The sequence below is a fragment of the Cupressus sempervirens genome, chromosome 4 (assembly GCF_028749045.1).
Source record: "Cupressus sempervirens isolate cs-2001-9-10 chromosome 4, ASM2874904v1, whole genome shotgun sequence".
Taxonomy (NCBI): Eukaryota; Viridiplantae; Streptophyta; class Pinopsida; order Cupressales; family Cupressaceae; genus Cupressus; species Cupressus sempervirens.
The window spans coordinates 828,987,587-829,110,086 of record NC_143121.1 but is presented as its reverse complement, the minus strand read 5'-3'; the positions used below and the strand labels follow the sequence as shown (position 1 = coordinate 829,110,086).

Here is a 122,500-nt window from a genome sequence, read left to right as displayed (position 1 = left end):
GAATTGTGACCAAAAATGTTGCAGATCACATTATTATTAGGAGAGTCATATGTGGGATGACGTAATTCTTCCAAACTCAAAACATGATTCATGTTCTTGCAACTGAAGAATTGATGATAGGGTAACCATAGCATCTATAGCCTTATTTTCTACCCTAGGGATTTGTTAAAATCTCACAAATGTGAAGTACTTCCATATTATATCAATCAATTTCTCATAGGATACCCACTTGTCATCTTTGGTTTGATAATCATTATTAACTTGGCTTATAACAAGTTGAGAGTCTCCATAGATGTCTAGCTCTTTGGTTCTCCATTCTAAAGCCATTTTAATCCCATTTGTTAAAGCCTCATACTCTACTATATTGTTAGTGTATGGGAATAAGAGTTTGTAAGAATTTGAGATTGTATAAACATGAGGTGTGACAAAAAGAATGCATGTACCAGCCCCATTTTGGGTGTGAGAATTGTCAAAGAACATCTTCCAGGTTCTTTTAGTGACATACATGATGGAAGCATCAAGAAATACAATCTACATAGTAGCATTATCTTGCGATGGAAAATCAGCAAGTTGATCAACTATGGCTTGTCCCTTAATAGCATTGTGGTCAATGTATTGAATGTCAAATTTAGAGATAATCATCATCCATTTAGCAAGACGTCCAGTAAGTGCAACTTTACTTAGTAAATATTTGAGGGGAACAATATTTGCAATGAGATGCAATGTGTGAGCCAACATATAGTTCCTAAGCTTTTGGGAGGTAAATACCACCATAAGGAAAGCCTTCTCAATGTTGTTTTAATTCATTTCATAAGCCACCAAAGTGTGACTAATGTAGTATATAGCTCATTCTTTTCTATTTTCGTCACTTTGAGCTAATAGTGCTCCTAGAGAGGAATTTGTAGCTAAGATGTATAGTATCAAAGGTTATCCTAGTATAGGTGGCATCAATATTGGAGGTTTGGCCAAACACCCTTTGATTTGATCTAAGCTTTTTTAACATTCCTCACTCCAAATGCATGTGGAGCCTTTGTCAAAATTCTTATTGAAGGATTGAGCTCTATCAATCAACTAAGATATGAACCTCCTAATAGATTACAGACATCCCTAACTACTTCTTAATGGAGTGATAGTTTTAGGAGGAGGTAGTTACATTATGTCTTGCACCTTTTCTAGATCAACTTCAATGCCTTTTGTAGAAATGATATAGCCTAACATTTTTCCCGATATGACACCAAAGGTACACTTTTTGGGATTTAACCTAAATTGGAACTATTCCATGTGGTCCAATATCAAACTGAGGTCATCAAGATGTGTATCTCTTTTTTTAGATTTTACCAATGTGTCATCAACGTGTTCTTCCATAAATTTGTGCATCATACCATGGAAGATGGTGGTCATGGCCCATTAGTAGGTGGCTTCTGCATTATTTAACCCAAAGGGTATAACATTACAAGAAAAAGTACCCCATGCACATGGAAAGGAAATTTTCTCTTGATCTTTGGGGGTAATTTTGATTTGATTGTATCTAGAGAAGTTGTCCATTAAAGAATACATTTCATAACCCACAATCATGTCCACTATCATGCCTATGTTAGGCAGTGAAAAATCATCCTTAGGGCATGCTTTTTTTAAGTCTCTAAAATTGGTGCACACCTGAATGGACTTGTCATGTTTGGACATAGGTACAATGTTGGAGATCCACTCTACATAATCAATAGCCTTGATTAAGTTTGCACTTACGAGCTTGTCTACATTTTCTTTGACCAAGAGAGATACATGTGCATGCATTTTTCTCAACTTCTTCTTGATAGGTTTGACATTAGGAGAGATAGATAAATGATGCATGATTAGATCTATGTCAAGGCTAGGCATATCTAAATAGGTCCATGCAAAGTTGATTTTCTTCTCTTGAAAGAATATAGTGAAGCTCTCTTTTTCTTCAGCTGATAGAGTTAGAGCAACATGAATGATTATACTCAGATTAATAGGTTGTGTAGGCTCAATATGAACCAAAGATTTTCCCTAAAAATAGCTTGGTAGAATACCAAGTACCTCATCCACAGGTGCCTCAAAGAGATTTTCACCCTTAGATACGTCTTTTTTTTAACTTTTTTGGGGTTCAAACACCACCACAAAGTGGTTTTCGCCATTTGAATGCTTATTTTTTGTTTTTATTTTGATTTTATGACTAAGGTCCTTGATTTTTTTCTTTCATGTTATCCATGGGTTCATTGGTGGAAGATATCACAAGTTCAATGACATTGAGCTAGCAAGTGATCTCATAGTCATTCTGAAAAGATGGTAGTTTTGATCTTTGGTGTTGGGTAGACTAGTCTATGAAATCAAGGTGAAGTAACGAGAGAGACATGGAGGCTTCAATGTTGTTGATGTGGAAGGAGTCATCTCTGGTGACATGAAATGTCAAACTCATAGGGAAAGCCCCAAAAGAATCCAAATTAGGAATAGACCTAGAGGGATCAACGTGATCCACTCCAGCAATTTGTGAGGTAGACTTGTCAGAACCTAGACTAGAATCATTGACTACATTTGGTTGGGTAGCATAGGCATAGATAACATCCATTCCTAACTCATAAGATGCATCCAAGAGATTTTCCCATTCATATTCACCAAAATTTGTTCTTTAGTTTTGAGCTATCAAGTGAGCAATGTTTTCTTTTGTCCTTCCTCTATTAGAATCCTCATGGTTAGATTCATCAGGTTCATGTTTTCTAGAGGTGAAAACCTCAAAATCATTGTGGTTGACCAGTGATTCTTCTCCCTAAAGGAGAGAAGTAGGAGGCATGAAATCTTCTTCTTGTATAATGGTAGTAACAAAGGTTGGATTATCATCCTTTGAGTCACTAAACATGGGAGACCTTCTATCAAACCTTGGGAATTCATCCTCGAGGCCAAAGCCTAGTCTAGCAGTGTCTATTTTTGCGTCCCTCAATGTGACTTAAGGGTTCTACAAGAGCTTTCTTATCACCAGTTAGGGATCCTTGGCCATGTTATCCCATGTTTTACAAAAATTTATAGCCTTTTCCATAGTGCTTTGATGAAATAGGAGTCGTGACTGTAATCTCCTCAACATCTTCTTCTTTGCTATAAATCCAATCTCTTATAGCTTGATCTTATTTTCTGCTTCCAAGGGAATACAGGATTGAACGTCCCAAAAATGGTCATAGCAAAAGCTAAGCGCTTTATTTTTATAGAAGTTTTCCTATAAGATCTAGCAGAAACTAGCAAAGCAACAATAAAGTGTATTCACCCATACCAAGGCTCATCATTTTCAAAAAAAAATCACTCTTTGAGAAATAGTTTGGGCTCACGAGAAGAGCGATTGTAGGGGACTATTTCAGTAGTAGATAGTATGTTGATAGACATTGAATTGTCCCTTGGAATGACTATCTTGGTACCATTGAAAGGGAACTTTATGCACTAATGGTATGTGGAAGGCACTCCTTGCATATCATGCATCTAGGGTATTCCTAGCAAAAGATTATATGCCAGTTCGATGTCTAAAACTTAAAAGAACACATCTTTTTTAACATGACCCACATTGATTGACAGAACAATAAGACATTTAGAAGGTTGTTCAACCTCATCATAGGCTTTGATAGTGATCTTTCTCCTAGGGTTGGTAGAAAATTCAAACATGCCTAGCTATTTAAGAACAATAAAGGAGATGATCTTTAACCTAGCAACATTGTCTATCAAGACTCAGTAGACACAAATATGGAATATTTGGACCTCCATGTGTAGAGCTAGGTTGTGGGGATGACTAAGTGACTTGTCATCTTCTTCAAAGAATGTGAGGCAATGTGGTGAAGAAATGTGATTCACCATAGCTTAGAATCGCTCAGCACCAATATCTGTAGAAACATTAGTTGTTCGTAAATCTTTCTTGAGAATGTCCTTATACAAAGGAGATAGTTCTAGTAACTCAAAGATTGAAATTTGTGTAGGGGATCTTTGCAACTGACTGACAAGATCATAGTTAGAGATAACTGGGGTAACTACTTGTTTGGATGAGGAAGCATTCTTAAGATTGTTTCCAACTTTGAGGACAACCTTGGCTTGCCCCCTAGTAACAGTGTTTAGTGCCTCACCATGCAAAGAGGAAGGTTCCACCACCCTAAGGACTACCTTTGGCCTATTGTCCTTATGATTTTGTTGAACACTACACATTTTTAAGATGACCTTAGGTCTTTCATCATCTATATCATAATTGGATTCCTTGTCAAACTTAGGACCCTTCATGAAAAGGTGTTCAATAGGTTCTAGCATGTTTATAACATTGTCAACGTCAGTGTTGGTGTAGTTGATCTTTGCATCATGATTTTTCTTGTTAGTACAAGATGATTCCCCTTTTTCATATTCAGGTAATGGTTGTTTGAAGGCTTTGTGATCAAAAAAATTTACAAAGCCATCTGTGATGACTTTTCCTCCATCGATGAGGTCTTGGATAACATCTTTGAGTTTGAAGCAATTTTCTATATTATGGCCCTTGCTCCTAAGGTAGTTGCAGAAATGACCATCTCTTCACCAATAAAGTTTGATGGGTGCGTCATAGGGTCAGGATTTTTTTGGAAGTGTGACAATTTTATTTGCAAGTAAGGTCTTCAAGAACAATTCATAATAGTCTACCATGGATGTATAAACATGCTTTGGTTTAGACAATTTCTTGTTCTTGTCAAAAGTTTGAGACTTTGAAGTCTCTTGTTTTCTTGCAGCATAAATGTCATTAGAAAGGTTAAAGTTTGACTCCTTGGTCTTAGGAGCATCTACTACTCCACCATTGACAACATATTTTTTCTTATTCCAAGGTTTTTGTTTATCTTTTCCACTCCCAATGCTATTTTTGTCTTTATTCAACACAATGTCACCTTTTCTAATAGCAACATCCTCAATGTGGTATGCACTTTCAACCATATCATTAATAAAGGATGTGAATAGTTGTTTTCTAAGATCAAAGTAGAGTTCAATTACAAGTGTATTGACAAAAATGTCAATCTTCTCAGTCTTATGAATCTGTCAAGGGTATCTAGAGCGTAAATATCTCTATCATTAGAGGTATGTAGCAAAGGGTTCACCTTGTTTCTAATTAATGTTACAAAAATCTAGCATAGTGATACAATGTTCAATGTTATTAGAGTACTGTAAGATGAAGGGTTGTGCAAGTTTTTCAAATATCTTAAGAGGAGGTGACAGTTCCATGAAACATTTCATGGCTTGGCCCCTCAAGCTTCTAGGAAAAAATCTCATAAGGTAAGTATCTTCATGCATAAAGTCCATGCTAAGAGCATAGAAGTGTCTTACATGATCGTGAGCATTGCCATTTCCATCATACTTATTATATTTAGGAACCTCTATATCCTTAGGAAATGGGACCATGTAATGACTCCTATGGAAAGGAAGAGCACACATTGATTCAACAAAAGAGGTCTCAGGTTGTTCCTTGGAAATGTGTAGTTGTGTGAGTTGATTTTTGAGTTCTTGCAATTTCCTCTCTCAAGATCTCAGCTTTAGTAGGTTCTTGTCTTTGGATGATTCTTTGCACTTCAAAATCATGAAGGAGTTTCCATCCCTTAGTTGTCATATATTGAAAGTATTGGTCCTCATTTTTTTCCAAGGCTTTTAGCATCAGCCTTTGGGTGACCTCATCTTGTTGAAATCTCATGAGATCTTCACTAGTGACCTTGCCATTGGTCTCACTTTTGTGATGGGACTATGAGAATATAGGTGGTGATGGACACCCTCCATCATTTATTCTAAGAGTTCTAGGAGTGTATTTTTTTTGTCATTGCCACCAAGAGGAATGTTATCAAAGGGATCTCTATAATAGCCATGTCTATTTTTAGCATTATGAACATGAGCATGAGCATCAGCCTCAGCTTGAGGATAGGATCTTTGTATGACCTTTTGCAATTTTTCTTTATTTAAATGTACTTATTCTTATAAGTGATGTTTCCTCTCTTCCAGATGCATGGTGAGAGACACATTGTCTTCAACCCTAGGTGTATCAAAGGGTGTATCAAGTGGGTTCTTAAATCTATAGAGTGAGTCATGCCAAGTATTAGCCACTTGCAACTTATCAGAGACGGGTTCCTCCATACAAGGTTTTCCATGAGGATGCCTAGTTGGAGTTTCCAATTGTTCAAATGTGAAAGAAGGATGACTACCTTTATCGACTTGGAACCTAGTCACAACCAGCATGTAAGAGTATGTCTTGGCCTAATAAGATGAGGTAAAGCATTTCATATTTGAAGCTCGTAAGGTCAAGGATGACCACTTGTCAAAGATAAAATGAGTAAACAGCTTGTCAAGAGTGCTCAAGCATTTACAATACTAATGGCTTAAGCCAAGAGAGTGAGCAAGAAGCTCGATAGAACGTAGCTATCATAGAAAGGTAACTGGATTTTGACAAGTGACCATAGCAATGTTTTGAGCTCACACATGACCAAATAGACCTATCTGTTCAACTTAGAATAGTGCCTAACATAAATATTTTAGACCAAATTTGGGTAGGATGAAGTGATGACACCCCTAGATTAGCTAAGACATAATTTTGACTCTATTTTGCAGTCAGCAAAAACTAGGTGATATTTCTTAGAGAAGCAAGCGATATTTAGTCAGCACAATGTATCGTACAATAGACTTTACAATAGTTTGGCAATAATTTTCTTTCATACAATAGTTTCTCTCAAATAGGATGATAAACTTTACTATTCTAAGGTAACAAAGTTTACAATAGGCAGATGATACTTTCTCAGGTATAAAATGTCGTATGATATTTCTCAAAAGGTTGTGTGATAAAGGGCCAGTAAATTGTGAAAAAGGCAATTTGAAGCTTGAAAATCCTATGTTTCAGGTTGATATTTTGAATGTCACATATCAGAATGTAGTGTAGACAAGATAGGACCTCAATTTATAGCAGAAAATAGCATGGTTTGGAAACAGTAAGGGTAATTCACATGTCTCAAAAACTTGGACAAGGGACAAAACAACCTTGCCAACACACAATTAGTATATCAAAGAAAATTGATATGAGTGATAAAAAGATTGTTTTATTTTCAAGAACGTTTACATAGGTCTAGCACATTTGAAAATACATGCCAAGAAATACTACCCAAGGTCAAGGTTCATTACTCAAGAACTTGCCCACCCTTGATACCCCTTTGCCTCACACCAAGTGGTTACCCATGAGAGATATTGGCTTTGTCATGAAGATTCTATTAGCATAACCAAGGGGACACAAATGGTGAGTGTAAAATCTTGGGGTGATCTAGGTAATCCACTAGGATCAATCCTTGTACCAAGATGTTGAGCAGAAAAATAAGGTAGCTTCTAGCCTAGGGTGTTTAGAAAGGGCTTTTGTTAATAGTGATCCTCTTGCACCCAATTATGGGACACCTTGCCTTGCGAAAAGTAAAAAACCTCACGATTACAAGAATGCCTTAAGATTCTTTGTTTATCATTTTCATCATGGTCTAATCCCACAAGTACTCACGCTAAGAGAAGACAAGTAATATGTCAGCCAAGGTTTTGTATCCTTGATAGTCTTGAATTTATAGTGGTTCGGAATAGCTAGGTTCTCTTGTACCCACTTGGGTTGTTCCTCTTGATTGCTCAAGAGTAGGCCCTCTAAAGGATTCTAAACTACACAAAATAGATCCACTTTTGGAGGTCAAGATTTTTGATTCACAGCAAGGGTGAAAAGCATACTCTCCTATTCCAATTGTTTCCCCCAAAAACACCAAGAAGTTCGATCATCCCACTTACAAAATTTAAAGATGGGTCAAGATTTCTAATTCACCACAAGGTTGAAGAGCATACTTTCCTACCACCAAGAGATCTCAATTGCAAGTTTTATGTCCATATGAAAAATGAATAACTAGTAATATTTCCACACACAAAAATAAGGGAAATACAAGCACTTGTTGTTTGTTTTTATGCTTTTAGGCAGCCCTACAAACAACCATTAGTAGCCTTTTGCATTTGAAACTTTGACATGCACAATTTTTAGAGCAATTTTGCAAGTGTTTAAGGAAACCCTACAAGCACAACGTTAGTCCAACAAAGGTTAGTCCCAAAATATTGTCAAAGCCTAAAGTAAAACCTCTATCAGACAGTAATAGACCTGAGCAACCCAAAAAATCAAAATGCCAAATACTCAAAATTGGTCAAACAATTCAATCAGCAACAAGTTACAGGTTGAGCGATAGTTTTCTGTTGACAGAATATTGTACAATACTTTTTATAATATTGTATGATACTTCTACACTGTGCGATATTTCTCACTATACCAAGTAGTATAACTTTGTATGCTGGTGCAATAGACCTTTCTATGCACGTATGATACTTTTACTAGAAAAGTATTGCACAGTAGTACTAAGAACTATCGTACGATACTAAGAACTATCGTACGATACTAAGAACTATTGTACAATATTGATAGAGTATCACACAACAATCGTGATCATAGAGAAAAAAAAGGCAGAACAGCAAGCAAAAAATGCAAGATAAAAGCACAAAGTAAGAGGCAAAACTAGAATGTTTTGTCCCACAGTGGATGCTAAAAATGTACACTCAAATTGTACACTTCTCTAAATTTTTCTATCCAAGTTATCCCATTGAATGGAATACTTGAATGTCAACTTAGAGCTCCCTATTCATGGAGTGCAAAGGTGTATGTGTGTGCATATGAGAAGCTCTCAGCTGAGCCTTATAGACACAACCCTTATGAGTAAACCATGCAATGGGAGATTCCTTAGACAAGAACAAGAATGTAAATTTCCAAAGAAGTTCTCAAGCATACAATGTAAGAATGAACTATGCTAATATGAGTGCAAGGATGCAACTAAACTAAGAAAGATGAGCATATTACAACAATTGTTAATTAGACTATGTGAACTATACTATGCTAAAGGAAATTAAGCTATTCTAAATGATTCTAAGCTAGGATGAGGATGCAAGGATGAGACAAGAAGCAAGAAGTTCTCTACAAGATGCTCCAAAAAACCTGTAAGGAAACTTGAAGCATAACATTAGCTCAAAATTGGGATCCTTAGGGAGGGAGGGAGCTCTCTCTTTTAAAGGTGTACAGACAGTTGAGATCAAGATCAAGAAATGAATGATCAAGGGTGGGGGTTGACTTTTGGCATGATCCATGTATAAGATCAAGTTAGCCAATGTGAAAGAGTTGACTTTCATGTGAGACAATGTCTTTTTTTTTTAATTTGTAAATAAGAAAAAGACTATATGTGTGCACATTGAGTGGGTTAGAAGAATGGGTATTTTATTTAATTAGAAGGGGACATGTTATTTTAATCAAATGTGGACCTAGGATATTATAGTTAAACTATAGGTTAAAATCAAATAAATTGATTCTTAGTAATTTGGCTTAGGTAAATGACTAAATAATTTAGCTAAAATGTTGAGAAGGGAGCTAATCAATAGTCTATATGACCATTTTTAGGTGATTACATCTACCAATAGCAAGCCCTCTAAAGGTATGAATCTTACTAGGAGATTAACAAAATGGATCCACGCTAAGGAGGTCAAGATTTATGATTCACCTAAGAGGTGAAGAGCATACTCTCCTACTCTCTAATGTTTCCCCCAAACATGTCAAGTAGATTAATTAAAACCACTAAAGAGTGTAGTATCCACCCACTTTCTTGATTCAATAAGGGTCAACATTTATAATTCACTTAAAAGGTGAAGAGCATACTTTGCTACCAACAATGAACTCTTATTTGTGAGATTTATGTGCCTAAGAAAATAAACAATTAGTATATGATGCACATGAAAGAAAATGAAATGAAGATAGATTTTTTTATTTTTTTTAGCTTTTTCTTGGGAAACCCTACAACAATGTTAGTTGCCCTTTTAATTCAGCAATGTTTCCTTAGCAAATGAGAAAGCAATGGCACCTATAGAATAACAAGGGTTAGGGCACAAAGGGACTACTAAAATCTAAAAAATACCTTGTAAAACCACATATTAGGAGTTATTAGAAAACTAGAAACCCAAATGTAAAACTTTAAAGACAAATATGCAACCTAAAACCCCAATTTTCTATGTGAAATAGATTGGATGATATTGTTGGCTACAACAGTAATGTACAATACTTCCTGATATGCCCAGGTAAGAGTTATGTCTGGTGTGATACTCTATATCAGGTAGTACGATAGTTTGCAAAATAGGAATATGATAGAGTACACAAACCAATACAATTGAGAAACTAGTAATGTATTATATTACTATTACAGAAAGTACTGCACAATACCAATAAAGTGTTGCACGATAAGTATGTCTGTAAAATAAAAAGCTAAAACAGTAAGCTAAAATAATGATGAAAATGCAAGGAATGTAGCTAGACAAGGTTGTCCAGCCCCACGTTGGGCACCAAAAATGTGGCACACTTCTATAAACCCTTATTCTCAAAAGTACCCATGAAAGAGAGCATCTCAAGAGGTGGTTTATAGCTCTCTATCTATGATGTGCAAAGGTGCAAAAGGAATTTTGGGAACTTTATTTAATTAAAAGGGAGCAAGTTCTTTCAGTTAAATAAAAGACTTAGGATAAGGTGGTCAAACCATAGGTTATAATTGAGTAAATAGATTTTTGAGGATTTGATCAAAGATGAGCAATTAATAAATTAAGCAAAATTTTTAGAAAAGGGGCTCATAGTCTATTAGAATAAATAATTTATTAATTATTATTTATTCTATTTACTTAAGCTTACTTAGGTTAATGCATTTATTTAATATTTAGTAGTTAATAGTTGTAGTGATGAGTTGTTGACAACAGGGGAGTTTGTTCCCTTCTAGCATGTTCCAACTTTTTGTGGAAGTGTGTTTGGTTGTCAACCTTATCTTCTACCACTTTTCAGCTTGTTTTAAAAGCTTCCTTGAGGCCTTTATAAGCGATCTCTCTCTCATTGTATCACATATTGCATTCTCATTGTAAATACAATTTCATTGTTGTGCATATCTTGTTCTCTCTCATGTCCATTAGGGTTTTTCCCTTGCTCTATGCTCTTCTCTCCTTGGCTTCTCTTTGACAGGTTATTGCATGTAGGTGATCTTGGGCATCTTTGAAGTTGGATTTCATCAACTCCAACATGGTATCAGAGCCTCCCTACTGCTGCTTCATTGAAAAATTTTTGAAGCCATGATTTGGAGTCACAAACCCTAGTCTGTTTGTGCATTTTTTTTCAAATCAGGGTAGAGCAAATTTTTGGAGCTCTTTGGACCCAAATGGATACTGTCATTAGATCTAGAAGGCCATTTGCATTTAGGATTCATATAAAACTTGTCAATTTTGGAGACAGAGCTCCGGGAGGAAAAAATTCTTTGTTCAGGAGGCCGTACAGACAATTTTTAGGGCATTTATTGCGATTTTATTTTTTAAAATGCAGGGCCATCGCTGCACCACCACGGCCCTGCCCGTGCACCACCTAGGTGCTGTCACCACTGGCAATGCAGCCGCAGGGCCGCCGCTCAGCTAGCCCGCCACCCTCCTAGCGGTGCCTTTGTTCTACAGCACCGCTCCGCCTCCAATCCTACCGCTCCATCGATGTTTTTAACTAGTATGCCACCCCTCTACTCGGCCTGAGTTACAATCAACTACCATGTGGACATTTCTTGCTCTAGTTAGCACTCCGTGAGCAGCCACTTCAGCTTGTTCGTAGCACAGTCAACAGCCAGTGCGAGGGTGACACGTGGCCTAGGTGCCACGTGGACCCACCACGTCACCCCTGCCACATCATATTTTTCCATGTGGACCTGCCACGTGGTATCTTTTTTTGCAATGACAAGCCGTAGGCTATCAAATTTAAACCAATGAAATGTTGACATCAGCATGACATCAACACTGCATCAACATACCTTGCTTGCACCTCTCCAAGGGTTAGTTTTTGACCTACCTTCGATTTTTTGGCCATAACTTGAGCATACGGAGGTGTTTTTCTGATCCGAAAAAAGTGCCAAAAAGCTAGTTCCAAGATGGAGAAATTGGTGTAGGTATTTTTAGGTTTTGATGCATTTTATTGTCAATTTTTTCTGTTAAAGTCCAAAGTTCTATTTTTGACTCCGGCATGCATATATTTTGCATCCCATGTCAGTTTTTTGAAAATGTTATATTTTTGGAAAGCTGGTTTTGTCATCTTTTCATAAATATACTCATTTTTCTTAAATTTTGGCCGATGCTCCTTCTATCATGTTTTTGGCATTTTTTTCTCTATGGTGGATATCTTGGGTGTTTCAGGTTCGAGGATCGCTATCCTAGCATGATTTCTTTTTTTTTAGGCTATATTTTCTTTTGTGTCAGCTTTTTCCCTATTTTGATCATTATAGCTATCACTTGTAAGCACTTTTATGTATCACACTGAGATAAAGTGCCACTCTTGCATTCCGGGGGTCATGAACATTGTTTTGAGTTAGTTGTACTTGCACTATTTTTATAAAGCACCATAGAGGGGATAGTTGTTTGTTATTTTAGGCATTCTCCCTTGGTCAAGTGAGTGTCCCTTTCATGACATTAGCCCCATGTAGCGTCAACGTGACCATGTCTTTATAGGTGTCTGTACCTCTTCCTCTCTTGTCATTTTTGGTTCGTCTACAGGAGACTTTGGCCCACCTTCTCAGTTGCATGTCATCTCACCTTGTCTGCATTAAGGGGGGGTTATGCTATTGATTCTAATGCATCTGTGGTTTGATGGTTCGATAGTGTGAACTATGTATTCAGTGGTTGATCCTATATACAAGGCGATTTCAGTGGCTGGCTACCTATGCATTTTGGTGAGATGGATCATCTACCATATAGACATGCTCGGTTCGTGCCTTCTTCTTCCATGGAGGTTCTTCAAATCAGCAGTTTTCTTTCTAATGGCAGATTTTTTGTGGCTTCTTCATGCTTCAGTGATGCTCTTCATGATCACTCCTTGTTCCTGTTTTAGGGGACATTCCCCTAGTTGGAGGCTTCTTTAGTTCTTCACTAGGTTCTTACCTTTTTTGGGGGGAGGGTTTTTCCCACATGGTTTTCTCTCTTTCCTCGTTTTCAAAGGTTGCATCTTTTTACATTGTACATGGGTACCTAACATGGCCTTGTTGCTGGGACCCATTTATGCATTTTCTCTTAGTTTTGTGAGCTTAAGGCATTTCCCTAAGTTGCACTTAAGGGGGGGTGTTAGAGTGAATAATTAATTATTATTTATTTATTCTGTTTACTTAAGCTTGCTTAGGTTAATGCATTTATTTAATATTTAGTAGTTAATAGTTGTAGTGATGAGTTGTTGACAACATGGGAGTTTGTTCCCTTCTAGCATGTTCCACCTTTTTGTGGAAGTGTGCTTGGTTGTCAACCTTATCTTCTACCACTTTCCAGCTTGTTCCACAAGCTTCCTTGAGGCCTTTATAAGCAGTCTCTCTCTCATTGTATCACATATTGCATTCTCATTGTAAATACAATTTCATTGTTGTGCATATCTTGTTCTCTCTCATGTTCATTTAGGGTTTTTCCCTTTCTCCATGATTTTCTCTCCTTGGCTTCCCTTTGACAGGTTATTGCATGTAGGTGATCTTGGGCATCTTTAGAGTTGGATTTCATCAACTCCAACATAGTCTAAATGACCATTTTAGGCTGATTACAAGAATGAAATTTACAAAATGAGAAATACAAAGTAGTAGTAGAATTATACTATATAAAAATAGGATATTCCTTGTGCCCAATTAAAAGATGAAAGAAAAGATCATCTAGGAATACCATTACAATCCTTTATTTGACCACCAAGGATACTACAAAACCTACAAACAAATAAGGGATAAATACTCTTGAAATTTTCTTGTGAGGGATGTCCTTAAGCATGTACAAGAACATAAAATATATCAAAAAAATAAAACTAAACAAAGCCACTCAACATGTCTTCTACAACCATTACCCATTCCAAATAAAAAATGGGAAAGCATCTCTATGGACTTCATAATAAAGTTATCCAAAGTTCAAGGAAGGGATTGTATATATGCAATTATTGATCGATTGACCAAGTATACACATTTCATAGCATTTCCTTATAAGCATCGAACTTCGTGGACATTTGAGGTTTCCTTCAAATAAATACTTAGACTACATGGTTTTCCAAGGAACATTGTCAATGACAAGGATAGTTTATTTATGTATCTTGTTTTGTAAGAACTCTTTCATTTAGAAGGGACCAAACTTACAGCTAGTAGAAGTTATTACACATAGAAAAACAAAGGTTTTTAACAAGTATACGGAGGGATACTTGAGAAATTATGTCATAAGGAAACAAAATGCATGGACAAAAATGGTTACACATTGATAATGTTGCAATAATACCACGTGTCAGTCAATATTATTCCATTTAAGACATTATATGGTTATAAAGAAACCTCCTTTGGAAGTTTAATTTACAAGAAATTCAAGTGTGAGGGGCCAAGCATTTCTTGTAACAAAGTATTGACATCACGAAGACACTCAAGGACAACTGAATCAAGCACAAAATCAACAAAAGATCTATGTAAATTGAAACTTACCAAAAGGACATTTAAAGTTGGGCACTTGATTTTTTTGTGACTATAGCCATATAAGCAATCCTCAATGGATCCAAAGGAGGATAGGAAAAGTAGCATATGAATTGGAATCGTCTAAAAACCACCAAACTCACAATCTCTTCCATGTGTTAGGACGATATGTTACCTTATGTGTGGAATTGCCCTCACTTGCCAACAAGGGTAAACTAAACTTGGAACCTAAAGTTGTACTTCAATATGTGGGAGAAGCAATTGAGAAAGACTATTCCCAAGTTCTTGATCAAATTGAAAGGCCTAACCATGAAAGATGCAACTTGAGAAGGAACAGAGATCTTCAATCATCCAAATTTGAAATTGGTTAAGGGTACTATTTAGAAGGAAATAATGGTAGCTAGGAAATTTGCCACGATTTTCTATAAAGATGAATCAAACAACATGAGAAATGATTATAAGAAAAGGGTTTGAAGTCAATTAACATCAACCAATGAAAGGTTATAACTTATCATTCATGTTGAATTGCATTTTGTCACCACAAAATGTGGGTAATAATACGAAACTTTTTCAACATAGTTTTGCATTTCTCTAAGTTTAGTTCATTATTTTATTGGGTAACACTGATCAATCTATCAACCCCAATTCACATAATGAACTCTTTACTAAAGGCTTTCGTCAAGTCTTTTTTTCATTTTTCTTTTTCTTAAGCCTATGCTTGATTTTTGAAGCCTTCAACGTCATTTTCTGTGTTTTGGAGTGTGTGTTTATTTTGTTTTGGTCTTTTGGTTTTGCTAAAATCATTGCTTTCAATTTTCCCATCAATTCAATCTATCTTAGGGATTAATCGAACTTGGTTGTCAAAAGATGTGACCATTTTAGTGCCCACAAAGTGGACTCTCCAAATGCAATTGCATGATTTAAAAATCATGTTTATAGTTTAATGTTGACATTCATTTTTTAGAAAATATAACATAAATTTATTTTATGTTATATTTTTAATTTACTTAATCACTTAAATTGATTTACTTAAGTGACTATAGAGCATTTATGTTATATTTTCATGTTAAGTTGTTTTTAAAAAATTTCACTTAAGTTACTTTATTAACTATATAGTTTGATTTACTTTTGAGTTACTTTATTTTTTATTTAAAATGTCTAAGTTAAATATAACCTTTTGAAATGATATTTGTGCATAATATATTAATTATATATTGTAAAAAAAAATCAACCCAATTAAGTGATATTTCCTCAAAAATCAATTAGACATGTGTTTAATTTATCACCTAAGATGTGAATATACATGTTTTCCAACCCATTTACATGTTGTAAATACCTATAGAGAATGTGAATTTTTTGCACTAGAGCGTCTTTTAGAGATACTTAAAACATGTAAATGCATGTATTTTAAAACATGCATTGGGTCTCCTAGAATGTAATTTGCATCTAAAGGCTCTAAGACATGAAAATGTAATGTTTTTAAAATCTGCAATGACCCTTGGAGAGAGTGATTTTGCACTACTTGCATTTTTTTACAATTTTAAAACATCCAAAGGCACTCCAAGAGTGTGATTTGCATAAGAGACCAAGTCTTGTGCATTTAAAAACATGCAAATGCCCTTCTAGAGTGTGATTTCCACTAAAACATGTAAATATGCAAATGCATATTAGAGTCTAATTTTAAACATGTAAGTGCATATTTGAAATGTGTAATGGACTTCTAAGAGTCCATTTACATGTAAATGCACTTCCAACCAATGGATTTTATATGTAACGTGCCTTGGAGATTTCGATTTTGCATTCAAAACTCATATAATCACCCTCCAAGAGCCCATTTTTGCACTCCAAAGCCAAAAATGTCCAAGCACATGGCATGTATTACATATTTTAAATATGTAATGAGGTCTTGAGAGTGTGACTTGCACTTTCAGTCATCATATGAATATATTTTAAACATGTAAATGCATCCATAGACCTTGATTTGGCATTTCACCACATGCAAATGCTATTGGACACCACGATTTTGTATTCCCAAGCCAAAAACAACTGAATATATGCATTTTAAGGACACATTTTTGCTTAAAATGCCCAGAAAATTGGGTTTTCATTCATGTTTTTTGCATTTTGGAGCCACATTTTTGCATTTGGGTCCATGTATTAGAATTTTGGGAAGACATTTTTGCATTCATAAGTCAAAAAATGACCTATATATATATATATATATATATATATATATATATATATATATATGTGTGTGTGTGTGTGCATTCTGGAGCCAAGTTTTTGCTAAAAACACACACATTTTGGCATTTTCAGCTCACATTTTCCATCAATGGAGGGTCGTTTTTATTTTTGGATCATATTGTTGCCTTTTGGAATCACGCTTTAACCATTCACGGCCAAAATGTTTCATGTCATGGCAATTGGAGAACGCATTTTTGGTTTTAAAAAATGCCCAAATACTTGGTATTTTGCAAAAATATTTGCATACTTGAAGCTATTGAGCACATTTTTGGCATTAATATCCATCATTGCAAGTTTTGAAAAGGTCATAGATTTGGTTGAAATTTTCAAATTTGGATAGAAGTGTTTCATTGCAACTTCTTTCTCCTCCATTTTTGGCTCTTTTATCTTCAAGTAAGTAGACACTTTCAACTATGCTTGTCAACTATGCTTATCATGCTATTTTTTTGCGTACTATGGCTTGTTATTATACACTTGTTCAAAGACAAGCCATATATTGTGCAAAATTCCTCTAAATAAGATGAAAACCTTCATTTTCACATGCTTGGGTTTTCCCCAAACTCCAATTTTGAAATTGCATATAAGAAGTGTACTTTCTATTTGTTGTGTTTGAGTCAATAACCAAAGATATGTGTTTTTTGCTTTGTGCATATTTTTGTTTGATGTTTGCTTTTTGTTTTGATATCCTTTTTTTTGGGAAAGGTTAAGCATTATTCTCCAAGAATGCAAGAGCATATCACACCATTTCATTTTTCACCTTTCCTTGCAAGTGCATCACATCTTTCTATATCCCACAAATTCATGTCAAAACATATTGCATCCATTTGCTTCATATGCAATTACATTCCAAAAGCAATTGCATCTAATTCCATCATTCATTCACATTTATATGTAATCTCATTCTCCATCTACATTTACATGTAACTAGCTCCATAACCACTTACATGTAATTCCATCCTCTGAACCTAATTACATGTTTACATCAAATCATGAACACATGTAAATCACTTTACATGTAACTGCATCAGAAGTTTGGTAGAAGGTCACTGTTTAAACACCAAAGTTGCCATTTGCACACACCCATATGCAACCCAACTTGAATTCTTGGCCATACCCACAAAAGTCCATCTTAACTTACATGCAACCCACCCTTAAGAGTTTGATTTTGGTCATTTTCATCCAAAAATATATGCTTTCTGGTTCATTTCCAGCCATCATATGTGTTCCATAAATATCTAATCCATACTTCGAACACTCATTCCTCATGGATTCGTCATTGTAACTGAAGTACCAAAATTTTCCTGGATCCAATCTCATTGGAAGAAGTTTTCATCTCCATGTTACAACGCACTTTTCAAGATATGTCAAAACTTCTTCAAAGAATGAAGACATCCAGTACAAAAAGTGTGCTTCAAATCTAAAGAAGCAATAATTTATTTGGTCTCCATTTTCTCAATGGTTGTCCGAGAACCTGAGTTCGTGTGGGAATGTGCCAAGCACTTTGCTTCAGCCAAAACAAAAACAAAAAAAGTTGCAAATGTTGGTCAGAAAGTTGTTCCAAGTTTACATCTAGACATCATAGAGAAGGTGTTCAAATGGTCAGAGATTCAAAAATGTGTCGAACAAGGAAAAGCTTGACTACATCAAGTTTCCAAAATGAAAACTAGAAACTCATCAAAGAGAATGCAGTGGTGCAAAATACAAGAATTCTCAATCTTGTGATCATCACGAAATGCAAGGCTTTTGTTGATAGTCTACAGGATTGATTCATTTGAAATCAATTGATTCATTTGAAATCAATGGTTTCAACATTCTCTTCAAATATTTTCCACCTTTGTAGATGCAGAAGATGGATTGCATGTAATTGCATGTCCTCATGAGTAATCCAATGATTCTTCTCACCTAGTTTTATCGGGTTAAAGTTGATTGAGTTGCTCCCACTTTTTCCTCCACTATCAACTCCTTTGTCTATATAAAAGAGTGTCCTCTCATTGTAAAAATGATCATTTGTTGTATGCAAGAAAGCTCTGCCAAACTTGTCCAAACATAACTTTGATAGTGTAGTACCAATTTGGGGTGAATTAAAAAAGAAATTGGATTTGAAGTTTTGACTAGAAGCATGTTAAAATAGGATGGTTTGATCTTCTTTGTAGCTTGTAATAACACTTATAGATTTTATGTGGCTTTCAAGTTTTGATTAAGTAGAAACAAGTTTTGAAAGGACCCGTAACCTTGTACAAAGAGACCAAAAGATATAACAATGAGGGATCTTAATACAACTATGGAACACCACCCAACAAACTAGAGGAAAAAACCAAAGTTCCCAACAAGAGGGCTAAAACCTACCCAGAATAAAACCAAGGACCATCAAGATTTACATTTCAGTCCAAACTTTTGAGAATATAAAAACATATCAAACGAAGATTTGGAGGATTTGCCTCTCTTTTTTTCCCTTTAACTGAAGTCCATCCTCATCCACCTTTTCAGCAACCATCTGTCAATTCAAAGATTAACTTGAGGAACTAGGCAAGCCGCACAACTATCCAAAGTAGGGAAAGAGGTAGCCCCACTACTAACCCCCAAAACCCCCCTAGAAGAAACATGAGTCTCAATACCCATAGCAACAGGAGATAAAGCAGTTGAATCAACACCAAAAATAAAATTTTGGGCTTCCACAGCAAAAGAAGGGATAGCATCAACATTATGAATCAAAGCCGCCTTAGAGACAACATTTGTATCATCAAGGACAACAACAGAAACATCTATCAAAGAATCACTCTGAGTAGAGCTATCCTCCTCATCCTCATCCTTGGAAGCTTTTTGAACTGTATAATGATAATTTGAAACCCCCAACCACCAAGAAGGTGATTTCTTCGATCTAACCTTATTAGAGGAGCATCGTGCATCGAGATGGCTAGTCTTATGGCATTTTCTACACCTAAAGGGAATACCCTCATTATCAAGAATCTGTGTCCAAGAACCATTTGGAGAAGCCAAAGTAATCTGTTAAGAGAGACCCTTGGACACATCAATCTCTACAAGCATGCGGGCATACGTCGTCTAATACACATTAGTAGACTTAGAATCCACCAATTTGAAATCCCCAAGAGCCTCCCCCACATCCTCCAAGACTAAATCCAGCCAAAAGTGAAGGGGAAGATTCAACAATCTTACCCATAAAGGTTAAAGGATTTAATTAGTTGGATCAAAACCCACAAGCCAAGGTTTGGCCATCAAGGGGAACCCTTCCTCTCAAGAGAAACGATGACACATAATGGATTTCCTATCTGCAGCATTTGCAAATTTCACAATAAAAAAAACCCTTACCATAGGGTAAATCTGAACTAAATCCAATATGATTGGTTCCCAATGTTTGGAAATCCAAGCATGTAAATCTAAAAGAGAGGGCCAAAAACCCCTAAAGTGAAAAATAGCAGCAATAGAAGAGAAATTCTCCACATATTTGGAAATCTCATAAACAATTTCTACGTCTAGGTTAATCACAATGGGCCTACTTATAGAGATAGGCATAGCCAAATGAGGACCCCCTCTCACAGCAGACCACTAATGTCTACCTCAAAAGCAGCCACATCCACATAAGAAATTGCAAATCTCCCCACAGCAACCCGAGACTCAGATAGGGTCGTCTGAGACATCCCAGAGGACCCACCAGAAGATGCAATAGAGATTCGCACACTAGCTACAGCATGAGGATGGAGAGCATCCACAATAACATGAGAATGATGGGTGGGAGTGTCTATAGTTTGAAAATCTGCATGAACAGCGTAAGCAGGAACAAGAGTAAGAGACATGAAGATTCATTATTTACCTTTTAAGGTGTTAATTTTAGAATCTTAAAACTTTGGGGGAAAAGTCTAGTCCTATAGCCCAGGCTAGTGGAGCAGGTACTTGGCACAAAAGTCCCCTAAGAAAAACTAGCCTACAGCCCTTCTCCGCTACGAAGGGGAGTCAAACATGTGACCTCAAGGAAGGAAACCTCAAGGTACAAACCAACTCACCTACAAGTGGCAGCATATGTAGCTTTCAAGTTACTTTCTCAAACCATATGTATATAATTTCAAGAGGCATGTATCTTCAACTCTCATTAGTTATAAATAACATTTTCTTATAGACATGATTAAGGGAAAAATTACACACACACACAAAGTATTTAATATATATTCAATGCATTTTATCCAATTGAAACTACACTAACATTAACAATCCCTCTTAGTTAGGGAGGATAAACATAAAGGCGCATATTGCTCCATTGGCAATATTTAGGAATGACACATGAAGGAAATCTTTGATCAAAAGATTTCCATTATATGATATCATATAAGTATTGGCCTATCAGAATATCAACACATTATATCCACCAAATTCTATTTCGATATCATATTAGGTAACATGAGTATTGGCCTATCAACATATGATATTCACCAATGACTCTTAAGTAATGACATATCAAAACATCAATAATTGATATCCACCAAGTACTCAATATGGCAATGGCCTATCAAAATATCAAGGCAAGATATTCACCAATTACCTATCATATATCCATACAAACAACTTATAAATCGTCAATTTAACGACATCTAACACTTAGTTGTTGATTTACAAGATAAAGTCTTTCATAATCTATTTCAACATTTACATAAAATTTGTATCATAATTGAAGTAATTGTAAGTTCATCGTCTTTCAATAACGTCTGCAAATACAAGTGATAATCATTTGGAAGTCGTCACTTCCTCATGATGTACATAGGGGGCAAGCCCATACACACATAAAGTCACCATAGATACTATCATGTGGTGTTGTCATAATATCCACTATGAATTATAACAAAGAATAAGGTTTTCACCTTAAACTTATCTCTCATAGAGAACAATGTATTATGAGGGATTTCCTTTGGAGCTTCTTCTTCATGAAAAAACACTAACCTTTTGAACTGCTTGTCAAGGTTACTAATAAACTGTCAAAACTCTCTCCGAGTTTGATATCAACTTTTTTGACCACTTAGTACAAGATTGTCTCTGATGAAGTGTTAGACTCCATTTGAATCTGCTATCATCCTTCTAACCTCCAGACAACAAGTTGTGTCATGCTTCCCTAGTTCAATAGGTATCCCGATAACATAAGGCCTTCCAGCCTACATACATGAAACTTTATCCTATGAATCATAGTCCTTCAATTGCTATAGTTTCTAATCACTAGAGAATCCATCTTGATATTGTCTACTCCCTCTAAATCAATATGACCAAGATCATCAAAAATTTGACTGAAACATCTCCTCTATTGTCTCCCTCTCTTTCCAAGGTTGCCTCTAATAAAATGCCGGGTTCCATCTTGATATAGAAGGATACTCATTTTCTCAATCATAAAAGATATTTTCTTCAATAGTCTCACTTTATCTAGCATGATCATTAGATGACTAATGAATTCTATATCAAAACTTCTTTGAAGCTACTATCATAAGATTGAGTTTTGCACAATTTGGTAGCACACCTAATGCACCAATCTTCTTTTTCTTGTAAGAAGATCTCTGCACATCCTTGATGGTGTCTCTTCTCTCACATCTCCCCTTTAAGGACAATTTAAATGGGAACAGAACATTGTTTATTATTTACCCCCCGCAATATAAAATTCCCACTCTTATATCATCGAATAATTTTGCATCACAACAATTGTGGTAAAACTTTTTTTTTTTCATCTTCTTCTTCTCTTTCATTGCAAAGAATCATCCATCATCCAATAAATTCCATATACTGCCTCCTCAAAAGACCAACTTGGTTTGAATTCTTATAATAGAGAGGAACCCTCCATCAATAGAAGCCCTGCCATCTTGTAAACCACATCCATCTGGGTCAGATTAAATAAGTGCTTGTCTTTACTCTTTTAAATTGCGCCACACCAATTAGTTCATTTTAACTAATAATGCTTCGTTACAAATCACATGTTTGTATAAAGTAAACTGTTGCATATATAGTTTATCCGTGTTTATTCTAGCACTGAATTTCATCAATCAATTAAATTGAAGTCTAAAAAAAGATCTCCACCTTTGCATACTAATGAGTTGTTGAACATTGATTTGTTTGAATGCTCATGAATTGCCTCATTAATGTCTTTATAAATATGTTATCCACCTTATAATGTCATAGACTTGGCTATCATTTCTATTTGTCTTTTTATTCAAACTGCTTATGTAGATTTGAGTGTTTTTTCAGTTTTTAATCACACCAATATCCTTCAAATTGTCTTTACTCTTGATTGTTGTCTTGCTCATTATAATCATTGCATACAGTGTTCTTCATAAACCAATCATTAGACATTTCCAATGTCTTTCTTGGTCACATCAAATCTACTATTTAAAGTATCTCAATTGAGAATTCAATCATAACTTGAAGGATACATTTCGATAAATACTAATCCGCCAGTTTGTTCTGTAATTACTGTAACTGCACATAGTCATTGCATTACTGTAGCTATACATATCGAACTGTGCACGTAGAGATTTACTTTTATACTGAAGTTCCATATTTGTTGCAATTAGACTTGCAGAATGGTTGCAGTTAAAATTTTAATTGGCAACCTGTTTTAACTATGCTCGTGGCTTCCTTCAAATAATGGCTTTTTCCTCGAGGCTTCTACAGTTACAGCTAAAGTTGGCGACTTCAATACCTCCAATCAACTATAACCTGCCAACTGTAATATCTACAGAAATAGACTGCGACTCCTCTCAAGAATCAAAATGGTGTGAAGTTTCATTATTTGGCTTCCATTGCAGACATTTCATATTCCAAAGCAAGAGGCGTGAATAAGTATAACCAATCTGAAAGCTTAAATATGCACGTCTTGTGCCATGGTGGATGCTTACGATAGTTTTGAGCTTCTTGAACCAACCAAGACTGCAGAGTTCCTTCACCGCACGGCAATCTTGACTCGGAAATAACTGTAACCAGTATATACTATGTGCATCGACGACGTTGTCTGCTATAAATGCAATCATCGTTCCCACCAAAGGGTCTTTCAAATTAGATCTCATCATCCCTTCGCTAAGATTTCCTCTAAAGTGATATCGACCAATGAAAAGGCCGAATAAAAATCAAAGAGACTTTAGAGAGATATAGTGTTGAAATATTTGGCCAAGTTTCTTCCCCCGAACAATTAAATTACCCAGCTGCCAATGCAATACTCGCAATAGTATTTAACCCTGAAAAACTTTGGAAAATTAATCCGCACTGCTAAGTGTTGATCAGAAATAGTCTCCCACGGAAATAATCTTCCATCGAAAACATTCTCTGATGAATATCTTTAATCCCAATATATAATGATATCTCCTTACCATTCAAACTTTTAATCTCAAAAAGGTTTTGCCAAATAATGTTTGCAAATCTTTCCAGGCCACCGCTATATCCCATACATTAATTTATTGTATGTAATCAATCACTATCTCTTGGTCACTGCCAAATGTTGCCCAGGATAAGATGAAGACTGGTCAAAACAACCACATCAATGTGGATCTATCTGCAAAAAATTCTCCAGACTTGTTTCCTGCTCTGAAACCATGTGAAAATAGGATGGTTTGATCTTTTCTGTAACTTATGATAACACTTGCAGGTTTTATGTGGCTTTCAAGATACCTTCTCAAAGCATCTGTATATGATTTCAAGAGGCATGTCTCCACATAGACATGTTTCTTAACTCTCATTAGTTATCAATAACATTCTCTTATGGACATGATTAACGGAAAAAAATTATTTCTATATATGTAATAATTAAGTATATATCTCATATATATAAAGTATTTAATATATATACATATATCTTCAGTGTATTTTATCTGACTGAAACTACACTAACATTAACAAAGCACTTGTGATAGAGCAAATTAGAAGCTTTGACTGTAACTTGTGTTTACTGTTTTTAATTCATGTTATTATTGTATGTTCAATACTAGAACATAGTGAACTAAAGAGCAATCGAAGCCAAAGCTTTGACTAGTAGCAGTTGTGGTGATACATAGACTAGGAGTTTTGATTGTAACTTGTATTACCATCTCAAATTCACAAAAAATAGTTAGAGTTCCCTACTTTTAGAAGTCTTTGTGCCCTAATGGTAAAGGTTATTCTCATAGAATAGGTTAAAACAGGACTTAGGGCCAAACTGGTATGCTTTCAATCAACCTTTGAGTTGGTGTGAGTTTATTAGTATCACCATTTTCAACTATTAGATAAAAGTGTAATTAAAGATTTCATTCTTGCCCATGACTTGCTTTGCGGGTAAGTGGTTTTTTTCCTAAAAGCTAAGAGGAAAGAATATTGGTAACACCCATCATGAATCTCTCAATGAATGAAAGCTATTATGGTGATACATAGACTAGGAGTTTTGATTGTACCTTATATTACCATCTCAAATTCACGAAAAATAGTTAAAATTCCCTCTTCTGAAAGTCTATGTGCCTCAATGGTAGAGGTTGTTCTTATAAAATAGGTTAAAACATGACTTAGAGCCAAACGGGTATGCTTTCAATCATCCTTTGAGTTGGTATGACTTTATCGGTATCATCATTTCCAACTATTAGATAGAAGTGTAGTTAGAAATTTCATCTTGCCCATTACTCACTCCATAGGTAAGTGGATTCTTTTCTAAAAGCTAAGAGCAAAGAATATTGATAACACCCCTCATAAATCTCTCAACTTCTTGCTTACCTTGAGTTGATCCAAGGAAGGTGAGAAGGGGGAGCCTTCCCTTTAAGGTAGGAGAGACTGTCTCATATGCATTGGCTGGTCCACTTATCTTACAACTAAATTTTCACAAAACTGTCAATTGCAAAATATCCACCCAACAATTCCAAGATGCAATAAATGAGGATAATGTCTCTTATAAAGAAACTCCAAAAATGAAATTTTGAATAGATGCCTCTATTCTGAGAAGGAAGCCACTTTCCAAAGGGGTGCCTCCCTTCACGAAGTCGCCAAGAAATATAAGGAGGAAGTTCGAAGGTAGAAAAAGCATGATCAAACATCAAAAATTCTCATTAGAAAATATAATTCTACAATTAGTACACATGTACGTGTGAGTGTGTGCAGGTGTGCACATGTGACTGTGCACAAACATGTGTGGGGGCATGTTATATGTATGCAAGTATACAAATGCACGGGAGTGCATGTGCATGTATGAGGGCATGTTGTGTGTGTGTGCCCGTGTGTGTGAGTGCAACTACATATGTCTATAATAGAGCAATTTGAAACACCCATCATGTATGGAAGATAGGAGGTGTAAGAGGGGAATTATGAGATTGCTATCTAAGTAAGTTATCTCGAGGGATGTCCATGTCACTTGCCCTAGGGCCAAGAGGGAAAAGACCCATTATTGGTCTTACTTAGATAGGAAAATCAAGAAACCCCATTTCAACCTCCTTACTCTACAATGATGGCTACTAACCTTAGAGAGATGAGGCACAATATAGGTAAGGCAAATATAAGCACCCTATCAAATAGGACACCCCAAATGGATGTACATGTTGCCTACCCACCAGATCCAAGAGGGTGAGTATTACTATAGATATTGTATGAATATTATGTTACTATCTAACCCCAATAGTTGGAAACTTAAAAGTATGTATGCATGTATATATGTTCCCTTGGTTCTACTTGCAAGATCCAAATCCAAGACTCTATTGTTTTACGGAGATATCCTACTTGATAAGGATGTAACCCTGATCCTAACTTGATGCAAATATGACAAGAACATATTATAGGGCAAATTTGGAAGGGAAAGTTACATTCAAGATGTTACAAACAGAAGCATATCAACAAAACACATTAAAGTAATACAAGTTCTGAATGTGTATTGGAAAAAGGTGGAAATCACTTTTCTCTACGAGTATCAAAAACATGTTCATACGTGATAACGTTCATAGTTGTGAGAGGAGATCTATTGTGGTCTTTGGCAATGACTACCAGTTGCGACTGAATTTGGGAAAATTGATTATGGAGATATATATTGAAGTTGAGTTTCTCTTTCAAGACTTTAGCAAGACATGATTATTTTTAAACAAGAGGGCGTATACCATGCATAATCACTTGTGCAAGTGGAAAAGCATTACAGTAAACTGCTTTCCATCAAAGCATCCAAATACATAATAAGATACATTATCAAAAGGATTCTAACAACATCTTGAAAGATGTAAGCATAATCAGAAAGCATGGTTAACAGTTTCCGGCTTGATATATCCTCTTAAACCTGTGATAACTTCGATTCTAAATATGTTATAGCAAAGCCATGCTCTGGCTTCTCCAATGAATTTATGCACAAGTAGTATTTCTTTCAATATGGAATTAGAATAGTCTAGTATCCAAAAGCTCATAACGCAGACTAACACATTTTCTTTGTCAGGGGAATTGACTTATTTCATTTGTAACTAACACAATACATGCAAAAATATTTGGGGTTTAAATACTTTTTGCAGAAGCCAATTTCAAGTCATTTTAAAAAATAATGAATATTACACAGATTGTTAAACAATGGCCATAATGGTCTTTCAGAGTTTCATTAAGCCCTACTGAAGTATCTATTCCAGCACTTACTGATATGTAAGTGCTAGCACTTGAGTCAACCCCACTTTGTGATATCATTTAAACAAAATTCCCAATTAAGCATTAGATAATTAGCATATATAATTAAGCAAGCAAAATTAGAAATATTGCAAGAATGAAATTGAAACTCCTTTATCCTCCTTGCCATTGCAATTTATTCACCGCCAACAGTCACCTTTGTAAATGCTCCGAGTTGGATCCATGTACTTGATACCTATGTTGATTTTAAACTGGATATTGAGACAATCTTTCTATTACTATCCACTAATGTAACTAACACAATACATGCCAAAATATTTGGGGTTTAAATACTTTTTGCAGAAGCCAATTTCATGTCATTTTAAAAAATAATGAATATTACACAGATTGTTAAACAATGGCCATAATGGCCTTTCAGAGTTTCATTAAGCCCTACTGAAGTATCTATTCCAGCACTTACTGATATGTAAGTGCTTGCACTTGAGTCAACCCCACTTTGTGATATAATCTTTATTAAACAAAATTCCCAATTGAGCATTAGATAATTAGCATATATAATTAAGCAAGCAAAATTAGAAATATTGCAAGAATGGAATTGAAACTCCTTTATCCTCCTTGCCATTGCAATTTATTCACCACCAACAGTCACCTTTGTAAACACTCAAGTTGGATCCATGTACTTGATACCTATGTTGATTTTAAACTGGATATTGAGACAATCTTTCTATTACTATCCACTAATTTACGAGCTGCCTTGACAAGCTCCTCCTTGATCATAAAAAGCACTGCGGCAGCAAATACACTCTGCACTATCTTTGTACTCATGCCTCTGTAAAATCCAGGCAATCCCTCATAGCGAATCATTTTAAAGATTGCATCAAAAGTACCTACAGAAGAAAGATATATGCTTTAACACATTCAGGAAACTAGTCAATATTCAAGGCCACTCCTTGTGACCCCGTCATCAGGACCAATAAAGACAAAGAATTACAAATCAGAGCTCCCTGTATAGTTAAAATTTGTACAACAAGAAATGCAGAAACCTTGGGTACAATCACATTAAAAATGAGTGGAAGATACATTACATGCAAAAACAGTCCTTCAAGACGTCACTACAATGAACTGAAAACCTTTGAAATAATGGATTAAAAACAGACTGGCCAAGAGATCACTTCTTGTTGTGCATCGAGTTGTTCATATAAGAGTATATTTTGTAATGCTTACCCTTTGATCTTTTTTGAAGGGCTGAAAAATCGATTCATTCTCCTTAGAAGTTTTTTTAAATAGATACTTACAGAAAAGTTACCAATTAACAGTATATAAAGTCATGATCTACAAGAAAATAAAAACAATGCATCATCTACTAGTGACTTTTGCCTTCATGATTTCTTTCAAAATAAAGCATGTACGACAAAATAACAGACTTTCGAGAAAAGGACATAAAACTCTGCTTTACTAACTAGATGCTTCTATACAAAAAGAACCCCATTTAACAGTAATCATGGTTATCCTAAAACGGACAAATCTGTAAGAGAACACCATAACGCACAAGTCCAGCCCCAAAAGCAACAACAATACATGATCCATCAACCTTTTCCCTTGTGATTTCTTTCAGATTTAAGCATTTACATTAAATAAAAGAGATAAACAGGTCCAATTTCAATCCCTTCTGTAAAATGTAAACAACAGACTTTGAGAAAAAGACCTAAAACTCTGCTTTCAAACTAATGGTTTTCTCCTCTGCAACTGAAGTTTGTGACCGCATAACAATCAGTCAAAAGAATTTAGATCATCTGAAGATTCTCTACATACTTATTATCATATAGAATTCTCAAGCTACTTCAGATAATCCTTCAACTGGCACTGGCCCGGCTCTCAATCTGGACAAGGCCCTGAATGGCAGAATCAGAACTGGAACTATGGAACTACCTTGAAATGGTAGGTAAGGAACATCAATAATGTCACAATGACTCACAACAGCCCTGGGTAGGACCTTTTGAATACCGGGGGTTTGCCCATCTTAGTGGTTGAACCCGTACCATTCAGTTATTGCAAGCTTTCTGGAGTATAAACTGCCGTCATTTTGTTTTGATACAATTACCAAGCTACTTCCTTTGTAAATATAATTCTAGACTTTTTATCTTTTCTTAGCTGGATTAAGTGAGCACACTCAAAAAGTTATAATACAAAGTGAGAACACAAGTCAAAGTTCAAGCGATGGCAATGTATAGTATTGCCAGATATTTGAAATTTACCAAGAGTTCTGCTTCATTGAACTCAAAATAAGAAACTGTTGATCAAATTCATTACCAACCTGTATATTGCATTGCTTTGTTCCCACCAATCTCTTGCTTTGCTTGAAGTCTGGACTGCAATGGTTAAATGTACAGGAAATTTCATTACAATTCACACAAACTAGCATCCAGATTCCAAATGCATTACAAAGAAATTTGTGCAAATTATCCTAAGTGAAATTTTTTGCTTTAGAATTTTTTTAATAGAGTATTTGTATATATTATAAAATATGAATTGAAAAATTAAAGAATTTTGTTAGATATAAGTCTCTTTTAAAATGTATTCAAAACAGATATATTTTGATAAAGAAGCTTTTAAAAAATCATTTAAATGATTGTGCTTTTAAAACCTTCAAAAAATCTAAAGTGAAAATTTAAACAAGAGTTGTCAAATTTAAATTAATTATTATAAAAAATATAAAAACAAAATTTCAGAGATGTAAGGTTAAGAGTTTAGCGAATATGATATATTCAAAACAGATATATTTTGATAAAGGAGCTTTTAAAAAATCATTTAAATGATTGTGCTTTAAAAACCTTCAAAAAATCTAAAGTGAAAATTTAAACAAGACTTGTCAAATTTAAATTAATTATTATAAAAAATATAAAAACAAAATTTCAGAGATGTAAGGTTAAGAGTTTAGTGTTTAGTTTTAGAGGATTAATAAATTATGTAATTTTTTCTATAATAGTGTAGATTACTATCATATTGCCCACTAAGACTAATCAAGAGATTGGCGGGCTTGATATCTCTGTGAACAATCCTCTGGCTGTGGAGATATTTCAATCCCTCCAACATTTGTCTTGCGACCTTTGCGAGGCAGGACTCGCTTATCCATGTCCTCTGCAAGGGATCCCCGTCCATGTATTCCAGCACAAAATTCATGTTTCCCCCCTCATCGAACACAGCCTCGCATTTCACAACAGAGGGTGAATCGATTTTCCTGAGGATGTCCATCTCTCTGGTTATCATGTGCGAGGTGAGGGAAGAATCATGCCCATCCATGCAGATGACTTTGAGGGCATAATTGGCAGGGCAGGTAGCCAGGTAGGGCTGTTGAACATTGTCTTCAGTTGTTTGTTGATTCCTCAGTTGCCTGTGTGAAAAGAATCTGGAAGAAGTTTCCAGAACTATTTTTTTCAATTTTTTGTGTCAAAATTTCATTTTTACCCCTGGCAAAATTGGCAGCAGCCAATCAGAAAAAAGAATTATTTGTTAAAAATAAATTAAAAAATAAACTGATTTTTGAACTTTAGACAATGAGTACTTTTGGTGGTAAAAATTAATTGTACCCAGCACCAAAAACATTAGTACCTTGCCTTATGCAAGGGAGGGACTAATAAATTCCCATCTCGTCAGCAAAAGCCCTTATACAGAAGGAATTATAATTGTTGTCCTTTGACAGTTGCATTGAGTATAGCCATTGAAGATGTTTTGTTAGACAAGTTCTAAAGGTCTCATGCTTCACATTACAATTCAAAAGTCACCATTCACTACAGTTCAAGGAAGAACAAAATGTATGTGGATTCTGTGATCCATTTAAGAACCTACCCATCAGACATAATGAAAAATGTTTTTGAATGAAATATGATGTCCCTGTCTGTATAAACTTAAAGTAAAAAATAACATTATGAGACTTAATTGTTAGACAGCTAGGCAGTATAATTTTGGTGTTTCATTGCAAGAACTGAAGCCACTTTTTTTCAGAGTGAGTTCAGGACCAAACATGTCTTTCAATGGTTTGTGCATTTGATACGGTACATACGTAGAGATTTACATACCTTCACAACCAGAAGAGGGTAAGTCACAACAGTTGCTCCAAGTTTTGCAATGGCTCCAAGAATAAATACCTGAAATGAAAAAGATATTATTACCAATATCATTATTTCTATGAAATTTTCCTTTCTGTCAATCCTGTGTAATATCTTTAGCTGTTAGAAGGAATCACTAACAACAAATAGGAAAATGTCTCCTCAAAACACATTTTTTTGGCCAGAATAACTTAGCACTGCTGAAATAACTTGAATACAAGAAAATCACTGTTGAATACTCATATACCTCCAAGGCAGTTACATTTTTCAGGCCTTCCTTGTTTGAGGCTCTCTTGCGGTTAAGGCGCTGCAACAAACCTTCATAGATCATAAACTGAATTGATGGATTGCAAACCTGACAAACCATAGATAATGTTTCATCTTGAGTCAGTTAACTAAGTCATTACATATGCAATGACAGATCCAGATGACTTCTCAATGGAATTGCAAACACTGACCATGACAAGAGTGGGAACTACACCCTTCCAAAATCCTTTAATACCTGCTTCATTATAGAGATCTTTTACCTGTCAAATGAAGATTCCAAGGAAGAATAAGCATACCACGAAAGTTTTCCCTGTTAAAACAGGGAATGTACAGTACAGAAATTCTGCAAGACAATAAATAATGCACAAGTTCAAATCAACATTGAAATTTAAAACTAAAAATATAGCTCTTTAACTGACAGAAACGAAGCAAGGACTACCACTCACCAAAAATATCAGTGGCTTATTTCAAACTACAAGTGTAAAAATTAATTTCAATAAACGATAGACAGATGGTAATCTGTCACTAATACTTTCATCAAGATGTGCATTTACGTATTTAAAGGCAAGAAAGAGGAATAGAATTATGTTGTTAAGTTCAATTAGAAACAAAGAAAATGAATATAGCCTTTGGATAAGTTGTCTCAACCTTGCAATCTTAACGTTATTGTCTTAACATTTTGTATTTCTCTTTCATCTTTTGTGACTTTTCTCAACACTGGCAAAGTTGGCATCCCATTTTTGAATGTCGTATATTTTGTCTTTTAGTGGATTTTGTCCTCTCATGAGTATGCAGGCTCCTATTTTTGTCTTGACTTGTTTTTGTTGATGTTTGGTAGCTTAAGTTGGATAAAACTATGGCTATATATAATTATATATGAGATGTCAGTATATTATATAAGAGAAATTAATATATATATATATATATATGATTATATTTGTTATTATATTATTATCAAATTAATGAATGGACATGTCCTCTGAATGTACATTTCTCTTCTTATCCTTTTCTCACTATAAATAAGAGGTCATTTTGCCATTTGGAAAACACATACCAAACATTATGGCAGTGCTTAGTACATCTGCAGCGATTCTCAAAAACTCAACATGATATTGGAGCTAGGTTTCCTTTGAAGAAGCTTTACCGCTTAAAGGAAGATCCTACTAATACATTTAGTGCAGAAAAGGAAACAGGGCGAAGTGGGAAAGAGGTTTATGAGAAACAATTTCAAAACATTAGAGATTTATTCATCATCATTTTTGGAGAGCTTGCAGCGGTTAAAACTGAAAGAAAACTCTGTGACAATGATAGCTTACGAAAATTGGGTTCTACCTTGACTGTTTCATGCATAAGACTCACAGAGCCTCTTTCTTTGAGCAGAGTTGAAACTTCCAGTGGGTAGCATTCCAAAATTGTTAGTGACAAATACATTTGAAGAACGACACCTTTGTAAATGGTGGCATCATTCTCCTATTCTTGAGTCGAGCATATCTCAACTAATACTGCAGTATACTATTACTTCTCTCAGGAGTTCAATAGATGGAATAAATTCTTATTTTCTGCTGAGTTGGACAGGAGACACATAGTGAGAGCATTAAGGACTTATCACAGGTATGGATTAAGCCAGTTAGGATTTAATAAAAGTACAAGCGAATAAAGGTTGGCTGATTACATAGTGCTCAATTGAACAAATTAGAGGGAACAAAGAAATTTGGTAATATGGATAATATCGGCACTAGTCTTATAAGACACATCCCCAAGCAAGCCGAGTCTTAAGAACTATAAGGATGGCCCGTCAATTGAAAAAATATACTTCCCATCGAATATGAATTGATAAACGGGTAAAGGAAGTAATAAGCGAAGCCAATTGGTTGGAAGCGGCCAAGTTATTGCAGTGATACTAACAGGCAAAAATTTCAGTAAGTAGAAGCGATTCTTGTGAATACTTGCCAAAATTGAAATCTCAATTCTTACATATATGCCTTCTGACCTATGACTCTTTTGTTGGTGAGGACTGTATTCATGTTTTGATGCTTTTGTATATGTTACCACAGGGGGGGATTTACTAAGACCCTTTGTTGTCGGTTTGAATTCCAATTCGGATGCAGGTTCGAGATTTGAGTTCGAAATTTGTCCAATTTTTTTGGGGGTTAGGTTCGGATTCATTTTGGGTTCGTCCATACAAAAACATCTGTTTTTTTTTTTTTGTTTGTGTGCGTGCGTATATATATGCAACAACAAATAAGTCCATACACCACTGCTAATAGTAAACTAACATAGCAAAATACACCACCATATGTATGTTTCAGTTCAATAGGATATTAATTGTATGATTTAGCCATAGATTCAACATGATACACTTGCTTGGTCACATCCATGGGGCATATTTCCATATCAAGAGGATATTATGAGAATGAAAGAAATCATCAAAAGATAAGTGCAGTTATCTAAATTTTTATTTTGTATTGATTAGAGGATTTCTAACTAGGCTATATCAAAAGTTGAGATTCAAATTTTAAGCCCTGGATTCAAAGATATCATTCTTTTATAAAGGAATTCCTCTATAATCGTCAATTTGAATTTCACCTATTGTCAACTTGGATTTCCTCTATAAGCAAGTTTTCATTTTCATTCTCAAATGCATAAATGACATATAAACCATCTTTTTTGGCCTTTTTAGTGGTCACTTTTAGGTTGGGAGGATCGAATAGATCAAATTAGGCAAAAACAAACGCATTTAAAAAGCTTTTTAAAAATTGTTTTCAGACCAATTTCGGCCCAGTTTCGGTCGTTGGGCAACAAATTCTTCAAAATTCACTCCAAATTCTGCCTGGGTTCCTTTGACAAAATTTGCAGCAAATTTGTAGCTCTATAGGCAAATTTGGGGAGAATTTAACAAGGACCAGACATTGTACAGAATTTAACCAAACTTTGAGGGTTGCTAGAGAGAATTTGATAACTTAGCTAAAACCTTCAAAGACATGGCGAGGGTGCCTCTTGTTGTCCTGCATTTTGTCACCACAAAATGTAAGCAACAATGCGAAAAAGTTTCAACTTAGTTTCGCTTTTCTCTGAGTTAGATCATTATTTAATTGGATAACATTGCTCAATCAATAGACTCCAATTGATATAATGGACCCTTTTACTAAAGGCTTTCGTCAAGTCTTTTTCATTTTTCTATTTGTCAAGCCTATGCTTGATTTTTGAGGCCTTCAAAGTCATTTTTCTCTTTTTTTTGTGTGTGTGTGTGTTGGTTTTTAGTCCTTTGGTTTTGCTCAAATCATTGTTTACGGTTTTCCCTTTGATTTGATATATCTTGGGGCTTAATCGGAGGTGGCAATCAAAAGATATGACCAATTTAGTGCCCAAGAAGTGGACCTTCTTTATGCAACTACATGAATTAAAAATATCATATTATATTTTTAAGTTGACATTCACTTTTTGAAAAATATGGCATAAATTCACTTTATGTTATGTTTTTAAGTTACTTTATCATTTTGATTTTTCACTTAAAATCACTATAGTGCACTTTGTTATATTTTTAAGTTGAGTTACTTTTTGATTTTTCACTTAAGTGACTGTATTAACTATATAGTTAGATTTTTTTTATTTTTTTTAAATCAAATGCTCTAGTAATTATTACTTTTAAAATGATATTTGCATATTATATTTTAAATATGATAGTGTCAATATTATTTATGACCCATTTAAGTAATATTTCATCAAAAAATAAATTGGCATGTGCTCAATTCATCACTTAAGTTGTGCAAAACATGTCTACAAACGCTTGTTAATTCAAAATACGCAATTGCGCCCAAAAGGTGACTTTGAATGGAAATGCATGTAAGTGCATAAAAATGATGCAAATGCATATTGCTAAAATATCCAATGACACCTAAAAGGTGAGATATGCATATGTAATGGCACCAAAAAGGTGCATTTTGCTTTAAAAACATGTATTTGCATCCCAAAAACCCGTTTTTGAGTATTCAAGGGCAAAAAACTGGATTTTTTTTTTCCTCCAAGAACATGCTTTTCATCAAAAATGCTTAGATCTGCCCATATAATGGCTTGAAATCCATCACAATTGAGGGGTGTTTTTGAGTTTTAATATATGCATTTGAGGGTCATGATTTTGCATATCCAAGACAAAAATGGCTCATATTTTTGCATTTTTGAGCCACGTTTTTGTGAAAAAACCCAGATTTGAGGCAGTTTTGATCACTTTTTGGCTTAAATATAAGTCGTTATAAGTTTTTGATCCATATATATACCGTTGAAGAGCTTATTTCTGCCTTTAGATGTCAAAAAAGCTTCATTTCATGCCTTTAATGAGTCAATTTTTGCTAAAAATGCCCAGAAATTTGGGTTTTTCATTCACTTTTTTGCATTTTGGAGCCAAGTTTTTGCATTTGGATCCATTTCGAAAAGTCGTTTTTACATTCGCAAGTCAAAAATGACTCAAAAACATGCATTTTTTTGCCACATTTTTGCAAAAATGGCCCAGATTTTTGCATGAAAAGGGCATGTTTTTATTCAAAAAACTCAAAAAATGGCATTTGCAGCCAATACCCTTGGATCACTAGGGGTTTTTTTTTTTAAAGTTTTAATGCATGCTATTGCCTTTGGAGACCACATTTTTGGCATTTTCATGTCAAATTTGACCCTTCATTGCTCGTTAATATCTATTGAATGCAAGTATGGAAGAAGTCAAATTATTGTTTGAAAATCCGGATTTAGAGGAGAATTGGTCTTCAAAGTATATAATTCTTGCTATTTTGGCTCTTTGATCTCCAAGTAAGTGGACATTTTCAAACTTACTCATCAACTCATGCTTATCTTGCTATTTTCATGCATGTTTTAGCTTGAAGTTGCACACTTGTCCATATATATGCCATGAAAAGTGCATTTTTCCTTTAAAAATGATGAAAACTCTCATTTTCACAATTTTAGAATTTCCCCAAATTCCAAATTCGAATTTGCACTTAAAAGCAACTTGCTTGTTGACATGTTTGAGTTTAAGACCAAAGGCACGTGTTTCTTTTGTGCTTGTTTTTGTTGTTTGTTTGCTTGCTTTCTCGTTTTTCTTCATTAGGGAGAAAAGTGAATAAAAAGAAGCAATTGAATTCGAAGTTTTGGCTGGAAGCAATTGTGGTAGAGCAAATTAGAAGCTTTGACTGTAATTTGTGCATGTTGTCTTTGATTCATGTTATTATTGTGTGTTCAACTATGTTACCAGAAACGAGAAACGAGAAACCTGACCGCAACGTAAACGTGACGAGAAACCGAAATTTGAAAGGTTGCGTAAAAGAAACGTATTATATATATATATATATATATATATATATATATATATATAACCAAACTAATTTATTTCTTAGAAATTAATTCTTAATTCTATCTTAAATTGTATTAATAAATTACTAATTCAATTGCACAAAAAAACTAATAGTTGACTGTTACTGAAATAATTCTCTAGATTTTATAAAATCTTAAAACTTTTAAAAAGAAACTTGATTAATAACACTCCATGTTTCTAAATATTAACAAAATTAAAACTACTACTTAGTTAACAAGACTGAAACACAAACTAAAACAATACTAAAACAAAAACTAATTTAACAAAACGAAAACTACTACTTCACGACCTGTTAAATTCCCTATGCACCCTATAAAATATATTAATAGTTTTTAATTTATAACATTATTCTCAAGAGCGCATAAATTATTAATAGTTTTTAAATTTATAGCCTTATTTTCATACAAAAACGGCTGTTGCGTAACGGGAAACCCGTTTCGCACGTCGCAACGTGAAACGGGGCTTCCCCGTCATGTTTCTGGCAACTATGGTGTTCAATAATAGAGCATATTGATTTAAGAAGCAACCGAAGCTGAAGCTTTGATTGGGAGTGGTTGTGGCAATACATAGACTAAGAGTTTTGACTCTAGCTTGTAATACCATCTCAAGTTCACAAAAAATAGTTAGAATTCCCTACTTCTAGAAGTCTTTATGCCCCAATGGTAGAAGTTATTCTTATAGAATAGATTAAAATAGGACATAGAGTCAAACTAGTATGCTTTCAGCTAGCCTTTGAGTTAGTGTTAGTTTATCGATATCACTGTTTACAACTTTAGATAGAAGTGTAATTTGAGGTTTCATCTTGCCTATTACTCGCTCCACAGGTAAGTGGATTCTTTTATGAAAGATAAGAAGAATGAATATTGGTAACGCCCCTTACAAAATCTCTCAACTTCTTGTTTACCTTGAGTTGATCCAAGGAACGGCGAGAAGGGGGAGCCTTCCCTTTAAGGTAAGAGAGACTTTGTCTCACACGCTGTGGCTGGTCATCCTATTTTGCGATTCGATTTTACCCTAAACTGTCAGTCGCAAAATATCCACCCAACACCTCTTGACATTGGTATGATTTGCAGCCATTGAGTGTAAATAATCACATCGAATATGTTTTACCAACTAATATGGAAACAATGCTTGGTCAAAGAGATACGACCCACTAAGTGATGACATGGTAATGCCACTACTATTGTGGCATTACCAAAACACAGGTTGATGATATCAGAAATAAATGACTGAAACTTTGGAACATGATTAGTATGCAACCCGGTATACTCTCAAAGAGGCGTCACTTCAAGACAAAAGCATTTTCGGTGAGGTTTAAGGTAATATATGCACTAAACATACTAATCACATTTCAATGAGTATAAAAAGTATATTGAGTTTTATTTGTTCATACTATTTTATATAAGACTCTTTTATGAGATTATATATATAATCAAATTGATTATAGAAATTTGAATCATTATTATTGAATATATATACCTAAATGAATATATATCATATGTTTGAATGATCTATATAAAGTATATATATAAATTTATACAATTGAGAATTATAATGTGAAACATGATAATATTAATGAGAAATATGCATAAGTTAAACTACTAACATTCTTTTGTATTATAAGTATTGTTTGCTTTGATCTTTTCCTCTGAGAATGTTCTTGCAAGAAGAGGGAGATTGAAATTAAGACGGAAACTACCATTTCATTAGAGGCAACCTTAAAAAAGAGGGAGCAAATAGAGGATGTGGTTTAGTCAACCTTCGGTAATCTCAGTCATATTGATTTACAAAGAGTAAACAATGTTGAGATGGATTCTTCAGTGATCAATAAATTGTAGCAGTCAAGAGGACTATGATTCATGAGTATGCCTCATGACTATGATCTTAATGAGGCTACCCCCTGTGTACATCATGAGGAAGTGACAACTTCCAAATTATGTCACTTGTATTTGCAAAAGTTATTCAAAGGTGACTATCTTACAATAACTTAATTCTCTATTATGATATATCTCTTACGATGTCTATGCAGATCATGATAGATTATACTTTGCATGGTGGATGTTTATATGGTAAGCATTATGAGACTGCGTGTGCACATATCTTATAAGCATTTTTTGAGTACATGGTGAATGCATTTTTTGAGTACATGGTGAATGTTATGCAAATTGATATTTTGGAAGGCCATTACACAGAATACTTGGTGAATATCACGTGTCTTGATGCTCTGGAAGGCCACTACTCACAAAGTGCTTGGTGAATATCACGCGACTTGGTGAATACCACGCGATTTTATGTTTTGGAAAGCCATTACTCATAGTTTTTGGTGAATATCTTGCATCTCAACATTCTCGAAGGCCATTACTCAAAGAGTATTTGGTGAATATTATTGATATTTTGGGAGACCAATACTCATGATATCAGATGTGATCTCAAAGCTTTTTGAGTACTTGGTGGATATCGAATGTCAATATTCTGAGAGACCAAGACTCATGATATTAGATGTGATATCAAACTTTATTTGAGTATTTGGTAAATATCATGCGTTGATATTCTGGAAGACCAATACTCTTGATATCAAATTGATGGATATCTTCTGATTAAAGATATCTTTAAAATTTCCCATACCCAATATTACCAATGGTGTAAGATTTGTCTTGTGTATATCCTCCCTAGCTAAGAGGGAGCATTGATGTTTGGAAGCTTCAGTCCGATAAAACTATGGCTATATATAATTATATATGAGATATAATTACATATAAGTTTTTTTATATGAGAGAAATTAATATATTAATGATATATATAACATAAACTATGATTATATTTGTTATTATATTATTATCAAATTAACGAATGGACATGTCCCATTAAGGAGCATGTCTCTTCTTATCCTTTTCTCATTATAAATAAGAGGTCGCTGCCATTTGAAAAACACATACCAAACCTTATGGCAGTGCTTAGCACATTTGCAGCGATTCTCAAAAGCTCAACAATTTGGAAATGTGTCAGCATTTTTATGATAGTGTTGGACACTTGTCATGAAGTATATAATGCATTAAGCGCCCCAAGTTTGGGCAGTCAAATATTCTTGATTATGACATGCAGAAATATGCTAATAATTGCCAAGGGCATCTTAAACCAAGAAGATGGTTGGGTTTAGAGTCCAAATAATTTGGGTGTCACACCTACTTAGGGTTTCTAAATGGTTTTTGAAGCCATCTCATGGTTTCACTTAATAATTATTGTACAAATTTGGGGCTAGTACTTAGGAAGCTAGACAAGTTCATTTGCAAGTTGTGTAAGTAATGAAATATTGTCGAATTCAACAAGAGTATTCGTATTGGTGTAACTCTCTTGAAGGATTGATGGATCTATGTGGGTGTGGATTTTCTACCCACAAAGGTTTCTACACATATATCGTGCTACTGTTTGTATTCTCTTATGTTTTTTTTTTTTTTTTCCATTTCTGCATTTTATAGTTAAAGTTATATTTGGTTTCTACATTTGGTATCAAGGCCAAGGTTGGCTTGATAACGAGAGGCGCACAATATGTGACTAGATTTTATGCTATTGTGGAAGTTTGTTGTCTTTTCTTCCAGATACAAGTTTTGGTTGATAAAATGAAAAGATAATTGATTGAATGAATTACATGAGACAAAGGCTCCTTAAATAAGAAAATATAAAGACAATGTTTCTAAAAGATACATTGTTAGTGAGAACTAAAATAGAAATCTACTAAACTATCTAGCTTACTTGATACATTTACTGACTAGATACATCTGAACATACATTAACTTAAATGACCAATATGAGGTAGATAAATTATTCTAATACCCTCCCTTCTTGTTAACTAAATGCCCTACAAAAGATTGAATTTGTGGTTCATTTGGAAAGCAAATCATAGAAGGTTGTGTTCTAAAGTGAAATCTGCCCACACCAAGATAGTGAGCAATGCCAAGAGATAAAACGTACACAATGATACAATGATTTGTTAACTAGGGAAACCCTTGATCAGAGGAAAAAACTTGGTGGGGATGGTACCCACAAGATGGATGTACTAATATAAATATTCCTTGTGAAAGGATATGACCCTGTTAGGAGCCAATTACAATACAATCAGTACATCAGTCCCAGTTAGAGACTTTGAACCCTTTTCAAAAGGTTTTAGCTCTATTAGGAGCTTGAAGGAAGACAATTAAACACACCGTCGAAATTGCTTCAGCAACTATATACAAAGATCTTCTAGATAACAAATCCAAAGAATGAACTAACCAAAACTGCAACTCAATTGCTAGTACAATTCCTTTGAAGCTCAAAACCTTTTGTCAAATCAACATCTAGTCTGCTCTACTCAAATTCGCATCATTCTAACCATATATATCACACATATGATGATTCTGAAATCTAAGAAACAACTTTCCTTTATCCCTGTTGGGTGGATATTTTGCAACCGACAGTTTTGGGTAAAAATCCAGTTGCAAAATAGGATGACCAGCCATGGCGTGTGAGACAGAGCCTCTCCTACCTTAAAGGGAAGGCTCCCCCTTCTCACTGTTCCTTGGATCAACTCAAGGTAAGCAAGAAGTCGAGAAATTTTGTAAAATGAGTGTTACCAATATCCTTTCTTCTTCTTTCAAAAAAGAATCCACTTACTCGTAGAGCGAGTATTCGGCAGAGTGAATCTCTAACTACACTTCTATCAAGAGTTGGAAACAGTGATACCGATAAACCTTCACTAATTCAAAGGCTAGCTAAAAATGTACTAGTTTGGCTCTAAGTCCATTCGTACTTCTATATGGAAAAGCTTTACAATTAGGGCATAAAGACTCCTAAAAGTAAAAGTAACTTCACTATTATGCGAATTATGAAGAAAATATAAGCTACAGACAAAGCTTCTAGCTATACACTTCCATAATTGCTCCTGGTCAAAGCTCTAGCTCCAATTGCTTCTTAACTCTTTTCTATTCAATTCACAAGATACAATTACCAAGAACACAAGATAACATGAATCAAAGATAACTTAGATTAATTATAGACAAAGCTTATAACTCATGCAAGCAACAATCTCACTTAATCAAAGTTAAGTCTCAAATGCTCCTTTGTATCCACTTTCTGTCAAAATAGTGCTTACACAAACAAAGTTCTGCTGGCACAATTTCCCCAGAGCTCTCTTGCATAAAGATAATGATGATTTTACAATAAGGGGGCACTCCTTTATATAGGCACAAGGGTTGAGAAAAAGGTGGAGGAAAAAATGAGAGCAACTCAACCAACTTTGACTTAGTCTAACTACAGGAGAAAATAAAGGGTTACATGCAACTACACATGCAACTCGGATTACATCCTTTTACATACATTTAACTCACATTACATGTAATTCATCCTTTACAACTACTAACATGAAATAAAAACAACACAACAATCTTAGAGATTGTTTTTCAATGCCTTGAATTTGGCAATGATGTCACGCACTGTGGCAAGATCAGCAATCTCGATGGTCTTTGATATGGCCTCTACTCTTACTGCATTTGCATATGCTGATTGCACAACTTTGGAATTTGCTATTGTAGTATCTAACAAGTGTTTTGTCAGTGATTTATACAAGACAAACTTGTTCATTGTATGTGAACCAAAGTCTTCAGAATCTACATCAGCATTGATCCTGACTGTATATTCTGAGCTTACTCTCTCTGTTGCAATAAGGTTACTAGATTCATCAATAATATGGCATCCCATCTGTTCCAAATCACAAGTAACACTTGTTTCAACCGCTTGACAATCTCCAAAGGCCACCTACAACTTTGTGATCAGCTTCCTCAATGTTTCCTCTTTGTGACCAATGAGTCCTTCAAATCTAAAGAACATTTCACATGACGGAAGAATGTCACATGAGACCATACCTACCAGATCAAAGTTTACCATTTCATCCCAATCATCAAGGACTTCCTTCAAGTTATCCACTTCTTGAGTTAAAGAAGAAATTAAGTTTCGGTCCATTTCATTCATCTCTTTGACGCGCCTAAGAACTGCAAATGTCTCCATGATGGCTCGAACTCTTTCAAAAATGATTTCCTGCATCCAAGACTCAAAGACTTCAATCAGCTTTCTCTCCTTAGATGGTCAAGACATAACAACACCATGAGAAGATTGTTGTCAAATGACTTTGTTCAAACGAGAGACCTCATGTTTCAGTGGATTTTTCTTTTCCGAAAGCTCATGATTGCTCTTTGATACATTAGCCAATGCATCTTGAGCATCTTGCAAACAACTCAAACGTGATTGCTTTTTGATTTCAACCTTAGTAAACTTGTAATCAGAATGTAAGTTCTTCAACAGGTTTATCTACCAGGGGCTCAACAACTTCAGCACATTTGGTTTTATCGGAATCAACCAAAATCCTAGAAACAATCTTTTCTTTCAAAGATTTGGATTTGGTCTTCTTAATAAGGAGATTGTTCGGAGGAGTAACCACATTTCTCTTTTTCGTTGTTATTTTGCTCAAACATGCAGGCAGGCTGAAACCTTCATCCGTAGAAGCAGATACAATGGAGACCATTGGCATTGATCTTGATTGTATTTCCGTTGTAACAAAACAATATTCAGTCTACACAACTGAAGGCATAAGAACATGTTGAGAAGGCTCCGTCATGAAAAGCTCAAAACCTGTCAAAGATGTATCAAGTTGGGAAACTTGACCATTGGTAAGAGTCGGAAAATCCCCAAACACATTTGTTAAATGTTCATATTGTTCATTTGCAGGAATGCGAGGAGTAACAAAGGAAATAGGAAGAGCCATGATATTAACTTCCGAGACTGGAATGGAAGGAGTAAAAATGGTGGAACATAAATCCACATCGTCATCCACTTCATGCAGAAAAGGCTCTTCATGTATAGAAGATGTACAAGCTTGTGTAGGCTTTGGAGCAAATGTGATCATGATTTCCCCTTCTTCATCTAAATCTTCTTTATTAGATTTTGTTTCCAATTCCTCTTTTGATTCTTCCACTAATTCTTGAATTGGTTCAGAGATTTGTGATAATTTAGCTCCTTTTCCGCCCTTCAATTTGAATTTGAAGCGAACCCTAGCATCAGAAGATGAAGCAACATCTTTTCCTGTGATTTCTAGTTATGACTTTCTACTAGGAGGACTAAGACTTCCACAATTCAAGCCCATCTTAGGATTTACTCTTTTAAGGCCTTTACTTTTCAACCATTTGTTGGTGTTTGCTAAAATGGATTGAAATCTATTCATGATAGATGTACCTTCCTTTTGTTGCCGCTTAATAAGAAAAGGACACTTCTTATCAAAGCCGGCTTGATGAAATTTTGGATCAAGGATGTCGCCATCATCTTCAACTTGGAAATCTAAAGGGATCTCAAACATGTTGAGATCAATTATCTGCTATAGGGTTAATCTGCAGTAGTCCATCTTCATGATATCAAGTTTTGTCCTCATATCAATCCAAATGTCCTCTATGCGATGAACATGAGTATAAGCTCTTTTCATTTGAGAGTTCATCTCTCGATAGTCAAAGTCAAATCTAGCCTTGAACTTTTTCAAGGTGATCAACTACAACTCTGCTTCCATGTTTTTTTCTTTAGGCACAAAAATGTTCGAATAGTTGCCAATAGCCAAAGGTTTAGCTGATGTAATATTGAAACCAAGCCTATGCATAGCATGTTGATCACTATGCACGTCCATAAGCTATCTAGCTAGCTCCATCAAGATGATTCGATTTGTAGCATACTAGGTAAGGTATACGACTCACCTTTAAAATACCCAACTCTTAAGTATGTGAAAGTAGGAAATTGAATAAAAATACAGCAATATTGGTTCACCTTCTCCCATGCCACATCAGATGCTCTTTTGATAGATAAATGTTTATTGAACAAGCCCCAGAAATGCCCAAAGAATACATCTTGGACTCTTCTGTGATAAAAAATACTATTTGGCAAAATGATTTGGTCATAGAACTCCCAAACAAGAACCTGAAGACAATCCCCCTTGGTAGAAAGACCTCAGAAAGATCTCATAGCAGCAGCAATGTAAACAAGGTAAGAATTCATGTAGAAGGGTACTGATGTTCTCACGTTCCCTATCTGCTAGCAAAGTGTAGTGCTAATGAACTCTCTCCAAAACATGTGTTTTTTATTCTCCATGATTTGAAACATTAACTTATACATCCATGACTCGAAATCAATAGAATCTTTAAGGCTACAAATTCTGTTGAGAATGATGATAAGATCCTTATATTCTTGCTTGAAGTTAGATTGATGAATAGTCTTTGGCCATCTGCAAAAGTTACTTTTTTATTGTCTAACCAATAAAGATTGACATACTTTTGATAATCGCCCTTTTGCCCATTCCAACATGCCAAAAAATTCTTTGGTCAAATCTGCACATTCTGCTTTATGTGGAACTTTGAAGATTTCTTCAATAACTTCAAGATCGAGGCTAATAATAACCTTGTCGCAATTTCGATAGTCTCCGTTTTTGGAGTAAACCATCGTGAACATCCGAAAACAAAATCAAATTCTATGGCTGCTATAGGAAATGTAGATACAAAATGGATGTTGCTTCTCTTGATATGCTTCATTTCTTAACAACTAGAGTTTCAACTCTCTGTAGAAAATCAACCACGTCCACGTGACCAATCGTTGTGTCCATCACATTATCCAGAATAGATATGATTGATGAAGTAGTTGCATGAGCCAATTTTTTATCATATTGATATTTCATTTTGCCTTTGGATTTTGACGGTGAGGACATTTCTTGTGCTTGTACTGCAATACAAAAATCTCAAAACATAAATACATCATCAAATGGAATCGCCATACAAGTTGATTTGTGACCAACAAATATTTGGAAACAAATTGGAGACTTGGTAGATCCAGTGAAATGATCTCGAAGAAATCTTATGCATATGCAATGAATGGAAATGAAATGAACAAAATGCGGAATGAAGTGTTATGAAGATGGAATGAAACGGAATGAAATGAGAAACTCTGAAGGTGGAAATGTAGGCGAATGCGTGAAAATGAAGATTGTTGATTTCACACGACTTAGGGTTTTCAAGGCATTATTGCATGAAAAATAAGTACATGTAAGTGCAACATGTAACGGAAGATGAAAAGTGAGATGAGATGTGAATGCAGGTGGAGGATGCACTTCACATGTAAGTGTGAATGCAGGATGAGATGAAAAGAATGGCAAGATGCGGAAATATGTATTTACTCATAGAGGTGCAAACGCATATGGAGGAATGAAAATGAAAAATGGAAGTGGGATAATGAGTTTTATAGTCACTTTTGGTGAAAAAGGGGAAGTCAAAGTACATAGGAGATGAAAATGACATTTTTTGGACTTTTCAAAAAGTGACTTTTAATCAAAATCGGACCTTTTGTATGCACTTACACGTAAGGCATTTCGTGTAATTGTGTTGTGCGAATGTATGCGAAAAGTGAGATGACTGAAAATGGAAGTGGAAACTGAGATTACATGCAAGTGCAGATGGTGAATGAGATGGAAAACATGTAATCGCATTCGTTGAGTGAGAGGTGAGGTGTTGTGACATGGAAACAGAAAGTGGAACATGATGATGCATTCACATGAAGTGAAGCAACAAGTTCTTGGGGAAGAACTTGTGACTTCTCCGAAGTGTAGAAAACCAACAAACAAACACAAAACACAAAACACAAAGAAAAACATACCTTTGGAAAGTGACTCAAACATGCCAATATGCAATACACTTCAACACTCAAATTCGAAATTGGGACTTGAGAAAGAACTAAAAACATGAAAAAGAACAAAAACTTCATTTTTAAAGGAAAAATGCATTTTCCATGGCAAAGATTTTGACAAGTGGCAATCATCAAGCAATTACATGCATAAAATCAACAAGATAAGCATGAATTGAAAGCAAGAAAAAAAGAGTCCACTTATATGTGCCAAAAATGAAAAGATAAGATGTTCCAATGTTTGAAAAATTCTTCAAAAATGTTTGAATCTTTCAAACTTTCACAAATTTGAATGGGAGAAAGCAGCAATCAAGGAGAAGTTAGTAAAAGATGCCAAAACGTGCCCTAAAATCACTCCAAGATCCAACGTTTTGAAGAACATATGCTTGGGACATTTTTAGCAAAAAACGTGTTTCACCATGATGCAAGATCAAAACGTTTTGGTAATTAAACACCAAAATATGCATCAATATGTAATGCAATCCCAAAAAGAAGCCAAATCAATTTACTTTGGAGCCAAAACATGGACCAAAAATGGATTTATTTGCTGGTTTCTACAAAAACGTGCCCTAGATTGGAGCTTTCAAAAACATTTTTTAGTTTGTTGAATCCATTTTTAATGCAAGAAAATTCATTGTCAATCAAAAACACCTCCAATGGAAGAAATCTCATGCAAATCCATTAAGAAAATCTCCACTTATGATCAAAATCGGGTTCTTGGAGGGCAAAAACATGGAGTTCTTCAAAATCGGACTTTTTAGAGGCCAAAGCATATATTAAAACATGTTTTAGCATAAAATCAGACCTTTTGGGGTCAAGAACATATTTTAAAATGTGCATTGGAGTAAAGTCGCACTTTTTGGAGGAGGATGCATGTTTTAAAATACATCTCACTTTTTAGATGTAAAAGTATAATAACTTTACTTTTGACGCAGTAGCATCAAAAAAGTCCACTTATGATAGAGTTTTGATGTAATGACATCAAAAAGGTCCACCAAAATGAACTTTATATGCAGTGACATGTATAATGTCCACTTTTGATGGATTTTACATGTAATTGCATATAAAATGTCCAATTTTGAAGAGAGTCATTTAATTCACTTAAATTTATAAAAATGTTACTAAATGGGCCATAAACAATATTTATCTATCATGCTTAAAAATATAACATATAAACATCATTTAAAAAGTAACATTTAAATAAACATTTGATTTAAAAACCAAAAATTAAACTAGAACTATATAGTTACATAGTTACTTTAAGTGAAACATTTAAATAAACATTTGATTTAAAAACCAAAAATTAAACTAGAACTATATAGTTATATAGTTATTTTAAGTGAAAAATTAAAAAGTAACTCAACTTAAAATTATAACATGAAGTGCACTATACTCACTTTAAATTAAAAATTAAAAATTAAAGTAACTTAAAAACATAACAAAAAGTGAATATAAGTTATATTTATCAAAAAGTGAAAGTCAAATTAAAAATATAACATCATATTTTTAATTCGTATTGTTGCACCAAAAAGGTCCACTTTTGAGGCACCTAAACAAGCATATCTCATCACTGACAACTCCGATTGAGCTCTAGGTTAGACTGAATCAAAGAGAAAAGCAAAAGGCATGACATGAGCCAAACCAAAGGACTAAAATTCAACAAACACAAACTCAAAAGAAAAGAACGAGCGATGAAGGCTTCAAATATCAAGCAAAAGCTCGACAAAAAGCAAAATGAAAAAGACTTCACGAAGGCCTTCAGTAAAATGATTTGATATATGAATTGAAATTGATCGATCGATCAACATTGAGCAAATGAATATCAAATTCAAGCTTAGAGAAACGTGCAACTAACTTGAAAAAGTTTCGTGCTGTTACCAACATTTTGTGGTGACAAAATGCAGGTAAACAATACCCTATCCCAATAACTAATTAGGTTGGCCTATAAGGGCTTTCCCAATTTACATTTATTACATAAGACCTCATTAAGGCCTACTCGCCCTCTTAAGCATCATTACAATTACTACAATAGTTTTTCAGTGCATTACAATACATTTAACACTTCATTCAATAAGGATCAACATGTTATACTAGCCCAATTGACTACCAATAAAACATATCGCACATTTTCCATCTGTAACCTTCCCAGAATGAACTCCAAGATATGTTAACACGAACACAATATCGTGAATATGTCTTTAACCATGATCCAAGCTCGCTAACCTTGGTTCCATCTTGCTCATAAGATATAGCTAAAATATTTGCAACCTATTTCCTGCACACTATCCTACTACCAGTCTTCAGAAAATGATCTATAACATATGCAATACTAAATCAAAATATACATGCACACAGATATAGTATTTGAACACATTCCTGAACATGATTCTAATCTTGCATAGCTTGACCTATTATATCCCATCTTTGCTGACCAATCCAATCTCTACAAGGTACAAAATCCATGTCTATCATGAACACAAACATATATATGTTGGCATCAATGACTTACGTCCATTTGAAGTAACTTCCACTTGTGCTAGGCTGCAATTGCTATGATAGCACGCACAATTTTTATCCTTCCAACAAGTGCATATGTCTCATCATAATCTCTACCAAATTGTTGTTTATATCCCTTGATCATCAAACGCACTTTATGATTATCTATCAAGAGGATATCCAACCGCAAACAACCTCTATAATCCTAATAGGCCGCACCTTCTCATCAAAACACTTTGCAACATGAGTTTATAGCTGAGACCCTACCTAGTTTTGCAAAAAATTTGGATATGACCAAGTTTACTATAATCCTTCCAACATGATGTTGCATACCACAAGTACCCCTCTCTCTATCCAGACACTAAAATCGGCTTCAAAAAATTTCACAACTCTAAAAAACAATGATCTTGCGAAAAATCATCAAAAGTTGCAAAATCCACAAACACTAGTAAGCTCCAATTCCTTTGCAGAAACAACATTCGCCCTTGAAACCCAAGGTACAACCCAAAACACTCTACAAGAAACGAAATTTTATTAACAAATGTCGAAACATTTTGTTGAAGACTGAAAATTTGTGAAAAAGTTATCAAAAACTATCATTTTGAGGAAAAATGGAAAAAAGTCACATTTGTTTTCTAAAAAAATCAAACCTATGACAAAAAAGCCAAAAGATTCTTTTTGGAAAAAATAAGCAAAACCCTTTTTTCAAAAATCATGATTATTGTAGAAAAATCAAACAAAACCCATTGACATATAAATCTAGAAAATAAATACAATTTCCATATAACAAAATCACACAAAAAATGAAAAAGCTCGTCATGGTTTTTTGGGGAAAATCATAAAACCCAAAACCAGAAGACCCCCCAATATGAGACCTAAGAGATGTAGTTGAACAACCAGACTCTTTTTCTACTAAGACCTTAAATTTTTTAAATATAGTAAAGATATATGATTTATGTCTAAGAAAGAACACCAACATTTTACGATTGAAATCATCAAAAAAGTAAGAAATAGTTGCACCCAATAACAGAAGGAGTATTCATTAGACCACAAATACCAGTGTGGACCAACTGTAGTACCTTAGAGGCTTGTCATGAGTCACCATCCTTGAATGGTGTCCTATGTTGCTTTCCAGCCTGACAAGCTTCACAAACTCTTTGATTCTGAGTTTGAATTTCAGGTAGGCCATCTACTAAATCTTCTCGAACAAGCTGAGCAAGATAGTGAATGTTTAGGTGACCATATCGTTGATCCCAGAGACTACTAAGAGAAGATGATTTTGTTGCAAAGGCATGCTCAAGAGAGTTTGAATAATCCATGATCCTCAATGCTAACAACTACAATAGTGCATGTCACATTATCAACAATTGAACAAGCGTGCACTAAATACCACATCAAGTTGAGGAGAATGTCATATAATCTGACTCATTGAGAGTAGGTTTGATTCCATGCCGAGAACGTAGTATACATTGAGGAATATGAGATTCCTCCCACCAAGCCCTCACCAACAACGATAGACTCTTCACCTCCTCCAAATATAAATCAATATAGGAAGAAAATCATGTAAATCAATCACCACTGTGAGTGAAATGTCAAAAAGTACCAGAATCTATATACTAGGCAAGAGATTTCACATGGTCTCTAAGTCTTTTAGCCATGAAGTTGTAAAAGGACTCTTTCTACTCTATGCGCTCAACAACATTGGCTTTAGGCTGAGACCCTCCCTGCTCTCGCTTCTCGAAAGCCAAACGATCGTCGACAATCATTGATCAGATGGCCATATTTATGACAATAATTACACTAAACCTTTTTCTTCAAGCCATCCTAAGACTAACTAGAGCCCTTCTTCTAAGACGACTAAGATGACTAAGATTTGCCCTTATCATTGTGAAAGGATTTAGCTACAAAGGCTTGCTCTAAGGAGGACGAAGTGGCATAGCTACTGAATTGTTGTTTCCAACGATCCTATTGTAGAAGTTTAGAGCACAACTTTGGAAATTTCAGATCAATATTAATGGAAGCAATGTTTAGAGTCTCTATAAAGCGCTCATAAGATTCAAGTAGACTCTTTGGGATGACGACTACCATATCTTCTTCCTCTATTTTCCGACCAATAGCTCTGAGACAATCATAGGTGTCTTTAGTCTTCGTGAGATTCTCCTATAAGGACATGGGTTCATCCATCATCACAGAGAACAATTCGCTCTTTAAGAAGAATGCTTGGCTCGTTTTGGAAGTGTCATGCAACTCCTTTAGATGCTTCCAAATGTCTGACGCTAACTTGCAACAAGTAATCTGAGGCAAAGGATTATAAATGGCAGATAGGTTGAGAAGCATGACAATTTCTTGATTTCAGTCATCAAATGTGTCATACTATGATCTAGCCATGGTAGGACAAGTCTTTGTTCCCAAAACAAGATTACCAAGACAACAATACTCAAGGATTGTCAACATACACTACTTACAAGTGTTACAATTTTTTCTGCTAAATCGTTAATTACCTTCCAACATTAAGTTGGTTAATAATGCCCATCTTGCACATTTCTCAATGCACACAAAACAAAAAAAACAAAGAGGCAATAGTGAAAAATCTAAAACATAAATCCTAACATAGAAAACACAGAGGCATATGCAAGCATAGTTTAAAAATTCAATTTCAGCAATATCTCAATCAACTCAAAAAAATTGAAAATCGCGGAATCGACAAGACTCAACGACCAAATCAGCAATAAATCAACACTTTTGTCGAACATTTGAAAATATACAATTTCTTAAAATATTCTTAAAAACATATACATACACACCAAATTTGTAAAACATATAATGATTTGAGATATCCATCATATATTGATCAAAATTTTGAGTTAAACAGTAATTCATAGCAACTAAAACTTTGGTGATTAACACAGAGATGGAATCCTATATCAAAAAACTAGCACAACATCTGAATAAAAATAAGTTCTAAACATATAGAAGTCAAACTCCATGAAACTACAACTTTTGAATACTTAAGTTCAAGTTTTAGTATCAGTGAAAGCTAAAACTAGCAATCATAAATTGCGTCTACGAGTAAAGCTCAAAAGAGATCAATGCTGTTGGGTGGCTGGTGTTGAAGTAGTTGTTGTGGCAACATCCTCAACAGGTGCTTGAATAGGTGCCTCAGGCTTGCCAAAAGCCTCTAATGGATGACCAAACTCATGTTCCTCCTCACGTGCTGCCATATCTGCATCCCAGTCATCTACCTCCATCTCAAACTCAGCTAGTTGCTCATCTGTCAATAAAAGATCGCCCACATCCTCGTTTGCATCCTCACCATGAGGAGGAACAAACCAATCTGCTGAATATGGATCAATGTCATCCAAGTCAAGTGTTGCATGTGAAGCTTGCCCTTCCACCTGATTCTCGTGCAAGCGAAGGTTGTACTTCACATAAACACAGTCATTCAAGCACTTTTGAGTCAACCTATTATGTTTCTTTGTGTGTATGTTCTGAAAAGTACTCCAGTTTCTCTTGCAACTGGAAGCACTACAAGGTTGCAATAGAATTCGGATGGCAAGATTTTGAAGATTAGGCGTTGTGGCACCATAATCTTCCCACTAGAGATTTGCGAGGATTAAAGAAACCATTTATGGCATGGTAAAACTTCCAATAAACTTATGAGCAAAACAAATGGTATGACAAAACTAAACACATGTTCTTTTTTACTTGGTTGCAAGGTGTATCTCCTACGTTTGCAATCAGGAGAAGAAAACAATGGCCCCTCTTCCCTCTTATAGCTCTGCAACTCATCAAGTATGAGGTCTCGAAGGTACAAATCAGCAACCAATCTTTGAATACATGTTTCTAAGGCAATTTGAACCTCTGCATCTGCTCTAAAAATGTTGGAGAAATAGAACTCGGGGTTTAATTAGTAGGCAGCTGCATAAATATGTTGGTGGAGTTGTCAGATCCACCTCGCAATGAAAAGTATTTTGCCACGTACCAGAGAATGCCACATAAGAAACTTATGAACTCCTTTGAAACTCTTTGTTTCCATGTGATCGTTTCCTAGTTTTAGTGATTCCTTTACTAAGTCATTCCTTGAATTTAAAAATAATTCAGTTCATATTTCTTTTAGAATGATGTTCCATATGGGTCTATATTTGGGCTCATTTGACCTATGTAAGTGTTGAATGGCCTCTTTGGCCCTATACATGGCCTCATATAGAACCCCGAGGGGTTTTATCCCCATCCACAATTCGTAGAACCTTCACCAAGGCTTCTAACACCTAGACATTAAAAATTATACAAAAATCAGTCAATGAAAAAATTTCAAAATTAAATACTAAATCATCAATGAATACTTCAAAACTTACTTTGAGGATCTCCTCCATTAGCTTTTCGAAGCTAGCATCAAACACAATCCTCACAATTTTCTTTGCTTTAGACTTCTTGGCAAAAGGACTTTAACCATTTCTTATCTAAAAACATGTGCCTCGGGTCTAACAATGTCTTAGATATACTTTGCAAGTTTAGAAAATTAATAGCAAAGCGTGTGACCCCTACTTGTACAAGATCCTTACCACTACTATGCTCTCTCATAAGACGCAAGACCCATGTATGATTGTAGATGTACTTCGCAATATTCCTTCCATCTTCAACCACCATCTCCACCCAGCTCAATTTCACTAGATCCTCAAGAAGCAAGTCAAGACAATAGGCAGCACAAGGGCTCCAATGTAATGTGGAATGTCTCTCCATCAAAAGTCTATTGGCTGCCACATACGCAACTGCATTATCAGTCACAATCTAGATTACATTAGCCACTCCCACTTCTATTACCACCTCATCCAACACGTTGCACAAATTTTTTGCATTTTTTACTTAATCAAAGGCATCAATTGATTTTAGAAATACTATTGTCCCCCTGAAGCAACTATAAAGTTGATGAGCATCCTATTCCTACCATCTATCCACCCATCAGATATAATAGTGTAACCTTTTTGTTCCCAAACTTTTCTTTTCTCTTCCACAAGTTGATGAATGTTTCTTACTTCACCATCTAACAACGGCTCACTCACCTCATAAGGAGTTGGGGGTTTAATCCCCTTATCAAACAAAGAAATCGAACTTACCACTTGATCTCAATACGGACTACATAAAGGATTGAAGGGAATATCATTGCGGATCCAAAATCTTGTAATTGCCACCTTTGTTTTCTCATGCATCTCTTTGTTCCATGCAGTGCCTAGCAAGCCAGGTTGAGCACCAAGAGTGTTACGTGGAACCCAAAAGTCTGATAAAGATCCATCCACACTTCTCGATCCTCATATCTAAGGCCCATAGAAGAATAAGCCTCTCCACCTGTTTGTGATCTTGTAGAATTAAAAGTCCACATTGGGGCTGCCATGGCCTCAAACGTTCTCTTTTATGTTGCCTTACTTTGTGCATATTTTTTAGGGCTCGTCAAAGCCTCCCTTGTAGCCTCTTTTGGACAAATGTCACATAGTGTAATATCATTGGATGGAATCTTCGCGAGAGGATATTTCAATCGGCTTATACCTAGAGTCATTCATTTAAGGCAATGGATACATTGGATATCTCCTTTGCTTTCTCCTGGGATCCCATGTTTCCATAAAGGGTCCTTCACTCTGCCACCAGCCATCCTGTAAAGAAATGGGCAAAGCAAAAAAAACAAGTAATTATAATTAGAAAGCGTCTAAATTTACAATAAATCAAATTTAATATTTTATAAATTTATTAAAATATTGTTATAAATCTATTAATATATAATATATACTATAGATCTATTAAAATATATTAATTACAAATATGTTAAAATATAGTAAAATTCAGTGAATACTATTATAACTTATAAGAGTTAAAACAAAAAGAAAATAAAATAGTATTGGTACTTTAGTATTATAATAAATTTGAACTAAGGTAAAATTGTAAATTACTAAATTAATAAATAATATTATTGCAAACGTTTAAATGGTGATTGTTAAATTATATATATATATATATAATAAAATAGTTTTATACCAAAAAATAGTCCAAATCAATGCAGAACCAGTGTCGTCGAATGCTTCTTAAATGTTGTCAAATGCCTCTACTAGGGGGGTTGTCAGAAGTGAGCCCAAAGTCAGACAAATGAAAGTCAAATACCTCTAATAGACTACCACTATCATGCGCAAATAAATGAGAGTTCAAAGTCCAAACGAATAATAGTCTCATGTAGTCCAAAAAATTGTAGAGGAATGATTGATTAGGTCGCGAGCAAAACAAAGAGAGTCTGGAAACTTACAAGTATAATATAATATTTAGTGGAAACCTAAAATATCCCGCCCAAACTTTTCAACAATATCTCCTGTGATTTTGACTTTTACTATGATATATTCCAAAATAAATGTCGTGTTTTTTTTTTAATTTTTTGTTGCAGTTTCTAATGCAATATAATCACCCAATCATTTGCTCTACGAAATATTGCGAGATTAGCGATATTTCACCGGTTTTTAAAACTATGGATGTAGGTACAAATTTCAAAAAAATGAAGTACGACTGGCACAGATTTTGAAAAAAATGGCTGACCCAAAAAATCGATGAAGAACTAAAAGAGCTCTCAAAAAACCTAGAAAGAATCTACAATCAAAATAATTTTATGGCTTGCACAAAACTCTAAGGCACAGAAAATGAGGCACCCAAAAAAATCTGAAAACGACCTAGTTGAGACCTCAAAAAATCCACTAAGAATCTGGAATCAGATTTTGAAGACGTCAAGAAAATAGTCTTGAATGAAACCCTAGCCAACTAAAGATGAGCAACATCTGAAATAAAAATGGTCGATGATCATTTGAGAATGCCAAAAAAGGCAGATAACCTTTGTGGGAGCAAAGAAATGACCATAAAAAGGGTTGTTTATATCTTATAAATGAAAAACAATTGTTGTTTTTGAAGAAAAACTTGTTGAGAATCTAAAAGTGACTACAGGCCAAAAATGAGGCCCTCTTGGAGAAGTTGAAAGGTCATCTATTGGCTATGTGTTGTTTTACTCGATAGCCACATGTTAATCCTCACGAAGGGGAAAAGGATTTCCAAGAGACACAAGAATTATATAAAAGGGAGGCTTAGGCTAGTTGATTAAACATCCAAAGTCGAGAGGATTGTGGAGAGCTGATCCAAAGTTGAGTCGATTATATAGACTAGTGCGGATCATTCCAAGTGGAGTGAGAATTTGAAGTTGGGAAGAATTCTCCTTCATTTGAGAGTTAAGTTGTAGTTTTGCTTGCAGGATTGGTGAAGCACATGAGGCTAAACATTTTTGTAATTTCTGAATATTTGCTTTTCTGTGTATTGAAGTAATAGAAAATCAATTATTCCTGTTCTTGCAATTTCTATGCAATTTTATTTGTTATGCTATGCACAAATCTTGGGAGGAGTAACCCTCATATATCGTAAAAGAACATATGTTTTGGGCATATCAGGGTGTCCCTTACATCATCCTTGCAATCAATGGTTCTTCACATATGATTCAAAGTTAAATGCCCTTGTTGATCTAATTGTGAGTCAGTTACAATTAATTATGCGCATTTTATTGTTATGTTCACTGCTTGGGGATGATCTGATCCTTGAAGTCAGTGGTTCTTTACATATGATCCAAACTTAAATGAGAAGAAAGATTTCGAAAGGATCTAGCATGCATCATATGTAAGGGAAGATCTAAAGAGAGAGAGGTAAGGAAAGGTCTACGAGGCCTGGAAAGAGCAGGCTGAGTTGTTGGAACTGTAGTGAACAAGAGCATCTCAAAAAAATAATGTAAGAAGCTACAAATACTTTTATTATTTCTACTAATATGACTTTTGTTGACTTTTAGATGATAAATTCAAGGGAAGTTATAAGAACCTGGTATGGACAGATTGAGGAGTTGGAATTGTTATAAACAAGAGCATCTCATAAAGGGACATGAGCTAATGATAACTCCTTTAATGATGAAGGCACCAATGCTTTTATTATTTCCTCTAATATGAATTTTGATAACTCTTAGTTGATAGATTCAACTTTCAAGTGCATCCTAACACATGACTCCTCACTAAAAGTACTTTCCAACATATACAGCTTATATAATCAGAAAGTTTTTTTCTTGGGGACAACAGATGGAAGATAATGAGCCAAGAAGGTCTTAAATTTGTTTTCAGCAATGGATTTTTGATAACCCTCAAGGATGTATTGCATACATGATACACCTATGTTAGCTAGTAATTTATTAATTTAATTCTTGTATCTAGAATCAATGATTAATGGGCACATGTTACTTTTGGAATACTGGTTGCAGGCTTGCAGAGGGAATTTGATGCTGGTTGGGAGAGCTTGGTATGGCACCTTATGTAGGCTAAAAATATCTACTTTTTATTAACTCTATTAATGTAACTAATTAGTAATAACTCTTGGTCATGTAAATTGTGACACCACACGATAGGTCAAATAGATGAGAAGATTCTCAAAACCATCATAGAGCTAAGAAATAGTTCATGGTTTGTTTGGATACTTTGTTGATTTCCATTTCTACAAACATTGGGTAGATGGAAAACAACATACAGTTTCATTTAAATCTAGCAGTATTTACTTTCTAAAGCAAGAGTCTTCTGTATTTTCTATGTTTAAAAAGTTTAAAACACCTACTTAGAAATTGACGGGTGGGGGGGAATAAAGACTCAAAGGGAAATTGACAGAGGGAATTAGGTGTTGCTCAGGAGCACTGTGGCACCCTATGTAGGCTAGAAATATCTACTTTTTATTATGAATGTAACTACTAACTCTGTACTCATGGCAACTGTGTCACCACGCGATAGGTCAAATAGATGAGGAGAGTCTCAAAACCCTCATATAGCTAAGAAGATAGTTGATTGGTTGTTTGGTTATGCTATTGATTCTGATTTCTATGAACACTGTACGAATGGCAAACAAAAAATAGTTTCACTTAACTCTAGCACTATTTACTTTCTAAAGCATAAGTCTGTCGTACTTTCTATGTTCAAAAATTTTAGAACACTTAATCATAAATTGACAGAGGAAAATAAATATTTAAAGAATGAATAATGGCAGTGATTTTTTCCCAGAGATTTTAAAATTATTGCAAACATTCAAAGATTGTTAGACAGAAAACAACTATATATAGTCCAAACAAAATGGAGTTGAAGAAAGGATAACCAGGGTTATAAACAAGGTTATCCGGAAGCACATTTCCACCCTAAATGCACCTGTTTCGGGAATGGAAATGGAAACGGTTTCAGGGATGGACGAATGCCCTGAAACATTTCCAAGCCGCCCCTAATGAAGAAAAACTTTCAGCAACCCTACCGGCAACTCTAGGATGGTCAACGGAAGCTTCAGAAACCTTTGACCATACCCGGGACTAGGGAGGGTCAAGCCATTCCCAATTTGTCCCAGGGAATGATGGCTGTTTCTGGAAGCAGGAGGGAAAGAGTAAATTTATTTTGTAAAATGTTTGCAAAAAATTTTAATCTTGTGCGGGCTCCACACCTCAAGGCAACCCTAGATGTTTAAATATGTTATTAGTAATACCAAATCTTATGCATATGATTAAAAATATCAAACTGTGTATTCTGCCAGTTGCGTATAGATTAGCCTGAGTGTACACAGTTATGCCCAAATGAATAATCATTTGCTCTTGCTGCTGTTAAGATGTGAACAGAGTTATCGATGAATTCTAGAAGTTTTTGGTGAAAACTAGCAGATTCAGAATGTACTCAGACCAAATATTGGGAGCAGCAACATACTATCTTTGTTTTCATTTTGACTTTGAAGTTTGAGACTTTGAGAATTCTGACATCATATAATACTTTAATTCTGAGAATTTTGAAATGATACTTTAAAGCTAAGAAATCAATTCGTGCCCAGATCAGGTGGATTCAGAGGCAGATACATTCGGATTCCGGATGCGTCCGGATTCCCTGTGGATTCTGGCCGGAAGCAATGTGTCCATGAGCCAATATCTGGCTTCCAGACGTATCCGGAGGCCTGTGACTGGCTTCGGGCCAGAATCCACAGGGCATTCAGAGGAATCCACGGGCCCAGCACCTAGAAAACTAATTTAAAATGGCCAAACTGAAATTATTTTTTTTTGCATGTGCTCTAATGATCTTTCAGCAGTTGGAGCTGATGATGAAAATGTGGATTTTCTTGCAAATCCTTATGATTCAGACTCTGATGTATATTAGTTGATTGAATCTTCAATCATGAACTAAGTTTTTATTTTGTTCGAATCTTGAACATGACCTATTGGAACTTATTGTCTACGACTAAACTCTAATGTTTTACAAACACATATTGATCTATCATATGAATTTTGACATATCTTCAATTTTGATAAAGGGTGAAGTATCATAGTCATACTATCAAATGATTTGTTTTTGTATATTTCTTGCATTTCTTTGCATGTGTTATATATATAATTATATATATATAAACGATTCCTCCCACATCTGCATCCAAAAAAAAAATTCCCCGCATCCCGTATCCACTTCCAGAATCCGCATCTGAATAGGTAACTTAGCTTTAAAGTCTTTTAACTTTTCATTTTGTTGTAACTTGAAACATTTGCACATTTTGATTTATGGTATGATACTTTTCATTGTTTCAATGAATTATATCTACGAATGTATGAAATTCATATTTGAACTCGCATTTGATGCTATCCTATGTTCTCATTCTATGGTGATTAAACTTGATTCATTTGATGCTATGTTCTATGATAATTTAATGAATGATCATTGTTTTTAGATTTATAAATGCTATTATGTTGCTATGATGAATGTTACTTTATAATTCATGAATATATTTGAAATTTCAGATTTCCCCTGTCTCTCTCTATATATAGCCCTCCCTTGCTTCAGTAAAAAAAAGTCCCAGAAACCCATTTTCCTGTTCCCCCATCCCAGAAACTTGGGATAACATAGGTTATAAATGATGAATTATTATGAACATGTAAACGCATGCAAGAAAGATGTTAACATAGAACCTAGAACAGCCTTATTCACTGTGTTGGATACTTGTCCTGGAGTACCTAATGCAACGGATGCCCAAGGTTGGGTGGTCCATATTTATGGTTAAACATTTATTTTGAAACTAATAATAGCCAAGGGGATCTTAGATCAAGGAGGTTATTGGGTTTTTAGTCCAACAAAGTTGAGAGCCATACCTCATTTGGGATTGTAAGTTGTTTCCAATCCCATCCCATGGTTTCACTTTGTAATTCTTATAAATTGAAGCTTGGACTAAAATGTTGGAAAAATTGCTTTGCAAGGTTATAGTAGTTATCGAGTGCTACAAGAATTCAAAGGGAGAAGTTGTATTCATGTAATGATTTTGAAAGATTAATATAAGTTTGGATCTCTCTAGGTGTGGGTTTTTTCCCCACAATATTTTCTTATATGTCTTGTGTTATGGTTTGCATTTCTCTTTGTACTTATTTCCATTTTTTATTATAATCTATCATTTTTAATGAACTTGGATGCATAAAGTTCAACATATTTTCATTGTTTAAGATATATTCATCCTGTTTCTACATATAAAAGGGACATGTTCTAGTCCAACTTTGAAAAGGATACAAGAAAAGTAATAAAAAAACTTTTAAGGTATAAGATTTATATTGCAAACAGAGAAGACTTGTGAGAAAACAACAGGATATTCTTTTCAAAGCAGCAGAAAACCTACATAACAATAAAATTAACAAACTAGAACTAAGAAGAATGATACAAGGAAAGAACTGTGCACACACCGCATGATTGGTTTTATAAGGCTGGGTTCCTTTGGAACCATGCTCTCTTAATTTTACAGGAATAGTTGGCTTATTTTCAGTAGCAGAATCAACCAGCAAAGTTTTTATATCACAGGAATCTCTTTCCTTTGGAGATCCCTTCGCCTCCAGCATCTTCTTTTGTGCTTGCACCTGTGTCTGTATGAAGAGATCAGGCCAAGTCAGATATAATGTAAGGAATTCATTGAATTGTATGGTAGATAAATAAGTCTCTAGACTAAATCATTTTCCAAGGGAATCCTTCCTTAAAAGCTGAAAACAGCTTACAACAACTTCCATATCAACAATGTTATTGTCAAGATAGACATCATAATCTTTAGAATTTAAGATACAAAATTGAGCTGAAAAATATTCTGGAAAATATATAATGTAATTCCTTGAATCTGTGATAGGATGATAGACACAGAAGTCCAGAAGCCTTGATAAACTACTAAATTTTATGGAATGTGAATTTAATCAGATACAGTCTCAAACTAAACCAAACATAAGACATCAAAATCAATCAAAAACATTCAATGAAAACTAAAATTTGCAACATATGTTACAATAGTATGTCATTATAGACCACAGTTCTTATAAAGGTAGCTTTTTCGAATGCAAAGGAAGTAGCCAGAGAGAAAGGAACAATCTAAACTGCAAATAAATAGTAATTTCTAGTTAGTCTGCAAATTTATCAAGACTGATCAGCTGGCGATAAATTTTGGGATGTTTTATTTAATAGTTTAAACACATTTTGTGATCCTAGAAATACCTGCATGCGTGTGACCACAACCCATATAGGATTTGTCAGTAATACATTCAAGCACCTGCCCACAATGCATGACAAAAGTTAGCACCAAAAGACCACTGTAGTGAGACAACAATGCATTTCGTAAGAGCTCTGATCCTAAAATACTGGTCTATAGTTGCTGTACAAAATCCAATATTATACAACTCCAAACCATTCACATCTATTATGTGTTTGTATCATTTGAAACTGACAAGCAAAAAGACAATTTAGCAAAAGAAGAATTGATTGTGCGATTTCCAAATAAATGTTTTTAATTACCCACAGGTAACATTGAAATACATACCCAGCCAACGCTGCAGAGAGAAGTGAAGAAAGCATGCCAACAGAGCCATCACCTGTGCCTCTCTTCTGATGTCGGAATGCAGTAGCCTCTGCTCTTGTTCTAAAGATCTGATAGAAATAGTAGTAAACACCCTACATCAAGAAGAGTTTTGTCAGATCCTGCACTGTTATTTTTAAAACTAATAATATTAGTGATTATTGCAAGCATATGCATAGAAAAATGAGATATGAGAAATTTGCTAGGAATGACTTACTTCACAAAGAGAAGCAACAATATATAGATTTAGACAGGCACAATTACATTTTACCATGTTAAATGGTACAACCACCATATAAAAGGAGAGCACAACAAGCTCTTGAGAGCTGCAAGATCTACAACTACCACAACCTTCTTTGATGACCTACACCTTGTCACACTTATTACATAAACAGTTATTCTAGTACTATACTATATACACATATACTAATGCCACCTCTTAATGACTAAATCTGAAACAACACCAAACTTGTCCTAAATTTTGATAAAGTAACCACATGAAGTGGTTTAGTCAATGAATCAGCAGGCTGCAGTTGAGAAAAACCACAATGAAGATAAGTGTCTTCACAATTCACCAGAGGTAAAAAATAGTGATGATAAACCTTGATGTGTTTAGTTAAAACATGATAATCAAGATTGACCAGCATCTTAAATACTCCTGGACTATCACAATAAAGAGTAGTATTGTGAGGATCTAAAATCTGTCAGCATTCTGCATAACCAAGCTACTTTGCGACTAGCATTAACAGCTGCTTTCTTTTCAGATATTGTTTGTTGACACTTATTTTGCCAAGAACTCATTTCTGAACCCAAGAATTGGATGTAGCTCATTGTAGACCACTGGTTATCCACCTATCCTGCATAATCAGAGTCTGCATACACAATTAAACCAAAATCTTTGATCCTCCAATAAAGCATGACAAAGTCAAAGAGTACCTGTAACACACCACAACACCCATATTGCAGCTATCTCATGAGAAAGCTTCAATTTTGACAAAAACTGAGAGAAATAGCTAATAACAAGGCAAAGATCCAATATAGTGGTTAGATATATCATGCTGCCCACCAACTGTTTGTGGTGTGATTCATCAACTGGAGATGAATCATCAGAGGTTGACAACATCAGCCCAACCTCCACTGGTGTAGAAGCTGAGCTCCAATTTGCCATTCAGACACTCTGAAACACTTGTGCTATATTCAAATTTCAATCATGAAGATATTATTATTAGATTGCCAGAACCCACTTCCTAGTGTAAGAGGCCTGCATCTAACACTTAAAAAGCTACACACAAATTTGATTTTTCTTGCTATACTACAATCTCTATGCTACCTCTGATGAAAAGATCATCCATAGGACCATAGATTCAATTAAAATTACAATATTATTACTATCACTTTTGACATTAAGAACTGGATTAGAAAGACTCCTTTTGAATGCAAGAAAATTCTATATGGTCCTTGATATTAAAGATATCAAGCTCCCTGCTTAAGCCCTTAAAAGGACTTCGTTAGCCTATAAACCAAATATCCATATCAAGGAAACTAATAATCTTCAAGCAACATAAAATATAGACTGACTTCCAAGTTACTATTCAAGAAAGCAATTTTGGCATCTCTTTGATACACATTCCAACCAAATTGTGCAACAATAGAGAGAAGCAATCAAAACTGGCCCATCAGTAGGATCAAAAGTCTCTTCAAAGTCTATACCTTTTTGTCGTGAATATACATTAGCAACAAGATGTACCTTGTACCTATCTAATGAACCATCAACTTCACATTTTACTTTATTAGATCCATTCGCATCCAATAAGCTTTTTACTTGGAGACAAATCACATTATAATTAACCTTGATAGCAACTTTCACTCTAGTCTCCCTTATGCCTTTAAAAACTTTTGTGGTTTAGAAACCTTAAAAAGTTAAGAAAATAGAGAAATGAATATGCTCAGTTGTTGAACCAGTGATTATTTTTCCTGTCCTCTAAGGACATTCATTTGATTGGGGAAGTCCATCCACGTGTACATCTTCCATAGTGGAATCCTACCAGTCAGGTCTTTGATGTGTCTCAAGTAAATGCTGCTGACATAAGTACTCAACTGGATCCTAAGTTGGACTAATAGCACCTTTATTGTTGCATCTCTAATCTACAAGAAGTGAAGAAGCAAACCAAATGTTCACTTATAGACTGACATGATGAACAGGACGGATTGTCCTTCAAGGGTACCATAATACTAAATTCAAGTTTTTTACTGACTTCTACTTACATTTAAAAAATACAGCTGTCTCTTTTACATCAACATTCAGACTAACAATGACCTTATTAGTAGAAATATCGCTAAGCTTAGATGCTATAAATTGTTCATTATAACCAACAAAGAAGTAGCTGATATTTTTGGAATCTAGCTTGTCTTTTCTATCTAGAAACTAAACTATATGAGGCTCAACCAAAAACTCAAAATGAAGTTAAGTTTGTTACTGGTCAAAGATTCCTCCTGTGCGATTTTCTACAAGGCTTTACATAGCCATCTATTTAGGATATAAACAACTATGTTCAAACTTCTCCTGAACACTAGAAGGTGCATACAAGAGGTGCATTCCTCATGTGAACACAAGAGGTGAACACTAGAAGGTGCATACAAGAGGTGCCATTTCCATGTTAGTCATCTTACACCTTTCAACCACTACATTTTGTTGTGTAGTGTATGGTGCTACAGATTTGAGATGTATGCCATTTTTCACTTTTTTTAAAAATTGAGTACAAGCAAATGCCCTCCAGTATCAGATCACAAAGTTTTGATCTAAGATCTTGTGAATTTTTTCACCAATGCCTTGAATTTGAAGAACACACCATAGCAATCAAACTTATTTAACAAGTAAATCTACATTTTTCTAGAAAAAACATCCACCAATAGCAAAAGGTACCTTGAAGTTTGAACCATTAACAATGAGAGATTTCCTAGAAGGCTCATCAAAACCTGCATAAATGAGATCCAAAAGCCCCTTTGCACACCACAGTAGGAAACTTCCTCTTTTTCTTTCCAGCCAAATACCTAGCATATAAATCATGATTTTTATATATAGTGGGGAGCCCGTGAACCATGTGAGCTCTACCAAGTTTGGCCAACTAATAACAATTAATGTGACCATGACCACATCTTTAATGAAAAAGAACACTACGTATGTGATAAACAAAATTGTGCTCAAATTTATTATAGTTCTTGTTGATGTGTGTTTTATGACTCACCGAACAGTAGAACAAAATACCGAAATATCTTATCCTCTCTTGAATAAAGTCTTGTGTATGCTAAGATTGCTAGAAGATCATAGAATGACTTCAAGGTTCCTTTAATGCCAGGTCTTGACTGTGGATAAGATCGGTGGTTGATGTGATTTGCTGATGATCACAAGGGGCCTTACGTGTTTATTCATATTCATTTCAAGCCATACTAGATGTGGGAGCTATCTTAAGGTTTTGCAATGAAGTGCTTTTGGAATTTTCACAAAATATGCAAAAATTAAATAAGATGGGGTTTAGGAATTCTATTCTAATCCTAAGGGTAATGATAACAACAAATAGTACTCTAGTGGACAAATTCCTCAATTTACTGAATTCCAAAGAACAATGTATACGAATGATAGAAGTTGAGCATATGCATGAAAGGGGTTCAGGCTAACTTTACACAACGAATTAGAATCACTAAAACGTCAAAAGTATGAACCAAAGGAATTCATCAATACACCATCATATTCTCCATTGTAATCACCACACATTGACTATGCTAAACTTAATCTAATTGAAGAAATTTAGGAGAACAAGCAAGCACTAAGACACGTCAAGTATTCACCAAACTCCAATGAAAACTTTATTATCTCAGCAGCTCATAGCAACAATCTCATAAAATCCTCCCTTTACAAATGAGAAATGAGGCCTTTATATAGGTCCTCGATTACAACGGGTGGCCCGGATGATCACAATAACCAATGGCCAAGATCATGCCACATCAGCCCTAATTAGGGTTAGGGCAATGGAAAGGAATCTACATTAATGCCATAAGGAATCCACTACTGTAGTGGGTAATAAATGCCCACTATGTATGCTCATTTAAGGAGTGGGGTGTAATAAATGATCCCTATGCACAGCCACTATGCATTTAATGCATCTATCTTTGATTTCTTCGCTTGAAAGATCGAAATCGATCTAACACTGTTTCCAACTCCTCTGTACTGATGCTTGGTGCAGATTCTTGCTTGAATTCTAGAACTGCAATTGCTCTTTCTGCTTTTCCCAAGCTTTCATCCCAATCTGGTAGTAAGTCCTTAGTAGTGTGCATTGTATTTGAGAAGATGGAGAAGTTCTCAAAATCATCTCTTCCATATACATTTAGTTGAAAGAATTCCTCTAACTTGACTTTCAGATTATCAGTTGTCATTTCTTCTTCCACCAATCTCTATGATAACAAGGATGCAACTGCATTTGATATTCCTTGCTTGATGTTATCAACAATCTTTTTCCATCGACTGGATTCCCTGGTAAAGCTCTCAAACATTTCCTTAGCCATGATCACTGCACTGTACCATCGAATAAAATCATAGACATCCCCCTCACCGATAACTCGACCATCAATCAATTCTTGCTTTGGGGTATCCATCAAATTCTAAATGTCGGCAATCATCTCTTCTTGGTAAATATGCTCATCCACCCATGATTCCTCCATGCACTGGATCCTAGAGATTGCAGCCAATGCCCTATTGTGCACTTGCACTAATTCTTCTGCATGTTTGAAGGCTACCTCCTAAAATCCTTCGATCCAAATCTTTGCACCCTGAGCAATCCGCTTGATTATGTCAATATCACCTACCACTTCACTGGAAACACCTGTTGGAGGGACAAATGATGGACCTTCCTCTCTTACTGGATGAGGCAAGTTATTGATGTAGCGACATAAGGCCCGAATTTCTCTTTTTTGCTTTTCATACCCTTCTTCTACTTTCTTCAGCCTATCCTTCAAACCATGTGTGGAGTCATCAAATTCTTCCAATATTTGCTCTTGGGAGGCCCGACCAAGATTTACTTCTATAACATGATATTCATCTGGAGCAATCTGATTTTTCCCTTTGTCAACTGTCGGAGTCGCAATCTACAAGATTCTGGATCCTGATTCTCCTCTGATGAATTTAGTATATCTTTTTGCTTTCCCTTGTTCTTCTGATCAGTTTGATCAGTCCAAAATTTCCTGTAATTCAATTGCTGGATCAACCTCCCTTTGTTGATGCAATTGAATTCGTTGCCTCAACCATTCTAGAATGGGTATACTTTGGTCCCCTGGAATTACCAATTGTTCTTTCCTTTGGACTGCTCGAATGTCAATCTCCTCTTCACCTCTTGGACTATCCATCGTAACCTCAGGAACTATGGCCTCAGTACTTGGAAGATGTATTGCTACTCCTGGAGTTTCTTCCTCTAGTGGACCATCTCCATCATTAATCATTTCTCGCTCTAATATCACAGCGAGACTTTCCTTTGTAGCCATATCTTGATCTCTCGCTCTTTCTTGCATGGACTTTTCATAAGCATTTATACTCAACCTATCATGAATTGGCCTATCCAAATTCTCTTCTTGCTCAAATCTCCTTATACTTGTCCCTACATCCTGCCTTTCAAAAGTTTCTATCTCTTTGACACTTGGAGTTCGACTCGAAGAAGAGGGAGCATCTCCATGTTTTTGCTTCTTATTTTGAGATTCCTAAATAACTTCCTCAATCCTAGGACGCTTTTCTCGAGGTACCTCCTTCGCTTTCTTGGTTCCTACATCTTCGGATGGAGTTCCTCTTTCCTCAATAGTCCCTTCAGATATTTGTCCTGATCTTTCATCCCTAAGTGGTCTATGGCCAAGCAACCTATATGTGAATCCATTAGCTGGTGCAACTAATTTTTCAAGCTTACGCTCGATCCACCACTTTGTAAAATCTAAGACTGGTTTTGAAAGGGCTTCGAGATCTGTAATTTCTTTCTTCTTCCAATCAAATGGTTGAGCTGTCATTTCTGGATTGAATCCTTTTCGCATCACGTTTGGGTCCTCCTCCATTTGATCAGGAACCTTGAATATGTTGCATGTTCTAATAATGTTCAATGGTAGTCTTGAATGCAACCTTTTCTAATCTCGTTCTCGTCTACTGCATTTGCCCAAAAGTCTTCAAGGTGAACTTTGTGTTGGTACTTTGATCCTCCTGCTGATGAGATCTTGTTGTAAGGATCAAAATCATTCCTCTTTGGATAAAGCGGAAGGCGGAAGAAGTGGAGCTCATCTGACGATTTCTCTGCGGCTTTTAGACATGGGCATACCTCAATTTTCCCTTCTCCTATGGAAATTGGAAACTGCAATCCCAACTTCTTCTTCCCTTTCTGAATCTTGTCATAGGCAGTAAGTTGTCGAGTAAACTCTAACAAGACCATCTTATCCGTTGGATACCTAGGGAGTTTGTATGGCTCCGTGGAGAATCCTTGAACTCGGATGTATGAAAAGGTAGGAAACTGAATGAACCAGGCGCCATATTCTTCAACCAACTTCATTGCACCCATTGACATTTTTATATGTGGCCTCTTTTGTAGTGTTCTTACTATGCGCATGGTAAATATATCATTAACCCTCATGTAATCATCCTTTAAATACAAATGCAACTGCGGGTAACATTCATGGACTTTGAGGTGTTGGCTTCTGCTTCCAATTGGTCCTTTGCATCGTAGTCCATCATAATTTGTCCTCCGTGCTAGCATGTAGATGACATAGGAGCTCTTGTAAAATTTCCTTGTATGCTCTAGATTCATCAACTGTTCATTTAGATTATCACTTATGAGCCCAGCCCAATCTATTCTGTCGCCTTCCTCCATCACCTGCTCAACAAAATACCACATCCAAGATTCAAACCTATAAGAATAAGGCATGCCAAATATGCAACTCAACATCATGACCATATCACTATATTCCCTCTACAAGTCGAGCCATACTATTTCTTTAGGAATCTTGGAATGATGAGGTCTATTCTTTTTCAACCATCTTTTGTTGATTATTTCTTCACAAAAATTGATTCCAGACGTGTAGATTCTCAGTGCTTGCTCTTGTGTTTTTGTGACCATCCTTGGATTTGAAGGAATTCCTAATGCTTCAGAAATGGATGCCGGAGAAAAATCTGCCAAAATATTTCGTTCAGAATCCCGGATGGTTCTGTCTCTACGACTGTAGTGCTTGGTACATTCCACGATTAACTCTGGATGCTGAAAAGGAGGGAAACCAGCTGCAGCAAAAATTCCACTTCTCACAATTCTTGTGGCTAGGTGTGTCGGGTGATAGTCATTGTATCCGAGCATTCTCCGGTTGAAATCTTTCAAATCAAGGCCGTCGAGGCTTGTATCTCCAATTTCTGCCCACTTTAACACAATTTTGGACTCAGGATAGAATCCTCGCATTTCTCCTGTTCCCCTGGGCTCTGCCATTTTCCTTTCCTGCAAAATAAAAAAAAGTACACACATAAGACTATGCAAGGAAAGTATTTAAAAATAATGGATACAACTTGTCCATAAGATGAAGATTTTGGATTTTCGCCAAAATTTCCATACTCCTTTCAAGATTCACTTTTCAACACTTCTGCGAAAAATATGAAATTCCACAACTCACTGCAAAAAAAAAATTCCTTTCTGATAGTATTCAAAATCTTCTGTCGTGAATTCCCAGAGAACTCCTCAACAATTTCAAAAAATTTCTCAAAAAATTTGCTTCCTTGAACTCCTCGAATCTTAGTCCTATTCTCGATTTGCTCTTCAAATTTCTGTGTGAGCTTGAATGAATGAGAGGGTTTCTTATAGAAATCATCCTTCAAAAAAGATGCCTTTAAAGCTGATTAAAATTAGGCAGTTGCTTTACTTAACCATCAAGGTTTCCATTTTTTTTCCCCACTTGTCGCTTTTTTGCTGTTTGATTCAAAAAGTTTCTATTTTTATGCTCTTGACTTCATGATGAAGCTAAGTATTTCTTATCCCATTTTGATTTTTTTTTTTCACTTTTATTAATTAAATATCAATTTTAAAATATCAATATTTAATTAATTTCCATATTTAAATAAAAAAATCAAATTCATTTCCAACTTTTCTCCATCTTTTAATTTTTTGGATTATTATTCAAAAAAAATCAAATTAAATATTAGTAAACTAATATTTAATTTTTTTTTAATGTAAGTCCAAAAGAAACTTTTTTTTGAAGGAACATTGCTTTTTTCGCTTTTCTATTAATCCAATTTTTTACTTCTCAAGGAATTTCACCCTCTCCCTCTAAATTTTGGATTTTTCTCAAAATTTTCAATTTTTCCGCTTTTCACGATTTTTAACAAATTCTTGTGCTCCAATCAATTTACGAGAGCGGGCTTTTTCCAAAATGGAGGATTTTTCCTTTGCATAATATTTCCTTCACTCCTGCTGACTTGTGCTTGTCGCTTTATGAAAGCGGGATTTTCAAGGAATGAAGGATAAAACCCTTCATCAAAACATTCCTCCATTTCTTGAAAACTGCACTCCGGAATTTTAGGGAGCGGGTTTTTTATCAAACAGAAGATTCTATCCTTTGCAAAATATTTCCCTCATTGTCTTAAAACTACGCTCTTCGCTTTATGAAAGCAGGATTTTCAAGGAATGAAGGATAAAATCCTTCATCAAAACATTCCTCCATTTCCTGAAAACTGCGCTCCATGCCTTAAAAGGTCGGGGTTATTGAGAATTGGCAGATTTTGTCTTTTCTAATCATTCCTTGGGTCCTATTGACCTGCGCTCCATGCTTTATGGAACCTACAACTGGCATATGATTTGAAAGGAAAACGGAGTTTTGATGGAATGAAGGATTTTGTTCTCAGCGCAATATTTCCTTCTCATCTCAAAATTGCACTCCATTCCATTTAAAGGCGCAGTTTTAAAACCATCCAAGATTTCATTCAGTTTGACCAGCTGGCAACTCTTCATAGTTATTGTATTGTCATTAGGCATTTTGACCTAAACAACCTGAAGGAATGACATTTCCGATAGTGTGACTCTTGGGGCCTTGGGAATTACATGAGGATGGCACTCTGTACCAAATCTACGTTATTCAATGTTATTCCATTACAAGATCCTCTTTGGCTGTATGAAAAGGTGATATCGTCTTTAGTTACTAATGTGCCTCTGATATTCTTGTAAGTTACATTACTTATTTCCACATAAGATCCCTGATTTTCGCAAGAACCAGAAGCCATCGAGTCACAATAGTCTTGATTAATTACTACTGGGTTTTTGGACATCTGCCATATCAACGTTCTCATATGTTATATTCCTCGTTGCGGCAGAACCCACTTGCCATGTCTTGATTCTCAATCCATTCATTGTTGATTTCAATTTGCAGTTTGATACATGAACCAAGGGGACATCTGCCTTCGAGCTTCCTCTTCCAAGACTTCCAATACTTATCCCATGACCTGGACCTATCACCTATCGCGATACAATCATCGCCTGATTCTGCGCTCGAAATTTGATAGAGTGGGCTCTTCATGGAATGAAAGATTTAATCTTTGATTTAAAACTGTGCTTCGCACTTTAAGAGGTCGGGGTTTTTGAGAATTGGAGGATTTTGTCTTTTCATAAAATTTCCTTCACTCCTGCTGACTTGCGCTTGTCGCTTTATGAAAGCGGAATTTTCAAGGAATGAAGGATTCTCCTTCATCATAATATTCCTCCATTTCCTCAAAACTGCACTCCAAGAATTCCAGAGCGGGCTTTTTGCAAAATGAAGGATTTTTTATCTTTTTTTCATCACAATTTTCATGACTCCCTTAAAACTGCGATCCATGATTTTAGGAAAAGTGGGATTTTTTAACGATGAAGGATTCTATTCTCTATCTTCGGTGACATGCGCCCTACAGCATAAGGAAACAACTAGCAAATTAAAAAAAATAGAAAGGGGGTCCCAGGCTCGGGTGATATTGTGACTCGTGGTCACAATAGTTCTCACAAATCTTCTAAGGTGTTCAACTTCATACAATCATTTGTATTCAGTCTTTGTAATATATATATTTTATAGATGATTTTTTTGGGAGGACACAAGTGTATTTCCCTAAAAGTAAGCATTTTTAACTTGTTTATAAGTTTAAGGCTCTTGCAGAAAATTAGAAACACTATATGTGATAAACAAAAACTCTGAACATTTTTATTATAGTTACGATTCACACCTTAGTCATATGATTCGCGCATCCGTGCTCCCAAATCATACTAGGTCCGGACTCACAAACCGATTTGTGTCAGATTTGCACAAGGTTTGTATTTGACCCTAGGGATTTATCCAGATTCACGGATTGAATTCGGACAAACCCACGAGATCAAGTTAGAATCTTGTACAAATCCATGATGAATCTACAACAAATCCACACAGACACAAAAGAATCTGGCACCAATCTGCACGAATCCCCAAGGACCCAAGGCCAAACTTGGAATAAGTACACATGAATCCACACACACACACACATATAGATAATGCACGTATATATTTTTATATATATTACATATGCATGTGTGTGTATATTCATGAATCCTTACAAATCATAATAGGAAAAAAAAATCCAAATCCACGAATCGGATTCTTGACCCGAATCTAACCCTGAAGCCAAATCGGCAACTAAGATTCTCACAAATCTTCTAGGGTGTTGGACTTGATTCACTCAAATGTATTTGGTTTTGTTATTGTTCCTTCAATTTCTGCGCTTTTGTACTATGTATCTTTTATAGATCATTTGACAAAAGGACATGAGTGTATTCCTTCAAAAGTAGATCTTAAGTTTTCACTCAGTTTAAGAAATTTAAGGTTCGTGAAAAAACAGACTAGTAGCAAGGTTAAGGTTTTAGGGATTCCCAATGGTGATGAGTTTCGTTTTACAAAATTTATAAAGCTCTCTAAAGTGTTGGTTTATAGGATCGGAAATGTAAACAATCCGAAGGTATAGATAACACAAGACACAGACACAGTACCTACCCTGGGAAAACCTAACCACGCAATAATATCACTTTATTGAATAATAATAAGAATCTAATTAAACTGATCTACAAATGAAAAGTAGTTCATGGGTCCTCTCTAATATCATGTAAGCATAGCATACCAAAAAACTCTGTAGAATAATGTCACCACTAAAAAAGCCATCAATATAGAAGACAATGCCACATCAGGCCCATAAAGAGGTGGAATTTGTCATTACCATTCAAGTTATGCCATGGCACATTACTCTTCAAGTGACTATAGTTACACGAACAACAATCACTTTCATTACATAGATCGACCCAATATAGAAGCAATAACTACTTTTGTAGATGAAAGTCCACCAATTGGAAGTAGAAATGATTACCTCAGATATGGGGGAAAGATATAACCCAAAGCTAAATCACCAACAATCCCTCTTAGCTAGGGAGGTATCTTTCCAAATATCCATGTCATGAAATCTCTCAACATGACATTCATAATGGCTACACTTGTTGGTGGAAAATGTTTTATCACAAAATCTCTCAATGTGATAACATCATGGAATCACTCAACACAACATCCACCATGGCTACATCCAAGTGCGGAAAGAAACATATACACAAGCTCGCATCACAACGTCACTCAACATGATGTTTGTTAATGTTTTTGTATATTGCAAGAGATTTCATTCAGCAGCCAACATATATTGTGCGATTTTCGATATTTTATCTCTTGGCACTTTCTAGCACCATGTGTAAGTCATCATCCATGTCAGCAGTATTAACCTTGGAGATTACCATTTTAGCATCGTGCATTTGCCTTTGTTACTCTAGCTTCGATTACTCTGTCATCATGCCATCTTATCTTCGCCTACCTGTTTCGTTTATGCTCCTCTATGACTCGAGTCCTTCTTGGCACCATGTGAATGTTGGAGTGGCTTCATCACCGGCTCAGTATGTTTTTGAAGTTTGTGTCTCTTTGTGATGAGCAGTTATCGTTGTTAACAGATAACGCTTCCTTTCTATTAACAAGGTTGGGCCTACCTCTGACTCCCAACAATGACTGACCATCATGATTGGGCACATTCTCTCTAAATTGTATGCTACAGTTTTGAATGCTATTCTTCCCCGAGAATTAGATCAAAGGAATGTTCAAGCTCAGAGAGGGACTAGTTTCCATCTGGATTTTCAAGCCATAGACCACATCATGACTCTTAGGACGATTGTCGAGGAAGCACAACATTGTTCCTCAAAGGTTTATTATTACTTCAAGGATTTCTACAAGGTGTATGAATCAGTTCCCATGACAACACTTTTTCAGAGGCTTTGAGACATTGGGATTTTTGAGAATCTTTTGATTGCCATCATAAGACTTTACGAGACAAGTATCATCCACTAGGACCCCCCAGTGTTGTCTAATTTTATTCAAAGCACCATTGGGATGAAGTAGGGTTTCCCTCTATCTCTCACATTGTTTGGACTGTACATTGGTGAGTTGGAGGCTTATCTTTAGGTGCGTTCCTTCTGGGTGATGGTTGCTCCTTACATCAAGTCTTGATCTATATCTTTCTTTTTGTGGGCGATGTGGTCTTTGCCTCCAACCTTGATGGGCTACAAAGACTTCACGATCGCCTCGCCTCTTTTTACAACTCACGACTGATCTTGAGTAAGACCAAAGTGATGGTCTCCAATTGTCTCAAGACCTCACACCTCCACTTATTTTTCCAAGGCGTCAAGATTGAGATTTCGTCTTCCTACACATATTTGGGGGTGAAGTTCTTTGGCCTCATTTCAGCATGAGACCAACACTACAACCTCATCTCAACAAAGGGTATGGTTCCTTGGCCCTTGTTGCGAGGCAGAGTTTCAAGGATCACTTTCAAGACACAGTGGCCAAGTTGACTCCAATGGACATTTTGATCAGACCGACAATTCTCTATGGTTTCATGGTCTGGGGAACCTCCTTGTTAGGGTCGAATTGGACCTCAATTGAACGGGTCCAAACCCTTGTTCTTTGGTGCATTATCTTCTATTGGCAGACTACTCCACATAGTATAGTCCTAGTTGAGTTTGGGGCCTATCCTTTCAGACTTGGCACCATCTTCGACTTGGTCTAGTCCTTACATTGCCTAATGTGCTTCACGAACTCCTCTTAGGGGATTCACAAATACTCTTATCTTGCCTACTGCTCATCAAAGACAATTGCACACTAGAACCCTACAGGGTAGGCTCATTATCGGCTTGCTTAGGCCTCAGCTCTTCTAGGGTATATCAGGATTGACATTAATCACCTTCCTCCTTTCCAATACTCTTTGGATGCCCCCACTTATCTTTTGTTGCCTTGGCAGAAGTTGGACAAGCACATCAAGATGGATATTTATAGATAGTACATCCTCACGATTAAGGTTATCCCTCCAAGGGGATTGAGCCCGAGAATTACTTTCTATGTTGAGCACTACATGGATATTTGGGAAGGACTCATTATTCACCCCTCCTACTTATCCCACTGTTGGTCACATTGGTATCACTCTTCGCTCCTTCAGAGTGGGTTCGCATAGGCTCTACATTCACACTGACCATCATTTACTAAGGGAGGATAGGATTTGTCATCTTCCTGACATGGGGGTGGCTGAAACTGAGACTCACTTCATTTTCTACTGCCCCATATACTATGAGATCAGAGGGAGGTTTTGTTGCTTGTTCAGATATATAGATATATAGATCAGAAGTGCTTGGCTCTCTACCTTCACAAGGCCTTGAGAATTTGGGACCACTCTTTATAGCAGTGTTTCCCCACAAGATCATACTCGGATTAACTCATCACCTCATTCTTCACGGTGTTGTCTCTTGCACATGGAGCCAACAGACCTTGCAATCCCCTGTCCAGGCCCCTCATGGTTGTGCATTCTCATAGATCCTACATGCAGCTACAGCCTTCCTCTCCTTCGTTTAGAGGTTCTTAGCGAGAACTTGGGGTCTCTTCTTTCCCTGAGGCCTATCCATCTCAACTGGATTTCTTCACAGATCCTTGGAGCAGCTAGTGAGGTGGTTTGGATTCTTCTCAATTTGTGAGCTCTTGCTTTGTTGTTCTATTTTTCTTTCTCCAAACACTATTTGGTGGACCTACTATAGGATTTCTCTTAACAGTGGTTCTCCAGTCCCTTGGAACCTCTTGTTAATCTTCTATTGGACATTAATAAAATTATCTTATCTTATTTGTACCTATTCCAAATGCCTTTAACGGTTGACCGTCGACATTCTCTTGGTGTCAATTCTTCATTTTAAGTGTTGGAGACCGTTGAAGCATTCTTGGTTATTGTTTCTTTAAAAAGAGAAATGATATATTGTGACTATTGCAGCAATCACGATTTTGGAGTTCTTGTTGGTCTTCTATCAGACATTAATATTATCTTACCTTATTTGTCCCTATTGCATATGCCTTTAATTATTGCCCATTGGCATTCTCTTGGTGTTGATTCTTCATGTTTAAGTGTGGGAGACCGCTAGAGCATTATTGGTTATTGTTTCTTTAGAAAGAAAAACGATATATTATGATTGCTGCAGCACTCGCGATTTTGAAGTTGTCATATCTCTAAAAGTTCTCAAAAATTTGCATGTTATTTTCCGAAGTCATTTAAGTTGAGAAAAGTATATTTTATCCAATTTTCAGATATTGGTGGGTTGCTCAATGTATGAGCAGTATTTTGTGAGTATTTAGTATTAAGTTTTATTTGAGTATTGTGACTTCTGTCGGCGATGCCCTGGTGATTTTATTTGGCTCTAATCATTGAGTGAGCATTACATGTTGAAGACTTGAATGAGGGGAAGAGTTCTCTTTGTAATTGATTTGAAGAACTCAATAAAGGGATCTATTTTCAGGTGTGGTTGGGTTTTTCCCTCAAGTAGGAGGGTTTTCCCAAGATAAATTATTGTGCCCCTTTGTTCTTTTGTGTTTTATGTTTCAGTTCGTTGCATTTATATATATTATGGTTCAGAGCATTAACAATGTCATCATGGAATCTCTCAAATGACGTCTACCATATCTACTCCCATGTGTGGAAAGAAGCATATAAACAAGTGCCCATTACGGAATCACTCAACGTGATGTCATCATGAAATCTCTCAACATGATGTTCACCATGGCTCCTCCCATGTGTGGAAAGAGGCAAATTTGTCTAGGACTTTCACCTCATAACTCCATCTCAGAGAAATATGCATTACAACAGCTTTCACCTCATCCTTCTCTCTCATAAAGAAATATACACTACAAGGCCTTTCACCTTATATTTCGCTCTCATAGAGAAATGTACACTGCAAGGGCTTTCACCTCATATTTCTCTCTTACAGAGAAATATAAATTACAACAATTGTTCATGATGATACGACTCCCTCTGAAGCTCCAAGCACTTTCATGATGTTATGACTCCCTCTGAAGCTCCAAGCACTTTCATGATGATATGACTCCCTCTGAAGCTCCAAGCACTTGCATCAACCCTTCTTACCTCCTTGTTCAAGATTGCTTGAAATGCTTGCCTTAGAGGAACAGTTTTCAACACACCTCTGCAACTTCTAGCATGTAAGAGTCCAAAACTATCCTCCTCGACCTCATCCCAAATCACCCTATTCTGAATAAGTTCCCGAAGCTACCAATGTCCAATCCAAATTGACAGTGCAAATTTGTTCTTTGCAATTGAAGATTTCTTCTAGGGACTTCAGCAGCTGGCCTTGCAACACTTCAACCTACTTAGTTGATATCTTCATTTCTTCGCAGACCTCCCTCTTCATCCCTTGCTCAAAGATTGCAAAGAAATTCTCTTCAAGTGAATTCCCCTTTACTAATCTTAGAACCTTAATGCTCTCAACTCGTGCCTTAAATACTCGGTATTTGAATTCCTCTAAATGTCATTTCCTCCTCTTAGAAGAAACTAATCACAAGACAATCTAAATAGATTCTGAGAGAGACAAAGAGGTATACAATTATGATAATGTACAAATGCCCATGATGAACAGTGAATACAATTGTAAAGGGGCCTGTCCAAGCAAGTATTCCAATCTTCAAAAAAATGCTAGAACCAGATTTGTTATGCTCCAGTAATGCAATGGATAAGAGGAATGCTTACAATGGTCATTGGGTCTGCATTTAGACATGCAAATTACTTAGCTTGAGGATTTAGAACCCTTCCCAATCATTTTGAGAATATACTTGTCAGCATTGATGGTTGGCCATATCTTGCACATTGTATTGCTCCCCATCACATCACCTCATCTCACCAGCACATTAAGAAAGAAGAAACATCAACCAAAAAAGATTTAAACAATGATGTGAACTAATAATAAGCTATATTTTCAAATTTTAAAACTAAAATGAATCTTTCTAATAATACCCAAAGCTATGAACTACAAGTGCACCATTGTCCTACAAGTGGCTGAAGCTAGAACCTGGATGTAGTGCCTACCCCTAGTTTACTTTTATGTCATATTGCCGAATTGTTTTAGGCCAGTTTTCATGGTTATTCTGTTGATGATGATGATGAAGCTTTGTATGTTTCATATAGTGATTTCAGTTGTTTTCATGATGATAGCTATGTTATGACTTCCCGTCTCCATCGCCCACGCCTGGGACCCCTCTTCACAGAATGTAAAATGTTATGTGGGGTGTTTGATAACGGAAAATTCTCCACCGTGGATTCCCCTTCTTTTGCAGAGCGCAAGTCAATGACCATGGAGGAAGGTCAAACCTTCAAAAATTCACAATGTTCTCCAAAGTGCGCTCTCCGCTAACTTTGGGGCACAATTTCACATGCACCAAGGATTTCATCCAAACCAAATGAATTCCATGCCCCCATCAAAATTGTGCTCTCCGCAATTAATGGAGCGCAGTTTTCACTTGCTTGGGGATTGTATCCATCGAAATAGATTCCTTACCCCCCTCAAAACTGCGCTTACCGAAAAGAATGGAGCGCAATTTTAAATATGCCAAAGAAAGTGTTAAAAACAATGAAATTTCGCGACACCTCCCATGTTGCGCTCTCCAAGGAAGTTGGAGCATAGTTTTAACTTGATCAAGGATTTCATCCAAATGAAATAAATCCTTCACCACCCAAAATGTGCGCTATCCACATTTCTCGGGGCAAGATCATCAACCCATCAAGGATTTTATCCAAAAGAAGCATGCAAAGAATTTTTTTCAAAATTTTAAAAGTCTACTCAAGCATCAAGTACGTAATATTAAATATTGGTTTCGAATTCGAGAGAAATGGTTCGATCTTTTGAGAGGAAAGATGAAAATTCACAAGTAGGAAAGAATGAGAATTTTGAAATCCAACATAGGCAAAAAACTGAAATTTGGAAAATTTTCAAAAAAAATAAAGAATCCAAGTAAAAAATAAAATCCAAAATCTCAATAATTTTTTGGAAAAGTTGAAAACTGAGAAAAAAAAAAGTAGAAAATCCCAAGAATCCACGATAGCGAAAATTTGGAAAAGTTTCAAAAAACTTGGCAAATTCGGGAAAAAGTTGAAAAATCTTTTAGACAATCGAGAAGGTTGGAAACTTGGAGAATTCAAGACAAGTTGAAAAATCCAGAAAATTTGGATTTTTTTAAAAGATATAAATTTTGGAAAATTTCCAAAATCCAAATGGGCAAAAGTGAAAAAGTGAAAAATTTTGGAAAATTTGAAAAGAAATCAATCGAAATCGAAAAAGGTGAAAGAATGAAAAATTTCCAATGAATAAAAAGTTGGATCTAAAAAGGTGATTTTCTTTCAAGAAGATTTGTTTGGATTTATATGGGAATGTAAATATTAATTTTATTGATATTTAATTTGATTATTTTGAAAAATAATCCAAAAGTGAAGTATTGGGAGAAATTGAAAGGAAATTTTTTTTCATTTAAACATGGAAATACAATAAATATTGATTTTTTAATTGATATTTAATTAATTAATTTCTAAAAGGTCAAATTGAATGAATGAGGACTTAGCTTCATCCTAAAATTAAAAGCATGAAAATGGCAACTTTTTGAAAAAACACAGAAAAAGCAACAAGTGGCACAAAAAATGGGAATCTTGGTGGCCAAGTAAAGCAGCTGCCTAATTAACCTACGACTTTAATGGTAGTTTTTCAAGGGGATGACTTATATAATCAACCCATTTATTCATTCCTTCTCACCTAGATATTTGAAGAGTGAATTGAGAAAAGGAGCAAAATCTTGAGAGTTTGGAAGGAAGATTTTTGGAGAAATTTCTGAAATCGTTGAGGAGTTTTCTAGGAATTTGCAACAAAGGATCTTAAATTTTATCTGATAGGAATCTTTTCAGTGAATTGTGGAAAATTGCATGTTTCTTGAGAAAATATTGAAAAGTGAATCCCAAGGAGAGGAATATGGAAATTTTGACAAAGATCCAAAACCTTTGTCTTTTGGACAAACTACATATTCTTATGTGTGGACATTTTCTATTTTGCAAAAAGGAAGAATGGCAGAACCCAAGGGAACGGAGAAATGCACAAACAATTGATAAAGAATGAAAGGAGAGGATTCTACCCCGAATCCAAAATCATGTCAAAGAGGGCAGAAATTGGAGATACACGCCTCGACGGCCTTGATTTGAAAGAGTTTAATCAGAGAATGTTTGGATACAATAACCATCATCCAACGCACCTAGCTACAAGACTTGTGAGAAGTGGAATTGTTGTTGCAGCTGGTTTCTCTCCTTCCATTCAGCATCTAGAGTTAATCGTGGAATGCACCAAGCACTATAGTCCTAGGGACAAAACCATCAAAGATTTTGAACGAAATATTCTAGCAGATTTTTCTCCGGCATCCATTTCTAAAGCGTTTGGGATTCCTTCTCACCCGAGGATGATCACAAAAACACAAGAGCTGTCACTTAGAATCTACACCTCTGGAGTCTATTTCTATGAGGAAATAGTCAACAAAAGATGGTTGAAAAAGAATAGATCGCATCATTCCTAGATTCCTAAGGAAATAGTATGGCTCGACTTGCAGAGGGAGTATAGCAACATGATCATGATGTTAAGTCGCATATTTGGCATGCCTCATTCTTATAGATTTAAATCTTGGATGTGGTATTTTGTTGAGCAAGTGACGAAGGAAGATAACACGATAGGTTGGGTTGGGCTCATAAGTGACAATCTGAATGAACAATTGATGAATCTAAGGCATACAAGAAAATTTTACATGAGCTCTTATGTAATCTACACACTAGCACGGAGGATAAATTATGATGGACAACGATGCAAAGGACCAATTGGAAGCATAACCCAACACTTGAAATTCATGAATGCTACCTGCAGTTGCATTTATATTCCACGAATGATTACATAGGGTTAATGAAGCCTTTGCCATGCGCATAGTGAGAACACTGCAAAAAAGACTACATATGAGATTGTTAGCTGGTGCGATGAAGATGGTGGAAGATTACGGTGCTTGGTTCATTCAATTTCCTACCTTTTCATATATCCGAGTTTAGGGATTTTCCATGGAGCCATACAAACTTTCCAGGTACCCAACGGATAAGATGGTCTTGTTAGAGCTTACTCGACAACTTAAAATCTATGACAAGATCCAAAAAGGGAAGAAGAAGTAAAGGTTGCAGTTCCCAATTCCATAGGAGAAGCAAAAATTAAGGTATGCCCATGTCTGAAGGTTGCAGAGAGAATATTGGATGAGCTTCACTTATTTTGTCTTCCACTTTCTCCGAAAAGGCCTGATTTTGATCCCTACAACAAGACCACATCAATAGCAGGATTAAAGTACAAGCACAAAGTTCACCTTGAAGATTTTTGGGCAAATGTTGCAGAAGAGATTGAGATTAGAAAGAAGATGCATTCAAGATTATCTTTGAACATTATCAGAACATACAACACCTAGATCCAATGAGTGCTAAGTGTTCCATTTATTCTCGTGAGAGATGGATTCGTGTTGAATCACTACTCGTGAAGTATGGGTCAATGAGTTTGACTCAAAATCACACAGTTAAATCTTGATAGCAATATCACAATTTGACTTGCTGTGGAAATCATCTCCTACTTATCAATTAATGAGCTTAATAAGGGACTTTCTAATGAATGGTTCATAAGGCACAACACTTGGTGAAGGTTTTGCAAATGGGGTTGCAAGCAGAGTGAGTTTAACCATAGAGGAAACTTCGTAGTTAAGCACACTCAAGCTGGAGTGGTATTGGGATGAGTGAATAAGTGAATTCCTAGAAAGTCCCAATGCTTCACCTCTATGAGCATCACCTAGATCCAATGAGTGCTAAGTGTTCCATTTATTCTCATGAGAGATGGATTCATGTTGAATCACTAATCATGAAGTATGGGTCAATGAGTTTGACTCAAAATCACACAATTAAATCCTGATAGCAATATCACAATTTGACTTGCTGTGGAAATTATCTCCTACTTATTAATTGATGAGCTTAATGAGCTTAAGGGACTTTCTAATGAATGGTTCATAAGGCACAACACTTGGTGAAGGTTTTGCAAACGGGGTTGCAAGCAGAGTGAGTTTAACCATAGAGGAAACTTCGTAGTTAAGCACACTCAAGCTGGAGTGGTACTGGGATGGGTGACCTCCCAGGAAATCCCAGTACTTCACCTTTGTGAGCATCACCTAGATCCAATGAGTGCTAAGCGTTCCATTTATTCTCATGAGAGATGGATTCATGTTGAATCACTACTCATGAAGTATTGGTTGATGAGTATGACTCAAAATCACACAGTTAAATCCTGATAGCAATATCACAAAGGGCTAGTTGGTGTTCTTTGGTAGACCTTGACCATGAGGATTTTGAGTCCAGTGGTTCTAATGATGAGGACTTTGGCTTGGGGATGATTAGAGACCTCTCATTCTTACATTTTGACATGATTTCAGATATTGATATTTTGTACTCATTTTGATATTGATCATGATTCATTATTCCATGCTACTTTGCTCATTGTAATCATGATCATCTCTATGATATATCTTATTTCATACTTGAACAATGAATTTTGAATCTTTGATAGAAGTTTAGAACATGATTCATATGTTATTATGTATGTTTATGTCAGTAACTTAGCATGTTTAAAAAATAAAATGTATCTATGTTGAAAGTTCAATTGTTCTTGTTTGTGCTGCAATTTTGCTATGTTCAAGTATATTGTATTTGGTGTGTTATATTGAAACATCTTTTTCATAATAAAAGCATTTTAAGTTATATATGTATAGTATGCACCCCCTCCTCTACCACCCCCCCCCCCCCAACCCACCTACCCCTATCATCTTGAAATTGAGGCCCTTTTTTCTACACCAGAAATTCGTCCCGGCATCCCCTCGTGCTAAAGTATGCCCACATTGGTGTTACATTGTTAAAATATCATTGATCCCTCATTTAATATCACTAACTAAATTAGGCAAGAGCCTACAACACAACAGGAACATATGATCTTCTCATATGGAAAGTCTTGAGTTCGAGTCTACTCAAGCTTAACACATAATAATAATTAATCTCAATAAATAATAATTAATCTAGGCTTCAGTCCATTACCTATCAAAAAAATATATTAGTAACTAAGTTATCACTTTAAAATATTTTCCCAGATATTAAATAAATACAATATTAAATTCCAATATGACACCCACATTAAATATAACTCCCAATGTTACAATAGAACACAAACAATGAAACAAAAATGTTACACCTAGTGAAGCACATCCATTAGTGAAGCCAAGGTTTTGAGAAAGTGTATGAAAGCTTATGACACCTTATTGGAAACAAGGTGATGATCATAGAGGAGACATTGAAGCCCATAAGGGCTTCGTGGTTGAGACAGGGTTGACCATCATTTCCAATGAAGGATGCTAATGATACCATGACAACTACTAAGGAAGTGGGGTCACAAACATTGTTCAAGTAATAACAAGCAATGTCAAAAAAGTATAGAACAATTGGTTTATTGGTTTATTGGTTAAGTATTATTCACAAATCTTTTGGGCACTTTGTGTTGTTTGTGCTCCCTTGACCTTATGCTAATGAAAATTGGCACCAAAATTGATTGGATCAAATGGGTGTATGGCAAGGTTAAAGTGATCCAAATGTTCTTCACCAACCACCATATGCCACAAGGCGTGTTTAGAACATTCTCAAAATTGGAGATGTGAAGGTAAGTGGAGCAATAATATTTACTTCAATGAAAATGTTTCACTTAAGTTTTTAACTAAAAAGCTTATATTTTTCCTTTAAGAATCATTAATTTTTTATTTTTTATTTTCAAATAGGTTGTTGAGGCCCATTTTCCCTCAAGCACAATTGTCTTAAGACAACTTTGAAGGTTTAGAGGCAATTTTTAACATGGTGATCAGCCAAAATTGGCCCACATTAAGGCAATCTAGAACTTTAGCGGAATCAGGTAGAATATTTCGTCAATTGCATTAAGCCCATATAGAGTGTGACTTCTTGTACCCATATGGATAAATTTTTTTGGGAAATTACATGTGTGTGTGTGTGTATATATGTGATAGCATCAACTTAATGATTAGGAAGATAAAAAAACATCATTAATGAGCAAGAGAAAGACCTTGAAAAAACATTCTTCAAATAGCTACACAAAATTATTGGCTATGTTCCCCGAGGACACATCCCTGCCCAGAAAGGCCAAGTTTTGGAAACAAGGATGTCCCTAGGATGGGAACGCAGGTAAGGGACGTTCCAACCTGTGCCCCTTTTTTGAAAATTCCCAGGAAATGTCCTGAAAACTTGGGGACTTCGGGAAATTATTTGGGATGTTTGTATGTCCTAAGCACAGTTGGGGACACCTTGAAAGTCCCTAGGACGACTGGGCATCCCCAATTTTATAGACAACATCAGCACTTACTAAATAGTTTTCTTTTTTTATTATAAAGTGGGCCCCTCCTTCCAAGTTCACCCTAACATGCATATTACTGTTTGGTAGTTAATTCCTGCTATTTGGGACCCTCTTATTAGTATTTAACAACATTATATAAAGAATCATAGAATTAATATTGCTGTTATAGTCACGCTACACACTCATTATTATATAGTAGATTGTTTGCAAGGTGCTAGGAAAGCCTGAAAAGTGCATTATAGACCTAGAACATGCATCCTTATGTCATTTTCTAGCAATACATCAGTGCTAGGTTGGTCTTGGGTTGATTTAGGTCCTTTGTGGAAGATATGGTGAATATTGGAAGTTGCATCAAGATATGTCTCACTATAACAAACCTATATCGTGATTAGAACTGTAGGAAGGACCTTTTTGTATTAATATCAGTTCACTTACAATGAATTGGAAGTGTAGTTTCAGAATTAAATGATAGTAGTGTGTTTTGATTTGAAAGGTGAGTAATTGCTCTTGTTGCTATTAAAAATGTTCTAAATTATGTTCTTGGGTATATTTCAAGTTTTATGTTATTATTTTAATATTACACGCACATTGACAATAATTCCAAATTATGAATGCATTATAGCATATTGAGCATTGAGTTTGATTATTGAAATTTTGTATGTTAAGGTTCTACGATGTTTAAATGGCATGGTTTATCCATGTCTTCATATGAATGTAATGTATATATGCAAATTTCCCTATGTATTTTATATTTTCAGCTTTTCCATATATATATATATATAACCGTCCCCAGCCCTATCCCCAAAATTGGCAAAAAAAATTGTTGTCCCAAAAACCCGTCCCATCGTCCCTTGTCATCCCCATCCCAGAAACTTGGGGGAGCATAGATTATTGGAGAGAGATGGAAAAAGATAACTGCCACATTACGTCTTTTTGCCTTTTCATTGAGTCTCAAATATTATAGAGTTGACATTCCTCCTAATTTATATGACAAGGATTGCCCCATATAGAGATGGAAAGCTAGGCAATGGTAGAAGGCAGCACTACATAGACTTTTCATTGATCTTGACATGCAAAATATAGTTAGGATTGAGTTCATGGATTTTGCACTCCAATAAAATCAGAATTCATGCTCTTTGTGACAAGTTTAAGGTCGATGCTCCAATTGCTGGTACTTTCATATCCAATCATTCACACACCTGCAAACTCTTTCAACCAAAACTCTGTTGCAAATTAATTTTATTTTTAAAAAAACTTGTCTTTTAACCTCTCTGATTTTGTTTGAATAGGTTGCTAAGAGGAATAAGAGCACATACTCCATCCACTCAATAAAGGGCTATCAACTAAACTCAGAAAAGGTCTATGTGCATTTCAACTTATGTGTCCTTCCACATAATCAAAGTGGCTACAAAGCAACGTGATATCGAGCCAGGGCATATTGACTTGGATGCCTCCACTTCCAACCTTGCTGCTGTTGATGTTGTAAATGAGTCAACTAGAAAGTGTGGGAGAGCCTTCTAATGGCATTAATTATGCTTCTTCTAATATACTGATACCTATACCATCTAACAATGATATTTTCGAACACCCTTATGATATTGATCCTTGATTGGCAATGGTTGATGGTTGATGGATGACATTATTATATTTACTTTTATTACATATTTTCAAATTTGACTAACATTGTAGAATTCTTAGTTTTTATAGGTTTTCTTATTATATGATGATAGTTGGCATTGGATATGTATGTCATTAATTTTTATATATTTTTTAATGGACAACCACAACCCCCAGAATTTTTTTGGACCAAATCTGCACAGCTGAACCTAAACTAGTGTCAAGAGCTTAAAAAAATTCCACACCTGTAAAGAACTGGAATTTAAAAGGATATCAAACTTCCAAACTGTCTGTTGATGCCCTTGTCAAAGAGCCAACAGCTAGATCCCTCAAAAGAAAACCCTGAATGAACAGTTGAAACGGTCTTATTCAAAATGACAGAAACTCAAAAGGGTGGGTCACAGTAGACCTGTTCAAAATAATAGGGAGCATCCTAATCACATTCTAGAACCTTGGATTGGCAAGGTCCAGAGTACACTGAAGGGTACAAAAGTTGAACAATATATAAGGTCAACAGAAAGAAATCTCCTTGTGCTCTTCAACAAGGGGAATCTCTTGTGCCTGATAGGCAACTGACTTGTACGAAACACCTAAAACCGCCATTATAAGGAGCTTCGAAGGCCAACTAATATTACAACAACGCTAGGTAGTCTATTTTAATTGAATGAATGAGCTCCAGTGACAATAGAAAATAGACTTCCAAGAAAAAATCAACTCCTGGCAAAACGAAATAGACTTTTAACTGGAGCTCCAGGCTACTACCCAAGGTGGCATCATAAAGTGTTAAGATTGGGTAAAATAGCATATCCTGCACACTGTGATTTTCCGTGAAAGACGATGCTGAGAGAAAATCCTGAACAACTTTAAATGCGCAAAGATATCCCTTGGACATGGCTTAGGCCTAAAAGCTTCTCTTTCCTCTAGTTTTGGGGGTATACCAAAGATAAATTATAATAATAGTTCTTTGGTGAGAAATATTTAATCAAATAAAAATACCCATAGTAATAATCTTCCTATCTTAGGGGATGGTTCTTAGGAAAAAAATGATTATGTTTTAAAAACTCTGTTTTAAAATGCAATATTTTGAAATATTATGAGTTCACAACAGTAAATTGTGAGTTTCTTATGTGAGAGGTCTTAGATTTGAATATATTTGAGCTAAACAAATAATAATAATTAATCATAACACATTATAATAATTAATCTTGGCTTTGGCCTTTTATCTATAAAAAAAAAAAAATATTACCAGTCCACCACTTCAAGAGAAGCATTGTTTTCTAAAACAGTCAAGATAAAGAAGCAAATATATCCCACATAACAAAGACTAAACATATAAACCCTCGCTTAAGTTCAGTTATTGCTCACCTGAGATGCAGCAGTTCCCACCATGGAAGGCATGAGCCCGCTGTATAATCCTCCCCATCCTTCTTCTCTGATCACCTACATAAACAAATTAAAGGCTAATTTGAGCAATTAAAACATTAAAACAAAGCAAAACAATAAAAAATCCACAAAGAAATATAAGTTCAACTAATTAATTGAATGAAACAAACAAACAATAAGGAGAAACTGAAAAAATACCTGGTAAATCTGATGTAGGGTTCCAACTGGCAGCTTAGGCCGAGCTACAGTTCTTTCTGCTAGATTCTTATTGCCATCTGCCTTTAATTTACGCTCCGTCTGCTGACGTGTATTAACCTGAGCACACGATACTCAAAGCTTATAGACCCGGGATCGATCCTTATTATATCCAAATTAATTTATTTTTTTTTATAAACGAATAAAAATCGACCTACCGTTTGCAAAGGGTATGTGATGATTTGGGCTACCATGCCGCCTCCTGCACCGGCCAATCCATTCACCACTGCATCTGACATTATGCCCACCCAATTTTACAAAAATCAACTAAATTTCACAGGTTTTACAGAATAAATCCTCCAAAATATAGTGGAGTTCGGCTCATTGAATGAGAGAACCCCTCTGATATCTATGCCTCAACAAGACCATTAAAGCGGCCATCTACCAAAGACAACGGAAGCTATTTTATTGGGGGCAGTATATTCCCGTTGAATCTTTGTCAGAACTGTAACTTCCCCGTATTATCGACCGCTTGATACCCGGTTGACCCCATTAACTTGAATATTTTTTTATTCAATCGCACCTAGGTGCGCAATAGCGGCGATGTCTAAACTCGGGCCCGTTTCGCAACGGGAAATACCGACGGAGTGGGCATATATGCATTCGTTTGGGTGTAACAACTTTCAATTGTAAATAGGAATACAATGGGAATAAGCGTTCCAAAACTTGGTAAAATATAAGTGGAATAGGAATACTTATTTCTATTTCATATTTATTTTGTTTAAAAATATAAAATTTTGGGTTTGTGTGGTTCTCAAATTTACCTTTGTCATTCGCATTCATAAATATTGTGGGTCTTTCGTATTAGGCGAAGGAATTTGGTATTGTGATCCTCCATTTTTTTCTGGTATTGTTGCATAGAAATGCAAGGTTCTCCCATTGCAGGGTTCTCATATTTGCATCTTTCATTCTTTTTTTTTTTAGGGTTCCAAAATGATTGCAGAGGCAAAGATTCAGAGGTGGGGCATAGACATATACGTGGGGCAGAGTGTAAGCCATTTAGAGGTAAATTCTCGTGCAATAAATTTAGGTGCATTGTTCATATACATTGTGCCAGTCCATTTTCGCCCATAAAATTTTGGATTTATTGTCATTCTTTGCAAGCTAGTCTATTGTGGTTTATTCTATAAATTATCTGCAAGGAGGGTGAGTTGAATAGGTAGCGAGTTTGGAATAGAAGAATTTGATATTGTGGATTTACATTATCTTTTCTGGGTCGAGCCCTTTTTGGGTGTTGCCCTAGTTGTCGTTTACCACCAGCTCTAGTAGTGTTGTCTTACCATTTTGAGTTTTGCCCCTTCTATATTATTGTGCCCTACCTCCATATCCTCGATGTGGAGGGGTCGTTGCCCTATCTATTCTATGGAAAAATATCCATCCACATAGATATGGATAGGGCAAAGCAGCCTTCAGAGAGATGGTTGAGAGCAAGGTTGATCAGGTCGCAGATATATAGATAGGGACCTTGGGATTGCTTATCCTTCAGTAGAGTGATGACACCAATTATGAAAGGAGGTGAGGGTCTTTGCCCTATCCATATCTCTGGCCCTATCAAGGTTAATTTATTTCAGTATTTGGTCTTCATCTACTCAAGCTCTTAACAAGGAGGCCATGACCCCTATCTTGGATTCGCTCTACTGGTGAGGGAAAATGGGGAAAAGACTAGCTGTTTAACAGAGTCATCAACATATCCAAATTAGGCCAAGAACAATGAAATCTTTTATTTACGACCTCAACCGCACTTAACTCCAGATTTTTTTTAAAATACCCTTTCTAAAAACAATACAATTGAACTTAATAAATTTGATTGAAGAAAGTTTAGTCTTAATTTTCTTGAATAAGAAATACATGGATGCCACAATAATTTCTACCTGTTAGTAAGCAGCCAAAAACATAAGGCTTTATGGTTCAAAAGAAGCAGTTATAATGAAACCTTTTATCCCTAGAACATGATGAAGTGACAAACACAATACTCATAAAAGTCCACGCAATTAATTACAAAGTTGTGTTTTCTGACTACTGGATTTTTTTAGTTTCCTAGCCTGTCACATAAACCCCACATGACAAACCAGCAAAGTAATTAAGCCTGATGCCCACGAGCTATTCAAACGGATCCAATGTCACATCAAAACATTTTCAAAACTGCTTTACAAAACTAGGATTTTGATTTCTCCACCTTTCACAATGTGATGATATGTGCATTTCAATTCTATGTGAATAATAGTTGCATCTAAAGGCCTCACTTATTTTAGAGCCTTGGCATGTGCCCATCAAGTTGAGAAGTTTTGTATTGGGAGAAGCATATCGTTATAGTTAATTTTACACATTTGCAATTTTAAATCATTAAATATTAAATATTGACGTATTTTTTTTCTATTATTGTTATTAAGTTAATTATTTATAGTTATAGTTAATTTTGCACATCTATAGATTTTAAATCATTAAATTTTGATGATTTTTTCTATTATTGCTATAAAAGTTAATTATTTATAATTATCATTATGGCTTATAGATCGAAAAAAGACATTGTAGGATTTAGTATATACACAAAGATCAAAAGGTAGTTATTTAATAATGTCCTTAACCACCTCAAAAATGTCTCAACAGTCCTACATTATAGATGCCTGAAAAAAAATAAAAACTCAAATTAAAATCAACAAATTCGTACTGAGGTACCAATAGTCAGCTATTGGTACATGTAAATTATTAATGAACTTATACTTTGGATGATTTCTATAAAATAAAAAATGGACAAAACATATGAATAGAGAATTTGAAACATAGAAAGGTGTTTCCTATCTTCTTCAATGTTTTTGTCACTCCGTCTTCTCTTGACTGTAAGGAAATTGTGACAAAATTGTGAGCTCACGGTAGGCCAATAATTCGTTGTAGACAAGATAGATTATGGAAACCTGGCCAATGTATCTAAAGAACACAACAATAAAAATGAAGATTCAAGAAAACCAAGAGGGTAATGTGCTAGGTGGAAGGCGAATGTGCTAGGTGGAAGGCATATGAAACATGTTTCAATTCCATAAATTTAGATGCAGAACAAGACTGTTATATTGAAATAGCCAATGAAGAAGTAACTAAATTGATTATTTATATTTTACACAGAAATTTATAATGGCTGAACTCTTTCTAAATTTAATTCTTTTCTAATTAGGTCTAAAAAAATAACTAAAGCACTCTAGATAGTAATTATGTCACATTTTAAGTACATTAGATTGGAATCAAGTAACGACTTCAATTATATCTCCATGTTGTTCTTAACTTTCTATGCTTTAACACCATGATCAATAAAAATTCAGTTATATCAAGGTTAGAGAAAACATTTAATAAGCAAGCAAAATATACACTTGTACATCAATAAAAATTCAAGGAAAATAGGGCATCCATTCTTTACTGTTTCCATTTTCACGTTTGAATAGAAAAATAATCTTTATGCAAGTTTTGTATACCTGTCACTTGAATTGAACTTTTGATTGATGAGATTTTGTCTTCAAATTTCTTTGAGTGAATTATTTTAATATACATCTAGAAAACATTTCATGCACTAGCAAGATATCTTGCAATACCCTTAATCTTGATTCTCCATGTCTAGTGTGCATTATAATTTTATCAAACCTATGGTAATTCATGACTACAATATTAGAGATGCACAAGAAGGTATAAAACAATTGAAGATAACACCAACATGTATCTGCAAGTAAAGATACATGGATATGATATATATACTTTGACATAGAACATATTTACTAAATCTAAAAGTGATGTTCGTAGCATGTACAACCAAGAAACATATCATACAGCTAAATAAATTAATCCTAGGTGCATGGCACATAACCTTTTTGTGATACCATCTATCATGATTACAAATATTTGTTGACAAAAATATCCCATAAATAATAAGAAATTGCTAGATTGGCAATATAAATTTTAAATAGAGGGGTTACTTGAATTGAACTTTTGATTGATGAGATTTTGTCTTCAAATTTCTTTGAGTGAATTATTTTAATATACATCTAGAAAACATTTCATGCACTAGCAAGATATCTTGCAATACCCTTAATCTTGATTCTCCATGTCTAGTGTGCATTATAATTTTATCAAACCTATGGTAATTCATGACTACAATATTAGAGATGCACAAGAAGGTATAAAACAATTGAAGATAACACCAACATGTATCTGCAAGTAAAGATACATGGATATGATATATATACTTTGACATAGAACATATTTACTAAATCTAAAAGTGATGGTCGTAGCATGTACAATCAAGAAACATATCATATAGCTAAACAAACTAATCCTAGGTGCATGGCACATAAACTTTTTGTGATACCATCTATCATGATTACAAATATTTGTTGACAAAAATATCCCATAAATAATAAGAAATTGCTAGATTGGCAATATAAATTTTAAATAGAGGGGTTACCTGATGCACAAGGAGAAGACCATATCGAAAACTCAACACTGATATGTAAAGCCACCTACAATAGGAGCTATGAAATGCAATGAGAAAGCGCGTAAGAGAAAGCAGAATAAGAAACGTGGGCTAGATAAAATAGAAAGTTGTATTTTATATAATAAAAGGTAAATAAAGATATGATTATATGATATCTATATAAACAACTTAAAAGGATCTTTTATACCATGTGTTGGTTGTAAACTGCCACATAGTATTCTAACCTTAAACAACCCCATCATATTATAAAAGGACATCATAGCAAAGCTTCATCTTGGGATTGAAAGGTAAAGTCTAAGCTTGTAATTTTATTATTATATGGGTAGTACATTTGATAAGCCATGTTCTATAATAGCATTCCTAGATTTTACCCAATAAAGCATTGCAATGGGTTATGAGAAAATATTTGCAATTGAAGAATACATGATATTGTAGTGCATGTTTGCAATACTGGCAGGTTGTAATAAGCTCAACAATTCACCTTGTTCATACAAACTTTCTATATTAAGAGGGGTATCTATGAACAAGTTGAATATGTTGTTGTTACATTCCATAGCACTGCAGTATGTCCAACATAATCACATATTCTTCAACTCTTTATAGATCAAAGAAGTTATGGTTGACTATGGTATTTGTAACGGTGGATATGTTTTCTTCTTGCAACAATATTGTCGTCATGGGCATGGCCTATTTCACTATAGTTGTCATAGCTACCTGTTGTAGCTTCAAATTTTCAAGTCTACTATATTATCTGTATAAATAGTTTTATCTAAATGTTATACTCAAAAAGCACTAGCAAATATGCTATATATATGATTGTAGGTATGTTTTCTTAATATTGTTTCTTTTAATTAGGTGTTCAAAGTAGAACCATTACAACCCCATGGGTATGGTTTGCTTCACTCTAGTTGTCATTGCTCTCTGTGGAGGAAATCTTCTTCAAAATAAGTCAAGAAAGGAAGTAAGATAATGGCATTTGGCTTGTAAAATTGCATTGGCATTTGGCCTATAATCTTGTAGACTGGCAAGATAATATATTCGATGGTTTTTGAAAATTCAAGTTTTTGTCAAATAATAAGGGAAGCTCCAAGTCTTCAATAGGCTCTCAAAGGGATAGTCTTGATACAACTTCTATGAATGGGTTTAGACTCGGGGCAGACTCCAGGTCACCATCACCTTCCAACCCTGCTTCATGCTGCCATAGTTTTGCTGAGAGGTCAAATGGAAAACCGCTTCCTCTCCCATCTCCTATTTTTCCACTTCCTTCACCTAACTTCATATTAAATAGGTTGGATGCTACATATTTGGATGGAGGTTCTATTAGTTTGTGGTGACTAATCAAGAAAGTACTATACATATTTCATAAATTTTATCAAGATTTTGGGCTAACATGTAATTATTAATTATAACCCTAAAGTAGTTTAATACTTGTATAAAAAGGGCTTAGGGTTATGCATTGTTTCATAAGGTCATGTGAAATTGGTTCTTACGGCGTTATTGAGCTGTAAGGGATTACAAATTGTAATCAGGTTGTAATCATTGGATCGTAATAATATCAAACTTGTTGTTTGGTGGACGTAGCCTAGGGATTGGGTGAACCACATTAAATCTTGGTGCCTTGTGTTCTTTTCTATGTGATCTATTATTTCATGTTATCGGTTATATATGCATGTAATTGTTATTTCTATTTGTGGTTTAATCCTAACAAGTGGTGTTCAAGCAAGGTTGTGTTTTTTAGTTATCCTCTATAGAAAAGTCTCACAGTTGAGTGGGAGTCTCATGGTCAAGTGGGAGCGATGGCAGACGAGGGTAAGCTAAGGGTTAACAGATTTAATGGGTAGAACTTTCAATTATGGAAGATGCAAATAGAAGACTATCTTTATCAGAAGGATTTATGGAAGCCATTGGAAGGAAAAACCAAGAATCAGGGATCTATGTCAAATTACGAATGGGATCTTTTAGACAAAAAGGCACTTGGAAGCATTTGATTATGCCTAGCACCATTGATGGCATTTAATATTACAAAAGCGAAGACAATAGAAGAGTTGATGAAAACCTTAGCGACATTGTATGAAAAACCCTCCACTTCAAACAAGGTATTTCTCATGAAACATTTATTTAATATGAAAATGGCAGAAGGTGGATTTGTTGCAGATCATTTACATGAGTTTAATACTATTAATAGTCAGTTATCTTCTGTGGGTATCAATCTTGATGAAGAAATTAGGGCTCTCTTGATTTTGTGTTCTTTGCCTGAAAGTTGGAATAGCTTGGTAATGGTTGTGAGTAATTTTGTTCCTAGATCTAGTACCCTAAAATATGACGATGTGATCGATGTTATTTTGAGTGAGGAAACTCGTAGGAAAACCTCAAGTGGATCTACATCAAGAAGTGCTTTGAACACACAAAGTCGAGACAGAATGACTAAGAGAGGAAGTAATTCCAAAAATCGTGGAAAATCAAGAGGAAATTCAAAGGGGAGGAGGACCAAATGACTGCTAGTATTGTGGGAAACCAAGGCATAAAAAGAAAGATTGTTGGAATCGAAAGAAAAATGAAGGAGATAAACCAAATGGAGACAAGGAGGCAAATGTGGTAAGTAACAAATTTGAAGAGGATGCTTTGCTTCTGTCTTTAGAGAGTGTTGATGATTCATGGGTTTTAGATTTAGGTGCTTCATTTCATGCTACACCTCATAGAAGATATTTCATTGATTATGTCCAAGGGGATTTTGGGCTTGTTTATTTGGGGGATAATGAACCCTGTTAGATTTTTAGAAAGGGAAAAGTTAAAATTAAGTTGCAGAATGGGAATCATTGACTACTACATGAGGTAAGACATATTCCAAGGTTGAGTAGGGATTTTATTTCAGCAAGGCAACTCAGTGGTGATGGTTGTGTAGTTATTTTTAATGATAAAAATTGGAAGGTTTCAAAAGGTTCCCTTGTAGTAGCAAAAGTTGTGAAAGTAGGCACCTTATATCTTTGTATAGGTCATATTGTTCCTTCTACTTTAATTGTTTTAGAGAAAAATGAATGTTTAGGAACAATTATTGTAGTTGAGTAGGGAAAACAAATAGCTATTGTAAATTCTGATACAGTGTTGTGGCACAATAGACTTGGGCACATGAGTGAGAAAGGTATGAAAGTACTTCATTCAAAGAAAGTTTCACCAGGTTTGAAATGTGTTAATATGAATTTATGTGAAATTTGTGTGTATGGAAAACAAAAGAGAGTGAGTTTTGTAAAGACTAGAAAGGAAAACAAAAAGGAGAAATTAGAGCTTGTGCATACCAATGTATGGGGACCGGCTCAGGTATCTTCCCTTAGAGGATCTCATTATTATGTTACATTTATTGATGATGCAACTAGAAAGGTATGGATTTATTTCCTTAGACAGAAATTTGATGAGTTTCAAACTTTTAAGAAATGGAAATGCTTGGTTGAAAATGAGACTGGTAAGAAATTAAAATGTCTCAAATCTGATAATGGTGGTGAGTATTGCAGTCATGCATTTGAAGATTATTGCTCCACTAATGGTATTCAGAGACAGAAAATTGTTCAAAGGACTCCACAAGAAAATGGAGTGGTCGAATGCATGAACATGACTATAATGGAGCGTGCAAGGAGCATGAGGTTGCATGTTGGGTTGCCCTTATACATGTGGGTGAAGGCTATCAACAATGTTGCATACTTGATTAATAGAGGTCCCTCTACTCCTTTGAGTTGTGGTATTTCAGAGGAAGCATGGATTGGTAAGAAGGTGAGTTATTCTTTTCTCAAAACCTTTGATTGTGAAGCATTTTCTCACATAGATTCTGAAAACATAACCAAGCTAGAAGCTAAGTCAAAGAAATGTGTATTTGTTGGATATGGCATTAATGAATTTGGTTATAGGCTTTGGGATTTTAAAAATCATAAAATTGTAAGAAGCAAGGATGTCATATTCAATAATAAAGTGTTGTACAAATATTTGTTGCAGCAACATGAGAAGAAAGAAGATGATTATGTAGTGCTAGATGATACTCCAAAAGATGATGTTCCGACCATTTCTCATGATGTGCAATAATAGCAACAACAAATACCACACACACCAGTGAATGTTAGACAATCGACAAAGAAAATTATACCTCTAGAAAGATTTTCTCTCTCTTTGTATTCTATTTTACTTATTGATGCTGGTGAACCTGAATGTTACGAGGAAGTTGTGTAGGTGGATACTAAGATTCAGTGGGAGTCTGCAATGAAAGATGAAATGGACTCTTTGCTGAAGAATAAGACATGTGATTTGTGCAAGTTGCCTGCAAGTAAAAGAGCTTTACAAAATAAGTGGGTTTATAAGTTAAAAGAAGAGGAAGGAGGTAAGAAAAGATTTAAAGCCGGGTTAGTTGTGAAAGGATTTGCATAGAAAAAGGGCATTGATTTTGACGAGATATTTTCTCCTGTTGTTAAGATGACTTCTATCCATACTGTTTTAAGTCTTGTGGCTACTAAAGATTTGCATTTAGAGCAGCTTGATGTTAAAATAGCCTTCCTTCTTGGTCAAAGCTAAGGAGAACTTAGTGTGCAAATTGAAGAAAAGTTTATATGGCTTAAAGTAAGCACCTTGGCAATGGTATTTGAAATTTGACAGTTTTATGCATCAACATGGATACAATAGGTGTCATTCATATCATTGTGTTTATTTTAAGAGGTTGGATGATGATAGCTACATTATTTTATGTTTATATGTTGATGATATGCTTGTAGTTGGGCCTAACATGGATCATATTAAGGAGTTGAAACGCCAATTAGCACATGCATTTGCTATGAAAGATTTCGGGGCAGTAAAACAAATCCTTGGTAAGAAGATTTGCAAAGATAGGAAGAACATAAAATTGATGCTATCTCAGGTTGATTATGTTGAGAAGGTGTTGCAACGTTTCTTTATGGAGAATGCTAAAGCTATCAACACACCTTTACCTGGTCATTTGAAGTTGACTAAGGAGATGTGTCCCAAGATATAAGAAGAGGAGGATAAGATGTCCAAGGTATCTTATGCTTTAGCTGTAGGAAGCTTGATGTATGCTATGGTATGTACTAGGCCAAATATTGCACATGCAATGGGAGTTGTTAGCAGGTGTATGAGTCATCCACGAATTAAGCATTGGAATTCAGTCAAATGGATTCTCAGATATTTGAGAGGAACATCCAATAAGTGTTTACACTTTGGGGGCTCTACTACTAATTTACAAGGCTATGTTGACTCAAATTTGGTAGGGGATATTGATACCAGGTGGAGTACTACAGGTTGTGTCTTTATTGTCGGTGGGGTAGCCATGTGTTGGGTTTCTAGGTTATAGAAGGTTAATGCTTTATCAACTACAGAGGCACAATATGTAGCTACTACATAGGCAGCCAAGGATATGATATGGCTTCAGTTCTTTTTGGAAGAATTGGGACACCCTTAGAAGGATGATTGTTTGTTTACAAATAGTCAGAGTGTCATTCATGTTGCAAAGAATTCAGCTCTACATTCAAAGACCAAACACATACAGTTGTGGTACCATTTCATTCGATCAGTTTTGGAGGATGGAAAATTAAAGCTAGACAAGACACATACAAATGACAATCCAACATATTTGTTTACAAAGGTAGTCACAAGGGAGAAATTGACCTCCTCTTCAGCTTTGGTTGGTCTTCTAGACTAAACATGAATAAAAGAATAATAGAGTCCAGGGTGGTTTGATTAAGTGGGAGCCTCGTGGAGCAGAGGAATAGCTACAAGATTAGTCTCGAAGTGGGAGATCGTTGTTTAGTGTGGAGCCTGATTAGTCCCTAAGTGGGAGATTGTTAGTTTGTGGTGACTAATCAGGAAAGTACTGTACATACTTCATAAATTTTATTGAGATTTTGGGCCGACATGTAATTATTAATTATAACCCTAAAGTGGTTTAATACTTGTATAAAAAGGGCTTAGAGTTAGGCATTGTTTCATAAGGTGATGCAAAATTGGTTTTTGCAATGGTATTGAGTTGTAAGGGATTACAGATTGTAATCAGGTTGTAATCACTAGATCGTAATAATATTGGACTTGTCGTTAGGTGGACGTAGCCTAAGGATTGGGTGAACCATGTTAAATCTTGGTGCCTTGTGTTCTTTTCTATGTGATCTATTATTTCCTGTTATTGGTTATATTTGCATGTAATTGTTATTTCTATTCATGGTTTAATCCTAACAGGTTCATCATCATCACTTATTTCTAGTGTGAGTTCTATAGTTAGTTTTGAAACTGTAGATCTACAACAAGACAATGGGCCATTAAATGCAAATTGTAATTATTGTAGTTTAGAACATGTGATGATTATTGTAGTTTATAACATGTGACTGAAATAGTATAGAAATGTATATTCACACTTGTTGGCTGACATAATTGATTTTGAAACTAATTGATATTATTAACAATTTATTTGTTCTTTTCCTTGTAATAACTTTGTAGTAATGTTTATAATACCACGTACAAATTATATGATAATACCAACTAGTAACTCCATTAAAATGTTATAGGGCATTTGATGGATCCTACTAATGATATACAAGTTTACAGAAGCATTGTTGGGAAGATCACACTCTTGCATGTACTTTCCATTTTGCTTGCAACCTAAGTAGTATTCACAATAGCAACATTAGAAGATGCTAGAAGACATAGGCGCAAGTGAAGAAGGGTTTCCTATCCTTTTTATAAATGTATAATATATTCCAATGAGACAGATTGCCACGACCAAATATGCATGAGTAGAGGAGCATTCTTCAAACTTTCCAATATTCTAAGTGAGAAAGGGAGCATTAAAGATATGATAAACATGAAATTGGAAGAACAAATAATTATGTTCCTACATACTCTTGGCCGCAATTGAAGGAATCGTAAGATTGGCCATAACTTTGGTCACTCATGAGAGACAGTGAGTTGCTACTTCCACAAGGTCTTGAAGGCTATCATATCGCTCCATACCAGTTACTTTTTGCCCCCTTCTCCAAATAATCCTCTAGAAATTATAGGGAAGGACCATTTTGATCCGTACTTTAAGGTAAATCTCATATTGTCATGTATTTTTTCACTTAAGGCTATTGCTACAGATATGACAATAATATTTCTTACATTAGGACTGTATTGGAGCAATTAATGGAACCCATATACCAGTTACCGTTGATGTGGAAAACTAAGCAAAATATCATGATAGAAAAGGCAACCGATCACAAAATGTAATGGGTATATGTTCATTTGACTACAAGTTTCAATATGTTCTTGCTAGTTGGGAAGGGTCAGTTGCAAATGGTCGTGTTCTTGCTTTGGCTCTTTCAAGAGTAGATCCACTACTAGTTCTCCCAAGTATATTAAATCATAATTTTAATGATTATATCGTCATTATTGTTAACCATAATTTTTATGCAATTTTCAATCTATAGTATTATTTTTCTTTTGTATAGGAAAGTTCTATTTAGTTGATGTCATCTATCCAAATGTTCCTAGATTTCTTGCTCCATTTCGATGTATGCGGTACCACCTAAAAGAGTTTTCCAGAGAAAACCCAATCAATAGTGCACATGAGCTATTTAACCACCAACACTCCTCTCCTAGGAATGTGATAGAACATGCATTTGGTATTTTGAAGCAATGTTTTCCTATCTTGAGGCATGCAACATCCTATAGTATCATGAGTTGAACAAAGATCGTGTTAGCCTATTGCATACTACACAATTTCATTACGATAGAAGATGGTGTTCCACTCGATATGGAAATTGAAGAGGATGATGATCATGATGGGATAAATGTGCCAATTCTTGAAACTTATGGGATGACTCAAGGAGATAGAGATGATTAGGGAAATTTTTGCGATGAAATAATAGGAAGGATGTGGGAGGACTATAGATCTCAACATTTGTTTCTTTTTATCGACATTAGTTATTCTTTTTACTCACATTTACACTTTTTTCCTCACTTTTGAATAGCTACAATACTCAAATTGACACTTTGTATAGACTACTGATTCATGAATTGCAAATCAGAATCATTGTTATGCTTTAAACTACTGATTAAGTGATTTAAAACTATGATTCAAGAATTATGAATCAAAATATTGTTATGCTTTAAACTATTGATTAAGTGATTTAAAACTGTGATTTAGGAATCATGAATTAGAATTATTGTTATGCTTTAAATTATTGATTAAGTGATTTAAAACTATGATTTAGGAATCGCAAATCAAAATTATTGTTATGCTTTAAATTGTTGATTAAGTGATTTAGGAATTGTGAATCAGAATTATTGTTATGCTTTCAAATTGTTGATTGAATGATTTAAAATTATGATTTATGGATTGCAAATCAGAATCATTATTATGGTATAAACTGTTGATTAAGTGATTTAAAACTATGATTTATGAATTGTGAATCACAATTATTGTTATGCTTTCATTTAGAAGTCTTTGGAACCACACACTCTAACAACTCATTACTAATTGCAACTTTTGTAGCAGCATAACAATTGCTTATTTCAAAGGTGAAAATGTCTTTCACATATCTATTAACAAGCATACATGAGGATGTTCGTATACCCCCCCTTTCTACCCCTATTGCTACCCCCATTGCTAGTTCTTCTCAAAGTCCAAAAGTGGTATGGACTAGAGATATGAGCGAAAACTTTTGGACTTGCTCCTTGAGCAAGTTGCTCTAGGAAGGAAAGGTGAAGGAGGTTATAGGAAAGAAGCGTGGATAATGATAGAGAGGAGATTCAATGAAGAGTTAAAGTTGAATCTTGGAATAGATAACTTTTTAAATAAATTAAAAACATGGAAGTCAGTGTATAGAGTAATGAAAGAGTTGTGAAATACAAGTGGGCTTGCTTGGAATGAGACAACTCAATGCATGGATGCTGACGATAGCATATGGGATGAACTTCTAAAGGTAATGCCCTCTTCAAAGTCATGTCCTATTCTAATTTCAAACAAATATCTAATTATTTTATTTTTTCAACATGTAGAGAAATGAATTCAGGATTGCAAAAGTGTATAGGAGGCAGCCATTCACCTATTTTAATGATCTAGCGGTCATTGTGGGAAATGACACGGTAGAAGGAAATGTAGCTACAACAGTGCAAGATGTTGAAGATGGTAACCTCATTGATGAGGCTATTGATATGGGTGATGACTAGGAAATTAATACACCTCTGAATGTTGCTGATGATTTAGATGACAATTACCTTTAGTCAAATCAATCCACTACATCCACTAGAAACAATCCTTCCACACCAATGACGAGGAGGCCAAAGAGGCAAAAGCAAGCATGGATGCTTCTTTGGATGTAATATCTAAAAGCATCCATGAGATATGGGAGGGAATCAATAAGTCACACATCATCAAATTTGATAAAGAGGATACTAAGAAAGATGTTGCAAATTTGTTTCCTACCTTGAAAGCCATCCTCAGAATCAGTCAAGAGACTATGACTATCGCATCTAATAATTTTATGCAACAACCAACAAGAGCTATTTGGTTCTTAAAGATGGATGACTCAGTGAAGGAAGATTATATTAGATATAAATTTGGAGGATTGTAATGGTTTTATTCGAAACAAAGATTTAAATGTCAAATTTTTTTCTTTCAAGCTGAAAGACATTGTCATACTTTTGTTTTGAATTGTGACTTTTCTTTCTTAATTGGATTCCATTAAGAGGGGCACCTTTCTTATGATGTCTACTGAAATATAGAAAGACACGATAATTGCTACAGAATTTTTGTCCATTGACTTCAATTTTTAAAGCTTTGGTTGACGACTATATTGTAATTGCACTGTTAGAGATTTAAAATTTCCATAAAGATAATTTTAGTCTTTATGAAAGGTTTTTTATTTGTGGTCCCTAAAACTTCAATGTTCATAGATAGAAAAAGAAAACTGCACTCAATACTCTAGTACATGTAAAACAAAAATATAGGAAAATTTAGTTGGATTGGTGAGTTTCACTTTCTAGCAAAGTATATAATTAGTAAACAATACAATTTTAGGAGCATGTAACATCCTCGTACCTTGAAAGAGCTTTTAGTACAATAGTTTACATTGAGTAAGAAAGGCTACAGACTATGGGCACATGGATTTTGTCAGATACTTTGTTTGATTTAAACATAAAAGATTATAACTTAGGACCATTCTATATCTAAAGCAATATGTGTTAACTATTGTGACAATCAAGGAGCATATAGGTGGCATATCTTCATAGCAAAATCCTTTTTGTGCATATCCAATAACTATGGCATTCCATTAGATGACATCTTTTTGAGGTATTTTGTCAAATAGTTCACGTGTCGTGTTAATGTTTCCACATTTTGCATACATGTCTATAAATGCATTGGTAAAATAAACATTTGAAGAAAATCTTCTTTTGATTTTGAATTGATGTATATTCGTACTTTGCTTTAAAGCTCCTATCTTTGAGTAGGTAGGTAAAATGCTGACAAAGATTGTGCATTTTGACTTTACATCTGCCAACAATATTTGCTTGAATTTTTCCTAGGCCTTTTCAAAAAACTCATTTTGTGCACATCTCGTCACCATGGTGTTCCAAAAGATGGCATCTCTTTGAGGCATTATATTAAACACTTCATGTGCTTTAAGTATGCTTCCACATTTTGCATACATGTTTACCGGGGCATTTGTAGTTACGATTTCTAATAGAAATCCACTTTTGATTATGCTTTGATGGAGGTTCATACCCAAATCTAATGCTTCCATTTTGGCACGGACTGTTAGAATGTTAGGAAAAGTAGTGAAGTTTGGCATTATATCTGTCAAAAGCATTTGACTAAAGGTTTCCATAGCCTTTTCAATGAACCCATTTTGTAAATATCCTACTATTATTGTATTCCATGAGAAAACATCCCTTGAGGCATTTCGTCAAATATGTTTATTGACTTCTCAATCCTTCCACACTTTGCATACATGTATATTTGGGCATAGGAAATTGCAACATTGGACAAAAATCCTCTTTCAATTATGTCTTGATAGAGTTTCATAACTAGTTCGAATGCTCCTAATTTCACACAGACTAGGAGTATGGTGGAAAAGGTTGTGAAGTCTGGCTTTACACCTGCCAACAAGATTTGCTTAAAAGTGTGTAAGGCTTTTTCGAAAAACCCATTTTGTAGATATTGTGACAATCAAGGAGCATATGAGGAGAATGAAAATGGTTCTTTTTGTAAGTCATAGATAGAAAAAGCACATCAGTAGGTAGCCTTATGTTTTGTAATGCTCATTGATTTGTTAGTATCAATTCACTTTTGTTTAGTCCCCATGTTTTTCCTTCTCCATTCCTTTTTAAGTTAAATTTAGCCATTACTTATAAGCATTGATATAAATAGTGAGGCTTGTACAAGGATCTTGGAGAACCAAAGAAGAAGAGTTGGATGGTGTTTTACCTCTTACTTGGGAGAGCTTATTTATGGCATCCACTATAGCTTTTGTAGCAGAGGCTTATGTCTACAAGTCCTAGAGATTTTGTCTTCTAAAGAGACCAAGTTAGAGGTTAATAAGATAAAGCAAAAGAAATATAGCGTGAAGAAGGTCACAAGTAACTACTTTGGGGTTCTCAAATCTTTCATTTCATCTATTGTATGTGATTCTAAAGGATTTATTTAGTCATAGTTTCTTAGAATGGTAAGGAGGAAAAAACAACATTTATATGGTTGGATTTAATGTTGATTCATATCCTTAGTTCAAGGTTGTGTTATTTGTGTAATATATGTTGTATACAACATTTAGGCTTAGTTTAAGGGAGGTTTTTTTTGTAATAGATGTTGTATTGCAACAGTTGTCTTGTGCAAAAGCTGATTTGCGAAGTTTGTAATCCTAACTTTATTTAGCTAAATCACAACCAGAGTATTGTTTTTGAAATGTAAACATGCATTTCATTTTTGTTTTCTAAGAATATTGTTTTTGAAGTGTAAACATACATTTTGCTTTTGTTTTCTCACTTAGAAAGTAAAGTTTTGGTTTTGATTAGTGCCAGATATGGGTTACGCTTGCAAAATTAGATTTATTTTGTGCTCTTATTACTATTTGGTTCCTTTGCAACTAGTTGTTATTATACTCCTTATTAGTTTGTAGCATATCAATTTTGATAAAAAAAATCAAGTTATGTTGCAAACACCAAAGAAAAGGATGTTAACTAATGATATCCATAAACAGTGCAGGAGTGGTTTGTAAATTGCACATTTCTATTTCTACTATAGAATAATAGATATTTTATTTATTTTAATGATATCCATAAACGGTGCAAGAGTGGTTTGTAACCACCTAAGAAACTCTCAAATACTTATGTATCTATTTTGCAGAGTTGTGGTGTTTTTTATTTAGCTATAGCTTTCAGTGTCATCACAGAGCTTTTCTATCCTATACTCTCACTAAGCAAGTAGTTGACCAAATCTTGTATGTAGTTTCATTTTAAATTTTAACTGGAGAGATTATTTTATTACTAGATCTCCTTTAGAATTCTAGTGAATTTGCCATTTCAGTCAAGTTTGATGAGGAAGAATGATTTATGCAACTTAGTTTTGAGGTTAAAATTAATACAATTAATCAGTGGACATAAGATAAATAGATTCTTCTATAACGGATGTATGTAAAATAATATATCTTGCTAATTGAATGTTTCATTTTATTTTTATGTGTTCATATTTTATATAAGGTTGATGGATCTAAATTCTCCAATGTGTGAGTGTGGTGCTGGCCATTGTTGGATATAATTGTTCAATTGTGTGTTGTCTTTGATGTCACACAAATGTCACATCAATCATTAGATAGTGTCTACCGAGCTCAGAAGGTCAACGAGGCAAAGGATAGTGTCTATCAAGCTCAGAAGGTCAGCAAGGCAAAGGATAGTGTCTACTGAGCTCAGAAGGTCAAGGTAAAGGATAGTGTCTACCGAGCTCAGAAGGTCAGCAAGGCAAAGGATAGTGTCTACCGAGCTCAGAAGGTCAAGGCAAAGGATAGTGTCTACCGAGCTCAGAAGGTCAGCAAGGCAAAGAATAGTGTCTACTGAGCTCAGAAGATCAGAAAGGCAAAGGACCGTGTTTACTGAGCTTTCAAGGTAATCAAAGAATTTTAGTTCTTACCGATCTCACTCGGTAATCGAAGAAAATATGACATAAACAATTCTTACCGAGTTCACTCGGTCATCAAAGGTAATTTGGAAGAAACAATTCTTACCGAGTTCACTCAGTCATCAAAGGTAATTTGTAAGATTCAGTTCTTACCAAGCAAACTCGGCAGCCAAAGGATTTTAAGGATATTGTAATATTAACCGAGTCAAGAAGGTTAACTTTGGAAATTCCTGGAAGCAGTATTTACTGAGCAAGGTTGGCCAGTAAAGGATTTCATTGTCTTATAAAATAAAGTTTATTTGTTTAAGAGTAATATCTATAGCTGACTGATAAATGGATTATTGATAAATGTAACATGTAAATGGGCCGACTTGACAATCTGAATGGTATAAGTAAGAAGTCAAGCTACGAACTCAAAGAAGTATGATGTGGAGGTATGAGAAGTTAATGTGATATGAAGACTGATTATTGTGGAAGCGAATTTGAAGGATGATCAAAGATCATTGAGGAGCAGCAAAGTCATATTTGATCACGGAGGATCTAATGATGCTGAATAGAGATCTATATCTAGCAAATTCAATTGCATCTTGTTCAGGTCAATTCATTGTTGCTTTCTAACCATTGTAGCAGTGATTTCAAATCTCTTAACAAAGTTGGTTTAACAGCCATTTTGTAAATCTTCTAACAAGGTGACAGTTCAGTTGAATTGTTCTAAAGACCTCTAGCAAGGCCACTCCTAATAGGGTGATTAAATCCTCTAACAGGGTCACACCTAACAGTATGTACTGTAACCTTTAACATGGTTGGCTCCTAATAGGGCTCACTTCAGAAGAGTGAAAATTTGGTGACTAGTTACTTGGTGGTTTTTCCCATATTGGGTTTCCACGTTAAAATTGGTGTCTCTTGTGTTCACTTTATTTTCAGTTACATGCATGAATGCTTGAAAAGAAACTAATAGTTTAATTTATCGAGTTACAATAGTTGTTTACCGAGTAAAAGCAATAACTAGATCATTAAGACATCTAAGGGATTTGTGGATTAATTTTTGTGAGTAATTGATTCACCCCCCCTCTCAGTTACTCTATCTTTAATTCCAACAATTGGTATAAGAGCTTTTGGTGCTTACAGGAAAAGATTTCAAGGATCTAAGCTAAAGATTAGAATGTCTTACAAAAGGGAAATTCCAAAACTTAATAGGGACAACTTCTTAGCATGGCAACGATTGATGAGGCTTCATCTGGCTTCCATTGGTGGTACAGGACTATAGTACCTTGATGAAAAATATGAAGAACCTTCTAGTACATTATCTGTCAATGATATTGCTGAAAAGAAGACTCACAATAACATGATGATAGATATAGCATCTGCTCTGAGTTATGAAGAATTTGATGACATCAAGGATTGCAAAACTGCCTTTGAAATGTGGAACGAGCTGAAAGAAATCTATGGAGGAGATGATAATGTAAGAAGAGCCAAAGCAGAAAGTTTGAGAGGACAATTTGATCAAATGATGATGAGAGAAGATGAAAACATTGCAAAGTATGTTGAAAGAGTTAAAGCATGTGTTAGTGCAATCAAAGCATCTGGAGGAGATATCAATGAGGAGACAGTTATAAGTAAAGTTCTTAGAACTCTACTTCCTATTTATGCAATCAGAGTCTCTACAATTCAAGAAAGGAGATGGGAGGCAAATCATAAAATAAATATAGAGGCCATAGTTGAAAGATTGACTGCATTTGAGCTAGACAACTATGACAACTATGTTCCAGCTACCAAGAATGTTGAATCAACATTTGAAGCCAAGCTTTCACTCAAAGAAAAAGGGAAAAAGATGAAAGAACCACAATCAGAAAGTGATGAAGAATCAGAACAAAGTTCAGACAGTGATCTTGAAGTGGTTGAAGCTCTACTAGCAAGAAAATATTCAAGAGGCAAAGGAAAATACAAAGGTAAAGCTCCTCTAATCTGTTTCTCTTGTGAAGAAATTGGACATATTGCTGCTAGGTGCCCAAATAAGCAGAACAAAGATGAGAAGAAAGGTCACAAGTACAATGGCAAGAAAGACTTCAAATCATTCAAGGATAGAGGTAAGAAAACATGTTTTATGGAAAAAGATTTTAATGATTCTGATGAGGAAGAAGAAGATGAAATTGTCTACATTGCTGTAAAAGATGAATCTGATAATGATGAGGAAATGACACTAATTTCTCATATGAAAAAAAATGATACATGGATCATAGATAGTGGTTGTTCTCATCAAATGACTGGTGATAAGACTAAGTTTGAATACTTTGAAAACTATGATGGTGGCAGTGTAAGATTTGGTAACAATGAACCTTGTTGTATAAAAAGAAAAGGAAGAATCTCACTAACTAAGGAACTTGTATATAATAATGCATATTGAGTAGAAGGACTAAAGCACAATTTGTTGAGTGTGGCACAACTACTCAGTAATGGATTAAAAGTAGAATTTATGCATGGAAAAGCAAGGTTGCTAGATGGCAAAGGAAAGCTGATTGGATCTGGCACTCAAACAAAAGGTAACTTATTTTATCTTAAACTTGGTGAATGTTCATGTTTCATTGCTCAAATTGAAGAAAGTTGGTTATGGCATAGGAGGTTGTGTCATGTAAATTTTGACAACTTAATAAAGATTAGTAAATTCAGGAAAGTAAGAGGTATTCCTGACATAAAGAAACTTGAGGTTGGTCTATGCAAGAATTGTCAAATTGGTAAAATGGGAAAGACTAGTTTTAAAAGCAAGAACTATTAGACTGAAGAAGTTCTAGAAATTGTGCATACTGATTTGTGTAGACCTATTGGCATTGAAAGTTATACTGGTGAAAAAAATTTCATTTTGTTTGCTGATGATTATTCAAGAATGATGACTGTCATGTACCTTAGAGAGAAATCATAAGCATTTGAAAAGTCCAAATGGTATTTGGCTAGAGTAGAAAAGGAAATAGGCAAAAGACTGAAATGCTTAAGGTCTGACAGAGGTGGTGAATTCATTTCACATGAGTTCAATAACTTTTGCATTGAAAGAGGAATCAAAAGACAGGTTTCAACACCTAGAACTCCAGAACAAAATGGAATAGCAGAAAGAAGGAATAGATCTATAATGGATTGTGCGAGAACCTTAATGATTGAGAAAGGCATTGCTATCAAATACTAGAAGGAAGCTATCAACACTGTAGTTCATACATTTAACCAAGTACAACTGAAAAAGGACTCATTCAAAACACCCTATGAATTGTGCTATGGCTACAAACCCAATGTAAGTTATCTAAAGGTATTTGAAAGCAAATGTTATATTTTGAAAGAATCTAGAAAAGGTAAATTTGATGTAAAAAGTGATGAAGGAATATTTTTTGGATACTCTTGCAAAAGCAAAGTATATAGATGTTTGAACTTATCTACTCACAAAGTTATAGAAAGTGCACATGTGAAAGTTGATGAGTTTGTAGAAAGAACAGAAGAAGAAAGCAAGAAGGAATCTGAAGACTACAGAAGATTTGTTTACATTGAACTTGATACAATACCAAGTATACCTATCAATCAAGAATCCTCAACTTCAGAGTCTTCATTAACCGAGTCACAAGAAGTTCAAATCGAGTCAGCATCTACCAAGCTGCAAGAACTCGAGTTGCAAACAAAAGCTATTGAGTTAGCATCTACCGAGCTTGAGCAACCAGAATTACAACCAGAAGTTGAGAGACAGAGGGATAACAATGCAAGTCATCCAAAAGGAAAGGAGCTCGTGTTAGCCAAGTATGTCAAAAAGCATCATGCACCAGATCAGATCATTGGTGATAAATCAGAAGGAACAATGACAAGAAGTAAGTTGAAAGACACTTTTTTACTTGTTGATTTTGAACCTATAAATGTCAAAGATGCACTAGACAATGAAAGTTGGATTGAAGCTATGAACAAAGAGATAGAACAGATAGAGAAAAACAAAACATGGACTCTTGTACCTAGACCCAAAGACAAGAATGTGATTGAAACAAAGTGGGTATTCAGAAACAAACTAAATGAAGATGGTAAGGTATCAAGAAACAAAGCTAGACTAGTATGCAAAGGATACTCTCAAGAAGAAGGTGTAGACTATGGAGAAATTTTTTTTCCTGTTGCAAGATTGGAAGGTCTCAGAACCTTACTTGCATATGCTGCATACAAAGGATACAAAGTTTATTAGATGGATGTCAAGTCAACATTTCTCAATGGCATATTGGAGGAAGAGGTTTACATTGAGCAGCTTGAAGGTTTTGTTGATCTAGACAAGAAGGACATGGTTTGCAAATTGCATAAAGCATTATATGGTCTGAAACAAGCCCCTAGAGCATGGTATGAAAGATTGCATAACTATCTTATTCAAATTGGTTTTCAACAAACTAATGACAACAACAGCTTGTACATAAAGGAAGGACCAAATAATAAGATTGTTTTGGTAGAAATATTTGTAGATGATACTTTGTTCACAAGAAATGATGATCTTTGCAAAGAATTTTCAAAATAAATGAACAAGGAATTTGAAATGTCAATGTTTGGTGAGATCAAATTCTTTGTTGGTCTTCAAATTCAATAGAATAAGAATGGCATCTACATCACTCAATCTAAATACATCAAGGAGATACTGAAATTTTTTGGTATGGAAGATTGCAAACCAGTTGGGACTCCTATGTGTACTGGATTAAAACTCACCATGGATGATTAATCAAAGGAAGTGGATCAGATATTATATAGATCTATAATTGGAAAGTTGCAATATGTAGTGCACACAAGACCAAACATTGCCCCTTGCAGTAGGGATTGTAGCAAGATCCTCAGCAAAACTAAAAGAAAATCACATGATGGCAATCAAAAGGATCATGAGATACTTAAAAGGAATTGAAGAATATGGATTATGGTATAAACTCGGAGGAAAACTGGATTTAAAGGTGTTCGCTGATGCAAATTGGGTAGTAAATATTGATGATAGAAAGAGAACAAGTGGGGGAGCTTTCTTTCTTGGGGAAAGGTTGGTTTCTTGGACAAGCAAAAAGTATAATTGTACATCTCAATCCATAGCAGAAGCTGAATATGTTGCAGCAGCAGTAAATTGCTCAAACATTGTGTGGTTTAAACAATTATTGAAAGGTATGAAGCAATAAATCATAGAACTAGTTGTTATGTTTTGTGATAATACAAGTGCAATTAATATCTCCAAGAATCTAGTGATGCATTAAAAAACCAAACATATTGCCATAAAGTATCACTTTGTTAGAGAATTGGTGCAAGAAAAGGAAATAAGATTGGAATATGTGCATACAAAGGAACAAATTGCTGACATATTCACAAAGCCTTTACCTAAGGATGCATTCTTGTATCTAAGAGGTAAGTTAGGGGTCATTCTCCTATCTGAAGCTCACTAAAATGCAGTTTTAGTGATGCATTAACAAGAACAGAATTGAAGATCTATCAATTGATGAAGCAAACCAATGAAGACATTGCATATGAATCAGTACATTAGGTACAGTACTATTCAATTATTTTGAGTTGTCTTTGGCATGTGTTGTCAAAGAGGGAGAATATACTGTCAAATCTTTCTAAAATTTGCAAATAATAAGAATTTGTGTAAGAGGGAGAGATTATTATGAAAGAGGGAGTTTGGTATTCTGACATTAAAAGACTTGTTTTCAAATTTCATTCTATGACATGTTGTGTTGCCATCAATGCCAAAGAGGGAGATTCTTGGATACAATTGTTCAATTGTGTGTTGTCTTTGATGTCACACAAATGTCACATTAGTCATCAGATAGTGTCTACTGAGCTCAGAAGGTTAGTAAGGAAAATGATAGTGTCTACCAAGCTTAGAAGGTTAGCAAGGCAAAGGATAGTGTCTACCGAGCTCAGAAGGTCAGCAAGGCAAAGGATAGTGTCTACCAAGCTCAAAAGGTCAAGGAAAAGGATAGTGTCTACCGAGCTCAGAAGGTCATCAAGGCAAAGAATAGTGTCTACCAAGCTCAAAAGGTCAGCAAGGCAAAGGACAGTGTTTACTGAGCTTTCAAGGTAGTCAAAGAATTTTAGTTCTTACCGATCTCACTCGATAATCAAAGAAAATATGACAGAAACAATTCTTACCGAGTTCACTCGGTCATCAAAGGTAATTTGGAAGAAACAATTCTTATTGGGTTCACTCGGTCATCAAAGGTAATTTGTAAGATTCAGTTCTTACCGAGCAAACTCAATAGCCAAAGGATTTTAAGGATATTGTAATATTAACCGAGTCAAGAAGGTTAACTCTGGAAATTCCTAGAAGCAGTATTTACCGAGCAGGGTCGGCCAGTAAAGGATTTCATTGTCTTATGAAATAACGTTTATTTGTTTAAGAGTAATATCTGTAGCTGACTGATAAATGGATTATTGATAAATGTAACATGTAAATGGGCTGACTTGACAATCTGAATGGTGTAAGTAAGAAGTCAAGTTGCGAATTCAAAGAAGTATGATGTGGAGGTCAAAATAACAATTGTTGTATACTCACATTGGCAAATTTAACATTTGTTTGACAAAAACAAAATTGGAATTAGAATCCTTGTCTGCTCATTTTGCCCCAAAATGGGCAAAGTGAACTTCCTGAAAAAAGGTAGAAAAAGAATAAGCTATTCTTATTCCACATTTTGATAAACCCAATTTTATTTCTTGTTGGGTCTATGAGTTTCCTTGAGTTTGGTGCCCATTTCCATTTTCTTTTGTCGCTCAATTTGCAGAGCATTTTATTTGGTAGCTCGATTCATAGAGCATTTCCTCCATTTAGAGAGTCGATCATCATTTTTAGATAGCTTTTATTCTAGTGGGAAGCTTTGTTGTGGGTTGCAGAGTAGGTATGCTTGTTAAGAAGTGGATTTAATTTCGTGGGATTCATTTCACAGGTTTCATCTGATGGATTTAGGTTTCATTTGTGGGTTTCCTCTTTTCATACACAGTGCAGATACATCCTCACTACTTTCCCCGCACATTTTGCTAGAGTTAGCGAGGGTTTTCTACATTTTTTTAGGGTGAGTCATTCAGATGAAAATGTATTGTAGCATTGTAACTCCATTGATGTTCTTTACTTCGATTCCTAATACTGAGTGTATCAATGGTTTAATGTTTGAAAATAATCTCGACATCATGATCATGAAGTCTATCAATTGTAACTATTGACTTTCTATATTGTTGCGTGTTTCTTACTGAGTTTTATTACATGCATGTTTATGACAATAGAATTTAATTTGGAATCTCGATTTACAAAGCATTTCCTCCATTCACAAAACTGAGCATCATTTCTAGATAACATTTAATATAGCCGGAAACTTTGTTATGGGTTGCAGAGCAAGTATGCTTATTAAGAAGTGAATTTCATTTTATGGGTTTCATCTTATAGATTTGTGGTGTTATATATTTTTTATGACTTTTCTTATTTTGCCATATCTATAATTTTATAGACATTTCCACCTGCTACACTCTTTTCATACACATTGCAGGTATGTCCTCACTGCTTTCCCCACACATTTTACCAGAGTCGGCGAGGGTTTTCTACAAATTTTTAGGGTGTTATATAGCTCTTTAGTGACTAATCTCTGACCTTAGACGCACTCCAGGTTCCACCATTGCAAGGATTCGAATCATCCCTCTATCCAAGTGGGGCTTAACACAACCCTACATTACCCTCAATACCTCATCTTTAGATCCCAACTGGAGTGTCAATGCAAGGAAGGCCAAAGAGATGTCAATGTTTGTCTTGAAGCAATTGTCATTTTTTAGAAATCCTTCATGCAAAATACTTGATAAGAGAATGTTATATAACAAAATTTGTTTGCATAGGACTCAACTACCCACAACTACCCTCTAGCATTACTAAACTACTAACAAAGCAATAAAATAAGCAAACATGCTAAGGGGGTGTCTCACTAGGAGATGCATGGCCTGTACATATCAGAAACAACTAACAAATAATAAATATAGATTTAAATGTAGGATCACAAGACACATCAAAGACTCCTTTTTCCCAAGTGGATTGAAATATGATTTAGAGCACCATGATTGTGAATCTATCCAATATCATCCGTCATGACCTACAAACTAGCCCTCTGTACACTACACTAAACAACTTGTGTTGACATGTCTATAGCAGCCACATCTTGACCTTCTGTGCATTGTTCTTGCAATAATCCTTGCACCTCTTCTAATACTACTAACACCAAGATGAGAATCATCCTATAATTACTCATCCATTTGATCATCTGTACCTTTCTACACTATAATCATCATCATGGGAATACTCAGTCACATTGATCCTTATCTAAATGATAATTCTATACCTTGTGTTTGAAACATCTTACTTGATGTTGAATAACTTAAAGATTGCTTCGTAAACATTATCATGTGCTTATAACCCCCTATCAGTATACAGTCACTTGAAGATTGATCAAAAGATTAAAAACCAAAGAACTATCTTCTTTCTATATTGGTTGAGAGGTTAGAAGTTCGGGTGATACAATAATTCTAGATAACTGGTCTCCTCCTCCTCAATGACACCAATAAAGAAAATGAGAAATTGAGATAGAAACAAGAAAAAATTGCCACAAAATCTTCGTCCTTGCCCAAGATCTTGTAGCTAATTGAAGGTTGAATTGTTGAAAGGTCTTAGAACACATTTTTAGAACCCTTTGGACTAAAGACTTTGGCAAAGAAAGATGCTTCTTGATTAGGCCATGATATCTTTGTACCAGAGGAATTTCCACTGGGCTCAACAACTTTTTGAATCTTTATCTTCTTTTATGTCTAGAGGAATTTTTATTTAGAATGATATCAAGTAGTATGATGTCCCAAATGATCAAATTCATATTTATACTTAGTCCAATTAGGATACTAGGAAGATTACTTAAGTTTGAAAGATTGGGGGAAATGTTAAAGCTTCTTTTCTATGTACTTATCCTTAGCTTTTTTTTGAGCGGTGATAATTATGATTTTTTATTAATGATGTAAAATTGTACATAGTTGTCCATGATGATACTAAAACTAGTCGATATTTATCTAAACCTTGTCTACTACTACACCATCGACTACTAACATTAACATAGTTCATTTTCACTACTGCCCTATCATGCAAAATGGGTTATCACTGTAAACTAATATGAGCCCTTATCAGTACAAAATGAGCATACTACACCCTAGCCTTGCTAATCATCTATAAGAAACTAATACACAAGCCCCTCATTAACAAAATTATGTGAATACAAATGGGAACTAAATAGACCAAACACTACAAAATTAATAAGATATTACCAAATCCTCATAAATGTAGTGCTTGTCTTTGTAGATTGGACCTTTTGATAGTTAAAGAATATACAATCCACCTTTTGTGTCTAGATGGGCTCTTTTAGCTCTCCTTTGTCCAAGCCTAGATTTTGCTTCTCCTCCACCCAAACCTGCAAGAACTCCAACAACATTTCCCATCCTCCCTTTACCTTTGCAATTTGTAATGGTAACTTCCACAACTCTCTAGTGACCGATCTTTGACCTCAAACCCACTCCAAGTTCCACCACTGCAAGGATTGGAATCATCCCTCTATCTAAGTGGGGATTAACACAAACCTGCATTACCCATAATACCTCCTCTTTAGATCCCAATTAGAGTGCTAATGCAAGGAAGGGAAAATAGATTTCAATGTTTGTCTTGAAGCAATAGTCAATTTTTAGAAATCCCTCATGCAAAATCACTTCAATACATTTGACCAGCTTTAAATGTGACTGCTTCATTTGTCATTTTCTTCAAACTCACTATTTGACATGTTAGTTGTACTTAGTAAGACTTGGGAGCTAGAATCATGCTTTCTGTTATAGTTGCTCTTATCACCCTTGCAATATCCATTGTAACATCTCCACAAGAAGTTAGAAGGGAGAGGCATAAGCATAGAAGAGATGAAATCCCATTTTATATGACTATTATTCATTCAAATGAAATTGATTGCCATGACCAACTTTGCATGAATAGAATAACCTTCTTTCATCTAGCCAATATTCTTAGACAGAAAGGAAGCATTGGAGATTCTTGCAACATTATGTTAGAAGAACAACTAGTGACATTCCTCCATACACTTGGGCACAATTTGAGGAATCATAAGATAGCTCATAATTTTGGTCACTCAGGAGAGACAGTTTGTAGATACTTCTACAAGGTCTTGAGGGCTATCTTAGCTCTCCATGTTGACTATATGTTACTCGCTGCCACAAACACTCCTTTTGAGATTCTTGGGAAGGATTTTTTTGATCCCTACTTCAAGGTAACTATCTTATTAGAATATTTTTTATGTTGATTATAAATTGTAGTAATATAATTTGACTACAAATTCACAATGTATAGGATTGTGTTGGAGTTATAGATGGAACCCATATACCAATTATTGCTGATGTGGACATACAAGCTAAATATTGTGATAGAAAAGGAAACTTGTCACAAAATGTTATGGGTGTGTGTTCCTTTGACTATAAGTTCTAATACATTCTTGCGGGTTGGGAAAGGTTTGTAGCATATAGTAGTGTTCTTGCTTCTACTTTGTCAAGATCAAATCCACTGGTTATTCCTCTTAGTATGTGGAATCATCTTGTAAATGTTTATGTTGTCAATTTTATGAGAGATGGGTCAAGGTTATAACAATATTTGTTTGTGCATTTATTTAGGTAAATTTTATTTGGTTGATGCAGGATATCTAAATGTATTTGGATTTCTTGCCCCTTATCGATGTACATGCTACCATCTAAAGGAGTTTTGTAGAGTTAATTGGATTAACTCTCCATGAGAATTATTTAATCACCAACACTCATCTATTCAAAATACAATGGAGCATACATTTGGCATTCTAAAGAAATGTTTCCCTATCTTGAGGTATGCAACATCTTATCAAATCATGACACAAACTAAGCTTGTCTTAGCATGTTGTATCTTGCACAACTTCATTACGATAGATGATGACATTTGTTTAGAAGTTGAAATTGAAGAGGATGAACATCATGGGATATATGTACTAATACTTGAGACATATGGGATGACTCAGTGAGATAGAGATGATTGGGGAAACTTTTGAGATGAAATAGCTTGGAGGATGTGGGATGGCTATAGATCTTGAGGTTAGTTCTAGTTGGAACATTACATTTTATTCTAGAATATAAATTGGCAAATATTTTCAATATATCTCTTGATACTTGTATGGCATTTGAACCAATGAATGATGTGTGGCTTTGTAATTATTGTTATGGCTGTTAAAGATGAATGAATGAATGAGTTTGTTTTGTCAACATGTTTGGTGATTGTTATGGTTTTCTATGTGGGTTCAAATATGATGAAAGACTTATATATCCAAGTGTTATTAGTGAGATCATTTTTATCAAAGTAATACAATATATATCATCATATTAGACTAAGAACATAGCATATCTAATCATACTCCACAATCAATAGGTAAGAGTTTAGCAAAAAATTGGGTTTATACTTCATATGTCAACCAAACAAAAGGAATAGACTGGGCCACATGTCTCACTGTAATATGTTGTGGATGCATATGTAGTAATGTGGTAATCATGTGGTAATGATATTGATGCAATTACATCTACATGTGGTAATGAGATTGAAACTAAACAAAACATACATTTATGTGTAAACATGTTTATCACATCCTTTTGGTAGAGTTGAAAATACACTTGCAGAAGCTACTTTTTCTAGTAAATTTTTTTGACTAGGTAGAATGTAGATAATCACCAGCCTTGAGCATAGAATCATCATTTTTTGTGTGTGCCATTTATTGCAATGCAAGTCCTCATGCTCTATATTACAATTTTCTAAGCCTTTGGTATTCTTTGAAACTGAACAACACATCCATCTATGCATAAACATGTTTATCCAATTCAGATATGCTTATTGTATGCATAGGTTTTTGTTCTATTAGAAGAAACAATGATATTTCAGCTACTATTTTATATTTATAGGGCCTAGTTACTCATGTAACTAGTTATTTTTGATATGCTTATTGTATGCATGGTTTTATGTTCTATTATAAAAACCAGTGGTATGCTAGTTATTTTTGATATTGTATGCTTGTTAGTAATGAAGTCAGCAATATATGCTTGTCTATATTTGGCCCTTTTTTGTTATGTTTATTAGCATGACTCAAGAAATGCAAGTTAGCAATACACCTTGTTCTATGAACAAGGTATTATGGACCAGAGATATGGAGCACAAATTCCTTGAGTTGCTTCAAGAGCAAGTCCATCTTGGTTGAAAAGGTGAAGGTGGTTTCAAAAAAGAAGCTTGGGCATGCATTGAAAGGTGGTTCAATGATGGACTAAAGCAAAATCTAACCAAGGATAATTTGAAGAATAAATTGAAAACTTGGAAGGCAGGATTTAGAGTAATGAAAGATTTAAGAAATAGAAGTGGTTTTGCTTAGAATGAAGGTACATAATGTGTGGATGTTGAAGATAGTGTTTGGAATGATTTTTTGAAGGTAAAATTGTATTTAATATTCATTTGATTTAAGTATTTTTTTGGTCCTCAAGTTAGTATTGAAATACAAGTAACTATTCAATTGATTGCCAAATTGTAGAGGAAAGAATTCAAGAATGCAAAGGTGTATAAGAGGCAACCATTCCAATACTATAATGAGTTATCCTTCATTGTGGGAAATGACATGGTAGAAGGTACTACTATAGCCAAAGTGCAATAGACTAAAGAAGGCCACATCATGGATGAGGCCCTTGATCTTGATGACGATGGAGATTTTAATATACCAGTCAATCTTGATAGTCATTTGGATGATGATGTAGTTCAATCCAACCAATCAAGTGCTACTGTCAGACTAAGAATATCACCATCCTCATTAAAGAAGGGGAAGAGGAAGAAGTCGAGCATGGCTAGTTCAATGGATACCATTTGTGAAGCCATGAATAAGATCCATAAAGGCATGTTAAAGCCTTACATTATTAAATGGATGAAAAGGATTTTGAAGCTATTGGAGATAAAATATATGATGCCCTCAAAGCCATTGCAGGGATTACAGAAGATTCAATGATTAAGGCCTATGATACCTTTTTGGTTGAAAATAAAAGAGTAAAAGGCTTCTTGAGAATGACCAAGGGGGAGAGAGCGAAATACATACAACCTAAGTATGGAGGGTTCTAGAGTGTTTGTTAAAACTATTTCGATTTATAGTTACATTTATATTTGGCTACTTCATAACATGCCTTATGATAGTTTGCATAATTTTTATTATCTTAAAACATATTTTTCTTAAATAATCTGTGATTGTATACATTTTTAATTAGCTTTAAAGTTGATTGTACAAGTAGATAACATGTTGGCAAGGATTATGGTTATTCACCTTACATCTATCAACTGCACATAAACAATTGCTACAATACATCCAACAAATCTATTATGTGCATTCCCTGCTATTACTTCCTTCTAATATGTTTTTGCCTTCGAGAAACCTATTACTAAATATTCAAGTTTGATCTAGTAGTTTATAGAGCAATATATTAGATGCTAGGTTGTGGCTTGCAAGAGTGCATGCTTTGCATCCTAGTTCTTTAGCTCTTATTTGGTCAAGTACTAATATTCAACCATTGTCCATAACTATGTATCTCTTCTAATTTTGATTCAGTCAACTAGTTTGTAGCATGTTTATGATTCCTCAACATGACAATTAGCCTCGATTTTAAGCATTTGTGGTTAATGTGATAAGTATTTGATCAAAGTTTTGTAGCCTCTTCTTCCAACCATAAAAATGCCTTTTTATTGGATGGAATCCTAAGGCTTTCAATTTCATTTTTTGCTGCCTAATGATAGGTAACTTGTGAATTCAAAAGAGAAATCCCATAGTTTTCTTAACAAGCACATATGAAACATATAAAGAAGCTATTTAGTACACTCAAAATTCAGAATTGTTACTCATTGGATATCCATCATAGTCAAGGTTTCCCGAGAGTGTTGCTGAGATGGCTTTGAATTTTGTTCTCATGGATTCTAAGATATCTTGGACAAGCTCATTTTCTAGTTCAAGAAGAGGACATTTATCTATCAATTCCTCTAGCTATTTTATCTTCTTGTTAACCCTTGCTGAGAATACAATTGGTTCAATCTCAAGAGTAAAGCTTTCCATACATGATACAACTCCTTTAAAATCCCAATTCTTCCCCTACTTTGAAACTGTGTTTCAAACTCACATCTCTTCCTTCTACTTTCTCCAGCTCCATTCCTTCTTCAAAACCCTCATTGTATCCTTGTTGAATATGTTCATGTTTGAGGTTTACAAAAAATTCAAAGATATCTTCCAAGTCTGTTGGTTGTCCACACAAACCAAGCATTACCTAAGCCTAAGTTCAAAAAAAAAACTTAATTAGCTCAAACTATCATGTAATAATAAATTCTAGAAAATAATTAGTTTTGGTAATTGTAAAAACCCATGTTCTGACCCAAAATTGTATCACAAATATCAAAATGCACACACATTTAGCATGGGTATTTGATCAAACAGTAAAGTTATATGCAAAATTCTAGCAATTACACTTTGGCTTAATACTTGAAATCTTTGTTCTTATTTACTTGAAATCTCTATTCTTGTTCAAGTCAAGGAATCAATGCTTGCAAAATTTGACATTGTTTGTCAAGGAATCGCTTGACTATCATATGTTTAATGGATCTTATCTTTTTATGGGTACTAACTAGCTTTTCTATTTTCCTCGTTGTTCCTCCCTTTTCATGGATTTTGCTCAAAAGGGCTAAACATTTCTTGTGCAAATTTTGTCCATTTTTTATTGAACCCACTTTTTCATTTGGGTTGGTTTTTCTATATTGGACAAAGGAGATCTATGCATATTCACAATGTTGGGAGCTGATTGACAATTAATTAGACCACTTTTCTTCTAGCAAGTTTTCACTAGAAGCAAAACTCGAGAAAGATTTTGAAGTATCATATTGCACGTCTTCATTAAGGAATACCCATTTCACATATATTATTATGTGAAACATTGTGGCTAGTGATGATTGAGGAATCAATCCTACTATAAAGATCAAGGTCACTGAAGAACCCATCGTAATATGTTTCCATTTGCTTGAATTGATATTGAGGAAAGAAGGAAACAAGATTCGATCTTGATCTGTTATAGTTCAAAATATAAAGACTTTGGATCTCTACTTAATGTTGGGGCCCTTTGAGATAATTACAATAAATACTAAATGTCTTGTAGGTGATGTATATCCTCTCAACATATTTATAACCTCACAATTTCACCTGTGCAAATGAACTATTAAAATCAAAAGAAGTATCCAAAATTTTAAAAAATTGCTTCCTTAATCCCCATCCCATCATTTTGTGGGCTTTCATTTTTCACCACAAGCACCCCTTCATCAACTTCTATTTCATGAATCTTTTTAGTTGGTAGATATTGAGATATCGCACTTCCAACACCCTGTGATTGATCTTAATAGGTTGTGATTACTTGTTGATTAATGTGAACATTTGGAAACTAGACAGGGGATTTTTGAAACATTAATGCATAATGGATTCCATTAAATTTGAAGAGGTTTTTTGTCTATTCTTAACACCTGATTGTGTAGAGGATAGCAAAAATTTCAAAGCAATACCTTTGGGTTGCTCAATAGCTCTATTAACTATAAATTCAGTCTCTCAAGAGAATCTAGTCTTATATTAGAAGTTTGAAATTCATCCTAATAAGGGAAAAAAGGCTGACATGACTCTTGACCTTCAAACTATTGTTCATTGTTGTAAATCAACAGAATAAGAAATTTTGTACATCTTTTATAATATTCGCAAGAGATGGACAAATAATTTAATCCCCATCTTTAGTTACATGTAACATTAGAACTAATGAGAAAGGATTTGGGACATTAATAATGTAACTTTGTAGATTTAATTACATAAATCAATATTTAAATAGGCTTTAAATAATGATTATAAAGATTCCAATGATTTATAAGGCTTTTATTAAAGTATGTGTATTTTCATATAACTAATGTATTTTTGATGTTGCAGGGTTGATGACTTTAAGCAATGTGCCAACATATCGATGTGGTGCTGGCCCTTATTTGTTAAAAATCTCTAACACAACAAAAATCCTGGCATAAATTTTGGTGTTGCCTGAATAAGAAAAAGGTTGTTAATACAATTAATTTTGTTAGAAATTAGTGTAATGAATAATTAATTATTATATGAGGAACTAATGAAGATTCACTATTGTAGGGACATGATGGATGTGGATTCTTTGATTGGGCAAGTGATGCACAAACAACAAGTACAATGCATGATGATGGAGTAGAGTGCAAGTGTTGCAATAGTTAGAAGGCTGAAATTTACTTTTTACAATGTCTTGTTTGCCTTTTTAGTTGCATTTATTTGTTGGGAATATATGTGAAAAAAATGCATAGCTATAATTTGTATAAGGA

At 35.0% G+C, this 122,500-nt stretch overlaps 1 protein-coding gene across 1 annotated transcript; it reads right to left on the bottom strand.

The window, feature by feature from the left end:
• Positions 1–27,713: 27,713 nt before the first annotated feature.
• Positions 27,714–88,982, bottom strand: LOC149563954 (peroxisomal nicotinamide adenine dinucleotide carrier-like). Its single transcript, XM_089827058.1, has 11 exons — positions 88,573–88,982; positions 88,358–88,474; positions 88,142–88,216; positions 62,232–62,362; positions 61,910–61,964; positions 61,120–61,296; positions 31,945–32,013; positions 31,734–31,841; positions 31,457–31,525; positions 29,695–29,749; positions 27,714–28,267 (listed from the first exon to the last, which is right to left on the bottom strand). Exons 1-11 carry the CDS (start codon positions 88,651–88,653, stop codon positions 28,068–28,070), a joined length of 1,137 nt encoding a protein of 378 aa, XP_089683184.1. The 5' UTR covers positions 88,654–88,982; the 3' UTR covers positions 27,714–28,067.
• Positions 88,983–122,500: the final 33,518 nt, after the last annotated feature.

What these genes read in the sequence shown, in the direction of transcription:
- LOC149563954 (XM_089827058.1), bottom strand. Translation starts at nt 88,653, where the DNA reads ATGTCAGATGCAGTGGTGAATGGATTGGCCGGTGCAGGAGGCGGCATG. An exon ending in AAAATGTAACTGCCTTGGAG is followed by an intron (nt 31,526 to 31,733) that starts GTATATGAGTAT and finishes TTTTCATTTCAG; the next exon opens with GTATTTATTCTTGGAGCCAT. An exon ending in CAAAGCAATGCAATATACAG is followed by an intron (nt 28,268 to 29,694) that starts GTTGGTAATGAA and finishes TTTCTTCTGTAG; the next exon opens with GTACTTTTGATGCAATCTTT.